General features: G+C 42.2%; 3 protein-coding genes and 1 long non-coding RNA gene across 7 annotated transcripts; 3 read left to right on the top strand and 1 right to left on the bottom strand.

The window, feature by feature from the left end:
* The first annotated feature begins 2854 nt into the window (after positions 1 to 2854).
* On the top strand, positions 2855 to 11077 carry RPLP2 (ribosomal protein lateral stalk subunit P2). Its single transcript, XM_072118180.1, is given in 6 exon segments — positions 2855 to 2986; positions 2989 to 3020; positions 4920 to 5043; positions 6862 to 6910; positions 9698 to 9796; positions 10965 to 11077. Coding segments are annotated over 6 exon segments (498 nt in total). The 5' UTR covers positions 2855 to 2869; the 3' UTR covers positions 11042 to 11077.
* A 10910-nt stretch (positions 11078 to 21987) lies between these two features.
* PNPLA2 (patatin like domain 2, triacylglycerol lipase) lies at positions 21988 to 48807 on the top strand. Its single transcript, XM_072118179.1, has 10 exons — positions 21988 to 22135; positions 22242 to 22460; positions 35494 to 35726; positions 36938 to 37003; positions 38840 to 39049; positions 40925 to 40985; positions 41851 to 42012; positions 42509 to 42641; positions 42729 to 42851; positions 44684 to 48807. Exons 2-10 carry the CDS (start codon positions 22274 to 22276, stop codon positions 44970 to 44972), a joined length of 1464 nt encoding a protein of 487 aa, XP_071974280.1. The 5' UTR covers positions 21988 to 22135; positions 22242 to 22273; the 3' UTR covers positions 44973 to 48807.
* Positions 48808 to 58998: 10191 nt separating this feature from the next.
* On the top strand, positions 58999 to 101508 carry CRACR2B (calcium release activated channel regulator 2B). Of its 3 annotated transcripts, none has more exons than XM_072118178.1 (10): positions 58999 to 59134; positions 78159 to 78393; positions 80333 to 80444; positions 80722 to 80884; positions 82414 to 82560; positions 84551 to 84641; positions 88313 to 88408; positions 95067 to 95254; positions 98004 to 98075; positions 100197 to 101508. In XM_072118178.1, exons 2-10 carry the CDS (start codon positions 78205 to 78207, stop codon positions 100360 to 100362), a joined length of 1224 nt encoding a protein of 407 aa, XP_071974279.1. In that variant the 5' UTR covers positions 58999 to 59134; positions 78159 to 78204; the 3' UTR covers positions 100363 to 101508. The 3 variants fall into 3 exon arrangements, with proteins under 3 accessions (XP_071974279.1, XP_071974278.1, XP_071974277.1); XM_072118177.1 differs by lacking the exon at positions 58999 to 59134 and adding an exon at positions 59156 to 59193; XM_072118176.1 differs by lacking the exon at positions 58999 to 59134 and adding an exon at positions 66540 to 66696.
* LOC140070994 (uncharacterized) lies at positions 66760 to 75639 on the bottom strand. 2 transcript variants are annotated; one of them, XR_011849025.1, is made up of 4 exons: positions 75289 to 75639; positions 74099 to 74146; positions 69851 to 69991; positions 66760 to 68104 (listed from the first exon to the last, which is right to left on the bottom strand). It is a non-coding gene; the product is annotated as an uncharacterized lncRNA (long non-coding RNA). The 2 variants fall into 2 exon arrangements; XR_011849024.1 differs by having other exon boundaries at positions 74086 to 74146; positions 75289 to 75637.
* Positions 101509 to 104689: the final 3181 nt, after the last annotated feature.

Here is a 104689-nt window from a genome sequence, read left to right as displayed (position 1 = left end):
CCTGGGATCTCTGTAATTTACCTGTTACCAGGATCACATCCTATAGGGATTTCATCAGCCAATTCACTTTTAATTTAATAACACCAAAGCTACATCAAAATAATACAAACTCTGGGGGAGTAGAGCATTGCTCTTCTAAACTAACCCTCTGGAAGTCTCTACCATTGTCCACAGTCTCTTAGAAGGCCCCCAGTCAAACCCACAACACTTACCTCTCTGTTTTTGTAAATACCTGTTTTCTTAAAGGGGTTGTGCGGAGTTTGAAAAACATGGCTGCTTTCTTCTTAAAACAGCGCCACACCTGACAATGGATTGTGCCAGTATTGCAACTCCGCTCCATTCATCTCGATGCAGCTGATTTGCAATAATGGCACATACCATGGTCAGGCGCAGTTTTTGGAGAAAAGCTGCCATGTTTTTCAACCTTCAGACATTCACTTTAAATACAATTTTTTTAAGCATTTCTACTGTGTTGTACTGTTCCTTATCCTAAAAATGAATGGATACAGTACCATCAATAAATGCCTGCTAAAACGTCTAAGTTCATATACAAGGCGCACCGGATTATAAGGCGCACCTGATTATAAGGATGAATGACCAGCAGGTGGCAGACCTGTGCACAGTTCAAGGCAGCTGTTGTCTGTAAGTAGGTTCATATATAAGGCGCACTGGACTATAAGGCGCACCTTTGATGTCAGAGAAAATCAAAGGATTTTTTGTGCGCCTTATAGTCCTAAAAATATACGTTATGAGGTGAGGCGTGTTGTTACACAGTTTGAGTAGGGAGACATTTGTAAATGGCGCTGTATACTTCTCCAGTAAGATCTTGGTAGAAGGTGGAGTTTTGGTAAAATTACAATTAGTATAGCGTGTCTACTAAATTATCAATACAGTACATATAATATTTTAGAACAGTCTGATTAGTACGTTTCAAATGTAAAATATTTCTGGTCGATTTGAAATCATTATGCTGATTCTGACAATGGAAGGTGTTATGGTGCAATTGTATCTTTCCATCTGTCTAGTCACTCTGATGCCTATACCTGAGCAGAAACACAGACCTCATTACTGATGGATGGTGATATTCCATTACTGCTGGAAATAGGTATACACCCCTGTGCTACGTAAGCAGAGATAATCATGGATACGTTGGGGAACTGCCCCTGTATTTAGCTTAGGAGTTACATTCAGGCATAAGAAAAACATTGTGATTCTAAGATTTTGATATAGGTTTGTAAAGCGCTGCAAAATATCAGAGCGTTTTATAAATAAAGATTTATTATTGTAATACCAATACGTATGGCTTGTGGTTATAGATGAACTGTTTTCTGGCGTACATACCCTGAAATAAATGCAATTACTAGCGGACCGCCAGTAATAGCGAGTATTTCGCCCTTTACGCCACCTCCACACTTAGTGTGGTGTGGAGGGTCATGAAGGGGGGCATGGACAGTGGCAGAGTGGGCTCGGGCAGGGTGTCCCTGCTCAACACCTGCACACTCACTACAGCCGGCAAACACTGTAGGATTGTACACTATGCAGGCTGCTGCGCAAATTCTCAACAAAATTTTATGCCAGCATGCACTACTCAGATGTATGTGCCAGCTTGTTCCAGGGAAACGCATGCGATTGATAAGCCGATCGCATGCGTTTCTCTGGAAATGCATGTGTGTTTGGGCGGAGGACCGCCCCCTGTGCGAGAGCGACGCGTTATGAACGTGTGACCGCGGCCAACCAGAAATGTTTGCGCAGGGCCGTTTTGTGCAAGATAGCACTTTCTCAAAACCTTTGACCTAGCCTATGTACTAGTTATATGATCTATAGCAGTGATGGCGAACCTTTTAGAGCCTGAGTGCCCAAACTTCAACCAAAAGCCACTTATTTATTGCAAAGTGCCAGCACAGCAATTTAAGCAGTAATTTATTTCTCCTTGTTCTTTGACAACTTTCAATTGTTCAGCCTCCTAAAGACACCAACGCAGTTGAAAGGAGGAGGGCAAATTCGCCTATCATTGTAGGAAGATTCTGCAGGAAGATTCTTTGAGTCCTGTCTGGTGAACTTCATGCTGGGTTGATGGCCTGGGTGCCCACAGAAAGGGCTCAGAGTGCCGCCTCTGGCACTAGTGCCATAGGTTCGCCACCACTGATCTATAGGAACAAAGGATATAGGATTTATGTACTAGGGCACAGTGTTTGGTTAGGGAATACTGGAGCGCTGTGCTCTGTAATTTCTAACACTCCCATACTATTAAAAGGAGCGCCAGGATGCTCCACCTATTAGCGACCCCCCCCCCCCCCCCCCGGATTGCTGGGGGTCCCATTCATATGATCGGTGAGATTCCCAGCAGTTGGCAATCACCAGTCAGCAGGATACGGGATAATACACAAAGTTGATACAAACCCTTTAGTTTGGGCACTCTCTGGAAAGTTATCCTGGGTATTTGTGGCACTGATTATTTTAGAAACCTTATCCAAGACAAACCAATCAGTCACATCAATGAGGTGCCAGAGGAATTGGTACACCCATGTGAGACATGTCAGGGCTTGTTTGCACTGTGGGATTTTCTGAGGCTCTGGGCAACAGAGAAGTACCAAAGTAATTTTTGGTATCTGAACAAGTATTTCCTGCTATGAACAACCCATATTATACAGATATTATTACTCCTGGAAACCCGACCTTTATGGTTGACCACTAGAAAGATATAAAAATGTGAAATTAACAAATTATTTGACTTAGCGTTGATTATTTCGCTCCATTTTACATAGACTAGTAAAAAATACCAGTATACGTAGATAACAAAACTTTAAGAAGCACAGAGAGAAAATCAGCGAAGCATACCGCGCCTGCGCAGTCATTTGAGTATAGCAAGATGGCGCCGAGTCCCATGATGCTTTTCTCCCCAGGATCTTCCTGTGTTTAACCCCTCCCTGTGTGCGGCCTTTTTGCCCCAGCCTCCGCTCAGGAAGCACGCGTGGAGCCCTCTCTCCCTCCGGCCTAAGTGCTAACAAGTCGCCTGTGAAGTAAGTGCGCGGCTAGAGGGGGATTTGTCATCCCGGGCTGTGCGGACACCTTGTCTGGTGGATGTGCTGAGCAATGGCTGGCTTCAAGCCAGAGAGTTTACTTCTATGGGTGATAGTAAGAGGAAGACAGGCTTTGGCCTCAGCGAGGCAGAAGGGTGTCGAGCTGTCATAGCACAACCCGGCCACTATATAGTGGATGGAGCTGTGTGCTTCAGGCTGTGTTCACACGTGGCTTTTACATTCCGTTTTGAAATGCCATACAACAGCAGAGAGATCTGCCTACCTGCGTTATTAGATTTTACAAAAGACAAATGGTAATGTGGTGTTAACGTACTGTCAGCATTTAGTTTTGTAAACAAATGTTTACGTCACTTGTCAAATCTCCTCGACTGTTGTATTGTGTTTCTAAACTCAATGTGATCGCTGACTCAAGTGCTAAAATCTTCTGAGCAGGGAAGTGGATTGGTGAGATTGCCACTGGGATAATAGGGGTACCATTAGACCTTAGGGTTGGGGCACACATGGCGTTATGAACCCGTTTTTTGGGGGCTTTAATCAGTCCATTAAAAAACTGCATGAGTTTTATAATGGACTGCTTAAAAATGGCCCAAAAACTGGTTCAAAATGCCACGTGTGCCCCCACCCTTAGAGTGTGGTCAAACTTACCTCTGGCACTGCGGTTACAAGCGCAGTGCTAGGATATGGGGAGTGTGCCTAGGCCCGATCGCATATGCGTTACTATGGACATGCAAGCGATCTGTTATCAGAACCCAATGGGGGACATTTACTATGGCATTTCCGCCAGTTTTGTGGCGCTCTCACCGCATCTTCTGCTCTCCGACCTATTTATTAGCTGGCGGCGCCAGATAAAATGACTTTTTCCGCCTGCTCTCTTCTCTGAAAAGGGGCGTGGCTTTGGCAGTGTGGAAACTCAGACACAATTAATATGTGTCGCAGCCCTTTTTGGGCGCTGTAAACTGGTGGGAAGTAGACCAAAAGAAATTTGGTCTAGCGGGGAGACAAAACCGTGCTATTGCACTGTTGCCTGTTCTCTGACTGTTGGACACATTTCTGGTGCTCGGGACAGATTTTGGTCCCAGGGACAGAAAATGGTCTCTGCTCCAGAAATGTCTCTGCACAGCTCCACAATATTAAATGTGTATCTTCTTTCCCAGAGCAGGTCGGTAACAAAGCCAATGCAGACACCGACACTTTATGTAAATGCCCCCCCAGTGTCTTGCATTAAAATGGTGCAATACACTGGGTTCTTGTTAACAATCTCATAGAAATACATATTCAATCGGGCCGAGGCCCACCCTCTGTACGCTAGCGCTGTTTGTTAGCCCCTCATGTGATTGATTACTGTTGCACAATGTAATTGGGGCTTGTGAATGTGGCCTGAATGATAATGAGATTGTAGAGTGGCGCTGCTGTGTGTGCTCTGCGTCATATCCACTGCATGTCCATTCATTGTTGTGGATTCTGGTGAAAAAGGCAATGTTAAGCCCAACAGTCCTACCTAAGCAAAAACATGGCATGAACCCCCATCAGAGACCAAACAATGTAGGCTCCCCATATTAGGCTTTGTTATACCAGTAAGAACCCCATACTTCTTATTTCTACGGGCTCTTACATAGGGCCGAGGTTACCACCACCTGAGTCACAAAACTCCAATGCAGGTCCTATTCCTGTCTCGTGTAGTTTCTGCCCTATCTTACAAGCTGAATAACATATTCTAATCAGTTTATTTATAGATGTATGAGAATGCACCAGATCTGTTTCATGCTGTGTTAGACTAAACTAGATGGGTAGCTATAAGCTCTGGCTCCTGACATGGTGCGGTGGAATAAGGGACGCGATTTGGTCTCTTCTAATTGTTCTCCATCTCCCTGTGTACAGAATGCGTTACGTGGCTGCGTACCTCTTGGCCGTGCTCGGCGGCACTGATAACCCCTCAGCTGGAGATCTGAAGAAGATCCTGGACAGTGTTGGGATTGAATTGGACAAGGAGCTTGCAGACAAGGTAACAACTTATCCTGACTGCCTACCTGTGGTTAGTTCCCAGGGGTGTGAGAATTTAAAAACGCCACTAGTCGGTTGTTAAAATAGTTTCTCATAGAGGAGCATGAACAGGTGTAAAAGAAATTTAAAAATGGTGTACTCTTGGGATGCGTTCACACATGGCGTTTTGGTTGCGTCAAAAGGCATGCTTTAGTAATTTTCTTCATTGCTATAAGTGTAAGCCGATGTGAAGATGTTTATACAGCGGCTTACACTTACAGCAATGAAGAAAACCGCTCAGAGTAGCCAAGCACGTTTTTGGGCCGTTTTTAAGCAGTCCATCAAAACCGCATGCGTTTTTGACAGGTTTGTCCAATTATCTTAAATAAGAGGTCAAAAACGGATGTGTTTTTTGATGGACTGCTTAAAAACGGCCCAAAAACGCCACGTGTGCCATCACCCTAACTGCTTCTGATAAAAAGTTACAAGTCCTTCCTATATCACCTAAAATTAGCTGCCAGTGGGGCCTTGTACCTAAATTATCTTATATGCTGCCATACTGTAGTATGGCAGTATATAGTATGATCAATCGGACAACCTAGGGTTAAAGTACCATAGGGGGTCTGAAAAAGTTTTAAAAAAATTAATAAAAAACTATTTCAAAACCTCCTCCTTTCCTTAGAACCACTATAACAATAAAAAGCAAAAATCATAAATGGTATCTCCGCATCCCAAAATGTCCCATCTATTAAATTATAATTTCGGTTATTACCGCCTTTTAACCCCGTAGTGGAAAACAGTGCCCAAAGTTGAAAATACCACTTTGCAACATGTACAAAGTGATCAGAAGGCCGTAAAATGTTAGCATTGAAAACGTTCTCATCTCACAAAAAAATTACACCCCACACAGCTCCATACACTGAAGTATGAAAAAATAAGAGGTGCCAGGAGATTGCAAAATTAAGCCCTTTTTGTACAGGAGGTTTTAATTTTTGTAACTGTATATAAACATAAAAACTATACAAATTTGGTACCCCTGTGGTCATACCAAACGAAAGAATAAAGTAGACATGTCATTTGGGCCATAAAATGAAAGCTGTGAAAACAAAGCCCACAAGAAAAAGGGGCAAATGCGTTTTTTTTTTGTTTTTTTTTTACCAGTCTCGCAGCATTTTTAATTTCCTGCTTCCCAGCACACAGTATGGAATATTAAATACCTTCACTATGAAGTGCAATTTGTGCAGAAAACAGACCTTGTCTTGGGAACAAGGCTTATCAATAAAGTGCCTTACAGCTGGTCAATGCAGCCTGGGACTAAAGTAAAGCATCCAGAGAGTTTTACTACAGGTCACAGTGGGTAGAGGGGTTATCTGTAAGTCAGGACTGCCTGTATTTGGAGAATATGCTATGGATCTATAGCAGTGTGCCTCCGGCACATGGTTTTAGATCCTAATGATTGGCCGGTCCTGAAGTCTCAGACTCCAGGCTGCCAAATTGTTGCTCGCTGATGCCATCCAAGATGGAGGTGCCAATGTGCCGGAAGCAGGATCATTGTATTATGCAGCCAACACCCACCATGTATGAATTGAGCTTGGCCCTCCTGAGCCACCTTCATACATGGTTAACCACATTATGACATAAAAGTACATCATAATGTGTGAAGGGGTTAAACAACAAATATGGCAAGAAGTGGCACAGTAAATGGCTCTGTACAATATGCTGGATTATGGAGTCTGGTAAGGCTACAGACTGGACCGTAGGTTTGTTCTGTTAAAGTTCATGTATAATGTCTCCAGTTTAACGAAATTCAGAATTGATAATGGTTTCCTTCTCTTTATAGGTCATCAGTGAACTTAAGGGCAAGAAAATCGATGATGTGATCGCCCAGGGTAAGACGCGATTTCTGAAGTCATGTGCTTTAAAAGGTTGCCATACGTATGCAGATGACACATCTCAGTTTTCCTCTTGTGTGGATGTTCTGTATTTATGCCCATCACACACCAGGGGGTCTGTTTTCACTCTGTGTATGTGCCGGTTTTACCAAACCTAGAATCGCTGTACTGAATGGACCATGTTTTGTCTGGTAAATCCAGCATGGACACGGAGCAAGATTTGGAACAAACCCGCTTGTGGGCAAAGTGCATAAGTTGTAAGTGTGTGTAAGAGCTCTCCATACATAAGTGATACTAGAATGCAGGGACATCACAGTATTATAGCTGACAATTAACATGCACTAAATTTAAGTTCTCACATTAGATACTGTTCTGCTTATAAATACCAGGGGTCCATCCTAATACCTGGAGGTTGGTTATGTACCTGCTGGGTTTCGCTTGTGGACCAGATTAATCGGAGAAGCTTTTTCATGAGATGAGGTTTGTCTGATCTCATTTTACAAGCTCCTCTGGACAAGTTCTTGTGTATGTTATAATGTATTGTTAATGTATAGAGGCCCTGAACACAGACCTTTGAGGTTGCCCAACTATTTTGTTTATGGTTATTTTCTCTAGATATCCTATATATGGGCTTACAAGCTGATTTGGTGACTATCCTACTTTTTGGACCTCCATTCAATAGTGTGGAGACATTGAAAAATGCCGGGCACAGAGCTCAGTTATCTCCAGCAATCTCATTTATTGTCCAAGGATGTGTAGAAGGTTCCAGAGCGCTGTACACGCCATACTATTGAATAGAGCGGCAGGACTAATAACCGTAGTTATTTTCAGCCCCTACAGGTGGGATGTATAAGGCTACATCCATGTCATGCTTTATGGATATCTTCCGTGTATACGCCAGGAAAGCTCCCGGCATATGCATTCACGTGGGAGGGGTGGTACAGCAAGACGTATTCCACTGTATTGTGAGGAGATGTTGGGAATGCACTTAAAGTGTTCCTTACAAACCGAGTGCTACGCCCTGATGTGAATGGAGCCCAACATTGTTGCCACCTACATCGGATGCCTTTTCCATGTTGTCTCCGTTTCCAAGAACAGGATTGGTGTCGTTTTTCTTCTTTCACCGCTGCTCCACTGATCTGTGTTGTGGTGGTGGAGATACTTTGACTTTAGAATAAGACGTCTTGTTTTGCTCTCCGTAGAAATAGTGGGACTGTAACCAGAGCCCCTGGGGTATTCAGAATAGAAAGCAAATGTCGTCAGCTTTCTGTGGAAATGTGGTACGTGCGTGTTTAACTTTATAAGACAATGCCTCCCCATGTTAAGAATACTTGCCCTCATGTCCTTAATTGAACCTTGTACGGATCAGTTTACATGAACTTGGGAAAAGGGGACACTTTCAGCATGTACACTGTATTAAATAACTTGCAATGTTAGTACAATCTATCTTTTATTCACAAGATAAGGTGTAACGAGCTGATCGTAAGGGTCTGACTGCTGGAGAACAGAATATGGGGTCACATCCTCATCGGGTAGAGCAGCAGGTCAGTCTGGCCCTCTATTCAATTGTATGGAAGTGTCCAAACTTGCTGAGCACAGCGCTTGGCTTTCTCCAGAACTCTCCTTGACACTCCCATGCTATTCTCCAGATCAGTGGGTCCCAGCAGTCAGACCCTCGCCTATCAGCTTGTTATTCCCTATCTTGTGAGTGGGTACAACCCCTTTAAATAGTCTGTAGCTAGGTTACCCATAAACTCTGATACAACATGTAGCTCAAATAATCAATGAGAGATATTTGTGTTTTCACATTAATAGCAAATGTGCATCTCCTATGGATTTTGCTGATTTGTGACCTGGTCCATTGTGGGAAATTTCTGCTTTGGGGTTCAGTTTTCAGCTGTTTTGCTGCTAATCCCAAGAAATTCTGTAGATAATGATTTGTGTGACCATGGCCTAAAATTGCGCAGCACTACGGATCACCTGATTCACAACGTAATATGTGCGTTCAAGTGACTTTCCAAGAATAGAATCAGTAAGGCAAATCTTAATTTTGATTTATATTTTATTTATATTTTTGTAACTCCTTGCTCTCTGTATTTTGGGTAAAGTTTATCCTGTTTACCTCACTTGCATAATTTCTTGCTGTGGATGCACTTTGAATATCCCAGTTCTATATTTAACCTTTCACACAATTTCCAGATCAAGAAAACAAAGCTATTCAGCTCCGCCTTCAAAATGTTCAGAAGAAATGGAGGTTTCTGAGAAGGATCTCTGGGGTTACTGTCCTCAGGGCATTGGATGATGTTATTATGGAATCCTTATATTCTTAAAGGGGACCTGTCACACTGAAAAAGTGTACTAGGAGCTGCTTGCTAGAGCTAAAACAAACGCAAAGCGGTCCGGCGTATTCATTAGGGGGTAATCCAAGGTGCTGCTTTCTCCCCGGATAGGGTAGTGGTGACTGCCGCGTGTCATGTGCCAGTAACCACCCCCAAACCCGCCCCCTCATGAATATGCTGGACCGCTTTGAGAGCGCTACGGCGTTTGTACTGTGCAGCGCAGCAGTGTTAGTGTTATCGGAGGTTTCCGATAACGCTAGCAGTGTAATACTGCTGCGTTTGTTTTGGCACTAGGAACTTCTTACTTTATTAAGCAGCTCCTAGTGCTCTTTTTCAGGGTTGATAGGTCCTCTTGATAGTTGTATTCCTGTGTCTCAGAATGGGAATTGACTTGCACAATGTGATTAAGTGTCACAAGTAAAACGTGTGTTCTGTTTTCTTTTAGGTAACACTAAGTTGGCAAGCATGCCCGCTGGAGGAGCTGTTGCTGTGTCTGCCTCTGCTGGATCAGCTGCCCCTGCTGCTGGAGGATCTGCTGCACCAGGTAACATTCACCTCCCAGTCTAGGGGTGTAACCCTGTACGATTGCCCCTTAATTCCTTCTGGAAGTCTATGCAGAAATATGTGCCTGAAAATGGTAAATTGCAGCAGTTTCTCCCAAACACCTCATACTCTGACATGCTTACTCTGAGCTGATGGCTGAGCATGTACAAGTGTAGAAAGTCTCCTCCATGAATGAAATACTCTTGTTAAGCTAGGATACGCTCAGTGGACTATATGCGCTTGGTCTATATCCCTAGTCACAGTGTATCCATAGACATACTGGTAGTTGGAGGCTTTCTGTTTCCCTCCATCTGCACAATATATGTTACATCCAGTAGGAAGCACAGTATGGAAAGTGTATTCCATTGTAGCCTATGGGATGGATGCAGCTGTATTGCATCTGTCCCTGTCTTCCATTGAGCATATGCCCATGGAGGTCCCTTGTGTTATCCTTGTCCATATAAGGACAGTGACATCACTTTCGGAAATACCCTAAACATCATCATCAGCCAACCTCTGCCTATCGCCAATATTCACTGCTTCTCCCATATTCAGACTGAAGGGCATAACAGGACGACATATCTCACTGTATGAGCAAATGGTTGGACCCGTTCTAGCCCTTGTTGTAAGGACACATTGTAAATGCACTTGACATTAAAGCTACATTCACACTACAATGTAAGTTTAGGACTTGGGCCATTATTAGCTGCTCAGCTTGGTTTCGGCAAAATTTGCGTGTTGAACTTTGAACATGGCAGCAATGTGTAGAGGAGCGGCCTGTTTGTAAAGGCAGTCGCCACAAGTTGTGGAAGGTGTCGCAGTTAAGTCCTAATACCAGACACTACCCTTATACAGGTCTAACAGCAGCCACAGTTTTTAATCCTGGACATGTCCTTTTAAAATAATTACAAAATTGTAGAATCCCTTTGGTTTTGTCACTTCTGTTTCTCTCTGAGTCCTATGTGCTCTTCCAGGTCGGTACATGACCTGCCCTCTGTGTGGTTTAGCAGTATTTCTTAGAGTGCCGCACTGGCTCCCATGATCTTCTTTTCGTGGAAAGCGTTACAGTTGCTGTACAGCTGTCAAATCCTTAGCAAACCTGATGAAAGGTGACATGTTGTTTGTCTGATTACCCAATGTCTTAATGTGATCTCTTGTTTGTTTTTCAGCTGAAGAGAAGAAGGAAGAAAAGAAAGAAGAGTCCGAGGAATCTGATGAGGACATGGGATTCGGTCTCTTTGATTAAAACTTGTGGTGGATCAAATTAAAAAAAAAATCTTTATTTAGGTTCTTCTGGTTTTCTTTCATGTGATTTTGATATGGCTAAAGAAAATTATGCATCTTTAGTACTTGAACTCTAAGAAGCTGGCATGTTACCATAAAGCCCCCAATTCTATCCTGTGTGTCGTAGGCACCATGCACATGCTGCAGAATCTACTCCTAATCAGGTATTTCCGGCTCCACAATACCCAAATAAAAGGACTGACCTTCCTCCGGTGGAATTGAGGAAGTTTTCTTCTACATCAAGTTATTGCACGTTGATGGTTTGGTCCAACAAATTCGCCCCAGAATTTACTGGTCTAAACCTAAATTGCTGAATGGACATGCTGAGTTCAGTGATGAGAAGTTCAGTCCGATTTCCTGCCCAGAATACGTTATTGTGTAAATATGCTGGGAATTTTTAAAGCACATTATAGCAAATAACTTCATTACACAAACAATATTACATTTTACTTTCTGTATCAATTCCTCCAATTTCTAGATCTCTGCTTGCTGGATTTCTATAGGAAGCTTCTGTTTACTTCATGTAGATAAACAATGGTCCGTGGTCTTGTGATGTCACACAGGTATATGGCTTGGTAGCATCACACAGCTTTGATTGTTAAAACAAGCTGTGCACCTGTGTGACATCACATGACCGTGGATCAGTGTATCTACATGAAGTAAGCTATGAAGCTTCCTGCAGTATGATGGCAAATGGACAGCAAGCAAAGATCTTGGAAACCATGAAGTGATACACATTTTTCCAATACATTTTCTGTAACCTTTTACAAACCATAACAATTTGCAGGGATGTGCTTAAAGTGGACAATCCCTTTAAATCAGGGAAGCTCCAAATACATCTCAATGGGCTGTTTTATTAAAGTATTAGCAAGTGCCATTGCACACAATAGTTTGACCAACAAGCTGGTTATGAAGTCTGCATGTGGCTTAAAGGAATCGCAGCACTTAATTCATCTGCACTGGTGATTCTGCTGACCAAACTCGATTTGCATAACATGGCAAAAATTGATGCAAATTGGGGTATGCTTTTTTATATTTTACATACTGAAAGTATTAAGCTGCTTTCATCTGAAATTCGTCTACTACTGGGTGCTGTTATAAGGCCAGTTTCAGATGACTGGTTGCTCCATGAATCCTGGACCATGTAGTGTACTGTTTCACTGTAGAGGATGGGGTCTGCTAGCAGCATATTGTTATGATGCAAGGAGTCCCATCTGTGGTTAACCGTCTGGTCATTTGAAAATGCTTACTGAGCTGCATAAATGCCTGAAAATGTAAGGATTGACGCTTATCACCTACAGTCTATTGATATTAATGTTTTAAGATTTGTAATTTTTCAGTGTTGCAGTATACAAAGACATTGAGCAATCAAAAACTTCTGCATCCATCAAAATGGCTTGTGCTGATAACATAGGTGCATCCTTTTTTTTGTGCAACTTTGTCATACCTACAACAACTTCTGCTTAGTCTCCTCTCACACAATCAGTAAAATATATACATCTCAAGGGGGGGGGGGGGGGTGGCCGGGGGGCGGTCACCTAGCACCCACATTGATCTTCATTCAATACACAGAATGAAACTGGAAGGAGGCTCTTTTCTGTGTAAATCAATTACGGTAACTGGCATGTGCCCTTATACAGAAAGGAGCTGTCTGGTTATATCTCTGGGTGTTGACTGCCTATAGTAGGTGCATAAAGTAAGACCCCAACAATCTGATATTCATGTTCTATTGTAGAAATGTATACACTGCTCTAAATAAAAAAAAAAATAAAATACAGGGAACACTCAAATGACACATCTTAGATCTGAATGATGACTGACCTATTCTCATTGAATACTTTGTTATGTACAAAGTTGAATGTGCTGACAAAATCACCAAAACAAAATGGATATCACATTTATTAACTAGTGGAGGGCTGGATTTGGAGTTGCCAACAAAATTATAGTGGAAAAACACACTACAGGATCAGTGGGTCAGTAATTGTGTAGGGTGGCATTTCTTTGGATGGCCACACAGCCCTCCTTGTGCTGACCAGAGACAGCCTGACTGCCATTAGGTACCGATGAGATCCTCAGACCCCTTGTGAGACCATATGCTGGTGCAGTTGGCCCTGGGTTCCTCCTTATGCGGGATAATGCTATATCTCATGTGGCTGATGTGTGTCAGTAGTACCTGCAAGATGAAGGCATTCCCAAACCTCAATCGGACCGAGAACATCCGGGACATCATGTTTCGCTCCATCCACTAGACCAGTGATGGCGAACCTTTTAGAGACTGAGTGCCCAAACTACAATTGAAAGCCACAAATTTTTCACAAAGTGCCAAATGCCAATTTAAAGTAACTAATTGCTCCCTGCTGTTTCACAGATTCATATGTATTGGCATCCTGAAAACACCAATACAGTAGAAAGATGGAGAAATTTGGATTATTATTGTAGCTTCCCTCTAAGGTCCCTTTAACAGGATCAATCGCAGACCCTGAGAAGGGGCTTCAATGATAATCCAGCTCTGCCCACTCCTCCTTGCTCCTCCTGCACTCTTCAAGTCACTTGTACTCCTGAATGGTGACCTATGTGCAGGGTGATGGCCTGGGTGCCCACAGAAAGGGCTCCGAGTGCCACCTCTGGCACCCGTGTCATAGGTTCGCCACCTCTGCACTAGACTGTCCAGGAGTTTGCGGATGCTTCAGTCCAGGTCTGGGAGGAGATCCCTCAGGAGACCATCCGCAACGCTCAGCAGGAGCGTGCTGAGCGTTGTAGGGAGGTCATACAGGCACGTGGAGGCCACACAATACTGAGCCTCATTTTGTCTTGTTTAACCTCTTAACGCTCAGCGTCCGATATATCGGACGCTGAGCTGATGCCAGTTCAGCTCAAGATCTGAGCCGAACCGGCATCGGGAAAGACGGGGTGCCGGCTGTGACTGATAGCCGGCACCCCAGTGTAACACCCGCGATCGGAGTTGTCTCCGATCGCGGGTGCTTAACCCGTTAAATGCCGCGGTCAGCGCGACCGCGGCATCTAACATGTATCTGGGGGATCTTTCCCCCACGATCGGCCCCCCCCCCGAACCGTTTTCGGGGTGCGCCGATCGTTGCTATAGTAACTCTGGGGTCCGATCTGGACCCCAGAGTTACCTGCAAGAATTGCCAGTAAGATGGCGTCTGTGACGTCATCTTACTGGCACAGTGCCAGCCTATGCAAGTGTATAGGCTGACACTGATAATACTCTGCAATACATGAGTATTGCAGAATATTATCATGAAGAAGCAATCAGATGATTGCTTCTTCATGTCCCATGGTATAAAAGTGAAAAAGTAAAAAAAAAAGTTATTCAATAAAAAAATAAAGTCATAAATCACTAAAAATGCCCCAAACCCCCAAAACATATAAAGAGACATATAACTCAAAAAAAAGTCTAAATCATAACACAAACCCCACATATATAGTATCACCGCGTCCGTAACAACCCGTAGAATAAAAGTAAATCATTATTGAACCCGCACGATAAACGCCGTAAAAAAAAACTGTTATAAACCCTCCAAAAATTATGATTTTTACCTTTTCAATCCCACAAAAAATGCTATAAAATGTGATCAAAAAACCATATGTACTGCGACATGATACTGGTGCAATGTACAACATGTCCCGCAAAAAACAAGCCATCAACCAGCTCCGTAGCCAAAAAAGTAACAAAGTTATGCCACTTGGAAGACGGCAATACATAAATGATAGATTTTTCCCCACATTAGGGTTTTGTTTGACAAATTTAGTAAAACGTAAGAAAATATATTCATGTTTGGTATCCCCGTAATCGTATCAACCCATAGAATAAAGATAACATGATTATTAGTCTATACGGTGAACACCAAAAAAAAAAGAAGTAAAAAATCCAGTACAGAATTGATGCTTTTCTACTCCTGTCCTCAAAAAACGTTCCTAAATTTTCAACAATAGGTGATACAAACCCCAAAATGGTAACATTGGAAAAAGCATCTCATCCCGCAAAAAAAATGGCATCACATGGCCCCAATAATGAAAAAGCGAAAATTTTATAGCCTTCAAAAGGGGCCAATGAGGAAACTAAAATCCTGGCAGCTGCAGCGCCCTCCTTACCTTCTGCACCTCGCTGTGCCCCCATAACACAAGTCACAGCCACATGTGGGGGGTCTTTGTACTCAGGAGAAATTGCAGAACAAATTGTATGGTGGGTTTTCTCTTTTTATCTTTTGGAAATGTGTAAATTTTAGGGCTAAATGAACGTATAAGGGAACAATATGACCATTCTAAATTTCACCTCCATTTTGATTCAATTACTATGAAGATCTCAAGGGGTTAACAATCTTCGTAAAAGCTGTTTCTGATAGCTTGAGGGGTGCAGATTTGAAAATGGGTTGGTTATATAGGGGGTTTTGATGCTAAATATGTAAAATTTCATTCCAAACTGTATTTATCCCCAAAATAGTCAATTCTGTAAATCCGGAAAAGCGATATTCTATTTGTAAGCCGCGTGACGTCAAAATAAATTATCCAGACATTTCAGAAATTATGAAAATGTAAAGTAGACAAATGGGAAATGTTATTCAGCAACTTATTTAGGTGGTAAATCGATCTGCCTGAAAACGCAATGATTTTGAATTTCGAAAATGGCAAATTTTTCCAAAAATTTATCATATTTTCTATTTTTTTGTAAATAAATGCAAAACTTATCTGCCAAAATTTACCACTAAAATGAAGTACAACATGTGGGGAAGAAACAATCTCAGAATCGCTTTGATAAGTAACAGTGTTCAAAAGTTATAACCGTATAAAGAGACGCAAGTCAGAATCCAAAAAATCGGGCTGAGCCTTAAGCTACAAAATGGCTGCGTCCTTAAGGGGTTAAAGACATTACATCAAAGTTGGTTCAGCCTGCAGTGTGTATTTCATTAAAATTTTGTGGGTGACTCCAAATCCAGGCTTCCACTGGTTAATAAATGTGATTTCCATTAATGATTTGTTTGTGATTTTGTTGTCAGCACATTCAACTTTGTACAGAACAAAGTATTCAATGAGAATATTTCATTCAGATCTAGGATGTGCCACTTAAGTTGTGCCTTCATTTTTTAAAAATGTTTATATATTTTTGGTGCTGTAAACCCAATTTGAGGCCCATTTCTATGTGGCACAGCCCTGCACTCAATACTATTCAAGCTCATGGGTGCTGGCATAAGATCCAATCACTCCACAGTATCGTGATAATATCTAGGTACCATATATAAAATGTGGTTATAAGGTAACCTTTGCATTGCTGGCTGCCAGTTCCTCATCCTCTTACCTGGTGATAGACTGTGATCACCTTTGCTAGGATACAAGACTGCACTTTGCCATTTGAGCAAACAAGAAATATGGCCGTCCTATCAGCAATTATATGTGCTAGCAAACATAGACAGATGGCATATACCAGGCGATAGGGGCTGGTATTGTCACACCTGCCCAAATATTGCAGGGTCATCTCCATCCCGTGAATAACTATTATAATAGCAATGTCTCTTATTAATTCTGTGTAATACCCTGCACACATGACAGGTCACTTGTTTGGCACGGACACAATGTCAGTGAGCAGCACATACCCACCACCAAGTCAATAATAAACAGCCTGGCACTTGCCAATGTAACGCTTCTGTTTACTGGAATAGAACATGAAAGCCCCATTCATCAGACATTGTGTGTCCATGTAATTCAAGGAAACGGCTAATGCTGCTTGGTAAGATTGTGTGCGTAGCTTGAGGACACCCAAAAAAAAAAATTATGCAATATGTGAAGAAATCCGTGATATCTGATATTAAATGCTGGCATAAAAACTGTAGTAGGAGAATTAAAGGGCTATTCCAGGCAAAGGCAATTGTTGTCTATCCACTAGTCCATCACTACCTTTGTCACATGTTACTATAGTATTTAATTTAATACTACAGGCTGGGCTGGCACATTGGGGTAGAGTATGGGACGGTAAATGTTTGTAAGAGTCATATAAATCCATACAAAAAAAATGCTATTAAATGGTGATGTGTTCTGCATTGTGATCTCTGTAGCTATAGGATTCTACATAAAAACGAATAAATAAGTTGAAAACATGACCAGTAATATGTAAGCCACTGTGATCGGCAGATTCTCGCGAAATCTTCTGCTGGACCTTTTGGCCTCAGTTGTGGTACATTTTTGTCTTTCAGTTTCAACTATGTAACAGTGTGATTCATTTCCACCCTGCAGACTTGTTAAAGGGATTGACCTGGCTTAGAATAACATGGGATCTTTAATCCGGAAACTGTGCCAATCCTATCTGGTAGATCAGCTCTATTGAAGTTGAAGGGGTTAGCTGAGAAAATTAAAATCTCAGATTGTATTCCAGGTCATGAAGACAGACTCTGTTATCTATAAGATGTTACAGGGAGAAAACCATTTTGGGACTGTGGATTGCAAGAGGTTAGTCTTAGCTCCTGTCTAAAATATATTTGGAGCAAGACAATAGGTATTAAAGAAAATTTACTCTTACTTATACTCATAGATCCAGGAACCGTGACTGTGGTAATCTTCTTATATTTAGTATCCATGGCTTCCTTCTAAAATCAACTTTTGCAATTATGTTAATGAATCAGAAAGTATATGGGTGTTTTATCAGAAATTCTGTGCTGCCGATTCACACCATGATACAGTGAGAGCACTTCCCCCCTCCCACACTGTGCTCACTGCTGCTGAAATTACTGGAAGTGCACGGAGGAGAGTGAGACTGGGACATGCTGCTGCATAGTGTAACAACAGCCTGTGAAGCTCATTTGCATCATTTTAAAAGTTGAACCTAGAAAGAAAGAGGCCACAGATAACAAATATATTATCATAGTCACATTGCCTGAATCTATGAGTACGTGTCCTTTAAACTATATGGACATTGTTGAGGTCGGACATCCATCTATTGTGCTTGTGAACTTGGTTTGTTGATTATTGGCATTCATAGAATCCGGGCCATAGCCATTACTAACTAATATGCACCTGTTAATTTGGTATTTTTGATTAGACAATCCCTTTTAAGGCTGGTCATACACTGTGTAGCATGAATTAATTGCTGGTCTACAGCTATATTTATGCTTTCAAATAGCAAGAACAAGGATAACCCATAGTCTTCACTATGATATTCACATGGTGAATCACAGATGTGTAGCATATCCACATAACTTCCCATTCCAAGTTTTTCCTTACAAACCCTGTCAGTAAAAATAGCATTGTCGCATTCCTAATAAGGAACAGCAGTGGAGCTCTAGGAAATCAAAAGGTCGTCCCTCTATCCATATATTGTACAGTGGCACTCTGCTGGACTCAGTGGCTTATCTACTCAATGGGGCACATTTACTAAGGGTCCGTGAACTGCATTTCCGTTGGGTTTCCCAGCTGTTTCCGATTTGCGCCGCATTTAACAGCATTTTTTGGCGCACGCGATTGGATTTTGGCGCCGACTTTCATTCAACACAAATCGGCCGTCGGACACCCCGACTGATTCGGACTAAGCGCGGGATTTAAAATTCAAATTGTGTCACAAGACATGCACTCATATACACCAGGAAGAAGATGGTGAACTCCGGCGGAACTCAGCGGGGAAGCGACACATGCAGGATATTGGGTGCACGATCTTGGTGAATCGTGCGGGATCGTTACAGGACTGGGCAAGTAAATGTGCCCCATTGTCTCATCAATTTTAATAAGGATGAATTAGATGATCTTTAGTCTGATATGTGATTGATAAGGAGAGAGTTTTCCCCTTCATTTACTTGAATCATATTGGTGTTTTCCCCAGAAGGTGAGCCACTCAACCATCTTGATATCACAGAAATGTTCACTCTCCCATCGTGTTTGTCCATGGGATATGGCCTAACTTGCTGAGCAGTGGAGGCATCAGTGCTGAGCCCCCCACTCCGTCAGACTAATGCAGCAAGTGGCTACGCATGACCGTTCTGCTCCATTAATCTCTATGGAGCTGACGGAAATTGCTGAGCACTGCGCTCGGTGATCTCCGTCAGCTCCATAGAGATTAATGGAGCAGGACGGTCATGCGCGGCCGTCTTCTCCATTAGTCTGATGGAGCGACAAGGGGTCCGATGGACCCATCGTTTTTGCAATCTATGGGGGTCTCAGCACTGAGACCTCCACTGATCAGCAAGTTAGGCTCTATCCCATGGATAGGGCCTAACTTTAGTTTGTGGTAAAACCACTTTAACTAGATTTTTGATGTAACTTTATGTCTGTTCATATATTTAGTGACATGGCCTTCCTTGTGTGTCCTGTTTTTTTTACAATATGCCTGCATGACCTCTAGGCCAGACCCCACAATCATACCTGTATCCTCTAAGAAGTTGTACCAAGTTTGATTGTTATCTTCTATCTTCAGGATGGTGTATAATTTCTTACAATTGAAACCTCTGAAATGCTAATTGTTGCTGTAATTTACTCTCAGCTAGACTACTGTAACTCCCTACTAATCAATCTTCCACTCACTAAACTTTCTCACTAAACTAATCTATTCTTAATGTATTAGCTCCTTCCGTACACAGTTTTAAAAAATAACCCCAATGCACAAAGCTCTGCATAATTCTGCACCTCTCTATTTCTCTTCTCTCATTTCAGTCTATCGCCCAACCTGTGCTCTCCAATCTGCCAGTGATATTAGTTTAATCTCTACCTTAATTAGAACCTCTAATGCACGTCTCCAGGACTTCTCCTGAGCTGCACGAATTCTCTGAAATGACCTTCCCTGGACTAATACTCAATCTCCAAAGTTTCAAACATGCTCTTAAAACCCGTCTCTTTAGGCAAGCCTATCACACTTGTTAACTGTATGAAATGTCAACTTTTTCTTTACTTATCCATCCTATGTCTTCCTCACGCCGGTTATCTAGCCAACACCAGTTATACACCAAGCTCCAGGCTTCTCTGCACTCACTTTCACCTTGGACTTTGTATATAAGATGGAGGCTGATGGCTGGTTCAGCAGCAGAATTTTTTTTTTTTTTTTTATTTTAATTGTATATTCTAGGAACATTGGAAATTGACAAGCAAAGTGCCTGGTATCTCTGGCACTCTCGTAGACATTGAATGGGAATGCTGGAGGGACCGTGGGGCTATGCTCCACTATTTCAGACACACCCAAAGTATTGAATGTAGATGCAGGAGACATGTTCTGCCTGTTGTTCCATCAGTAAGTTAGAATGGGACCACATATTGGTGATAGGTGAGGGTGCCAGCCAGGGCCGGGAAGAGGGGTAGGCAATTCACTAGGGCACCACCCTCGCCTGAAACTCTAGGGGCACCATTTGCACACATAGTGCGGATCACTGGCAGCAGTGTTACCGATGTCTGCGCCCTTTGTGAAATGCAGGTGCCACGGTTGTGGCTTAGGTAATAGGGTCTGGGTCGTGGAGAGGAGAGGAGTGCCACTACATGTCATGTGCCAGGCTACGTATATATACAGGGGGCATGTTCTGGACTACATATATACTGGGGGACATGTGCTGTGATTATCTATAAACTGGGGGCATGAGCTGTGACTATCAATATAGTGGGGGCATGTACTGTGACTATATACTGGGGGCATGTGTTGTGACTATCTATATACTGGGGCATGTGCTTTGACTATCTATATACTAAGGGCAAGTGTGGGGACTACCAATATACTGCAGGCACATGCTGGGCTATCTATATACTGGGGGCATGTGTGGGGACTACCTATCTACTGGAGGCATGTGCTATCTAAATACTGGGGGCATTTGTGGGGACTATCTATATACTGGGGGCATGTGCTGGGCTACCTATTTACTGGGGAACAAGCACTCAACTGGCTATCATGTATTACCAAACCAGCAATACAATAAGGATCTTGTGTAAGGAAAAAAAAAGAATGCCAATCGGTTGCTATGCCAGATGGGAGCCTAACTGAGTTCTCCGTGACTGCCATGTAATGATCTGGATCTGTATTAGACTTAATTCCCAATAAACTGCAATACTACTGTATTAGTGATGAGATGCCCTAAGGTTCAGGCAGCCTAGGGTTGGTTGAATAAAAATAGTAATATATATATATATATATATATATATATATATATATATATATATATATTGACAAAAACTGAAATTGAATTAACTAAAATGTAAAATTATAGAACTGAATTTATCTTTTTGTGTATAAAATTTACATGTTTAATACACATAGTAAAGCATAACACAACTATATAAATCTGGGGTCTACGTCATTGTGCTGACCCAAAGAATAAAGATTTGTAAAGCGCTGCAGAATTTAATGGCGCCATATAAAGTTTATTATTGTTATTAAAGGGGAGTCGTCATTTGGAACGTGCAATGTAAGAAAATGTAAAAGACAATGTAAGAAAATGGTGCATATGTGTTACTTGGTCAGAATCATCGCATTTGGAATTTTTTTCCAGCACATTGCATGGAATATTAAATGGCGCCAACCAGTCTGTTATGCAGAAAATAAGCCCTTATACTACTCTGCAAATGGAAAAATATGAAAAGTTCTGGCTTTTGGACGGAAATAAAAAAACAAAAAAAGGGTTAAAAAGTTATGTGATGAAAATAATAAAGAGCCACTGCACAGATGAACTGACTCCATACATTTTATCCGTTTTTGTATGAATTATTAGAGAAATGGTAAGAATTCTGGATGGGGTTTTTGCATATAACGGAGCCATGTATAGGGTAGGTAAAGTTACACTAGTGACAGCAGAGGTGCAGTCCTCCCCCCTCCTGGAGACACATTAGGGAGCTCCGCCCATACATGAGGGTGTAGCCGCTTCTCGGCCGCCCATTGGTCTGGCAGCTGCTTATCGCCTATGACGTCCGCACCCGGGAGAGCAGTGTGATTGGCCGCGCTGCTGAGTGACGCCCCCCGATGCCTCCCATAATAAAATACTAGGAATTGGAAGGAAAATAAGGTGCAGGGGCCGGGGACAGGGCGAGAGGCTACATAAAGGGCAGTGAGAGAAGCCGCCAGCACTAACACAGGATTTATCAGGTAAATGCCGCAGTGCTGTGAACACGGCGCGGGGGATGCGGTAACGCATAGCAGGGAGGAGGGTGTGTGTATACGCCTGATACTATGGGCTTCTCTCTCTGCGCAGGATAGCGGCGGAGGGCACAGGATAAGCCGGACATGTTCCCCCTGGACTCCCCATGGAACATCTCGTTCGCGGGCTGCGGCTTCCTGGGCATCTATCACATCGGGGTGGCGAGCTGTCTGCGGGAGCACGCACCCTTCCTGGTGGAAAATGCCAGAAACATCTATGGAGCGTCTGCAGGAGCCCTGACCGCCACTGCCCTGGTGAGCGGAGCCTGTCTGGGTGAGTACACTGCTCTGCATCCTGTACACACGGCTGCGGCTGGAAAACGCACCCACTGCTGCGTTATTCTCAGCATTGGAGCCTACGTGTTATACTCTTGACTCCAAATTAACACGGGGGACAGCACAATGCACCTGCAATACACTAACATGGCCCTAAAGAATGTGGGGAAACACCCAGAACTGCAATGATACTAATTATTACACTTCTACTAGAAGCCATACAGTAATTACTAACCCCAGTGCTGTAAAGGTATCATGGGGGGTCATCCATCCAATAATCTATAGGTGTGTATATAAATATCCCATAATAAGGTGTGATAATATCGGACTACTGTTGCTGTGGTGACACAGGATTGTACAGGCAGACCCTGGGTTACATGTAAGGTTCTGTAGGTTTGTTCTTAAGTTGAAGTTGTATGCAAGTCGGAACTGTATATTTTATAATTGTAGCTCCAGACACGTTTTTTTGGTCTCTGGGACAATTGGATTTAAAAAATGTTGGGTTGTCATAAGAATCAGTATTTACAATGCTTAATTACAGACACCATGGATAACTGTTATAGGTGTTTATTGCAGCCTAAAGCTAAAGTACAGTAAATTACCAATTACCAGAGGTCCGTTTGTAATTAGGGGTCGCCTGTATATAAAAGTGACTACATCTGTGGTCACAGTGATCATGAAGGGTCCTGCAGGTGGGAGCACTAGTGTACTTGCATTTCATACTTATCCTTTTAGGGTCCTGTTTACACTTTGCGTTGGTGAACGAGTAGCATCATGTGTTTTGCAAGTAAACAATGTGAAATATGTGGTGATCTATTGCAAACATTTACTTCTAAACCTACTTCTCTCTGGAGGTATCCAGTTATTTATCTCCTGGCACAAACATGGGTTACATTGGCAGATAATTGATTTCAATAGAACAGTGCATGAGTTATTATGTGCCATGTACCCCATAGATTACAGCACCCAGACCTTATTATCACATGTATAGATACATCTATAAGTGTTCAAAGTGGCTTACAATGGGACATGCATTAGTTGGACATTTATGGCATATCCTGGGGAGAATGCCCCTTTAAGGTGGCAAATGTCACTTCTATAATGGTATAAGCCGTCATGTAGACATCCAGCAGGATTGTTCTTATGCCCAGTGATGGATCATGGTGTCTGCACCCTCTAGGCTATAGTATGCCTTGCATTGTGAACTTGCGTTGTAAGACCGCGGCTCACTTTGTGTTTAGTCCATGGTTATATTTGAAGACGAGTGCATACTCAGCTCAAGTGCAGTGACCAGATAAGAATGGGCTGTGTATGGAAGTACTTGATACTGGTATTATACTACAGTGACTCCTCTAGGTAGGTGAGCTTATGCCCCTGGCTCTGACTACCGGTATAGCGTGCAGTCTGTATCGCCATCATTGTGTGAGCGCAGCCTGCTGCCTAAGCAGATCTATCTATATACCAGCCACAAGCTTCTCTATAGTTCAGTCTACTCAGCTCCCCGCCGCCTGTGACTCTCACATGAGTATTGTATCTGCCCCTCCATACTGACGGCTGAGTCATTTCTTTATGACCTAGTTCTCTATGGGGAAGTTTACAGTCTTCTATTATTATTCAACTTGTAAACCGTTTATTTTACCTATTTATGTTATGAATTTCTGCTGTCAATCGTATAAAGTGAAGAGTTAAAGCTATAACATCTGTAATGACCCATCTGTACAGATGAAATGGCACATCGGTAGGATATGCCATTACTTTATCATTGGTTAGGGTCTGGCCTCTAGAGACCCCACTCATTGAGAATGAAGGGACTTCCTCATAGTAAGTACAAGTTACTTCTCTGTTGTAAATAACCTTGATAGTTGACCACTTGATGACCAATAAAATATGATGTATAGGGCCGTATTCACACGTTGTGCGTAATTTGCGTTTAGGAACACAGTGGGGAGTATCTTCTCCCAATCTTCGATGCGTATATACTCAAAGACTTGTGATCAGGAATGAGCAGTGAGCAAAATGTGTTACTCATTCCGGATTGGAAGTGTTTAGGTGTTTATCTGTGATCTGTAGAAGCTTCTCCCTGCTGTCCGCGAATTTCATTAAAGTGCCTCAAAACTGCGTTAAAGTAGCCTCAAAATCAATTTAATTATCGCAGTGTATTACTAGGTCCTTGTACCGTTAGGAAGTTAACCTTTGGCACACAAACTACAAGGTAATTACACTTTTAATTATGACTAATGATTTAAGAGATTAACAGAAATGGTGATGGGACAGTATGGAAGAGCGAAGCATAATCTCAAAACTCAGATTATCCACAATGTTCAGGTCTTTATATATGAGTATTATTAATAATGTTACAGTATTGGGTTAAATTCTAAATATTGGGAGTCTGACTGATGATCACTAGATCAGGAGTGCAAGTGTCATTGAGGGATCCACTCGCTTGAATGAGCAACGCTTCATTTACTTCTATGGGACATTCAAGATAGAAGGGTAAATGGTATATAAATAAGGGTTAAGAGTGATTTTATTCTTTAGGCAGATGCTGTATTTACAGTAATATTGTATCTCTTCTTATCGCTGTATTCTGCCTGATAATCTCCCGGGCCACTGTATATTACTCTATGACATGGTTATTGAGGACATAGAATCGCAGACTTTGTCCCCGATTCCAGTACATTCTCAGGTTCTAAAGTACAGGAATAATTAACCTTTAATCCAGTGACATTTGGTATATGCCAGATTATTATTAGTAGTAGTATTTTTATTATTGGTAGTATTTATTAATAGAACACCCTTAATTCCATGGTGATGTACAATCAGTGAGGGGTTCACATACATTACTTTAAAGCAAACCTGTCATCAGGAGCCCTTTTTCTTTGTCCCCTTAGGGAAGAGTGTGCACATTGCCAAAGTGTTTTTATAAAACACTAAAAAGAAAAGTTACATGAAAGTTTCACCTTTCTCTCTGCAGAGGAGTGGCCAGTGAGAAGTGAGCCCCCCACCCCCTGGGTACCGCTCATTCAAGTGTGAGGGATATGGGCATTTTTCACTTTATTTCCAAGGGTGGGCTTGTTGTTGTTGTGTTTTTTTTTTTTTGTTGTTTTTGTTTTTACACTTTGGCAATGTGCACTCTTTTCTAGTATGGGGACTCGGGGGAGCCAGAAAAGGGGATCCTATTGACTGGTTCCCTGTAACATGGGAACAAATGCAAAAGTGCAATGATCAGGAGACAGGTTCACTGGTAGGGTCCTCCATCCACTTCTCTAGTATTTTAAAAAAATGCCCACATGGCACCAGATGGGTTAAAGCAGCATCCATTACTTTCTGATTGTATAGATTTTGAGGTTTGCGTTGTAGCTGCGACTTGTATCAGAAGAACAGGTGGGACATGGACACAGTCTCTAATCTCAGCTGTCACCTGCCGGTAACCCTACACCTGCCTGTTCCTAGAAGCCAGGTGATGAGTCCTTCTAGAAGCTTCCTTAGACAATACAGCAGCAGATGTTTACATAAGACACTCCCAAAACGTTGCCAGAAAGTAGAGGGTTAATTGTCATGTGCATCTATAACCACACACTACAGAAGCAACCTGTTTACACTTTGTTTAGATGTTGCAATATGGTTTTGTTTTGTTTGGTTTTTTTGCCATAATGGAAATTGAAACAAATTTGTAGCAGTTTTCTTAAAATCTCAACCAAAAATGACTTTGTCTATATATCCTATTCCTATTTTGAAGCTATTTTGCCGTTTACTACATATGTAATTGTTTATGTAGATGTTGTTTAAATAGAAGTTTGTTCTTTGTCCTTTCCAAAAAGAGGAAGGAAGATGTCTGTGATCTTCATGTTCTTTTTACCACTTCCCTGCCACAGTGAACTTTCACATACTTCAGTAAATGAAATCGTATTAACATGGATTTACTAAGGAAGAAACTAGGGAGCCTCAGGGCCGTGTTCACATGTGGTGGACTCTATACTAAATCCACATCTGCAGGATACGTTTGGAGATTTAGCTTCAGATGTTTTCCATTGCAATATATCGTAAAATAAAATTTTCAATTTCCATGGAAAACCCTTCCGGCAGTCGGAGAGGATCCTACCTAGGTATACACATTTGTGCTGCATTGTTGGGGCTCCAACCAATCCAGTGTGTGGCCTGCAGACAGGGAGTCCTCCATATTTCTGTATGATGCAAGGACTCCCATAATATGCACTGTGCTTGAACTATGGGATCAGACCAGCACACTGGTCCATTTCTATGGGCTGAACAAATACATGTGCAGGGAGCCTAAAGGCGCAACATGACACATATTTTTCACCCTTTGCAAAGCGTATAAATCTGCAGGTGTTTTTTTTTTTTTTTTTTTTTTGGCTGTTGGTTTGCTTTGCTCCATTCTCATTTTATTAGCATATTCTTTGGGAACAATCTCTACTAGTTTTAAACCAACCCTGTACCCAAACCCGAGCTTCTTTCAGAAGTACAAGTTTGCTCCACCACCAAAATGGCCCATGATTGGTGCTGGCCACATGCGGGCCAACGTGGCATGTGCACGCAAGTGCGTGCCACCATTTTGGAGGGGATCGTTGGAGTTGTTGAGGATTGGGGAGGATTAAACACTTGTCCTCCCCCCCTGCTCCCACAATACTTGTCTAGTGAGCAGGAAGGAAACAGGGGAGAGGATGAGATTGTGTAACATCCTGTAAAGCCATATCACAGAGGGGCTAGGGTAGCCCCTTATGCTCATTAACATTATTTTTAAAGTTGATTTTAGAAGGAAGGAGTCTATGGATAATAAATATAAGTTTACTATATCTATAAGTATTCTATAAGTAAGTGTCCCTGACTTATACTTGCTGTACATTTCCTTTGAGAGAACCCCCTATTTGCATGTTAATGGTATGTTAGTAAATGTAGCCTGTTTTTCAGGCTTTGTGGGGCCACTCTAGGATGTCTTATCTACTAAAAAGGTAACTGCTGGTCAATACACTCACATAACCTCTCTTCATTGACCCCCTCCTCTTACAGTTTACAGGATACAACATAGGTGCTATGTAACTAGACTGAGTGAAATCCTATCCTGCTCCAGTGCATTACATATGCTACAAAGATTAGTCCTGCTTCTTTTACTACTGAATGACATGGTGCTATAGTCCACGTTTTTAAAGAATTGTTACATGTTTATGAGAGGTTTGGAAGTTTGATATTTTTGTTGCAACTTTGCAGCATAGACCATACAACAGTAGGAAAAAAAAGAATAAAAAGCAAAAGTATTTAGATAAGTTCTGACAAGAGGCTGTAGATATAAGTTACAGATATAAATTACACGTGGAGTAAAGGCCATTTGATAACCATGATGTCATAAAGCGTTGGTCTCAATTTAGGAAGTTATCCACAGCCTATAAGATGAGGGATAACTTGCTAAGTTGGGACAACCCCTTTAATGGCCATTGGTAATTACTGTATATATTAGTGTGTGTGTGTGTGTGTGTGTGTGTGTGTGTGTATATTGTGTATATATATCTCTAACATCCTTGTACCATAATCCATCAAAACCTGAGCTTCATGTATTTCATTTAATTCTAGTCTGAGTCCTTTTATGTCATGATGAACAAGGGTGTAACTTGAAGCTGCTGGGACCCAATGCAAAATGTATAATGGGCCCCTACTATACTGGCAAAGGGACTTCTTGGGGGGAGGTGGGGGCACAGTTCTTGGCCCAAGTTGGACTTCGCCATGTCATCTGCTTACATTCGCTCCTCGTGAGGCTTTATATCTTATCATGTAGACATAATATTAGCTTGTCATCCTAAAACTAAGGGAAACCTTCTGTATGTGGCATATGTCTATTATGTGGGGTGTGACCATACAGTACGTAATTCGGTGAAAGTCAGTTGCTGGTCACAACTAAAGTAGTACGCTATACAAGAATCGCACGTCATGGCCGCAATACACACCGCTCTCAAGTGGCTGCCACATACTAGTCTTGAGTTTGCCCTCATGTTCAAGGGCTCTTTATTCATTCCTCGGCTCTGACTCATACAGTCCGCTGCCCAAACAAGTGCACTTTTGCCAACTTAGTCTTACGTCAACTGAGATGCCTCCACCTCGATTGTGGCCTAATGTAACTTTTTTGCCTCTCATGAGAAGCATAATCTGCTACGATGAACTTCTAGTGGAATGGTATCTCATCCAAGGACACCAGTCTTAGGTGCCAAGTAGTCAACATGCAAATGTTCTTTGCAGGGTACAGTTCTTGGGACACAAAGTACAAATGTTCCCAGAAGAACAGTAAGGGCATATTTGTCCTCAAAATTAGGTTCTTATTTTTAGATTTCTACAGATTTGGGACCACTGTATTAATACATGTACATCCTCAGTTTTCCTTCATTTAAGTTCTCGATGGGTGCCACAGGGCAGCGGGATGAGTGAATAGAGATGTTGTCTTGGTTATATCACTATTTGGAACTATTCATATCATCAGTCACCAGCTTTTCCCCCTTTGAAAGATGAAAACTGGCGTATAAGCTGTGATTTAGTTGCAATTCCCAGAGCCTAATGATGGATCCCGACAGTGTGTGTTAGATCTGCCCCATAATGTCCTTTCCAGAATTTCCTCTTTTATGCAAAATGTTGCCCATGTACATAGAAAAAAAAAAATCTACTCAAGTCTTTTGAAAATGACCAGAGAAGAGCAAAATTTGCCTGAGGCGGGTCAAGTTTAAAGGCTGACACGTTAAAGGAGTGTCACTACGGAAGCCCCTGTTTTTGGTTGTATCTCATCTTTCCAAATCAAACTTGTTGTTCTTCAAGCTACAAAACTGGACATACAGGTGGGAATTGAAATTTTTATCTGCAGCTCAACTATGGCTTTAACTTCCTGAATTTCTGCTTCTATAGATGACAAAACCACAAGCCCCATGTGGTCTAAAAGATTAGACTTTTATCCTTAATATGGCACCAAAAGTTTTCCAATGTTTCTAGGCCCTATAGAACTGAAGATATGAAGTGCTGCTTCTGCTGTAGCCTCTATACTTGACTCATTCTTTGGCAACTCATGTCTCTTCTCTGCTTATAAGACATTGGAGTAAATTTTTATAAATCTGTAAGTGAATGAGATTTCACAGAAGAGGGAATTCTAAAAAGGGCATTTACAGTAATACCCTACCTGAGGGGGCTGCTAATTTACTGGGTAAAAGATGGTGACTGGTTCCCTTTAAGTAAAACACATTGGGGCACATTTACTTGCCTCTCCCGTTGCCGCTAGCTGCGATTCACTAAGATCATGAGTTCAATTTCCTGCATGTGTCGCTTCCCCGCTGAGGTCCGCCGGAGTTCACCATCTTCTTCCCAGTACATGTAAGTGCTGATCTTGCGACACAATTTGGTTTTTAAATTCCGCAGTTTGTCCGAATCAGTCGGGTTGTCTGACGCCCATGCCCCCCGATTTGTGTCGCATGCAAGCCAATGCGCCACAATCCGATCGCGTGCTGCAAAAACCTGGGGCAATTCAGGGCAAATCGGGAAAAAAAAAACCAAAACCTGACGGAAATGTGTCCGATGGACCCTTGGTAGATGTGCCCCATTGATTTATTGAAATGTCTGTACACGCTAATTGTCTTGGATGTTGATTCAGAATCAAAGTGGGAATAGCAACCTTTTCCTTTAACAAAAAAAATAAATAAATTAATTAAAACTTAAATTATGCAAGAAAATACCATGAGTTATAAAGTTAAATACACAATCTGGGAATGTTGTCACATGCCAGATAACCTGCTGTGGGTTTATTGGCAGAGGGTAGCACATGTGTCAGGGACACGTGAATTCTCCTGTCTTCTCTCTAGAACACCTTGTTAAGGACATGTATTGTTTATACGGGAAGGCAAATGAGTAGCTGCGTAACCCCTGGGGTCTTCTTTTGATTTTAGGATGTAGCTAGAATGCTTCACTTATGGGTAGCATGGGAGCAGCAAACAATTAAATGAACAGAATTAGTTTGGTCGCAGCTATACTTGACTTTTGTTTTGAATGTTGTTCGTTGTCCCTTTTGGGTGTGGAACAGAAAGCTGGGGTGGGGTTTTATGGTACCTTCACAGGCTGTATATTACATGCAGATTTCTGTAGTATATGAGGTTTATGGTGATGCCATAGATATATTGCAGAACAAAACTGCAGCAAATAAGTGACATGTCATTGCTGTGAATCATGGTGGTGAAATTAAATGTTGCAAAATCCCGGCACTACATGCATTGTAGGATGCATATAATGGCTGGTACTTGGTGCTTGTGTTATGGGTGCAGGATTATCCCTCAGGTTAATCCAATATATGTGTAGATTTCATGTGTGTGGATTGGACTCACATTAGAAGGGTCTGAACTTTCTATAGAATTCTCTGTATTTCTTCTTATTATAATATTTTTCTAAAAGATTAAGATTTGGTACATCTGTCATGATCACATGGGTTGTATTTACATCTCTCTCCTAAATTCCTGAGGTAGGTGGTGGGGAGAAGGTTAATAAATAACAAGCATACCTCCAAAATGAGGCATTCACCCGTCAAATGGTCATATTTCTGCTATCTCCTCTAAGGCATGTTGTATATTGTGGTGCCAAATATTCACGAAATGGACGCGCTGTACTATGTTTTATGTATACGCCTCTAGCAGAGCTTGGCATATCCCTATTTCTGGCCTTACTAGAATCCTAGTGGTGCACTACATGTACCACGAGTCTTCACGGAGCACTACAGGTATCAAATCAGTGATCACTAAATATTTGGCCACACAAGCTTTTTGGGGCAACGTCATAACCTCATAACCTAGATGTAACCTCTGGCATAAGGTCTTTATGGCAGTTATGTAATATGCAGTATATGCGGATACCTTTTAAGCCGGGACAGAAATAGTAAAATTTCTCCATCTTTTCCTCATGGGTTTGCAGATCTGGATTATAGGCTTAATGCACAGTAGTCAGCTGAAACCGCCACAATGGATCCATTATGAATGAGATCTCCGAGGCTTAACCCGAGCATTGGCTGTTTTCTAGTTTTTCTTTTATTTAGCTGCTTACTAAGTTCTGACCTATTATTATGTAGGGCACACTTTGAGGATGGAGCCACGCGGATCAGATATGCTTCTGAATTCCTGCCAGGCCTTTTCCATGCATATTTCCATGAGCTTCCATGATTAAAAACGAACATAAAATAGCTTTGGCCGAAATAGAAGATATGCAAAGCTTTATCTGTATAGATATTGGTGCTGGGGAGCTACTGATTCCAGGTATTGGTCCTCCATATGAAACATTTCTGAAAGTTTACATGGGTTAACCAGCTATAGTGACCTGCCATGTATCCTTGACTTGTGCAGTATTGGACTGGCCCAACATAGAACCATAGGCTCCTCTGGTGGGCCCAGGTTTTAACCCATGACCTCAGTGAACCTCAGTGGTACAGCAGAAGACAACCCAATTTACAAGCTAGTAGGGTCTGAAGATGGATGACAGAGGGTGAACCCCGGAATAACTTTCTGTTGAGCCCAAATCCTATTCTCACTCTGGGTAAATGTTATTTTTTAGGCTCTGGTAAACTGTTGTGTATAATTTGGAATTGTATGAGCAATTCTTATTTTTTTTCTTTACCTACCCTATATAGAAATCCTTTTGTAAGGCCTCTTTAATGGGTCGTATGTTGATTTATGGAGTAGCTTCCTTCAAATGTAGGGACTAAAGAGGCAAACCTTCTGGGTAAGATGTATAACCCCCCCCCCCCCCCCCCAAGCCTTTTTATGCTCTTTTAAAGGCAGAATTGTTAATCCCAGACTTGTACCCATTTCCTTGCTCCACTATAACCTGAAGGGAGCATCATGCAGCTGTATAGCGATTATACTAGCGCTTCTACAACCTTCGCCTGGCCTCGGATTCTCTACATTATGACTGCAGAGGGACGTGGGACCCGTATGTGTTTACATATAGCCTCCCTCTGGCACCCGGCCAGTACCGCTCAGACTTTTCTTAGAAATGTGTTTCCAAGTAATGTTTATGGGACAGAGGATATCGCATAGTAAGAGGACCTTTCCCTCACATGCAGCACTTTGCTGCATTATCTGTGTTTGCCTTGTACCTTATTCTGTGCTATTTCTGCACACAAGCTTTCTTTTTATATTGGTAGATCATTAACTGGTTATGAAATACTATTGTTGTGTGTGTGTTTTGTTTTGTTTTGTTGTTCTCCATTTTGTGTAGGAACCCCACATGTTAAGTTCTGATCTCATTTTGGACTGTCAGATCAACTTGTTCATGGCTTGCATAGGGTTTCTGAAGTTTCAAATTTTTTATGGGTTGATTTTAACTTTGTTGCAGAAACTAATGTATTTGATTTATTGATGTGCATCAGTTCTAAGTGAGATCATATTATACAATAAATGCTGCAGCTCTATATTTGGGTATCCGCACATGTTGCAGAATGGCTGTGGAACTTACCCTAGCGATAATCTCATAACCTGTTTATGGCAGGTGATTTGCAAAGGTTGAAGGACCACGACTTTAAAATGATCTGTCCTTATTTGCAGTGAATCAAAAATCAACTGCAGGCTTTTTCCTGCAAAGTGTATATGTGATTGCCATTATGGGCAGCATGGTGGCTTAATGGTAGCATTACAGCCTTGCAGTGCTGGGGACCTGGGTTCAAGTCCCAGGGTCAACATCTGCAGAGTTAATGTTCTCTCCGTGTTTGCCTGGGTTGCCTCCGGGTCCTCCGATTTCCTCCCACACTCCAAAACATACTGGTAGGTTGATTAGATTGTGAGCCCCATTGGGGACGGGGACCGATATGGCAAACTCTGTGCAGCACTGCGTAATCTGTGTGCGCTATATGAATAAAGGAATTATAATAATATTCATACACTACATTGATACTGCATTAGGCTGTGTAATGCGCAGGTACTCTTAGGTAACCCTTATTTTTCACTTGAAAGTTGATTGCCAATGGTTAGTATATTTCAGATTTCATCCTTGTTTTGTGAATGGGGTGGGTCTTGCCTTAAATACACAAATAGATCTGCACAATCCATGGGTAGCGGAAGTGATGGAAATGGGAGCAGCTGACAATATGGACAAGTCTTCCCAATTTTGCAGCCTTGTTGTCTGGTCCTAGACATCTATTTGTTTAAAGGTCAGTGACCTAAATGTAAGCATTTCCACACTGAAGGGTGCACATTAGGGGAGGGGTGATAATCCTAATTGCACACTAAGCACAAGTGTTACATTAATTTTTATAACTCTCCATAAACCTTTTTTGGGTAGTAAGTTGTACTGTACAGCAGCAATGCTGGAAATTGGTGTCCTGATCATATTGCTGTTGTCCTGTACAAGGGTACACGGTGTTATTTACTCTCTGTAAAATCATCTCTAAATATTCCAGAGTCTATTCTACAGATCCCCATCCCACCATGACCAGCATGATAAGCTGTCACAGGGGCTCATGCTGGAAAGCTGCCTGCCCTTTGCTCAGACATGGAGGGCGGCCAATTCCCTAGCACAACACATTGCTGGCTAGCTGTAAATGTTGCAGGATTAAAACCGGTTTTGGCAAATTTAATGTGCACTGATTTGTGCCCCCCCCCCCTTCTCCTTTCTGTTGCTAGATTTCAAGCAACATACACTTATACGAAGTCCCTGATGCTTGTATAGACCTCCCACGTGAGTCCTTATAAGCCATATTATACAAGGTCACCAATGACCATGTTTATGGACCTCACGTGCATTATGCAGGGACAAAAAAATGTGGTGATCTGCAATTATTTGGAAAGGTGGTAGACAACATGTTCTCATAGAACATTATCACGTAGATCGTGATGGAGGCTTCACCATTTGCACATGACTGGAACATCAGACACATGACAATTGTTGAAGGGTGCACATTGCAGAGAGAGCAGTGTCACATTTACAGCAGTCGCTCCGAGGACGGGGGCATTGCTGGCCTCCAGCCTAGTCTTCTATGAACAAGTCCAGGCCTGTTGTGTAGCGTGACGAGGTTTCACCCAGTACATTATCTGTTTCTGTCTTTAATGGCGATTTGCTGAATTCACAAAGAAGCAAAACCAACCTCAATTGAGATCCGGGATGCAGAACTTTTCTAGCCGAAATCCATAAGGCTGCGATTTAACCTTAAACCTTCATATACCAAGAATGACCCTTCTTGTCTAGATGCAGGACAGGACTCCAGGATGGATGAGACTGCATCCCTGTAGTGTGTCAGAAACCAAAAATACAATACTGTTTCCTATTAGTCTTTGTTCCCATCATCCACCACTTTCAGACGTGGGAACTGTATATGATCAGGTTGTTGCACCCACTGTTCTAGATCGTCTTGGTATCAACCATAGGGGATGTTAAATTTGTGTAGCCACTTGATCTATTGGATGTAATAGAAAGAACCCCACACGTGTGCAACCGTCGTCCCTGAGCACCACATTTATGTGCACCTCATATCTTACGTGTTATGCTTTATATACTCTTCCACGTCGTTGGGTAGGATAGTGTCTGTGTTCCCAAAATAAAGGATTGAAATGGATTGTATAACAGACCCGTTAATATGGTAAGCTTGCTGGGAATAGGGCGGATTACAGAACATTCTTTCCCAGGAGAAAATGTATGAAAATTGGGCAAAAGTTCCCAACAACAACACGAGAGGTTGTGCTATCACATGGATCGAATATTTATTCCAACCCTCTGTGAACTATGCTGAGGCCAAAAATGTATCTGGTTTTAGTATTTCGCCATTGATGTGTGTAGAATGATCGGAAACCGCCTCCAGTAAATATCTTGCGTTGGGCTAATGTTTGGCATCTGACATGTGAGAGCCGTCATTGCGGCTACATGTATTGACGATCTGGTTTGAAAGGGGGGAGGGTGTTTGATTTTGATGAACCCATTGCATGAAATTACACAAGATTATTACATTATAGAAGTTCTCAATTATCTAGTTTTCTGCTTTTTCTTGTGTATTGATTTGTGAATTAATTTTTGTCTTCCAGGAGAGGCGGGCGCAAACATTATTGAGGTCTCCAAGGAGGCGAGAAAGCGATTCTTGGGTCCCCTGCATCCGTCATTTAATCTAGTGAAGATTATTAGGAACTGTCTGTACAAGACTTTGCCAGACGATGCACATGAGCACGCTACTGGAAGGCTGGGGATATCCCTGACCCGAGTGTCTGATGGGGAGAATGTGCTGCTTACACAGTTCAACACCAAGGAAGAGCTTATACAGGTAATGCAGTTATACATTGGCATCAATCGTTGTCTCTAGTAGAACCTCTAGTGTGGTCACAATGTAGCTGCGCAGGGAAAAACTTTGACATGTTAAACCAGATTTGCATCCCCTTTAGTCACTGTGTAGACCATTGTTTTGTAAGGTATAAATACCAGATAACTACGTAAATTAACAGTCGTAGAGCGGATTAAGAAATTCGGCCTTTAGATCTTTTGCAGGGTTGTCTGGATTAAAGGACATCTACCATCAGTAAATCTTATAGTAGATGTCCCAAACTTACCGTATTTTTCGGACATCGCATCATCAATAAATGCCTGCTAAAACGTCTAGATTCATATATAAGGCGCACCTGATTATAAGTATGAATGACCAGCAGGTGGCAGACCTGTGCACAGTTCAAGGCAGCTGTTGTTTGTAAGTATGGTTTATATATAAGGCGCACCTTTTGATTTCTGAGAAAAACAAGGATCAGGATTTTTTTTCGTGCGCCTTATAGTCCGAAAAATATAGTACTTGCTCGTTCTAAAAACCTTAAAGATATTCACATGTGCCAGAGGTGCTCAGGGCTACATCACCCGAGTGCCTCGGATTCCGAGTGACGTTTGGACGCCTCCATGTGTTCATGGTGCCTGGCCCCTGGTGCCATGAACACACAGGGAGTGCGCATATATAAGCGGGGCCGAGAGGTGCTCAAGTGACATAGCCCTGAGTGTCTTTGGTTCATTTGAATATGTATATATTGGTTTTTATTTTTTTTTATTTTTTTTGGGGGGGGGGGGGGGGGAACAACTACCATCCAGTAAATCTGATGGTAGATGTCTTTAAATGCAAAGCTTTAATGTACATTACCTGACCCAATATCCTGATATTGCACAGTCTGTTGTCAGGTGATGTGCCTCTTATGCTGGTCACTACCGCAGCCTGTTAGTCAGTAAACAACACATCGCCAGGCATTAACCAAACAGGGTCCGCAGGAGCCTGGGCAACTTGTGAATTTTTTTTTCGAAAAATTTTAACTCTGTTGCATTGGACAACATTCTCTCTAGCGCATCCTAATGAAGAATATGCTCCTACAGACTTATGATTGCAGGTTTTCTTCAGAGACTACGCCTGATATAATTGTTGGGGATAAATAACTGTTATTTCCTTGAATAAAATACTATCCCCTTATGGATATTCTAACTCATCCGATTCTTCCTGTCTTTCAGGCTTGTGTATGCAGTACATTCATACCTGTATACTGCGGACTTATCCCTCCATGTCTACAAGGAGTGGTGAGTATGAGCTTTTATATTATATTGTATGATGACTTAGGCCCGTTCCACACTTGCAAGTGTGATGCGAGTTCAACGTATGCTGCACGGACCGCACGGCCCGACCTCTGCAAACCGGAACGGAACTCAGCATGTCAGTTCCGTTCCGGTTTGCAGCGCTCGGGCCTTGCAATCCGGGCAGCATGTGTTGCGAGTGTGATGCGAGTGCAACTTATAATGGGACAGGAAGCGAAACTTTGTGGTTCAGGGATATTGCAGAATATCATTGAGGACGCCAAGTCCTATGAGCTGCTGTTTATTACCTGGGCTGATTTAATTACATTTGTAAATGACTAATTTTCCACAGGGATTTTTACGCATAGAATTGATTATATATTGCACTTCAATATTTTCTATAAGAATCCCCACAGCCCTATCAAAAGGTAAACCGTGCAATGATCTGTAGGAAATCCTATATTGAAACAAAGTTTTTATTTTTTATTAATAACACATTCCCCCCCAGGTCCGCATATTTAATAAAAGGTAAACACAATCCTTGGGGCACATGTACTTACCCGTCCCGAAAGTGCATTGTCCAATGTCCGACCAGAATGCACATCTGCCGCGGTTCACGTAGATCGTACGCCCAATATCCTGGATGTGTCGCTTCCCCACTCAGGTCCACCGGAGTTCACCTTCTTCTTCTTCCCGGTGCTTGCGACACAAATTGAATGTGTTGCATGAAAGCCACAATCCGATCACATGCGACACAATCCCCTGTTAAATACCTCTCACAGCCTTGCAAAACCTGAAAATGACAGGAAGTCTGACGGAAATGCGATCCGCGGACCCTTAGTAAATAAATTAAAAATGGCAAGTTTATGTCATTACTGTATCAGGACCCAGGTAAACCTGCTCTTTACAACTAGTTGTATGAGAGGCAATGATATGGTTAAAGTGCACAGTGTCAGTAGCCATAATGCTGAGTGGTTGTCATTTATGTGAACATGAATGTGCCAGCTCCGTGTCTTTTATGGTTCTGTGCACGGCTGATGAGAACGCGGTATGACAAGTTATTTCTTAGTCATTGCGCTTCAACCATTATTACTGTCATTTCTAATTATTTCCACATGAAACGGAGATGAAGCTTTTTACTCATCAACAGCTGCTCCCCATGACATGAGAACCTCTCTTTTCAGGCTGGATACCTACATTATAGATAGTTGGGATCTCACTCATGTTTTATTGTTGGTGGACAATGCATGTTCTAGGACAGTGATGGCGAACCTTTCAGAGACCGAGTGCCCAAACTACAACCAAGACCCACTTATTTATCGCAAAGTGCCCGCACAGAAATTTCATTTGTGATTTATACTCCCTTCTCTGTCATTGATATCAGCACCCTGAGGACACCAATAAAGCAGAAAATAGAAGAAATTTGGATGATGATTGTAGCTTCCTTCCAGGGTCCCATAAACAGGAAGAATTGTCCGGGCCGGAGAAGTAGCTACAATGATAATCCAGATCTGTCCACACCTTCCCATTCCTCCAGTAGTCCAGGTAGTCCTGTCACTTTAAAATAGCTCTGTACACAGCAAGTCCTGGGCTGTCTGGGACTGCAGGAAGATACCTGGAGTCATCTCTGGTGAGGGCCTGGGTGCCCACAGAAAGGGCTCTGAGTGCCACCTCTGGCACCAGTGCCATAGGTTAGCCATCGCTGTTTTAGGATTTCTCCATCATTGCACTACTTGTCTCCCTAGTAGAAGAGTCCTAAATTAGGGGGCCATTAAGGCATTTATACTGATCTACATATTTTTTTTTTTTTTTCCTAACCATCTCAATGCCTTCTTGTTTCAGAGATATGTCGACGGTGGAATTTCCGATAACCTCCCTCAGTACGAACTGAAGAATACAATCACTGTCTCGCCCTTTTCAGGCGAAAGTGATATTTGTCCACGTGATGCCTGCACCAACATCCACGAGCTCAGAGTCACAAACACAAGCATCCAGTTTAACCTCAGTAATTTGTACCGACTCTCCAAAGCTTTGTTCCCTCCAGAACCTCAGGTACTAGGGGTGAAATGTGTGGTATGATTTGTGCATGTGATATGTTTAGGATGGAAGGGACCAATGCACCCAGTAGGGTAATTGCCTTTAACTCCAACTCTTTGGCCACATTTATACTCTTTTTAGAAACACAAATCAAACGCTGCATGGGTGAACTTCTCCTCATCACAATTGCGTTTAGACCTAAACCATTGCGATCTGGAAACTGCAACATATGTTTTGTATTGTTTTACTCATGAAACACGTCTTTCCAATTTGCAAGCCAAGTTTAAACGCATCTGCAAGTTCTTCCCCGGCTGTGCTCTAAACACATTTCAAACACCGCATTCAATGTGGCCTTTGTATTCTTTAGTGGGTGCCACCTCCTCTGAATCTGACTTAGTTGATATCTTCTCTCTGGTGCCCCTAATACCATTCCTACAATGTCATTCATTTCGGCCTTCTGTGGTCTAATGGGTGTATACGGGAGGTCTGCTCCAGCTAATGATTACCTGTCTGATGTTGGCGTGCCCAATTTGGATATTGGGTAGTGAAGCTATTTTAATCAGTGTCTACTGTCAAATGGGTGGTCTGGACTGAGAACATAACTCAAAGCTCCACCCATCTGTCAGATAGGAGTGTATTCACAGTAATTAGTCAGGAAGGGTGGAGACCATATGAGAAAAAACAGTGTGTCATAATCTGTAGGGTGGCACCTATTAATGGGTGCAAGGAATCGGGGATTGTGGAGAAGTTGACCGGTTCTATTTAAACTGTGCTTTACTGCCACCTAGAGGTAGAAAATGGACATGCATTCTATATAGCTGAAGGAACGTATTCTAGCACCATATACGCATATGTCTTGGTTGCAACTTTTTTACTAAAAAATACATATGTTGTTTGAAAATTTAATACAAAATTCATTCTGTAGCCATTATTTATAAAAATAGATGGCATAGCTCATAAGGTAAAAATGCTAAGCACTGTATCCCAAATAGTAAGTGTAAGTATAAAGTGATGTATAATGGGTATAAATTGCATGTACAGATAAAACACTAGATAAAATATCAAAACTTTACTTTATAAATCATTTAAAACAAATATAATGCCACCAATAGCTCATTCATTACACTGGGGAAATGCAGTGCTGTGATGACATGGTAATGTACTGCCTATCCATGTTGGTAAATCTTGTCCAATATTTGTAGAATAAAAATAGTGAAGGAGCACCTTCTGCTGGATTATAAAACAGGGGTTACCTCATCTGTAACATTGTCCTGAGTAATGTAAACCGCTGCCGTGGATCAGTAAAGAAGTGGTATTTGCAAATTTGGAGCAAAAGGAGGGAAAATAATGGAATGGCTAGACTAAATAAATGGTGAATTATCGGATACTAAGCTGATAAGTGAGGGTCTGCAGGGACTAACGCTGATCACAAGAACAGACCTCCAGCAATCAGAACAGGGGTCCCATTGTCACTAATTGTTGGAGCGACAGGTAGGGTGTGCATCAATAGTATGGGAGCAATGGAAATTGCCAGACACCATGCTCAGCTATAGACTCTCATAGGTAGTGAATGGGAGTGCCGGAGATACCTGAGCGCTGTGCCATCTGACACTTCTATACTCCCAGGACACATGCTCAACCTGCTGCTCCATCACTGTGACCTGTGGATGGGAGACGACGTCCAAATTTGGGGAAAAATCCCTTTTAAGTATGGATTGCATATGTTGCTTGGTAAATATTTAGCCGACTGTTATACATCACTTGGCACCAATTCTTTCTCACAGGCGTTGCAATGTAGGCATTATCAAAATCTCGGATGTTTTATAATTGGTACGAGTTTGTGCACAAGGCAGGGGTGATCCCGTAATAACCTGTTATTTACCTCTGTAGGTTTTGAAGGACATGTGCAAGCAGGGCTACAGGGATGCTCTACATTTCCTAAAGAAGAATGGTATGTACATATAAGTTTACAGTCATGTTTTATGAATTATTCATCAATCTGAGCTACACAATATTAAAGAGGTTTTCCACCTCTGAGTAATTGATCGATGAAACACACATTTTGCTTCTCCTGTGTAAAAGACAATTAGTTTCATGGCTTGTCCACCAGGATTTGGTTTTGCGGCCACCTTGTGGATCTTATTTATTAGGGCCATAACTCATCTTGTGTGTGTTTTTTGTATGGTTTGTGTTTTTTCTTTTTTTTTTCTTCTTACCAATCCAATGGGGCGTATTTACTAAAGATCCCACGGCTGCATTTTCGTCAGGTTTCCCGACTTTTCGTGGATTGCGCCAGGGATAGTGTCGCATGCGATCGTTATGTGTCGCAATCGCACCGGCTTTCGCATGACACAAATCGGGGGGCGGGCCGTCGGACAACGCACAGGATTTAACATTTAAAATTGTGTCGCAAGCCAAGCACTTGCATACACCAGGAAGAAGGTCAACTCCGTCGGACCGACACATGCAGGATATTGGGCGCACGCTTGTATTGTATCGAGGCAGACTTCATCCTCATTGGACATTCCGGAACGGGGATCGCGACATGGACAGGTAAGTAAATCTGCCCCATAATGTCCATTAATTATCATTATAATTACATTGTTGGTGTAAAAGGCTCTTAACTGATCTGCCAGTAAAGCATACTAACTATTCATAACTTATTGTCACTCTCATTATTTGAGTGACAATTTGATCACTACATTTATTCTTGATGAAAAGTGCTTGTGCTGGGGAAGACTGGGGAGGTTTTGGCATTGATAATGGGAATCGTGGGGTATATTACTTTATAATTCACCTACGCCTTCTCTCCATAGGGCTATTGAACCGTCCGCAGCCTATGAGACACCTGGCCTTGCCCCTACCAGACAATCGCAATGAAGAGAGAAGTGACGGAGAGGAGCAGCCGGCAATGATCGCTGTAGCTGAAGAGGCCGAGCAACATGTATTTGAACATCTTCCTCAAAGACTAAACCAAGGTGAGAATTCTGACTGTAAGAACAAGTACTTGTCTAGTCACTGCTGTTCTCAATGTACTCTGATCACTAATGTTTTCTGTAGAGCCTGAATGGCGCGTGCTATACATCTCTGTTGCATATGCAGTATATGGAGTTGTTTAAGGAGCTGAGCCTGCTCAATACTCCATGGATTGTAGCAGTTACACAGCTGATCCCTGCTTGCAATGCCTGACATAAAGTTAATCTCTTAGATGCCACATTCAATTTTAACCACCGCAAATACGGAGGGGGAAGACTACCTCTGTCAGTTGATTTTCCTCTGCTGTGACCTAACTGTGTGAAGCTGGGGTGGTCTGGCATACAGTTACAGACCTAGTGCTGTGCCAAACTATTAGTTTCACTTGGTTAAACTGTTGTCTGCCCATGTATTATAAAGTAGGTTTAAAGCTGTTAAGCTGCAACGACCTTATTTATTTTTGGATCAGGGACCACTGACCGTCTCTTCTTCCTTTTCCAGCTCTTTTGGAGGCCTGTAGTGAAAAACGGAGTGTATACCTATCCATATCCAACCTGCTGCCTGTACGTCTGGCATCAGCCTTAATGCTGCCATATACTTTGCCACTGGAATCTGCAGTGTCCTTCACTGTCAGGTATGAAACGGATTATGGGTTACAGATGGCATTCGGTTTTACATGTTCTAAAGCTTTACAAATATTCTGTACTCCTTTACATCGCAGGCTTCTGGAATGGCTCCCTGATGTCCCAGAGGATATCCGATGGATAAGGGATCAGACGCAGAAAGTCTGTCGCTATGTCCTCAGGAGAGCAAAGAAGAAGCTGGGGAGCCATATATCAGCCAGGTATACATTATTGTATTCTCTATTATATAGTACAATGGAGTGGGGAACGCATAAAAGAAAGTTGCTTAGTGTTACTTTGGTTGGATGTATAAATACAGTGAATAATTAATGGGGGTTACTCCCCAGAGAAACTATTACAGGCCAGGCTGCCAGGGAAATCTGTTCATCTCTTTGGGTCACTCTAGTGGTACTTTTGGGAATGACGAACTAATATAAGAAAGGTCACTGTGCAACAGAATGAGACCATTATATGAACGCGCTGTCAAAAGGGGGGTTCCTGGTATGATTCCACTATGATTTTAATGGCTGAAGTTACAACTTGCATGTAGGCAATCGTTCTGTACCGAATTCCCCTAACAACCATTCAGACAGGGGACACTCCAATCCTGCCCCCAACCACCCTTCTATCACCTGTCCTGCAGGTGACCATCCTTTTTTTTTTTTTTTTTTTTTTTTTTTCCTGGACCAGCCTTCTGACTATCTTTTAAAAGATAAAGCCAGGGGGGAAATGTGTTACATCAGAAGTGACTTTGGACATCTGGTAGCAGTCCATTGTCTAATTTCTTCTCCCCATGGACAAAAATAAAATTAGAGATGAGCGAGCACTAAAATGCTCGAGTGCTCGTGTTACTCGGGTCGAACTTTTCCCGTTGCTCGAGTGCTCGTATCGAATAACGAACCCCATTGAAGTCAATGGGAGACTCAAGCATTTTTCACTGAAATAACACATTGAAAGAACACTAAAAAAGAACACGTTGCAGATGTTTGCAGATGTTTTCACTGAAAGAACACATTGAAAGAAAACTAATACTCTAATACTCGAACGAGCATCAAGCTCGGACGAGTATACTCGCTCATCTCTAAATAAAATGCATTTTTATCTGAACTGAGCATGCATGTGTACAGGGGAGTCAGGAGTAATAGCCGCGGCCTGAATGAGTGTGCAGCAGACAGCAGTTGAAGGTTTGTATAATACAGATCTAAAGTGTAGTGACCAAAAGTAGGTAGATAAAATAGAATGATATTGCTACAAAACTCAGCCCCTTGTTCTTAAATGTAATTTCCTGTAATGGGGAGAGGCGTGTATTAAGCGAGCACAGTGATGTAAGCTTGTTAGCTTTAGCCATGTAATTAGCTGAAAACATGGGTTTACATTGTAAGGAAGGGATCAAATAAAGGGACAATTGAATGTAATTGCAGCAGTTACATACAATCTGCAGACTGTGTGCAGCAGGGAAAAGATTAGCAATTCTGCTTTAAGGTGAATTTGCTTGGTCTAAAGTTTGGTTTGATGGCCACATTTTATATATTCAGAACCCAATTCAAGCACAGTAGGGAGGAGATCGTACTGAACTCAAATGCATTTAGATAGAAACTCTTGCGTTTGGAAATGAGCAGCAGTACAAAACACGAAATGCTCATTAAAGAAGGCAAATGCTGTGGTCTAAACACCCCTGCGTTCAGGAGCAGCTCCGACACAATTCAATGTGAATGCAACCTAAAAGTATCTTTAGAATTTTAGAATACATATAGACCATGTATTACAATTGTGTGTGTGTGTGTGTATATCTAGTATAGCTTGTATTTTGACACCAGGATTGCAACCACCCTTTTCCATGACACTTATGTTGTGCTGCTACATACTCTGCAGTTAGTTCCATATCTTTCTGGAACTGAATACCAGAATCTTGGATGCTCATGTTCTGTTCTTATAGTGTGTAGTTATTAGTACATTGCATTGAATGTTTAAAACTGGTTTTAATTGGAGTTTTGCAAGGGTTGTGGACCTTCTTAATAAACTCTATTATTGTATGATTTGCCTTCTGTTTCAGGTTATACTACCACTTGGAGCTGAGAAGATCACAAAGCCTTCCTGTCCCATTGGTTTTTGGCACCGCTGAGTCTTTACCCAGGTGGATTAGGAGCAGTGCCTCCTTAATGGACATGGTGCAAAAATGGGAGGACTATCAAAGACAATTGATGCCAGGACTCTTCTGTATTAACGTGGACATGCAGGCTACACTCTACCACCAACAAGCACAACAGCCCCAGCTCTCCATGGACCCCAACAGCCTCCTGATGGTGGAGGTGACCAAAGCTGATGTCTCCGACACCTCATGAAAACCACATTTGGCTTGAAGCTGTGTGTGTTTGCATTAGGACTGTATCTCTTATGGGGTCTCCTTATAGAGTGATTGGACCATTGTCATTTGTGGATGTTTGACCAACATTTAATGGACTCTTATTTAATTTCATGAGCATCTGTAACCTTGGGAGTGTTGGGAAAAGTTCTGAATGCTCCATGGTAACGATGAACACATCAGGCCAGGATACAGGATAGTATTGAACAGTATTATTAGAAAGTAGAGGTGTATAATGTAGGGAAAACTTTGGGTCTACCAACACATGAGGAGCTCTAGAGTCCCCCACATTTACATTTATCTCAGACCGCATTAATTCAGTACATTATAAATCCACTGTTACCATACGGACAGTGTATGGTATAGGTGGCCATTATACTGCCTCGTCTGGAAGCTCATTTCCTGGACAGCTGCCCATAGATCCCAGTGCAGAGGCCTTGCCGAATTACAGTTTATAAGGATAACATGTGGAATCTTTATCCTGCAATATTTAAACTTAAACAATTCAATTTCCACCAGGAACCCAGTTGTGAGTGGGAAATTTCTTTTACTTTTAGTTTCTCAGAGTATAAGGTGTCCTGCACATGAATGTGTGCAAAGCTTGGACACGAACAAGGGAGTCTGTGTCATGGGCCGTTGTCAGTAGAAAATAGCAGGGATAGGACCGACTCTAGAATTTGCAATTCAGTCAGCTCGTACACGGGGCCTTGGAAACCACATCCATGTGTATGAGGCCATAGAAGTGCATGGGGCCGCGTGCTAGCCACATTTAAATCCTGCTTTACAAATCACTTTACATAATGTTGCCCATTGTGGATTATAGTATTTCTATATGATCTATATCTAGTATTTCCCATATTTTGACACTAGTAGTTGATGAATAGACTCTAGCGAGTCACTACAATGGAATTCATTGGAAATAATGAGAATAAGGTAGCGTGGGGGTAGGACAACACTCCTGTATTTGGGTAACTATATGTTCAAGAAAAGGATTTGCAAGTGATCATTTTGGTAGTTAGAAGGATAAGGTAAAGTTTTCATAGTTGGGACTTGTGTTATCAGGTTTAACCTGGAGTTCAGTATCTGAAGATGATGGCCAAGGCAGATGGTCTTCTGCATGCTCTAGATGATATACAGCACTGGCCTCTTACTTGTGACTAGTAAAAATGTTAGGAAGCTTCTTGTAAGTGCCGAATGTGTCAGGGAAATAAGTAATGGAGAAGTAACTGAATCGAAAGTAGAGTCTAGAATCCTTGCCTCCTGATCTGGTTCTACACTGCAGGTGTATTATGCTATTGTATGGATTTTCATCGCACCAGGACAGCCACTTTATAAACCTGGTGCGGTGCCCAGCTGACTGGCATTGGCATCTCCAATCCTAGATGAAGCTGCATTTAAAATACTCGTCTATTTAGTACATGGAAAGCAGATGTGCCATTGTAATGCAGGGTGGATGATAGAAGTAGCCCACTCTTATAGGACCTATAGACATGGTTGTCCCCATTAGACATCCTCTATATCACGTTATTATAAGTTCTATTTAAAACACCGCACTGTATTTTTATAAAGTTTGTGCCATAAATGTTCAAATCACATTGACCTCCCTTGATCTAGGGAACTGTGGCTTGTACTTCTTACGGTAAGGTTATATAACTGGAATAATGATCCGTATTAGGAGCACACGTGTTATTTTTTTCCTCTATTAATTTATTATTTCTATTGTGTATAGCATTGTATCTCGTGTATATTATGTTATGTATGTTTGTGCTTCACTTTCTGACCTGCGATGCCTTCTTTATAGCAACATTTAAATATATTTTACATCTTTTGGGTGATGCTTAGAGAATAACCCAAAAGATTTCACCTCAGGGAAGCGGATTCCCAAAAATTCTTGTTCTACCTCATATTTCACTTTTGCCAAAATTGGGTTTAAATTGCCCGACATTAGATCAGTTAATGCACCATATGAACATGACCTTCTGTCTTGCACTGGCCATACACCATAATTTAATGTTGTTCAAGCCTGATCTGTGGGGTGGATGAAGTTTTGTTCTGCTCTGTTGGATTACAATATACCAAGCCCACTTGGCGGCTACCATCAGTATGACTCTCTCCCCGATAAGAATGTTAGCACGAAGCCGGCTGCAAGGATAGGTGCAGTGCGGCCATGACAGGCAGGGATGAGAGGAGAGAAAATGATGGGTGGAGTGGTCTTGGGGGGCGGAGATGCTAGTTCAAGTTGATAGGTGGGTTTGAAATGGGGGGAGGAGATAGTGAGGGGTTTATATAGGAGGATTAGGAAGGGTAGCCATCTTTTGGCTTTAGAAAATTGTCCCACCCACCCTCCCTTAGTTTTGTTTGTATCAGGGTCACTTATTGTGTTTTTGGGAGACGGGATACAAGTAGTTATTTATTCTTTTGTATAACTGGGTAGGGTTAGGCGAGTTTAGGATGTGTGGCGGGGGCGGGGTTCTTGGCAACAGCTAATTCAATTGGCAAAGTGGATAACAGGTTGAGAAAAAGATGGTGTGGTTATTTTAAGTCCGGAGGTTAAGAGGATTTTTGCCAGGATCCTGCATGGGGGTGGCCTCCCCTTTTAGGACCTGGTTGGTTTTATTAAGTTTGATGGTTAGTCACCTCTGCTCGCGCCACTGGCTAGGAGGTTGGCGGCTAGTGGTTTTGGTAGTTGTGACATCGCACGCCGAGCGTGCTTTCTGAGCATATATTTATAATGGTATAAAAGGCACCGGACGAATATATCTATGGAAGTATTGGTAATTCGTGGAAGCTGTTGTCAAGGGCTCTGCTCACCCACCATTTTTAATTTGTAAAAGAATTGTTATATAATTGTTATATTTTGTGTTTTAATAAAATTTTGTTTTTTACAGATTGTAAACATTTTTCAATAAAGGCTGTGACCAATCACCTTCCAATTCAAAAGTTGTATGTATGTTTATTTAGTTAGAAGGGGTTGGTCAGGCAGATTATTTTACTTCTTTTCATCTCTAATCTTACCGAATCAGCAATTGCCTGGGTCATGTGTACATGCTCAGCCAGTGTGTGCATATGCAATAAATGTGAGTTGTATGTTCAGCTATTTTATGCTTATGGCAAGTCGTGAATCCTTACTACAGGCCTAGTATTACCAGCACTGAGACCTGTTTCTGCTATTTTGCTTCTTACAAACTTCTTGCTGAACCAGAAAAGTCAGTAGGTGCAGATTTTCCTGGACATAATTGTATGAGCTGAACTTTGAGATCTGTTGAAGTTCATTGTCAAATTGTATTAAAAGGGATGGAAATGGTAAAATATCCTAAATAATAACACCACGGTGCAAGTCAGTCGTCTGCCATAAGATTGTGTAGCCGTTGACCATGTGCAAGCCTCTGATTGGAGAGGATGCTTCTCTGTTATTTAGAAATGGCTTCAACAAATAGATCACACGTTTTAGGGTTAAGACACCAGCTGACAACAATATTCAAGAACAGTTCTGAGCTTTAATACGTTTTTTTTTTAGTGTTTTTAAGTGGTACTTTTAGATGTTGGACACAGACTACATTATTTATATTGACAGTTCTTATTGCCACCCACACCATCAGCCCCATTACTTAAAGGAGCGCCCTGTAGTCTTGCCATAGGAGAAATAGATTCCAACGTGTGGAAGTCTGATTACCACTTATTGTATTATATTTGTATATAGACTTTGCATTTACCGCACTTTCTCTTTCCTGGCTGGCAACTAACAGCTGTAATGTAAGTAGAACTGTTCTGTATGTATCTATGTATATAAATAAAGGATTTATGATTACATAACAGCGACGTCTCAGCTGTCATTTGTAAGGTCTTCTCTTCATGGCACATGGACACGAGGCGTGTTGATCTTGAGGAAACCAAAGATGTGTTTTCTAATATTGGACAACACTTTGGGGAAATTACTGGAATATGTTATTGAGGATTTCTTTAAAGAGAACCCGTCATGCAAAATAACCCCCTAATCTAAATATATTTTCATATTCTGCCATTAGAGAGCATTGCCTCTATCCCTTCATTGTCCCTCTACATGCCTGTAAACCTAAGCAATGAGGTCCTAAAGTTGTATGCAAATGACCTGTGAAATTTCCAATGAAGCATTAGCATATTCAAGCTGTCCACTCTATTCATGAGTGGGAGGCACAGCCACACCCCCAGTGCATGACTGACAGCCTGTATAATGGTGTGAGGCTGTATAATGATGTGCTTCCTGGTGCTGGTGGCTACACCCCCTGCAGCCTGTGTGTGCATGTGTGTGTTTAGGAGATACACAGCAGCTCCAGGCAGCCATGTTACAGCAGAACATGTCTCTGTATATTAGGAGGATGCAGCATGTCAGCAGATGCAGCACACACTAGCCATGCTTTACTATACATTACACACAGACATGAGCAGGGGGAGGAGAGGGGAGTGACATCACTGCCTCTGACCATGTGACCAGCCTCATTTACATAATAAAGAATAGATGATTTTACAATGAATAATGTATGAAATAACTAGATAAAGGCTGGGATGGATCCTTGTGAGCTGCTCCAACAGGTAGAGGTGACACAGACCTGATGACAGGTGTCCTTTAAAGTTACTGTAATTTAATTTCCCAGTAAAAAAAAAAAAATGCTTCTTTGTGAATTTTTGTTTGCATATTTTACACTTTAAAGGGAACCTACCACCACGATTCTACCTATAAAGGTAGATCGGGTGGTAGGTGGATGTAAGGGACGTGAGGAGAGCTCTTTTTAGAGCTAATCCTCACATCCCCGCTAACTTTTAATAAACTTTATTCCCCTAATATGTAAATTTCGTTATGCGACTACTGGGGCGTGGAGTAGCCGGGCACGAGGCTACACAACGCGGATACTCCACGCCCAAGTAGCCACGTTACTCCTCCTACCCTGTGTGTGCGGCGCGCAGCTCCTTGTAGCTGTACGCCCTCGTCCAACGAGCCAGAGTTCTGTGCATGCGCAGTAGCTCCGGCCTCTGAGCTGTGGCTGCTCAGCCGCAGACCTGCGTTCTGCCAGCATGTCGGGCGAGGGCGCGCAGCTACGAGGAGCTAACGTGGCTACTGGGGCGTGGAGTAGCCGCGCTGTGTAGTCTTGTGCCCGGCTACTCCACGCCCCAGTAGCCGCATAACTAAATTTAACTAAATATAACTAATAAAGTTTATTAAAAGTTAGCGGGGACGTGAGGATTCGCTCTAAAAAGGGCTATCCTCACGTCCCTTACATCCACCTACCACCCGATCTACCTTTATAGATAGAATCGTGGTGGTAGGTGCCCGTTAAAGTGAATATGTATTACTTGAAAAAGTAATAGTTTATGGCCAAGTAAAAATCTGCAATGGAAACCCATAAAATTTCACAAACTTTGTATTGATGCAGATGTTTTTTTCTTCAGAAAGGATGTAAAATCAAAAGGGGTAGAAAAATTCACGCAAAACGTATGGATACAAATTTGTGTTTTGGATAGATTTAGGGGGCTTTTCAGACTAACGTGTCTGTCCATGTTGTGTGTGGGTTAGTTTTGTGTATTGTGGTGTCGAACCCCCCCCCCCCCCCCCCCTCCAAGCCTGTAAAAACATTTGCAGGTTGGCAAAGAACATCCATATACAAAAATGTCCTGCAAATGGATGACCTGTGAAAAGCCACAAAGAATACAATGCGTAAGTATCAGTAATTCTTACAGGTGGCATATAGACATAAAAACGCTAGTCTGTAAAAACCCTTCAATAATTTTTTCCTTTTTTCTGACCATGGCCATCCACAACATATGCAAATACCCTTGGGCCCCTTTCACACTTGCGTTGCAGATCACATCAGTCTGATCAGGGTGTGATCAGTGTTTTAGTCAGTGAAAAACTGAAATTTTTCAGTCAGTTTGTTTTCTATGCATTTTCAATGTGTTTTTCATGCGCAGATAGTGTGTGCAAAAAGGAGTCAGGACTGTGGTCTATATTTTCTATGGCAATTGATCAGTGAAAAAATGCATTGTACTTGTATGTGTATCAGAGTGTAATGCATTTTTGATGCGTCTCCTTAGAATTGTATGGTGCGTATGGTGAGATTTAAATGTGTGTTAAAACGTGTGTGCATGAAAAATAAAGTAAGTCTGAAAAAACCTATTGATTACAATTGGTCAGAATGCAATGCAAGTTCTGCACGCGCAGAACACGCACATGAAAATTGCAAGTGTGAAAGGGGCCTCAAACATCCATGTCTTAGTGCTGGGTGTCATTTGTAAAAAAAGCTGCAGGAAATTTGGAGGTAAAAAACCCCATAGTGATTCTCACCATAGCGAGGCTGTGCCTTTCTTGCCCACCAGGGCCCAGTCTCTATCCTAATTGAATCTCAGAAGTACACCAGAAGACAACCCAGGGGTGGACCTAGGGGACCCTAGTCTATCACTGGACTAATAATGTATCATTTAGTAGGGAACACCTCTGTCTCTGTCCAAGTAATATTGACAGTCAGTGTGACCGGCGTATGTAGCTCTGCTCCTATCAGATTAACATCCACCCTTTAAGCACATAGTCCTAGACTGAGCAGTCTCTCCATAGTATGTTTCACAGCTCTTGCCCAAATTTGCAATAGTCTCCCAGAATAGACATATTATATGTATGTATGTACATTTATAAAAGAAATGACCTCACGACTAAGGATTAGCTGTGCAGGGCCTGTGGTGTGTCCAAGTACCAGCAAAGCTCTCCTCTCCATGTACAGTCTTATCTTGGCCACAAGTCCACATTACTTTAAATCACCTGTGACGGAAGAATCCAAGCCCGGCTCATACACTCACGCACACACATGCCAAATTACAATCCAGGAGGTATTACTGTTTCCTGAGAATAGGGAGGGGGCAGAATTAACCACCAATGATGGGATTAGTTCAACTCTAGACCGCAAACAACCCAACCCACCTGCATTTAACTCCCTGTCGTATGTAATACCCTGATGTAAGCACCCTATCCATAATGCCAGCAACCACGTCCACCACACCACCATCACGAGCCTCCCTGACTTCATTAAGCCCACAGCCCGCTCGCATATGAGTTTCGTGGCACCCAGTGTCTTGTATTGTTTAAAGGAGTTTTCCCAGGAAACAAGTTAGGCCCTATCCTGTAGTGATGAGACCCTCACAGATCACGAGAATGGGCACATCATCCGATGTACCTCCATCAGCGCCCCTCATTGTTCCCAGAGATGAGCAGACTGCTGCGGATGTCTATTCTGTGTATTGTCGTGGTGTCTGTGGTAATCATATATTACTATTTCCTTCTAATATCAAGTTTTAAAATTATGCAAATTAGCCTGAAAGGTGTACCTTTCAGACTGTTACACTGTTACACTGTTTCACTCCCTCCCTCCGCCTGCTGCAAACTCATACAAGGGGTGGGAGGGGTGATCCTGCACAGTGGAACAGTCCATGCAGCTGCAGTACAGAGGGTTTCTGGTTCATAGCACCATTTTGTACATCAATTTTAGTAGAAATATAAATACAAGGAGTACAAATATAAGAAGATTACCACAGTCATGGTGCACCGATCTATGAGTAGGTGGCCCTGGTTTATCATGTTTGATTGGTTTGATATTAGATTTCCTTTAAGTGTGCTTGTGGAAAATAATGGAATCATTTTAGTGCAATTTAATTCTGACATATGTTATTGTGCAACTTAAATTAGAATTAGTATTTTGGCATTCATTTCCTTAGCTCTTGGTTCAATTACCCAGTAAATTAATAATAACTCCTTTATTTATATAGCACACACATTACGCAGCGCTGCACAGACTTTGCCAAATCGGTCCCTGTCCCCATTGGGGCTCACAATTTAATCAACTTAACAGTATGTTTTTTGGAGTGTGGGAATTAAACCCATGCAAACACGGAGAGAACAGATGTTGACCCGTGTGAGTGTGGGAGGAAACTGGAGACCCGGAGGAAACCCACGCAAACACGGAGAGAACATACTGTCATGGCCAAAAGTTTTGAGAATGATACAAATGTACATTTTTACAAAGTCTACTGCATCAGGTTTTATAATGGCAATTTGCCTATACTCCAGAATGTTATAAAGAGTGATCAGCTTAACAGCAATTCATTGCAAAGTCAATATTTTCCTAGAAAATGAACTTTTTCCCCCAAAACACATTTCAACTTCATTGCAGGCCTGCCTTAAAAGGAGCAGCTAACATGGTTTTAGTGATTGCTCCTGTAACACAGGTGTGGGTGTTGATGAGGACAGGGCTGGAGATCAATCTGTCATGATTAAGTAAAAATCACGCCACTGAACTCTTTAAAAGGAGGCTGGTGCTTGGCATCATTGTTTCTCTTCTGTTAACCATGGTTATCTCTAAATAAACACGTGCAGTCATCATTGCACTGCACAAAACTGGCCGAACAGGGAAGAGTATCGCAGCTAGAAAGATTGCACCTCAGTCAACAATTTATCGCATCATCAAGGAATTCAAGGAGAGAGGTTCCATTGTTGCCAAAAAGGCTCCATGGCGCCCAAGAAGGCCCAGCAAGCGCTAGGACCATCTCTGAGGGCGCTGTCCCACGTTGCGTTTGCAAAAGCAGACAAAGCCGTGCCCACCGGGACGGGCCGCTGCCCGATCGCATCGGCATATCTATGGAAACGCCTGCAATTGGGAACGTGCCGCCAGTGTTTTGCGTTAATTTAATGCAAAACACCGTCGTCTCCTTCCCGATCGCAGGTGTTTCCATAGTTGCAAACGCAACGTGGGAAGCACCCTTAAAAGTGTTTCAGCTTTGTGATCGGGCTACTAGCAGGGCAGAGCTTGCTCAGGAATGGCAGCAGGAAGGTGTGAGTGCATCTGCACGCACTGTGAGACTGCGGAGACTCTTGGAGGAAGGCCTGGTGTCAAGGAGGGCAGCAAAGAAGCCACTTCTCTCCAGAAAAAACATAAGGGACAGTCAATATTTGCAGTGTTGACCCTTCTTCTTCAGAACCTCTGCAATTCTCCCTGGCAGCTCTCAGTCACCTTCGGGACCAAATCCTGACTGATCGCCGTCCATTCTTGCACGATCAGTGCTTGCATTTTGTCACAATTTGTTGGTTTTTGTTTGTCCACTCATCTCTTGATGATTGACCACAAGTTCTCAAAGGGATTAAGATCTGGAGAGTTTCCAGGCCATGGACCCCAAATCTCTATGTTTTGTTCCCTGAGCCATTTAGTTATCACCTTTGCTTTATGGCAAGGTGCTCCATCATGCTGGAAAAGGTATTGTTGATCACCAAACTGCTCTTGGACGGTTGGGAGAAGTTGCTCTTGGAGGACATTCTGGTACCATTCTTTATTCATGAATGTGTTTTTAGGCAAGACTGTGAGAGTGCCGATTCCCCTGGCTGAGAAGCCGCCCCACACATGAATGTTTGCAGGATGCTTTGCAGTTGGCATGAGACAAGACTGGTGGCATCGCTCACCTTGTCTTCTCCGAACAAGCTCTAGTAGAAGGAGGCTCTAGTACTGCATTGGCCTGTAAAAATTCCTCAGGCAACAAACAGATATTTTAGGAAGAAGGGGGATGGTCATCCTCCTGGTAAATACACCAGGCTCAAAACTATGAGCCTACTATATTTTCTCAGTGGGGGAGACATTTATTAAAATAGTTTTGTGCTTCCAAAATGGTTGTAGGGCAAAATATATTAGACAGATCACTTGGCCACGCCGCATACATTGAGGTAGATCCCAGTAGTTAGTGTGCCATAAGGAGCCTCCACATTAACATTATTCGTACCAAGTCTTGTTTCTGGATTGTCATAACTAGAAGTATTATATCACTATACTGTGTGTTGTGTCATATAATATGTGTTTGCTTTGCTGCCCATAAACCTTTGTATAGACTAAAGTCTATAACAATCCACAAGTCTATGCAATACATGCATTATATGAAGCAGATAACATTAAAAGCAATCTGCCACCAGATTATTACTAATATAACCATTGTCAGGTGCCCATGGCACTATACTTACTCTTTCCCTAACTGTTTTTAGCTAAAAAAAATGCATACTACCTATCCCCAGAAAATTAACTTTGTAAGCCTACCTAGCACCCTACCAGAAGGAACAGGGAGTCCCAACAGTGTGTGGTGTTCATGCGAGGCAGTGTCTCTCGCAGTTCATGACTCCCGTATCTCCCTCATCCCCCTTCCCTTTGGCTGACGTCATCCTCTGCTCTGCGAAGGTGCTCACTGCACATGTGTTAACGAAGCAAGGGGGAGGGTAAGAGTGTAACAGCCTGTAATATCACATCACAGAGGGGCTAGGGGAGCCTCTCGGGCTCATTCATTTTAAAAGTTGGTTTTAGAATGAAGGAGGCTATGGATAGCAAATATAAGAAGATTACCACAGTCACAGGGATTACTTTCTGTGTATGCTCCTGAAACAACAGGACACAATGGAAGGGGCTACTCACTGACTGCGGCTTGTGAGCGTTAAAAGCAATGACTAAGCAACATCTCCAAGTATATTCGGGGGGACAGGAGCAATGGTAATGGAGCGTCAGAGAGTAAATTCACATCATTACAGGCCCCCTGTAGTTCTCCTTTATGTATCATTTAATTTTACCGTACGATCCTTTTAACCATTGTATACGAACCCAGTAGAAAACACAAACATACTATAGTGCACTAGAAAAAAGTACCCTATATATTAAGGAGAGGTACATAAAACCCTACAAAGCAAGGGGAAAGTACATGTATTCTCAACCTGCTCTGGCCTGAGTCTCTGTGTTTAGCTTTAATGGAATATCATGACCGTTTTGGCTAATCACTAGCCTCAATGGTCAGAGGAATATGTACAGTGGTCACGGTGGTCGCTCCACTGGTCCTTAAATTATTGTGTGAAATTGCCTATTTGGGGTCAGGTACTGGCTTCCAGTGACCTGTACAAATCTCCCTCCCCCTCCCCTGGATATTGACCTTATCTTGTCTGTAGCTTGTAGAGCAAGTCTCTGCACACTGCTGCTTTCCTGCAGGAAGTGTCTGTGTCTAAGCTGGTCTTATAATGCAGGGGAGGCTGGAGACAGAGAAGCTATCCATCAGAAGAATTCAACCATAGTCGGAAGATTTCGGTCGTATCCAAGGATAACCAAATTTGTAAACACCAGGACTGATGGAGACAGGTTGGAATTAAATCTGTGAAATGCTGTATTTTTGTTAATAACAGTGAATTAGAGAATGTGTTATTTTGTAATCCTGAGTATATTTAAGAATCTTTTTGGGAATACCCCTCTAATAAAATATTACCATCCTTTTAATTGCAATATTTTAATAACTAGTGAAAGTGATTCTGTTAGAGGAAATAAGCAGGTGCTGTGGGTGGGGGCAGTACTGTATAGTATTATTAAGGACATAAATAACTAATTTGTTATGAGTGCAAACCTGAAACTCCCCAAAGCCCAACATACCCAGCTTGACTTTATACACATGTTGACTATAAATAGGGGGAACATAATCCTCGTAACTGCATGGCTGCAATGCATGCTGGGAAGGTAATGCCAAATAATGAGTAGAAGGAAGATAACTATGGGTTTACATATAAAAAAGTATAATTTTTTATTATTGCTATTACATTACAGTTTCCTTCTCAAATCTTGCCAAAAGAGCTTTGAAAAAGACCCCACCGTACACTCATTAAAGGGAATCTAGCACATGGATGCGGTTCATGTAACCCAAGCACACTTAAATACTGACATGTGCCTCCTGAAACAGGATCTGTTCTTCTTTTTGCTTCTTATAACTTAGTTTTAGAGAAAAATGCCTTTTAGAATTATGCAAATGAGCCTCAGGGGCTCCTGACTATGTCACAGAAACCCCACCTAGCTTAGTCGTCTGCTGAGTATTCATAACTCCATTTGGCATTTCTGACGCCTCCTTCCTCCCCAGACAGAGGGCCAAATGGAGGAGTGAATAATAAACAGCCAGAAAGGGCTCTTGTGATGTGGCCAGGAGCCCCTGAGTCTCATTTGCAGAAGTTTAAAAGATGTTTTTCTCTAAAACTAAGCTATTAGAAGCAAAAGAAGAAAGAATCTTATTTGTTTCTGCACCCACACCCAAGTAGGTAAGTGTGATTGGTCTAGAAGCCTATATGGTAGATTTACTTTGGACATTAAAAACTGCATATGTAAAACTGAATGTGTGAACGCAACCTCAGGGTTTGCATTGCATTTTGTAATGCAAGTCAAGGGCTGTGGGAAGGTCTGTGGCATTTACTCTGAAACACTTGCAATTGGGAATGAACATGTTTTTTTGGTCTCTATAAGGTCTCATTCACACATGGCGTTTACATTGAGTTCTGAAACACAATACAACAGCTGAGGAGATTTACATAATTACCTTAACCCCTTAACGCTCTGCGCCGTAGCTCTACGGTGCAGAGGTATAAGGGATGTATGAAGAGGGCTCATGGGCTGAGTCCTTTTCATACAAAGGTGGGGGTTTTTGCATTTTGCAGAAAACCCCCACCGCTAATAACGGCTATTAACCATGTGATTGCCGGTGGTGCGCGGGCGCCGCCATCTTTAATGCGATCGCCGCGCCCCCGAACGTCATCGGGGGGCGGCGATCGGTTGCCATGGTAGCCTCGGGTCTTCGTTTGACCCGAGACTATCTGGCATCTGCAGATTCGTTACAATGAGCCAGTGGCTCATTGTAATGAATGTGCTGCAAAAATGCCATATATTGCAATACAGAAGTATTGCAGTATATGGTAGGAGCGATCTGACCATCTAGGGTTAATGTACCCTAGATGGTCTAAAAAATAGTGAAAAAAAAAAAGTTTAAAAAATAAAAAAAATTAATAAAATATTAAAAATTCAAATCACCCCCCTTTCCCTAGAACGGATATAAAACATAATAAACAGTAAAAATCACAAACATATTAGGTATCGTCCCAAAATGCCCGATCTATCAAAATCACGGTGGGCGCGACTTTGTCTGCGTTTGCGCAGACAAAGCTCTACGTGTGGTGCCAGCCTAACGCTGAGGCTGCGTTCACACGTTCAGTTTTTCATATGCAGTTTTCAATATCCAAACCAGGAGTGGAGTGAAAAAAAAAAGCATCTCTCAGGGCGCGTTCACACGTTCTGCTATCGTCGCGTTCATAACGCGACCCTAGCGCACAGTGGGCGGGGCTCGGGCCGATCGCATATGCGTTTCCCGGGAAACGCATGCGATTAATAACCCGATCGCATGCGTTTCTCTGTAAACGCATATGCGATCGCCCCAAACTCCGCCCCCTGTGCGCTAGCGTCGCGTCGCTAGCGGATCCTGTCAACGCGCCCTCACTGATATGTTCTCACATTACAATCCGCAGTTGCTTTTGACTTTGAAAACTACTTCTGGAAAACTGAAAGCGTGAAGGTACCCTTGCGGGCGGATTTCCAAGTGGCGTTTTGGTCACGTTTTTTTACCGCTTCCAGAATGCAAGGGGAGGGTTTTTCGCCAAAACGCAGATACGTTTCCCATGAAACAAAACGCACATACTTTTTTGCCAAACCCCCTCCCACAAAACACCACGTCCCTGAATGAACTCGACGCTAGCGGAACGTGTGAACGCGCCCAAAGTGTGAATGTCTATTACGCACCTATTACGTATTACGCATGGCTAATACACTAACCAAAACTTTATCTAAATCCCATCCACATCATGCTCCATAAAAAAATATCTCCTGTGGAAATGGATTTCCGCTGTGGGTTTCTTATCCGCAGCATGTCACTTTTTCACCACAGCAGAAATGTGGCACAAAAATGACTGTAAATCCCCACAAAAATATTGCAGGGTCAGTCAGTTTTATGAAGAAAACTTTGCAGCTGTCATGCAGCTTATATTTCATACACAGTGATATGTTTTGTACATTATGTCACAGAAATGAGACAACTTCTGACACCCAGGGGACACTTCTTCTTATATGTCTCCATTATGAGACATTTTCCCGCTTATCACTAGTCGGCGCTGCAAGGGTTAAGGCTCCACCGTTCCTTTCCTAGGAGGTGAAGCCTCTGGTGGGAGGGGCTGTGCGGAGGCCACGCCCAGTGTGTGTGTGCACTTGCTGGATCCGGGAGCAAAGCCGTAATAACAGCAGGTGCAGCGCTCAGGTAAGTGGCTCCGGGGCTCTGCTGTGGGTGTGGGGGGTCATGTATGATCGGGGCTGGAGGTATGGAGTCATCCTGGAACTGGGTCTGGAGGGATCATTAAGAACTAATAGTGATAGGACAAACTGCTAAATATTCCCTTCTCCATCTGGATCTTGGCTGTTTAGGAATGTTCAGTCTGTTTCATTGTTACTTTGTTTCCTGAACTCCATATAATTGTCAATAAGACAGAATTTCCCCAAATTCTCCTGCAAAAAGTATGTTACAGGTCAGGATCACCCACTCACAGTCTACATGTAACTCAGTTTTTTCCATGTTTTCCATGGAATGACCTATTACTTCTATAGATCCGTTCAGGGTTACTGTTCTGCAAGATGCAAAACGGAACGTGTCATTTTGTCTATTTTTGGACAGGGCCGTATGAATTACTGGGTTTCTGAAAAACAAATGTTTCTGTTTATTTAGTTTATTTTCCTTAGAAAGGATCATATGCAGATGGAAAATAACGTACACATGGCGAATAAGGGCACATCCAGGCATCTGAGTTTTGCTCACGTTCAGGTTCGACTGTCCCAAACTTGTAGAATTGTAATGATGTATGATGCTGTGACTTACAGACTGACCATCACTCTCCTGCTCCATGTGAATACAGGACGGTTCTGGAACTCACAACTTCATAAATCTCTATGGAATAGCGAACAAAAACTGTACTGTTATTCCAGGGTCAAATCCGTCATTCCAAGTAGGTCCCAAGTATGAAATAATAGTAAAAAGGACTTTAATTAATCTTCAGTTTTCTAATCTACATTTGCAGTAGTAGGTGTAGCAATGTATAATGATAGGTAAAACATGTATGAAATGTGCACACATACTTCATTTGTCTGTGGTTCCCCAATCTCATAACTGATTGGGGAAGGGGGGGTCCCAGCATTCATATATGTATTTTTTGGACGTATGTTAATTGAAAAAATAACCAATTAAAAGTAATCTAGCAGCAACACGAAGAACAGGGAGAGGTGAGACCTGCTCTGCTCCTTGTAATAGCCTGTGAAGCTACAGCACTGAGGGACTCTCCAGGTGCATTAGCATAATTCTAACAGTTGATTTTTGAAGGAAGGAGGCCATGAATAACAAATATAAGAAATTACTACAGTCACAACGAGTAAGTGTCCCTGGTGTATCCTGCTTGGTGATAAATTGAAACTTCCTTTTTAGTGGTTGTCTGGTATCATTTTGATATTTAACTAGTGGTAGACGTTGCTCTAAAGCAAAAAAACTAAAGAAAACATGTTCTCTTCCACTCCAGCGCAGCATCTCCTAGTTACTGTTGTATACAGATGGGTCGGCAGTGACATTGCGTTCGCTTACTACTGGCCTCAGCTGAACACTGCTGAGGCCAGTGAAAGGCTGAACATCGATCTTGTCTGTTTCAGTCATCCTCAGAGACCGGATCATACTTAACCTAAAAGAAGTCTGAAGCATGTTACTCACAACTGCTGAACTGAACCCACAGGCAGGGCAGCCATCAGGAAATTCGGGGCCCCATACAGCAAAAGTGTCTGGGCCCCAACACACCCCAAAACCGAACAAGCCTCCTGCCCCCCGCAGTGACCTTTCACAAACAGGGTTTGAGGCCTGTTGCTACGACAAGGCACACTCTTCTGGTAGATTGCCAATAGGAGTCATACTTTTGGTCAAGTATATTTATTATAGTGCAAATATGGCATCAAAAACTAAAGCATGGTGAACAGTAAACATATAAAAGTGTTTAACAGACAACATATAACAAATATAACATTATAAAGTGCAATTGCTAGGGCCGCCACTATCTTTTAATGTTTTAATAAAGAATTGTGTTAATTACCAGTGGGGGTGCTCCAGTGCACCTAAGGGCTCTTTACGTCACCCTGCCACCAGTCCTGAGGTAATCTGAAGTCCTGGTACCTGTGCCTGCTCAGCAACCTCTGTGAATCACTGCATAAGGGTCAGGACTTCATATTTCCTCAGAACCAATGGGAAGGAAAAGAAGGAGCGTTCATTGCATGCCCCAAGGAAACCTAAAGTCCCAGCACCTGCACACTGATTCACAGAGGCTGCTGAGCAGGCACAGGTATCGGGATTTCGGATCACCGCAGTCCGCAGGACTGGCCGCTGGGTGACATAAGGAGCCCTTAGGTGCACTGGAGCACTCCCACTGCTCCTAAGCTGGTAATTAACATAATTCTTTATAAAAGCATTAAAGGATAACCATAGAGGCCATTTTGATGGAACTTACAGTGCTGAAGTCAGGGTCATCAGGTGCATAGCATGATACCTTCAGGTACTATGCTGTGCACCTGGTGCTCGATTCCCTTTAAACAAGGGATATATATAAAGACAAAATACTCATGTACCACACTATAAAAATAACTTTATTAGATGCATGCATCTATAAGTGTGTAGTCACAAGAATGCCAATAAATAAGCATCAGCATTCAATGGATAAAGTAAATGCAACAATGTTTATAAATATATGTAAACTTCACCATAGGTGTAAACAAAAAATTAAACCAACTCAAATCACTTTGAGCCTCTATTGCAACAAACAGTTGGTCCCAGCAGCTCCAAAAAAGTGTACAGTTGGTGCAACATGGTCCTTGTGCTGACTGCATCACAAGGACTGCACTTCTCACATCATAACCCATATATGATGCAGGGAGCTCTGAGCACTTGGAGCTGCAGTGAACTGTAATGACATCGTTTGTCTTTACAGTGCACTGCCACTCCAAGCACTGTGGAATTCCTTGCATTATAACTGGCTTAGGGTGCAGTCCTTGTGACGCGGTCAGCAAGGACCATGTTCTACAAACTATACTCTGGCCTGAAGCCACATCAGCTAGATCTTGGCAAAGTAACCGCAAATTCAGATTCACGGAGCAATCAGTCTTCTTACTTTCAGATTTGCAAAATCTTTTATCAAATTCCGCTACCTGTTCAGAAAATGCTGAAAACTTTACTAACAATTAACATCCCTACAGACAGCTCCCTGACACTGTGTGACTGACTACAGGATCTGGGAGTCATTAGTGGCATCTAGTACCTTATAGATGACAATCTCTTCCATCAGGAGGACTTTATTCCGGGTTCTCCCATGACGTATCACTGCTGAATTCACAGCTGGATATCTTCAGCTCCGTGCAGCATCTCCACCCGGCGTCCCTAAAAATACCACAGTCACTTACAGTATAAAGTCTCCTGGATAACAACACTGCGCTCCTAAATAACCCTCACAACACAAGTGACCGCACGCTACCCCACATAGAACACATCCCCTCATTATTGATATGCTGCCCCCCCCCACAATGATTTATTTGATATGCTGCCCCCCACAAGGAATGAAATGATATGCTGCCCCCCCACAATGAATAAAATGATATGCCGCCCCCTCCCCCACAAGGAATGAAATGATATGCCGCCCCCCACAATAAATTAAATGATATGCCGCCCCCCACAATGAATTAATTGATATGCCGTCCCCCCCCACAATGGATTAAATGATATGCTGCCCCCCCACAATGGATTAAATGATATGCTGCCCCCCCCACAATGAATTAAATGATATGCTGCCCCCCCCCACAATGGATTAAATGATATGCTGCCCCCCCCCCACAATGAATTAAATGATATGCCGCCCCCCACAATGGATTAAATGATATGCTGCCCCCCCCCACAATGGATTAAATGATATGCTGCCCCCCCCCCCACAATGAATTAAATGATATGCTGCCCCCCCACAATGGAATAAATGATATGCTGCCCCCCCCACAATGGAATAAATGATATGCTGCCCCCCCCCCACAATAGAATAAATGATATGCTGCCCCCCCCCCCAATGGAATAAAATGATGTGCTGCCCCCCCACAAGGAATTAAATGATGTGCTGCCCCTCCACACTGAATTATTTAATATGCTGCCTCCTCCCCCACCATGAATTATATAATGTTCTGCCCCCATATTTTAATAAGCCCCCACCATGTTTTTACTGCTATTTGATTTAAAAAAAAAAAAACTCGTACTCACCTCAGGCTCCCACATCTTCTTTCTTCAGCCCGCGGCCAGGCAGGAAAGGGTGCGCGGCCGCGTGATGACGTCATCGCGCGGCCGCGCATCCTAATTCATGGAGCGATGTGGCCGGAAGACAACCCCGGCGCACATCGCTCCAGTAATAGTGCTCGAGCGGCCGTTTCCGGCCGCATCGAGCACTATACAGTGACGGGCAGGAGCTTCCGGTCCGGACGGACGGAGGTCCCTGCCCGTCTACCGTGGAGAGTGTCGGGGCCTGCCGGGGCCCCAGCAGGAGCATGAATATCGGCGCTATTGGAGCGCCAGGCCGGGGGCCCCCAACCAATAAATCCGGATCCGGGGGCCCGGCGCTAGCGCTCCAATAGCGCCAATGATGATCCGGCTCTGCTCATGGCAGATGCGGCCCTGCGGGCCCCCCCCCTAGTGTCTTAGAGTCCGGGCCCCATAGGGCAGTACCAGTTGTACTGCCCTATCGGCGGCCCTGCCCACAGGCCGGTTTCCCACGTGCCATTTTTGTTGAGTTTTTTAAATGCATCCAAAATGCAAGTGTAGGGGGTGTTTTGCCTGAAACGCATGCGTTTCATTGCAAAGGTATATGTGTTTTGGCCAAACCCCCTCCCACTTGCATTTTGGATGTGTTTGAAAACGGCGCGTGGGAAACCGGCCACAGCATGTCTGTTCAGTTCAGCAGTTGTAAATTTGGTGAATCCCACATAGGGCGGGATTTATAAAGGCTTTTACCGGCATAAAAGGCCTTGATAAAGTAACCTTTCCTGGTGCACGGCCAGGAATTGCCACCATATTGCCTCTTATGCCAATTCCATGCCAACTGGAGTGGGCCGCTGCGGGATCCCTCCGTGACTGCACAGTAGCTAAAACCTGAGCCAGTTCCTGGTGAGGGATATAGTGAAACTCTGCAGAATTGTCTTGTTGGGTGCTGGCCAGAGCCTCTTGGAATTTTCTGCAGGAAGAAAGTGGCTGTTGAAACCTTTAAGCTCTGGTGCACGATCGGATTAATATGGGGAACAGACGTTTCCATTTTATAGTCTTTCCTCAATGTTTGTCACTCGCAGGATCAATAAAGTTGTATTGTGATTGTTCTAAATTACACCACAATACTACAGTATGAGGCTCCATGTACATCACGGTGGCTGAGTGGGTAGCATTTCTGCCTTGCAGCACTGGGGTCCTGGGTTCTAATTCCACCCAGGTCAATATCTGCAAAGAGTTTGTATGTTCTCTCCGTGTTTGCGTGGGTTTCCTCCAGGTCCTCCGGTTTCCTCCCACACTCCAAACCATACTGTTAGGTTGTATAGATTGTGAGCCCCATTGGGGACAGGGACAGGTTTGCCATGCTTTGTGAAACGCTGCGTAATCTATAGGCGCTATATATATAAATAAATAATTATTATTATTACATGAACGTTCATTTTAGAGGGGTACTAACTGTTGATTCAACAGCTCACATCCACATATCTTTCCATGGGGTTACACATATAGCTGTAGTTTCTACCACTCCATGTGTGAACTTAGGACTATCATGTGGCAAAATGACGCAACATTTTTTTTTTCTTTTTAAATTTATTTCTGTCACTTTTTTTTTTTTTTTTTTTTAGATTCCCAATATATTGTACAGAAAATCACATGGTGACATTAGGGAGAACTTTTTGTTGCAAAAAAACAAGCTCTCATACAGGTCTGTAAAAAGTTAGGGTTTACGGTAGGTGAGGAGTAATGAGTTAAAATGGGAAAAGGGCTGCGTCAGTAAGGGGTTAAGGAACAGTAAGTGAATTGTATATACCTGACCTTTATATTGTTAAGGGTTGGTTTACCCTGTAATTTGCCATTTCAGGTAGAATCAATTGGTTGTTGTTTCCATCATTTACACGTACCGTAATTAGTTCCAGTCTCGGAAATGTCAGTCATTTGTTAGTAGCAGGTGAACACAACAAAGCTGCACTTAGAGTGATCCCAAAAGAAAAAAAAGTTGGTGAGGTATAACTAAATAAAAGAAAAACTTGTACTCCTATTTTTTGGTCGTTTAAATTGTTATTTTTTTTTATTTTTGGGAGGGCAGGGGTGATCCCACATGGATTTTGGTCTGAATTCTGCACTGAAAGCCACACAGATCATACATTTATGCAGCATTGCATTGTTTTCAATGGGCATCCGCAACTTGTGAACAATTTAACAATACGAACCATTGAAAAACGGATGTCCGCCATTGTTCTGATCTGTAGGATCATCACTGGGACCCCCCCATACTGATAGCAAGTTTTCCCTATACTGTAGATAGAAGTAAACATTTGGTGACTAGACAACCCCTTTAAGTTTTAATACCACTTTAGTGGCGCACCTCAGGTTACCTCAGCCAAGGGAGAGTAAAGCGATTACAAGGTTTTGTGAGAAGGCTTTAGATGTTCTTGAATGGGCGAGTACATTGACTGCTGACTTATAAGACCTCATGACATGTAAAGCTGATTAATGACTGCGGCTTTGTTGTGTTTCATTACTGTTATGGTTGTCAGGCCGGAGGTATTACGGACATTTGAATGTCTACAGCTACTGTGTGCGGCAGTGGGGAGGACTAGTATGAGGAAAGTTGGGGGGAGTCAAAAATAGAAGGTGATGGGATGGAAGACTGTTTCCATTAACGGGTTTGTCCGAGACATTAAAAAATATGTGGCCAGGAGGGGGCTGCATTTAAAAAAAAAAAACAAAAAAAAAAACCCAAACATTTACTTAGGTAAGTAAATGGTTATTTTTTTATGCAGCCCCCTCCCAGCCACGTTTTTTTTTTTTTTTTAACGTCTCGGACAACCCTCTTTAAGCTTCCAAAAATCAACTGAGAGTAGTGCTACACGTTTCGACTTGGGTCTGAAATGAAACAAAATGAAATGGACCCCATCTGACAAGCATCTAAACATTAGAGAGTGTAAGGCTGGTTGCAGGTATAGCACATTTATTTTCCATGTGAAATATCAGTGCAGTGTAGAGATTTATCCCAAACAAGCATTAGTAAAAAAAAAAAAATCTTCTGCAGAAATCACCGCTATCTAGAAATAAGCTTAAAGGAAATCTACCATTTGATTTCATGCATTATGAACCAAACATACCTTGAAAATGCTGTAGCTACACTGATGCAGAAACCTATCTTGTTTAATCTCTGAGATGAGTGGTTTTGCTGAAAAAACAATTATAAAATTATAATGAAGCTGTCGCAGAGTGCTTATCCTCTTACATTGAGGATACACTGCTTCAGACACTGATGTAATCACTGTGTTGTCCCTGACAGGTTGAAGTAATCAATCGCTGCACCATCCCCTAGTTGCTGTGTATGAGTCATCCAACTCAGGTTTATTAGTCCTGTCTGGACAGTTCAGGAAGATGCATGTAAAGTGTTTATGAACTGCTGGCTGAATGCAATCCAGCTTTCCCAAGGTCCTGAATGTTATGTTAAACAAGATATGTTTCTGCATCAGTGTACCTACAGCATTCTCAAGGTATGTTTGGTTCATAATGCATGAAATCAAATGGTCGATTTCCTTTAAATATTGTAAAACCGTAATTATTTTTAGGGACTACCTGATCTTTGTATAACATGAAAATCAGCTGAATGTAAAGAATACCCTAAACCTGTCATTGTTCCTGTGATGTAGTGGCTCATTTACTATGATAATAAGCCTTTATGAATGCTCGAGGGCACAGTCTGTAAACACATTCAAATTTATGAAAAGAAGCTTAAAGTGAAATCACAACGCTTCCTCCCTTTAGGTAAATTAGGAACTGGACTCTGCAAATCCAATGCAAACAAGTGAACACAATGCAGGGAGGGTAATGTCTGTACAGGATTGCCGCGTACCTACATGTGATCCATATGGCAGCTGATCAGGGAAGTCTTATCAAATAATCGGGTAATGGTGTAGGTATTTATTGCCGGCGTTTTATAACAGACGCCCCAGTGTTTGAAGAGCAGAATAGTGGAATTACGTAAGAGCTGAGCTCACCTCAGCCTTGTGACCGCCTGATCCTAGAAAAGTAAAAGTACAACGCAATCTATTATCTACAATACTTATCTGCCTTGTACCCAAGTAGAAAAGATGACTCCGACAAAAGGGCTCAATTGTGTTTGTTAGATAACAGGGTCAGAGCTTCCGCCCACAAAAAATCCACAAATTTTCTTTTCACACATTTTCATTCCGATGTTGCTCAGACCACACACTGATATCTGTCTTGAAGTGCGATATTTTTGCATGCACCCATAGATGGGTTACATAGGATCGAACATGTTGGACTAATATAAAATATGCAGTGAGCTATGATCGTGAGATCTGTTTTCCCTCCATTTGTTTTTCATGGATGCTCATGAATTGTCTATATTTGATCCATGAAAAGGGGTTTTCCCACAAACAAAATCCATGGTATAGGGCCTAACTTGCTGACCAGTGGGGGGTCTCAGTGTTGAGACCCCCACTGTTCATGAAAACGAGTGGTTCGATGGGGTCCCATGTACCTCCGTCGGACCCCTCAGACTAATGGAGAAGATGGCTGGACACGACCGTTCTGCTCCATTAATCTCTATGGAGCTGACGGAGATCGCCGAGCGTGGGTGATTTTTCACATGTGCAGATTTTGAAGTGGTATTTTGCCTGGCTTTAATCTTTAATCTCTTATCGCTTTTTATGGTAGGTACCAACACTTCTTTTATTAATGTACTCTATGAAGCAGCGTCCAGCCATATTGTTTCTGTGACAGAATTCGTGACACCTGGTCACCCATTGAAATGGGGCTCATCCATGTTTATATAATCATTGTAGGCTCACTCCTGGATGCAAGTTCCGCACCAAAAGATCAGTTATTTCTTCTGAGGTCTTCTTCTTCTGAGGTCTTCTTCTTCTGAGGTCTTCTGACCTAAAAAAAACACCAGACGTCGTTCTTTAATGTGTCACACACAACCCTTCTCCCTGCAGCTATATAGGAGGCACTAGTGGCACATCTATGAAGAACAGATTATATTTGGGTCCATAAGCCAGTCAGCTATGAAGAACATAAAACAGGTACACCAAGTCCAGTGATGCCCTATGACTACGCCCTGCGATGGTCACTGGTTTTGTGTTGGCAGTAAGCAGGGGTGTAAGGTGTCCATCTCTGAACTGGACAGTCAGGTTTTAGAGGGGCTGTCACTAACTTGCACAAAGCTGGAAATGTGTTTGACTATTCATGATATCGGTAATCTGGTAAAAAATGTGACATTAGTGGTTTGACAAATTTTAGAAAGACAACAAAATTTTCAAGGCTGCTTTTGCATTTTCCATCAAATTCTGCCCCTACAAAACGCATTTCCGCAATTTTTTTTCCTGGATATGTCCTTATAACGCTCTTCCAGAAGTGACGCAGTTGTCTCTCTAGTGTCCCTTATTGGTGGTCGTTACTATTTTAAGGGATTCTCTACCTTTAAGATATTGAGACCATCATAAAAATGTAGGATCAGCTAAATAATGTTTGACTTCTTTTTGCATAGCAGGTGAATAGAATTGGTATAGGAGTATGTTACCACTGTATTATTACTGCATATTCCCATCTGTATGTGGCTTTGGGCATTCCATAATGTTCGGAGTAATGGGTGACCCCCACCCCCAGATGATGCAAGGAGTCTTGGGGTATTTGCACATGTAGCGGAATGGCTGTGTAATTTACTGAAGTAAATTGTGTACAAGCCCTGATAAATGTCGCCCCGTAACTTATTTATTGTAAGATTTAGATAAATGCCATACACTACACTGCTACTGCGGATCTTCACTGAAAATCCATGTGTAATACGCAACCTACGAGGACAATGCGGTGTCTCTTTGTTCATCCCTGTGTACTTTCAAACTGTAATAAAATGGGGATATTTCGGGAAAATTTATGCAAGCTTTCACATTTAGAGAATTCCCGAGACACTGGGGGAAATTTATCGTCAAGTTTCTGAGGTAAAACTGTTCTAGTTGCACATGGAAACCAATCAGAGCTCAGCTTTCATTTTCCCACAGCTAATTATAAAATAAAAGCTGAGCTGTCATTGGTTTCCAGGGGCAACTAGAAAAATTTTACCTCAGTAACTTGATGAGAAATCTCCCCCACTCTTTTTATATATGTGTTTCTGGTACCCAGAAGTGGTCACTTTATATCGCTGTTGAGAAGTGGCAAAAAAAACACATTTTGTTGAGCCCCTAAATCACCTTGAACAACCAGTAGTTACCTTTTACCCCAAGATATTAAAGGAGTATTAACCCCTAAATCATAAATATATTTCCCAGGACTGCACTAGTGGCAGTCTTTTTGTTGTCTGTATGCTAGCCTGTAGTATTCTTCTCATACAGTGCGGTCACACATTAGACTTTCCATTGCTCATTTTGTATCCTGGAGCCCTGTGCTATATGTGACACTGTTGATGGGGTCAATAGTTAGTGTGTACATATGACAACTTCTATATTGTTCTTGTCATGTTTGCTGTTCTGAACATATAGCGACGTATCCAGCAACAATGACGTGGCTGCGACTGTTTTTCCTAGAAAATTTGACAACCCATATCAAAAGACGCTGTTACAAGTTTACATATGTGTACAGATCCATTATTGGCCAGGGGAAGATGCCCAACACCTAAGTTAAACTTACCTCAGACTTGCCTGTTTGTAGGACTGTCTCCTGTAGAGGACTAATTCTGGACATTTTGCTTCCCGAGAGGAAAATTGAAATGTCCCCCTGCTATATTCGGCTCACCAAAATTATGGTAAATCCATAAAAAGCATCTACAACCTGATCAGAAAATGTGGACAACATTACTTATAAGTTGAGAACATCCCCAAACATATTCACAAGATCACTGACCAGACACATGTTGTCTCGCATACTTGTAGTCAGTTAATGATATTAGTGGCATCTAGTACGTTACACAGGTGACGATCGTCTGTCAGGAGGAGACTTCATTACAATTTTTATCCTGGCTGGGACTTATCACTGCTGAGTTCCCCACACTGTGCCCTAAAAATATCACAGACATAGGAAATTGCCACCTGGATAACCATGCTCCTAAAAAAAATTCTACCCCCCTAACAACACAACTGACTACACATATAAACCATCCAATATATTGTCCCTTGAATGAAAGCATTTACAACACCTACTATTTATTATAGATACCAGACCCCGCCCCAAATTAATATATAGGCACACTACACCCCCCCACACACACCCATAGATCGTAGTGTTTAATATATATTACAGAACTCCCTACCCCCATAAAAAATGTTTGTGTGGTTATAGGCACCCCATTAAAAAAATTATAAAACTAATACTCACCTTCAGCCACAGCACTCTAGTTTGTGCTGCAACGTTCTGCCTGTCAATTACATTGGTGTCTTAAAGATACTGATTGATTTCTCTGATTGCTCTCTTGCTTCTGTTTGAGCTGCACAATCTGCCGCCTGAGGTGAGATTTTCAACCCGCCTCAAGGTAAATGCAGCCCTGCTCCTAAAACTCTACAGAGTATTTATATTACTCTGCTGCTTGCAGATATAGCACTATAGCTCTTCAACATGCTACCTGCAAATAGGACACTATGCACAATCTGCTCACCTTCTCTTGCTCTATTAAATTATCGTATGCGGCCTTAAAGGATATCTACCACCAGGATCAAGGATTGCAAACCAAGGACACTGACCTACTGGTGTGTGTCCCTTCTGGAAGGTCTGCTATAAGCTTATTATACGCATGATTGTAAGAAATACAGGGTTTAAAAATTATGGAAATGAGCCTATGGAGCCCAGAACCCTCAAGTTAATTTGCATAATTTTAGAAGTTTTGTCTAAACGAAGTAGCTGAAAGAGCAGATCCTACCAGAGGATGCACACACCAGTATGTCAGTGTGCTTGGTTTACAGTCCTTCATCCTGGTGGAAGATAGAAATATAATAAACCACCCATTGCATTTTAAATCCCTTTTTTTAAAGGCACATTATAAGATCACCTAAAATGAAGCTTCCTCTGACTGCATGGCTAGCTTTGTCTTGGAACATCTCAGCCGTTATCACTAAGGGATATTTCACGCTGATCCCACTTGATATGTTTGTGTTTGGATCCTATTACCATTCATTACATAATGCTTCCAGGGAGGCAATGCCTTGTTGTCAAAATCTTAAATTGTTCTCCCTGACATCTAATACTTATAATTGTGAGCCAAAGTACATGCCAGTTGGACGGTGGCACCGCAAATCACTCCTGACATCACCCCACAGACAGCGTACACAACAAATACAACAACGTACTAGTTACACATAACACAAATAATTTATGGGAGCAGGGGGCTGCAGGAACACTACGTGTTAGGAGAGGCACATAGGAATGAAATCCTCTGGTAGGTGTAGTGTATCTGAGTACTGATATATAGATAGATATATACAGAGGTCGCATTAACGCCTCACCACGCGTCATAGACGCGTGATGAGGCGCCATTACCCCCCCAAAATAATTGCCATGCGTAAAGTTACGCTTGGCAATTATTCCCTGTAGCGCGCAGGCTGAGCGGCCCGGCGCGCGCTGCAAAAGAGGTAAATCCCTGTAGCGCGATCACGCGCGCGCCGGGCCGCTCAGCGGGGCACGTGACACAGTGATCTGTGTCAGCAGCGCTCCGGAGCGAGAGCGCAGGCCCCGGGAGACCTGTGGACAGCGGGGCTGCTGCTCCCTGTCCTGCTCCATCTCTACCTGCCCGCAGATCCCGACGGGACTTAAGAGCAAGGCCGGGTGAGTGTGTGCAGTGTAGTGTTCTGTGTGCAGTGTAGTGTTCTGTGTGCAGTGTAGTGTTCTGTGTGCAGTGTAGTGTTCTGTGTGCAGTGTAGTGTTCTGTGCGCAGTGTAGTGTTCTGTGCGCAGTGTGAGTGTAGTGTTCTGTGCGCAGTGTAGTGTTCTGTGCGCAGTGTAGTGTTCTGTGCGCAGTGTAGTGTTCTGTGCGCAGTGTAGTGTTCTGTGCGCAGTGTAGTGTTCTGTGCGCAGTGTAGTGTTCTGTGCGCAGTGTAGTATTCTGTGCGCAGTGTAGTGTAGTGTGTGCGCAGTGTAGTGTGTGCGGTGTATTACCGAAATTTTCATACTCCTCCTCGGGTAAAAATACTCCTCAAAAATGGTGAGAGGAGTATTTTTACCCTTCTGGAAAAATGTTAGTGCGACCTCTGGATATATAGATATAGATGTATAGATATAGATGTATAGATTTATATGTGACTAATATGGCACCAACATATCCTGCATTGTTGTACAAAGATGGGTGCATTAGGTGGTCCAGCATAGCATAGCATGGGGAACTTTACATGCTTTGCAGATATGTTTCCCAGTGATGTCACTTCAGAGAAAATTCAGTTTTTATTTTTATGAAAATTAATTTCTCGGTGCATCAGAGGACAGGGTCATGCCTGCTGGTGAAACTGCAACTTTTTGTGATTCTCAGCACCAAACCTTTTATACAGTGACGTGTAAAAAGAAGGCGTAGAAAGGCGAAAATGGTGCACCAGCAGACATGACCCTTCACTGGTGCACTGGGAAGAAGATTTGCATAAAGATAAAAATGGAATTTTCTCTACAAATGACAGGTGGAAGGTAAAGAATAAAAGTATGTCTGGGCGCTGCTTGTAAAGTGCCCCACCTAATTCAGCTTTTGCATGTGTAAAATTTGAAGGTGGTAGACTCTTGTTAAGTTTAACTTGAGGAACTTGCTTCATGCGCTTGTGGGATTTCCTGGACCAGAACTAGAATCACTGGACTGTACAGTTCTGCTGAGTTAAGTTCTGTGATTCTTGGTCTGGTGTGTGAAATCTTGCAATCGCACATAACAAGTTTTTAGACCAAACTCGCTCGTGGAGAAGGGCATAAAGCGCATGCGCCAGAACTTGTCACTTGAGTAGTTAGCAGGTTACTTTTTCACAAGGGACAAGTTATTGCACATCCACTAGATTTCCAGACATGATAAGCCAGAGGGGTCGTTCATAATTACGGAACAGCAGAGCCATGAGGCGTTCAGGTGACGTGAGCCTGAGTGCCTCAGGTTAATTTACATATTTTTATAAAGTAGTTTTCTGATGAATCCAGGAGCAGAGCAATTAGCTGAAAACTGTGCCATCATTCAATATGCATAATAGGACAATCCAACCATCAGTAATCTGATGGTAGATGTCCTTTTTAAGAAGTTTTCTTTTAAATGTTTCCAACCACTTTTTTGCTTTGGTTTCATTTTGGGCTCAATTTCTCGAGGCATTTATAGAATTGATCAAATCGTACTATGTGGATTTGGCTAATGGACTTCCTCGTGGATGTCTCCCCAAAAGATCTCACTTTTTATATTTGTTTTTCTTGTGTGCTTGGAGGACCACTTTAATATTACGCTGACTTATATCTTGGTATACCACTTTAAATGTTGCTTTTATTACTTTTATTGTTCATTGTAATAAGCGATTTCAGAGAAGGGAGGTGTAACTGGGCTTTCCAGGGATTATGGACCTGAAGGCCAGGACAATGTGCACCCTTTGTTCAGTACATGAAAACCAATTATAGGAACCCATGGCAACACGCACGACTGCAATATAGGAACACATGGGGCGCCACAGTGGAAATGTGCAAAGAAATAATTAAGCGAATGCTCATAGTTGTGGTTGTACTAAAAACTTTATACTGGGGTAAGCAAAAAAAATACAACACTTGAAACAATCAATTCCAGCAATAGTCGAGGTATAGGAAAGGCGTTTTTTTATATGCAGCCATCTGTTCTATTAAATATCTTGCCAGTTTACAAAGGGTGCACTTGTATACACACACCCTTGTTAATCCCACGTAAACGTGTAAAGGACACACATTGTTACACCACCTCACCTATAACACTTACTGCCTCTTGGACTGGTTCCACTCGTGACTGCAGTTCATATGGCGTTTTCTAAAAAAAAAATAAAATTGGAATTACGGGCTGAGCCCTCTCCATGCAGGGCGGGTGTCTGTTGTTTTATACAGCAAACATCCAACTTTAAAGAGAACCTGCCAGTGAAAGTTACCCACCCAAAAGAAATACTTCATTAAAAACTATGATTCAAAGGCATTGCCATTATCACTCTATGGTTTTTTTTCATGGCTGCAACGTAAACTTATCAGCAACTCGCCAATGACACTAATTGAGTCCAATGAGACCCTGCATGTTCAGTTATTACTGCATAGCCTCCCTCTTCCTGATTGACAGTGCTATGATGTGCTGTATGGAGCATTGAGAGAGAGAGCTCTGTTACATCATTGGGCACTTAAAGTCATGTGGCCATGATGATGTCAAGATCCTGTTACATACATGGGGTAGATGTTGCAGATTTATTTGATCACATGAAATCTCAGCATGCTTCCATAGAGGACTGGGGGCTGGGTGTAGAAATCCATGAAGACTGCGGTGATTTCATGTGATCAGATGCATACATGGGGATACCTTAGATGATATCACCCTGGTCACATGACATGAAGTGCTGAATATTTAGAAGTGACATGGTGAGGAATAGATGAAAGGGGTCGGCTGGAGCAGCACACATCCCCTCTGATACATTTCCTGGTATCTTAAAGTTGATTTATGGGGATTTAAGGAAAACCATTTTATCTAAAACTAAAAGGTGTCAGTTAATAGGGCTCTATGAGAACCTGTCACTAGCTGTATTTGTGAAAATGTGTTGACAGGTTCCCTTTAACACATTTCGGCACATTTATGTCGATCAAAGCAAATAATGAACAAATACAATCATAAAGTGTGATATATATATATATATATATATATATATATTAGTATCCTCACATCCCAAAATGCCCAATAAATTCAGACTACCGTAACTGAAAGCACTGCAGTTGTGGCATTTCCCCACACATAAGAATTTGGATAAAAAGTGATCAAAAGGTTGTATAATCCCCAAAATGCTACCCTATACAGCTCCATAACTAAAGTATAAAGAAGCAGTTCCTCAGAAAATGTCAATTATTTAATTTTAATTATTATTTAAATTACCGTAATTATTAAAACATGTCAAACATATAAATTTGGTATCTTCTGACCTTTTGGTTTTTTTTTTTTTGGCAATTTCTCTGTATTTGGAATCCGTTTTCTTGCTCCCCAGTATATCATATGGAATTCTCATTGCCACATACAGGAAGTGCAAATTTGTTTGCCGAAAAAAAGCCCGACAAAAAAAAATTATAGCCTTTTGAAAGGTCGAGCGTAAAAAAACACCTCAAAAATAGAAAAGAGCTGAGTCCTTAATAGCTTAAATGGTCGCAATGTTTATGGTCACACCAAGGCTGGGTACCTCGGGGTCCCATAACGCTCTTTTATCCCCCAAACCCCTGAAGATGATGGCAGTCTCTTTTGTTTTGGATCTTTTGATCTGAGATTTAAGTTTACTTCATAGTACAAAGTCTGCATTTTTTGTGACACTGACAATAATATAGTTTCCAAAAATCTGTTTGCTTATCTCTTCCATAAATACACATAGGGAGAGCACATGGTTTCAAGGGCACTACAGACACGAGATATGGGCATGTTCAAAGACATTAACCCATTTACTGCCTCACTTCAAGATTCATTGCTACGAATAATCCTGAGGCCACTATAGCCATGGTCCCCGTTACAATCCCAGCATCTCTTACGATACCTGAGAAATTCCTGGATAAATTGCTGAAATACTTGATGGAATCTACAGTACAGGCGGTCCCCTACTTAAGAACACTCGACTTGCATACGACCCCTAGTTACAAACGGACCTCTGGATATTGGTAATTTATTGTACTTAAGTCCTGGGCTACAATGATCAGCTGTAACAGTTATCACAGGTTTCTGTAATGAAGCTTTAGTGTTAATCCTGGTTCTTATGATAATCCAACATTTTTAAAATCCAATTGTCATAGAGACCAAAAAAGTTCGGTCTGGGGTTACAATGATAAAATATACAGTTCCGACTTACATACAAATTCGACTTAAGAACAAACCTACAGACCCTATCTTGTATGTAACCCGGGGACTGCCTGTACATCCTATAGATTTATACACTGCTTACAAAAATAAAGGCAGCACTCAATTGACACTTCCTAGATCTGAATGAATGAAATATTCTGACTGAATACTTTGTTCTATACAAAGGTGAATGTGCTGACAACAGAATACCAAAAAAATAATCAATGGAAAGCAAATGTATTAACCAGCGAAGGCCTGGATTGGAGTCGCCCACAAAATTAAAGTGGATAAACACACTACAGGCTGATCAAACTTTGATGTAATGCCTGTAAAACCAGACAAAATGAGGCTCCTATTGTGTGTAGCCTCCACGTGCCTGTATGACCTCCCTACAACACCTCGGCAACCCACACGAGTGGTTCAGGAAGTGCAGCTCATCCAAGATGGCACATAAGTTTGAGCTGTGGCAATCAGGTTTGCTGTGTCTGTCAGCATAGTGTCCCTTCTTAAAAGTAGGAGCAGAGTATATGCTTGGCTGTCATTGCCTTAAAGGAAATCAACCATTTAAAAAATCAAAAAACCATCTAAGGATACTCGCCTGTGCTCCTCTTCATTCCGATCTGTCCTCCACTAAGCTTGACACACCGGGAACACTTAGAACAGTAAGTTATAAAAAGCAGCTTGGAGTGCAGGGACGAGATGTCCGACACTCCGGGCTGCTAATTATGCACGCCCCCGCACCTCCCTCTCACACCTTTGTTTATGGACCCGTAGCCTTATATTGCTTTTCGTGATCTGCATCAGATAAAAACAGGTTTTCAACAGATCCATGGAAAAAAAATACAATGTGAAAACGCCCATTGACAACAATGGCTCAGAAAGGCATCATTGAAAAATACCGAATCATGGATGTGAAAAAAATTGCCAGGCAAACCTTGCCTAAGGCAGCGCCCATAAAATCAAGCAAGGCTCTCGGAAGAGTCCCCCAAATGAAACTCCTAAATCATACTCCATACTAGACGCCTTCCAGACCTGAGACTGGATTAGTAAATTCCAGAGACCTTAGACTATGACCATATATTCATCAGACCTCCTAGTTCTCAGATACTACATCTACAAACCAGGTGTCAACTATGATGCATTGCATATTTCTTTTTACAGAAAGTTCTGCATCACATATTATGAGATTGTGTGCTATGAAAGATTTGAGTGTCTCCATAGTAACAGACGACAAACCCAAATCTGTAGTCACACTCTCCCACCTTTTTTCTTGTATACATTTGGTTGCTTACCAGGTTAAGAGATGGATAAAAGGGAGTTTCTCTGTAGCACCAGACTACGTAGGGCTTGTTTGTAGTCTGTTTCCGTGGAGATATAACGGCAATAATAAGCCATAGACTTCAGCCAAATGTATTTTGCTGCAAAATTCACGAGTGTTTGTATGAGTTCTAATGGCATTAGACAAGTGATTGTTACATGGCCACGTATGCTGGTCTCCACACCACTTGTTTGGATGTTTACCACGGGAGTCCTGATGAATGCTTTCTTTTTCTTTCCCTTCAGAAAGTGACAGTGAATGTTATTTCAGTACTCTGCTTTTCCATGCTTAACCAAACAAGTATACTATAGCTTTGTGTGTGTTACAGTCCACCTCATAGTCAGGTACGGTAAATATGTTCTGCTTAACTACAGATTACACGCAAATCTGAAAGATGTGACCATGGTCATGCTTCACTTTATTTGTTTTTCTTTTATATTACCTTTTTTATATAAGAAGGGATAAATCTATATTTTTGCTGCTTATTGAATATAGATATGCTCTACTAAGTGCCAATGAGTGGATGATCATGTCTTGCAAAAAGTAGAGTCCAGTGGAATTTCTTTGATATTTTAAGTGTTTTTTCTTTATATGGTCTCCTACCACCAGTGCAGCACTTTTAATATTTTATTGTGGTTTTTTTTTTTTTTTTTACAGCTACACATTCACAATACCTGGTGGCCAAACCCTGCCACCCCCAGACATGGAACAAAGGGCTACTTCTCCTAGGTGCTCTCCATGTCGAAGGGGAAGGAAAGGGTTAAAAGCTCCCAGTCTGTCACCATCCTCCCTTCTGTCAGGAGGTTCAGAGGAAATGATGGGAAAAGCTGAGGAACTATTCCAACTTTGTGATAAGGAGGAAAAAGGGTTAATAACCAAACGAGATCTTCAGGTATGTCTGTTCTAAATTCTGTTTTAGCATTTCAATGGGAATGAAGTCAGTGGAAATGCACCCCCTCCCATAAAAAAGCCATTGCTTGGGAAAAAATCCCTACCAACAATATAAAGATGTTGTAATGTGGTTAGAAATTTCTATGTGCAAGAGATTTTTTAATATCAGGAACTCCTTATCTGTCTTCTTTCCACCCTCTTGTTAACACCTGTTAGTTATAACTAATTTGTCTTGGGTGTATAAATTGCAGACTTAAGGTCTTTCAGACCTTGGTCGGCAGTGCATCCTTTTAGGGTGCGGTCACACGTAATGCTAGCGATGCGCGTCTTGCATTAAAACAATGCAAGGTACAGGGTTCTGGTTACCGTTCGGTTGTGTTATAGGATCGCGCCAAGGCCCACCATCGTACGCTAGTGGCATGTGTGACTGCCACCTTAAGTGCATCTGTAAGTGCACAACAGAATTGTACCACAATGTAACCAGAAGTGAACAAAAGGACTCGTAAGTACTTGTCAAACTCAAATTACTTTATCACTCATCTTACACTTGCAAAACGTAAAAGTAAAGTCACACCATTCAACTCTGTCCTCCAACGACTAACCTATTCTAAATCTGGTGGACTTGCAGTTGCAAGAATGTACTGTCAAGAATAGCGGCTCTGTAGGTGGCTGCCTGTAAATTGGCTCCAGCTCACCTCACCCCACTCCCTGCGGCACCAGCTTGGCACTCAGCCTGTCACCCCCCCCCCCCCTTTTCAGTTCTCAGCCAATCAGGGGCTTCATGTTGCTTGACTTGGTGCAACAGAGCGCCATAACTGGAACCTGGCAGCCAGAAGCACCAGTTCTTGTGTCATTGGAGCACCTGAAATGTAAGCGATCACGACCAGAGCCTTGCTGCAAGTCAAGAGGAACGCTGTACCAGGGCTTCAGTGGTAGCAGCACCAGGCAGCTTAAGCGCTGGTACTTGACCAAAGTGGTGGTACAGGTAGTTTCTTTTCTGCCAAACCAATAGCAGCACACCACTTTTTCACCCCAATCCCCATTAACGCCACACCAGCACCCCTACTGTAGTACCACAATGCATGTCTGTCTAGCTTGTGTCTATTTGTTATTGTCACTACTGTGTTTCGTACTGTAATTGTTTCACCTTATGTAATGTTATGTGGTCTTGTTCACCTGTACCGTCCCGTAACTGTTTGTCTGCAACTAAGGAACTAGCAGCATGTAAGAACGCGCCTCTCGTAGTGTATGTACGTAACTGTAACGTTAAGCCCGTCTCTGTGTGTTACAACTGCCGGAACACTATGTGCAAAACTTTTTTGTACACTTTTTCCTAGTCACTCAAACATGAGTTCAAACCACTATAATTAAAATTAGGAATAACATAGTATAGCCCCCCCCCCCTCCAATAGCATAATATTATCTCCCTCTGCTGATCTCATTCATGGAGGAGGGGAGCACAATCCCTATGAAACCTTTTTAGGATTATGGTTGTAGTGATCACACGGCTGACCACTTGCACCAGGGGTTCGTAGCAACATTGGAAAATAGGTGTTTGGTCTACTGTGGAGAACGCAGTCGGCAGCAAAATAAAGCTCCGGTGGGTCTTGAGTTACTTCCTTCAGTTATTCTGAGCAACAATCGTGACCACGCAAAGATTGTAATGACTTGCACCTGTTTTTGTATGTTCAATCGCTCCTGGTTTTGGCTCACGATAACTGAAGACCTAACTGATGGATTGGCCCTTAGCTATGTAACTATAACTAAATTGTGCAGGTAGCCCATCAAATGTGCATGTATATGGAGTTTTCACCAATCACCTTAATGCTTAATAGTAGGACTGTGATATGGTGCCTGCTATAGGGTGGGGATAGTGTAAGGGCAAAACATTGTGGATCCAGAACTTGCTATTGTAACTTTTTTTTTTTCTTCTTTTCTAGCGGTTACAGAATGAGCTTCCTCTTACCCCAGAACAATTGGAAGCTGTCTTTGACAGCCTGGATCAGAGCAACAATGGCTACCTCACTCCAGTGGAGTTCAGCATGGGCCTTGGTAACTTTTTTGTGTAGATTTATAATCCTCTTGTGTAGTCTCCTGTGAATAGAGCCTAAAATGATATTTCTTTGTAATGGAAATGGATGATTATATACTGTACACATAGATGGTGTAGACTTGCTGTCTGGGGCATATGCAGTATTTGATGTAGCGGCACCACTGTATAAGGAAATAATGCTGCCATATGAGTGTGTAAATAACATCCATATGAGTAGTTCATAGGAGATTCAAAAGCCATTTTCCAGTTAAACAAGCAGATGTGTCTTATTTTTAGGCAAGTTACTAGGCGTAAATATGGCAAATGGTGAGCAAGACGGTGAACAATCAATAATGGAGGAGACCTTTGAATCCGGGTGGTCAGATGAAGATGAAGATACGGAGGAGATGCTGTTCTGTGCCACTATGGATCAGTTAGGAGCCGCACATGTCTTCCAAGAGTAAGTGACCATTAATTTAAGAGTCCGTTCTCAACCACTTGTGTGGTAGCTTTTTTAAAAGGTTTTTTTATTTTTTTTATTCCTTAAATCAAATCCGTGAAGCGCAGGTTTCTGACATTGTGTTCGTTGAACACTTGTAGCGTTAGTGATAAAAAGTGCAGCTTTGTAATATATTTATGAAACGGTTTTGAAGAAAAACTTCCCATAAATCTGCCTCTTTATATCCTGACTTCAAAATCTGCTTGCTGTCAAAGAATGGAAACCGTCATCATTTGCATGAAGAAGCTGCACTGACCACATCTACATGGCTCGTAACAAGACATGCCATACATTTGATACGCTGCATTTTTATCCCCTTGAAGGTTTTTAACCTCTGGATGTAAACAATGAATATTTCCATTGGCAGACAGCAAGCGCAAACTTTCTCAATTAAGTATTCCAATGCTGTGCCTGAATCAAGAAATCATTTGTAATGGCTGCTTTTACGTACAGTAATGGTTACTGTATGGGGTGCTACTAATCGCAAGAAACACCAGGAAATACACTCCATGCACTTGCATGGAACTTTAAATAACAGAACTGAACAACAACATATCCATTCAGTGATTCGAGCTTTGGTCCGGGAAATCCAGCAAACGTCACACATTCTATGCAAGGCCACACAGTGGTAGTTACAATAACACATAATCAATGCGATCATCTGATAAGTAATTGAGTTATTATTTGCAACTTAAAGGGAATGTTTAGGACGATTTGGGACACTAAACTAACTTCAGGTTCTTTAGTGTCTCAAATCACCCATTTAATATTCTCTCCGTGGCCAATATGGAAAATAAAAACCTTTATACTTGCCTAGAGAAGTGTCTGATACCACACATCTGTCATTTCTGGTGCTCCTCACACCTTCGCAGTGATCCAGTGATGCCAGAGAAGCAAACCCAACTTCATTGCGCTTGCGCTGGACCTCCTGCATATGCTCAGTGAAGTCTGTGTGAATGACGGCACTGAATCACTGCACAGGTTTTGAGAGCTATGGACAGAGGTAAGTATACAAGTTTGTATGGGCAATGAGACGCTAAACCACCAGTCTGACTGGGTGGTATAGTGTTCCAAATCCCTTAAGGGCTTATATACACAAATGTATTTTATTAGTGACATAGGGATCATGCGCTGGATATATTTTCTGGAAAATACACAGTGCAGGGCGCAGGACTTGTAAGATTATAGATATCTGTGGGAATATAGAAAAGTATTTCTATAGATAACGGTGGTTGTCCCTTCTGGGAAGTATCTGGCACACAGGGGTCCATATGTCACGGGCCATATATGTTTGCAATCATAAAGCAGCAGGACGGCTCCAGTGAACTGAAGCTGAATATTCATTACGGCCTGTACACATGCCAAGTGTTTTTGGCAAGATCCAGTCACCCTCCCAATTCACCTTAGGCTGGTAGCACCCATTTTAAGTATATGATGTTTATGTGCTTCCTCTCTTATCTAGTTATTAAATCGTACATTGTATTTTTAAGGCACAGGGAGATTCGGGATTTGTGGAACCGTCTTCGCAAGGAGCGTCCTGAATTACTTGCAAACTTTGAGGAGTTTCTCTTCCGTGTTTCCTCTTACATCCGGGACGTACATCATGAAAAAGAGACTCTGGAACAAGCATTAAAAAGGTGTGCATTCCCCAAATCTACTCCCCCTTAACTCTTTAATTACGTGATCCAACTTTGGAGATTATTTGCAGAGTTAGTTTTGGGTTATTTTAGATGAGTGTTAAATCCTGATCATGATAGTTTTGTTACACCGGTTACCAGATAAGTTATTGTTGGCACATAAATTATTTTGGATGCAATTTATTTAGGAACACTTTTTTCTGAGAGAAGTAATTATCTTTGGTTTACGACAGTTCCTTTAAATCCCTTAAATTTAGAGGATTGCTATTTATTTGATGACAGACAAAACATTTTCCAGTTCCTGAAACAAGACTTTTTTGTGCAAGCTTTGCAGGAGGTGCAGATAATTTTATCTTAAAAAACCTACTTCTAGAACACTCAGGTAGGGTATGAAATGTCCTTTCTAGAATTCCCTCTTTAATGAATTTAACTACCTGTACATCTTGTACTGTAGAACCACAAGCCCGTTGTGATTTGAAAGATGAGCTCTTTAATATGACACCAGATGCATGTTTCTAGGTACTATAGAACCAAAAATAGGGACATCTTAAGTGATGTTCCCCTTGCAGCCTCTAAACTTGACTCCTCTTGGGTAAAATATGACTCTTCTCTGCATATTTTCACAATCAGATCCCTATTATCAGGAAGTCAAAATAATTGTGTTTATTATCAGCAAGTCTGGATAATTGTATTACTTTAGTACACTGAAATCTGTTGAAATCATTGTTGTTCAGTGATTTTATTGTTCTACAATATGGCTACTACCTGTAGAGCATATACTGTAGTTCATACAGTCCCTGACAGTTACAGACGGACCTCTATGACCACTGTGACCTCTGGTGAAGCTCTCTGGATGTTACTATAGTCCCAGACTGTAATAATCAGCTGTAAAGTGTCTGTAATGAAGCTTTATTTATAATCCTTGTTCCTGTGACGGCAAAAAAATTCAAGAAATCCAATTTTACATAACCTGGTGACTGCCTGTAGTCGGTGCCTACACTTATCATGGTGATCTGTGTATGACTCGGCAGGGAGGCCTGCCAGTGACATCGCTCTTAGTTGACTGAACAATATATTATATCTTTTGATTGTATAAGTGTCGTCTTTGTGAATTGTCCAACCACAGAGCTCGTTGGTGTATTTATTACAGGTAAAGGTTATAGATATGCGAGATAACAATCATGGCCGGGCAGCTGATAAGCCACCTACACTATACTGTGTAGATTCTCTCTTGTATTGCAACTTTATATTAGTAAACCCCTGACCATGAGAAATGGGGATATAGGGATTTCCATTCCTGCAACGTGTTACTCTGGGCCCAGTCAAAGGTTTCAACAAAGTACCAAATTACCAATGGTCCCAGGAGGGAGAACGGTGATATGAAACAGTGGCATCATTGCACTCCCTACTGTTAGGCCACAACGATCATGTGACTGTCGAGGGACGAGGGATCCGAACTTTATAAACGGAGACCAGTGAAAGCATGACACCATGGGGCACATTTACTTACCCGGTCCTGTCTTGATCCCCGATCTGGGTGGTCCGACAAAGATGAAGTCCGGCGCGATTCACTAAGATCGTGCGCCCGAGATCCTGCATCTATCGCTTCCCTGCTCAGGTCCGCCGGAGTCCACCTTCTTCTTCCTGGTGTATGTAAGTGGATTGTCTTTCGACACAATGTAAATGTTAAATCCCGCGCTCAGTCCGAATCCTTCGGATCATCCGACGGCCCACCCCCTTTTTGTGGCGCGTGAAAGCAGGCGCCGATGCGCCAAAATCCGATCGCATGCGTCACAATTCCCTTTTAAATGCGGTGCAAAATGATAATCTTCGGAATATCCAACGTTTGTGCAGTTCGCACACCTTTAGTAAATGAGCCCTTTTGTCTTTATTTCCATAAAATTTTCCTGGGGACCCATAATGATCAAGCAATGAAAGACAAACCATAATTTGTTGAATTCAGGTCATGATGTAATTCTTTACACTGCAGGAAGGAGACGGATCACGGGCGTGAGGTGAGGTGTCTGTACGAAGAGATGGAGCAACAAATTAAAATCGAGCGAGAACGGCTTCTCAGAAAGGTAGGAACCGGACACAACGCCAGTACATGACAATAAGATTTGGCATTAATGACAGTCATCCGGAACCCAGCACAACAGTTACTCGATGTATCCTGTCACCTTTATTGAAAGTAAACATGGAGCACTTAAGTGTTTCCTCCATAGTATTACATGATGTGACATTGGTAGTAGGTGTGTTAATTCTGGCTTCGTGTACAGTAATTCAAGAACCTCAAAGTCATCTGTGTGATCTGAATCCCAGAATTGTGTGTTGTGTCACAACATTACATCAGCTTTTCCTGTGTCACAAAATATTCAGTGCCCCAAAGGTACATGAGGTTACTCGAGGTCACTGAATAGTAATCTTTAATATCAAAATAATTACAGCAGCGTGTGACAAGATAGTAATAATTCTATGTGTGCCACAGAAGTATACAAAATAAATTTTGATTTCGGCCACCCATCATGTGTATAGGTTACTTCCACGATACTTTAGTTCTCGGGGAGATAAGTCCCTCTCCTATTGTAGTTAGTGGGAGAGTACACGGAAAGTCTTGCAGGAAAACAGGTGTGACATACCTTTCCCTTGGGGTATCAGATGCTGTTAGGTCTGTTAAAATCTGCATTGGAAAGGTGCCTCTTGATACCATATTAGAAATATTTTACAGTGGAATATCCGTGTTAAGTACTGCATTGTGAACTAACCCCATGGTGAAAATCTTGGAAGCCTCATCATCTCTCTGATCTCCCAATAACTGTTCGGCTTCTACAGTGGGTACGTAAAGTATTCAGAACGCTTTAAATTTCTCACTCTTTGTTTCATTGCAGCCAAGGTCAAAAAAGTTATTTGCTCATTAATGTACACAATGCAGCCCATCTTGACAGAGAACAGAAATGTAGATATAATTACAAATTTATTCAACAAGAAAAACTGAAATCTCACATGGTCATAAGTATTCATACTCCGTATTCAGACTCGGTATTGAGTAGAAGCAGCTTTTGAGCTAGTACAGACATGAGTCGTCTTGGGAAAAAGTTTTTCCCCCCTGGATTTGTGGATCCTCTGCCTCTTCCTTGCAGATCCTCTCCAGTTCCCTCAGGTTGGATGGTGAATGCTGGAAGCTAATTTCATGTCTCTCCAGAGAAGCTCAGTTGGGTTTATGTCCGGGCTCTGGCTGGGCCATTCAGGAATGGTCACAGAGATGTTCTGAAGCCTCTGCTTTCTTATTCTAGCTGTGTGCTTGGGGTCATTGTCTTGTTGGAAGGTGAAACTTTTGCCCAGTCTGAGGTCCAGAGCACTCTGGAAGAGGTTTTCATCCAGGAAGTCTCTGTACTTTGCCGCATTTGTCTTTCCTTCAATTACAACCAGTTGTCTTATCCCCCATAGCATGATGCTGCCACCACCATGTGTCACTGTTGGGATTGCATTTGGCAGGTGTTGAGCAGCGCCTGGTTTTCTCCACCCATACCGCTTCAATCTGTGTCTCAGACCAGAGAATCTTATTTCACGTGAGACTTCCATCGGTACATGCTGCCATAAAGCCCAGCTGCAGTGATAGTTGACTTTGTGGAACTCTCCCATCTCCCTCCTGCATCTCTGAAGCTCAACCACAGTGATCTTTGGGTTCTTTTTTACCTCTCTTGCCAAGGCTCTTCTCACAATTGCTTAGTTTGGCTGGACGTCCAGGTTGAGGGAGAGTTGTGGTTGTTCCAAACTTCTTTCATTAAAGAATTATGGAGGCCATGGTGCTTTTAGGAACCTTGAGTGCTGCCTTGCCTTAATTCCGTCTCTGAGATCCTTGGGCATTTCCTTAGATCTCATGATTCCCATGTGCTCTGACATATACTGTGAGCTATGGGTTCTTGTATAGACATGTATGTGCCTTTCCTAATCAAGTCACAGCTGGGATCCAATTAAACCTAACATGAGGAATCTACCATCAGAAGTACATCTGATGGTAGATTCTTGCTGCCTGCATTTTCCCTAATCTATAATTTAATAATGCTGGAAACGCACTTAAAGGGTTTGTCCACTTTCAACAAATAATTGATATGGTTTGTGTAAGGAAAAGTGATACAATTTTCCAATATACTTTCTGTATCAATTCCTCACTTTTTTTTTCGAGATCTCTGCTTGCTGTCCTTCTATAGAAAGCTTCTATGAGAAATCTGCCCATGGTCACACGGGTGCACATTTCGTTTATATCCCCAGCTCTGATTACTCTCTGTTTTATAATGAGCCATGCATCTGTGTGACCAGGGACAGATTTCTCATAGAAGCTTTCTATAGCAGGAAAGCGAGCAGAGATCTCGAAAAAGTGAGGAATTGATACAGAAAGTATATTGGAAAATTGTATAACTTTTCCTTACACAAACGTTATCAATTGTTTGATAAAAGTGGACAACCCCTTTTAACTTGTAAAAACGTTTATTTTAGTAACATGTAAATTAAGTGCAGAGGCTACAGGGGAGTGTACTAGCCTGGTCTCGCACTGCAAACGAAGGCTTCTCCATGCCCCAATAGCCTCTGCAGTTAATTTACATGTTAAAAACTCTTATTTTAATAGTAACTTAGGTTCCAGGATTATTAAATTACAGATTGGGGCAGAGGCAGGCAGGAGTAATCTACCATCAGATCTACTTCTAATAGTAGATTCCTTATGGTAGGTTGCCTTTCAATATGAAAGTAGCAGCAAAGGGGCTGAATACTTATGACTAAGTAATATTCCAGTTTTTCTTGTTTATAGCAAAAATCTATGTTTTGTTTTTTGTCATGATGGGGGGCAGAGTGTACATTGATGAGTAAAAAAAAAAAAGAGATTTTTGTTTGTTGCCAAATGGCTGAAGCGAAACTAAGAGTGAAAAATGTAAAGGGGTCTGAATACTTTCCATACCCCCTGCACATCCGCTTTAAGGAGGCGTCAAGAATTTTCTATGCCCTGTGAAGAATGGTGGACGTGTCTAATTACTTGCCATTTGAAAGGGGATTCATATACATTGCATATAAACTAGACAAAACTGTTACAAGTGTAAGGAGGACCCTGCCCATGGTGCCCATCATCTTCTTGAGGACCTGGTTGCTGCCGCAGATACAAAGTCCCCACTGCCATCACATGATAGAGAATGGAAGACAATACATAATGAAACAGACACACAAAAGGAGGCTGAGGCACTCATGTGACGACTAAGGCGAGGAGTCCTATGAAACATTGTATGCTTCACCCCGATTGAGCAAAAAGATTGGGTTTCTGTAGGCGTGTTAAAAGGATCAAATATCTTCACTTTGATGTATGGGATAAGTTGACATTTTCTTTACCTCCTATGACACCGTGTTGAATGGTGACCTACAGTACGGAGATTGTGCCCCATACAGAGTATTTGGGTTCATACCATCCTGTCCTAGAGATCCCATAAAAGTGAATGGACCAAGCTCCTTTCTATGGGGGAATCTACAAAGCTTATCAGATACATGGTAGTCCCTGTTCATATGAGTTAGGTCAAGGGCACTTCTTGTGATCTTCAGGGTCTGGAAACCCCTTTAAATTCCCTTGGCTCAGATTTGACTACAGTATGTGTATTGAACATATTCTTAGCTTGGTGATATGAACCCACACAATGTGTGACCATGTAAAGTTTTCTTCCCCCTTCTCTTCATGAGTTAATGGCTGACTTGTCTTGTCCCATTTGTGCAGGACTCCGTGAAGCATCAGGACAGACAGACCAGTCTTCAGAGAGAGCTGATGAGAAAAGAGCAGGAGCTCGAGGGCATCGCTCTCCGCCAGAGACAGGTACGTTTTCACATGACACAATCTATTATTCCGTGTAACAACACAACACATTCATGTCTGGTGATAACATAAGTATATTTAGTGTGGGATGGTGTCATGTGTCATATACCAGGTATGACTGATGGTACTAAACCATATTAAGTAAATATGAACTAATTTTCTTTAAAAATATATATATTTTAATAACAAAAATTGCAAACGTTCAGCAGCACCCTAGTACCAATGTATTGCTTTAAAAGGAAATTTACAATCAAAATGAAGCATGATAAACCGTAGACCCCTCCCTTCTAATATCAACTTTTAAAATTATACTAATGAGCCCAAAAGGCTATGGGTTGTGTTAACAGGCACTCTTACACCGCAATGAGCACTTCCCCCTTCCAATGTGTGATGATACTTCCCATGAGATTACATTATGCAGAGAAATTTCTTTTTAGAATTCAGAAGGCCACGGATAACAAGTATAAGTCACAATACCAGGTCTCTATCTCCAGTACTCCCGTAGACAGTGAATGAGAGTGCCAGAGATACCGGAGTGCTGTGCTTGGCATTTTCCAACACTCCCATACAATTGAATGCAGATTTAGGATACACCTCTTCACCCATTAGTGAGAAAGAAATATCTGTTCTCTGGATTGCTGATGGTTCTCGTGACTGCGTGGGTCTTTGGTGAGAGCTTAAAGGACACCTGTCATCAGGTCTCTGCCACTTGTCCTGTCACTACTACCTGTTGGAGCAGCTCACAAGGATCCCATCCCAGCCTTTATCTAGTTATTTCATACATTATTCATTGTAAAATCATCTATTTTTTATCATGTAAATGAGGCTGGTCACATGGTCAGAGGCAGTGATGTCACCCCTGTTACCCCTCCCCCTGCTCATGTCTGTGTGTAATGTATAGTAAAGCATGGCTAGTGTGTGTATGTCATCTGCTGACATGCTGCATCCTCCTAATATACAGGTGAGAGACACAGACATCAGCTACACATGAATCTGACATGTTCTGCTGTAACATAGCTCCCTGGAGCTGCTGTATCTCTCACACACATGCACACACAGGCTGCAGGGGGCGTGGCCACCAGCACCAGGAAGCACATCATTATACAGCCTCACATCATTATACAGGCTGTCAGTCATGCACTGGGGGTGTGGCTGTACCTCCCACTCATGAATAGAGTGGACAGCATGAATATGCTAATGCTTCATTGGACATTTCACAGGTCATTTGCATACAGCTTTAGGACCTCATTGCTTAGGTTTACAGGCATGTAGAGGGACAATGAAGGGATAGAGGCAATGCTCTCTAATGGCAGTTTATGAAAATATATTTAGTTTAGGGGGGTTATTTTGCATGACGGGTTCTCTTTAAATGGCTTGTAGAACATCTTTAACCCCTTCATGACTGCCATACGGCTATATACGTCCTATTTGCTTATACCCCATGCAGAAATAACGTTTATAAACGTCATGACAGTGGCCAAATTCAAATGGCTATATCTCCTGAACCCTGGTACCTAGAAACATAATCTGGGTGTCATATTAAAAAGGATAACTTCTCTTTTAACATGTATATATGATGTATGGATGTTTCATAGAACCAGAGAGATCCACTCTTAAAGAAGTAGTAAAAAATTGATTTTTTTATATACAGCTTTCTATATCCGAGATGCCCGATTGTAACTTTAAGAGTGGATATTGCTGGTTCTGTGAAGCATTCATACACAATTCTATTTCATATTATAGGGTAAATTCACATGTTTAATGTGACAGAATTGTTTCTAGGTTCCAGGGTTCCGGAGATGTAGGGGGTTGAAATGTGCCCCCATCCGTATTTTACATCTTCACTACACCACACCACCAGGGACATTGTATTAGCCCTTCCCACCAGGGCAACAGGTATAAATCTCCTTCTATACCCTTTTGACAATTACACTGCTTGGGATATCAACTGTAGATGGAAGTCTGGGGCATCTAATCAAAAAGGTTTTTGCTTTTTTGAAATTCCACTCTGTTTCAATGAATAGGAGACATGGAAAACAGTTTTTAACAAGGAGCAAAGTTTTGTCCTGTCTTTTAATCTGTGACGGTCCCTACAGTCACTTCCTCTGATCCTTCTGATATGTGTAATTGACTTGCCATAAAACTAGTAATAAATATCTTTTAACTCAACTTTACAATCTGGATACTAACTATGTTTCTTTTCCCATTTATTAAATTAAAAGGGCATATTACTTATGTCGGATTTTCTGTTGCCCTTATTTCTCATTTATTTTGTGACCAAGCAGTAAAATGCACGTAAACGTTTCTTCAATTTCCTGTTTGATAATGTAGTATCTCAGTAGGACTTTACTAATATTCGTAAAGAAGAATGAAGTTGTTTGAATGCGATTGACTTGCTGCACGTTTACCCTTCTTCAGCACATAACTTAGTACGTGCTGACTGCTTCCAGCTGGACACATATTACACCTTCTTTCAGCTTGTTTGTGTATACCATAAGTGATTTTCGTGTGTGCGTGTATTCCAATGGAAAACTCATTTGTGGCTTTCACACAATAGGCTTCTCACTGTGGTAACTCTACAAACATACAGCACAAGACTCGAATAGGCAAGCTGACTATATATACTAAGGCTGTCATACTGCGAGTCTGTTTCGTGAATCGCTTGGTTACAGAATAAAAAAAAGTTGATGGATGATCATGGTTGGAACGTCTAAGCTGCAGTCCTGTTATCGCTGACAAACCTTGAGACACAATCCTTGGTATTCACCCTTTTTAAATTTTAGACAGAGGGCTGAGCTTTGCTGTAGGGATGGATGCCAGAATAATCTCACATTGGGGAGAAATGTGGTGGTCAGTTTATTGTATTCGCATAAGGTAGTTCGGGGCTAGACAGGGTGTACTGATGGTAGTCTGCAAGATGGCTTTAGATGTGGGGTTGAGGTAGGATCAGGATCAAGGCTTTGGTTGGTTACTAGACAACAAAAGAAGAACCTTGCAGAGGAGGAAAAAACTTTTTAACGGCAGTGGTCCATGCATGCCGCTGTGTCACCTGTTCCAGTGGGCCTGGACACAGCTGTGCTGCTGCTCCATCTTCCTCTTTGCTTCCCCTGGTTAGGATTGAGCTTCATCTGGTCCTTGCAAAGGTGTGCTGATTTGCTTTGTTTTGGATTCTCTGTATTTGATTCTGGCTGTGTCCTATGACTACTATTCTGATGCTTCAATACAACTTTGTCTATGCCGACCTCTGGTGTTTCCTGGAAATTTTATGCCTGCCCCGAACTACAGCTTGTTTCTGGATTTCTGACTGCCAAGGACTTCTTCTGACTACATTTTGCCTGAACCCTGGTACTCTATAGCGGCATCTCCTGACCCTGGATTAGCTTCTATCCACACTGCTACCACCATAATAGCCTAGCGATCTCTATGCAGAGAAGACCAGATCTCTGTATTGGGGTGAAAATCTGAGTGAACCAAGGATAATGCTCTTAGTTGGTTCATTGTGTTCATCAACTGGTTTGACTTGGGGCCACAACCGTTTGGAGAATCAAAAAAATTGTAGAGGTAGAACAAGATATTTGAGAAAAAATACCTATCTCCAAGCAGTAAATATGACATTTGCCTAGTATACTAAGCAAACCAGAGTGGCTAATCCAGAAGGGCTATGGGCAGACTTTTTGGAATTTGTTGTGAACAATACAGAATGTGTAAACTATTCTGTAAAATGGTTTCTATGGACAGTTAAAATAGTTTTAGGATGACGACTTGCAGAAGGGTAAATACAGGCATAGTGGGAAAAGGAACTGGCGATTGGCATTTGTCCAGACAAACAATAGGAGACGATTACCTCGACTAAAGCCGTGTCCTTTGTTGCCTCATTTACACCAACCTTCGTTAATGTCATCCATAATGTAATGTTTGTATTAGTCCTTTAAGAGAAAAGACTCCCAGAGGATACAAAGATCACCTTTCAGATGGTGAATAGGCGCGCTTATTCATTGCCTTCTTGAACATAGTGTATGTACAACTTGAAGGAAATCTACCACATGGATACAGTATTGTAAAGCAAATGCACTTACTCGCTGATGTGTGTCTCCTGAAACAGGATCCGTTCTTCCTTTTTAGCCTAGTTTCGTAGAAAATCATCTGTTAAAGTTATGCAAATGAGCCTAAGGGGCTCCAGTCTACATCACAGAAGCCCCTGCTGGCTCCATTGTCTGCTAATCATGGTGTCAATGGCTCTCTGGGTGGGGGAGGCGTCCTGTAACAGAGGCGTGCATAAATGCCAGGCGACGGAGCCAGAGGGCGCTTTTGAGACATAGACCGGAGCCCCTGTGGCTCATTCGCATAACTTTAAAAGACAATTTTCTCCTAAACAAGATCAGAAGAGAAACGAAGAACAGATCCTGTTTCCGGGGACACACACCAAGCGTCTTGGCGTACTTGGTTTAAAATACTGCATCCATCTGAGAGTTTAACACTTTCCCTGGCTTAGAACTCCCCCTTTACTATAATTGATGATCGTGTATTTAGGAACATCATTGATCAGATCTCCTGAAGTCCGGAACATGATGTCAATTACATGGGAGGTGGTGTTCAGAGGCAGTGTTGATCTGCCTGCCTTTACATCTAAATTACATCACACTTGAATCACACTTGGCAGGGCCATGAAAGAAACATTATCTAGAAGCTGTTCAACTGCTTGACAACATACTGGCAGTGGTTTGGGAGTCTAATTTCTGAGTACAGGTTCCCGTCTCTGGATAGTCGAATTTCTTCAAAGAACTGACTCCTTCAAGAAAATATACTCTTTTTATATGGAAAGAGTTCATCTTTAGCCTCCTTATCTGTCTGAAGTGGATGGACCTCAGAAGCCTTTCAGATACACTGCTCACTACAGGAGAAAGAAGTGGCAAAAAAGACCAGGAGCAGCTGCTTTATGTAATAAAGTACATTACAAAGTTTATTATTATCACCTTCTCTAGTCATTTCTGAAATAAACCTTGTGCATAGCAGCATGGTCAAGCTTGCAACTAATAGAGGAAATGCAAATACACTAGCGTTAATGAAACTAGCGTTTGACCAAAACAAACATTTTACTGGGTGTAATTTAACCATTATCATTTTGTAGGACATCATCATCTGATAAGAAGATGGTCATGTTTAAATTTTCCACCCTGTAGTCAAAAAGAACAATATTCATTCATAGAAAAATCATTGGTTCTATATCAGGTGTCATCGAAAATGTAAGGTCACGGCGTGACTGTAAAGGCCAATATGGGCTCATGTGTAAGACTCGCCTACTCGGCCCATTTGTGGTGGCTGCATTCTACAGGCAGGGCATTGCCCCATGCACTATACTCAGGGTCGGCTCCAGGTTTCAGGAGGCCCCTTTGCAGTGAACTCACATGACGGCTTTAAAAATTAAGAAACTAAAACCATCTCCTGTTCTCTAAAAGCATTCCCTAGTGTACCATGCCAAACAGCCCCCACATGGTTATTCTATATAAGGCCTCTTTACCCCATGGATTCCTTATGTACAGCCTTATGCAGCCCCTCCCAGCAGCTCTGGGCCCTGGCACTTCCCCAGGTATGCCCAGTGCTGGCACCAGCCCTGCTAATATTTATAGATGACGTAAATGGTCCCTGAATGAACATGAGACATCCGTTCCATACTGTAATGACATACTGTAAGGACATCTATCACCCAGATCAAGGATTGTAAACCAAACATACAGACATACTGGTGTATGCCCCCTCTGGCAGGATCTGCTCTTCTTTTAGCTTCTTATGCCCTAGTTTTTAAGAAAAAAAAGGGCTTTAAAAATTATGCAAATGAGTCTGAGGGGCTCCAGACTCCATTAACTCCTATGGAGCCTGGAGCCCCTCAGACTCATTTGCATAATTTGTAAAGCCCCTTTTTCTTAAAAAAAACAAGGGCATACGAAGCTAAAAGAAAAGCAGCTCCTGCCAGAGAGGGCGCACACCAGTATGTCTGTATGTTTGGTTTACAATCCTTGATCTGGTAATATATGTCCTTTTTAAGTATGTTGTGTGTGTCCTTTTTATAATTCTAATTCTTTTTTTCTAAAATAAAAATTAAGAAATGCTGTACTTCAGTGTCCCCTCTTCAGATACAGCTTCCAAGAAAGATAAATGACTTCACAGTTGCAGATACAGTGAAACGAGTGATGTTATTTGGATTTTTTTTTATAATGTGGACACATATAACACTGAGTCTTAGGTGAACAGCTGGGAAATATGCAGCTGATAAGAAGACACCATTGACCTACCTGAATCCCTAAGTGAACTTATCACTTTTCCTATGTGTGTTTACTACAGCCTCAGTAACTGTGCGGACACCACCCCAACAAGGAAATTGGCTAAGCTTATGACGGATAGAGTGCAAATTTCACTCCAAAATTCCTAGATAAGAGAAGGTCCACAACATCCTAAACAATGAAAATAAAAGTCTGGTATCGGAGATATAGAGAATTCCTATATATATTCAGAATCTTGGGCATATACACTTTTTGTACAGCCATTCTAATTTCTGTCATACTCGATTGTCAAACACTGCATGTGTTTTCCTGGAGGCCTTTTTGTTCACGCTGTGTACTTTCTCCCCGTACCTGACATTGTCCCATTCTCTTTACACCAGCTCGAGCAGCAGCTGCATTCCCAAAATAGCGAGCAACTTGAGACCCGCGTCCAAAACGATCGCCTGAAACAGCTAAATGAGGATCTCCTTGAACAACTCGAAAAGACCAAGACCGATTTAGAAAAAGCTCGGACCCATCTACTGAGACTACGAAAGCAAGAGCAGGAGGAGATGGAGCGGAAGAAGAGGCGAGTGTTTTTGGAATTCACTAATGAAATCCATGCTTTCTCATATCCAGCTCACCGTGCTAATATTGTATGTGCTTGAAAGCAATTGGACACCAGATTTTCACTAATAAGCCTAATAACAAATTCCCATAGTACTATACGAACTTGTGCCCCCACACGTTTTTGGCAAAAAATTGCATAGTTCCTATCTCCAGAAAATGAAGTTTGTAAGCTTATTTGCTATCCTGCCTGAAGGAGCAGGGTGTCCCAAAGGTGTGTGCTATTCATGCAATGTGTCTCTCACCATGTGTCTCTGCAGGGAAGTCATGAGGTGAGACACACTGCCTTGCATGATGGCACACACCTAAGGGACACCCTGCTCCTTAAGGTAGGGTTACAAACTTTATTTTCTGGTAATAGGAACTATGCATTATTTAGCTACAACCAGTGTGGGCACAAATTAGTGCTACAGGAACTTGTTATTAGGCTTACTAGTGAATCTGGGGACAAGTTTCCTTTATTAAATTGGAAAAGCAAGAATCTAGATACATGTATTACAATTATAAGGTGTTGCAATAAGTAAAGTGCAGTGTTAATATGCAAACAGCAAAAACCTCCGAACTGTTAGTTTAACCCCTTAAGGACACTGCCCTTTTTTTGTTTTTGCGTTTCCTTTTTTTCACTCCCCACTTCAAAATTCCATAACTTTTTTTTTTTTTTTTTTTTTTTTTTAATGTTTACGCATACAGAGCTATTATATAACGGCCTGTTTATGCTTAACAAATTACAAGTGCGGTGAAATTGACAAAATCTAAACAAATTTTCTTTTGGGCTCTGTTTTTATGGATTTTACTGAGCACTCTAAATGATACCTTCCCTTTATCCTTTGGGTCAGTACGATCACAGAAATACCAAATTTTCTTTTATGTTTTAGTAGATTAAAAAATGCTAATCTTTTGTAGAAAACAAAACTTACATTTTGCAATATTCTAAGTCCAATAACTTTTTCACATTTTTGTGTACAGAGCTATGTCATTTTTTGCGTAATGAGATGACTTTTTCATTGCTACAACTGGAGACTGTACAACCTTTTGAACACTTTTTAATAGTGTCAGAAATAACCATTTTTATATTTTAATAGATCGTCATTTTGGGACGCAACAATACCGAAGCGGGCCAGCAAGCCCTTATTTTTTTTTAAATCAGATAGTTTTTATTAAAGGGGTTATCTGGGTTTAAAAAATTTCTTATGGCCGGGCTGGGGAGGGCTATTTAAACACAATAAACATGTACTTACCTAATCCGGGGCTGCCGATGTCCCGCGCCGCGGCCGGTCTTCTCCGTGCGCCGGTTTCAGTACAAGGGCGCACAGGGAGCTTCCGGCCGGCCGGATGCTCCCATGCGCACCATCTCCCAGCGCTTACAACGCTGAGAGATAGGGACGGATGGGAGGAGCCGTCCACAACGCGGACCGTAAGCGCCCTGTGCGCGGCTTCCGTGCCCCTGCAAACAAACAGGGGCACGGATCGAAGGGACTGCGGCGAGGGACATCGGCAGCGCCGGACGAGGTAAGTATATGTTTATTATGTTTAACTAGCCCTCCCCAGCGGGCCATAAAAAATTTTTTCAACCCGGATAACCCCTTTAACTACTTAACCAATTTTCCATTTTCATTACACAGATCCAATACAAATAGTACATTGCACAGACATCAGTGATAATTTAGGAAAATTACAACAGTTTTACACATACAAACACTTAACAGTAACTCACCTGCCCTCCCCCCCCCCCCCCCCCCCAAACAACCCATCCACCCCATCCCAGACCCTGATTATTTGTACACAAAGGTGCTGTATCATACATCTTTTCCGGGTAGAGTGACAAAGCATCTAGTCGCAAATCTTATCCAGTATTGGTATGTTCCATATAGTAGCATCCTATTAATTAGATAACTTTATGCATGCATTAATGCATCCCTTAGTAAGGCACCAGATGGTGATCCCGGAGTGGCCATCCATTTTCCCCATATAGCGTCAAATTTCTTTAACGCTCCCCTTTTTTCAGCAAGCCCTTATAATACACGTTCCACCAGACCATAATGTTTGGGAATGGCATGGTGTGGCAAGGGGTTAAACTTTCACAATAAGATACAATTTGGTTATGTATTGTACTGTCAACTAGTGTTAAGTTGGGGTATTACATTCAGCAGAAATTTTTTTACCTTGATGAGCAGAATACACAGGCTTTTTTTTTTATTTTTTTAATTTTTTTTAACTCTGACATTGCATGGTTGTCTGAATTTTTTTATTAACAGTGTTGTATTGCAACATAAGGGGGTTTACCCACTTTTCAAGTTATCCTCTATCCACAGAATAACAAGAGATTCCAACTGCTGGGACCCCCACTGATTACGAGAATAAGACCCACCAGCAATTTGGAGAATGGGCTTCACTGTCAACAAGAGTGAAATTGCTGAGCACAGCGCTCAGCTATCTCTGGCAAACACTCCCATGCTGTTGAATGGAGCGGTAGGACACTTGCTCGTCCTGTTCTTGTGATCAGTAGTCAGACCCTCACTTATATGCTTGTGGATAGGGGATAGCTCTAAAAGTTGGTACAACCAGCTACACATCTGTATTTATGTGACCTCTGCCATGATTTCTGCTGCCTTTACTGTCTTTAAAGTACATATAATACATTATAAATGACCCAGTGATATGTGACCCCCTAACTGTGATCTGACCCCCTGATCTTCTTGGTCTCCACACAGGGATGTGTTCAAAGTGTCCAGAAATATGCAGAAAGAGAAGCAGAGTCTTCTCCGGCAACTGGAGCTGCTCAGGTTTGTATACATATAGGGCAGTGATGGCGAACCTTTTAGAGCCTGAGTGCCCAAATTTCAAACAAAAGCCGCTTATTTATTGCAAAGTGCCAGCGCAGCAATTTATCTCTCCATGTTCTTTGACAACTTTCAATCGTTCAGCCTCCTAAGGACACCAACGCAGTTGAAAGGAGGAGGGCAAATTCGTCTATTGGTGTAGGAAGATTCTGCAGGAAGATTCTTTGAGTTCTGTCTGGTGAAGTTCATTCTGGGGTGATGGCCTGGGTGCCCACAGAGAGGGCTCCGAGTGCCGACTCTGGCACCAGTGCCATAGGTTCGCCACCACTGATATAGGGTATAGGCAATTGTTCCACTTACAGACCATTATCTCACCTGTGCCAGGAAACAACTGTCCTGTATTATATATTTATATTTTATTTTATTTTTTGTAATATTTAAAATACTTAGCAAAATAGAACCTATCTTATAAAAAAAAAAGTCAGAATGCTGCAAAATCTCTATCTGAAAGACCCCTACGTTGTCTCTTAGTACTCGGCACTTTTACACGGTGCAGCTTCATGCAGTATTGCAGTAAAACCTAAGTCTCTTAGTTACAAACCAGAATTTTTATACATTCACAAAACCTTAAAGGAAACCTACCACTACGGATCTAGTAGGGGCCTCTATTATATGTGAGGATAGCCCTTAACATCCTCTGTATCTTTTTATAATTTTTATTCCCCTAATATGCTAATTTTCTAAAGAGGCTACTGGGGCATGTAGTAGCCACAGCTCCTGAGGCTACACGGCGCTGCTACTTCATGCTCCAGTAGCCTCTTTCATCCTCCTACCAGATATCTTGTCTGCGAAACCAGCGTTCTGCCCATTCGCAGAACGCAAGTCCGGTGCTGCACGGTCACTGCTCCGAAGCCAGAGCTACTGCGCACATGCAGAACTCCGGCCTTGCGGACAAGGGCGTGCAGCTCCTCGTAGCTTCGCACCAAAGACATCTGGTAGGAGGAACAACGAGGCTAATGGGGCGTGGAGTAGCCTCGCCGTGTAGCCTCCGCTCTGGCTACTCCACGCCCCAGTAGCCTCTTTAGAAAATTAGCATGTTAGGGGAATAAAAGTTATAAAAGGAGTATTAGTCCTTGAAAGGGCTATCCTCACGTACAATAGAGGCACCTACCACCCAATCTACCTTAATAGGTAGATCCATGGTGGTAGGTTTCCTCTAAGAAGAACCTGCGATGCGTAACACAGAAGCGAAATTAGATTTGATGCATAGAATTCATGCTCTTAAAGGTGGTTTTACCACTAAAGAGAATTATCCCCTATCGTATGGGCAGAGAATAAGTCTCTGATCAGTGTCAGTCCAATGGATTGAACCCCCCCCCCCCCCCAGTGATTATAAGGGCGATGGATGATTTAAAAGGGGTGTTCACTTATAGACCAACCATTGGTATGGTAGTGGTTACCATAGAGGGGATGTGCAAATACATTCATTTCTGCACAGCCCCCTCCATCCTCTAGAAGCCAGCAGGAGACAGGACATCACAGTGAGTCCAAAGCCCTGCTGACGGTTGTCACGTGACCCACGACTCCCGCTGGTGAACAGGAAACTTGATATGGGGGAGTATAATCTGGGTGATCCTTTGGGGTCAAGTTTTCTAGAAGTGGCCAACCCCATCAAGTGCCTCAGAATTATGAAGTGATGTTGTGCTTTATGCAGTTCTTTAGGGTAGTGGGTCGTATACTATCTATAATGTTTTCTGTATAGTACTAAGAAATGAAAATCTGTGCAAATCTGTCAGTTTTGTGTATTGCATATCATCCCAATATGAATTCTAAAAAAAAAGTCTAAACCTACATTGCTGCATTTGACTTATAGCCCAACACTACCCGTAAAGTGTCTAATAACAATGTAGTCTGCAATAGGAATACCACACACCTTCAGTGTAAACATGGCAGTAATGTAAATTATAGCTTGCGTATTTCCCACAATCCCCTAGTGGAGCATCAATGGCTAGAAGTCTCCACATGCTTACAAGGTGGCTTTAATAGGCAAAGTCTGCGTAAGCAGCGCCCTTACTTCCTGACCCTAGCTTGATGGTCACGTAACTATGAATTTTTATTTTCTAGGGAAATGAACAAAAAACTTAAAGACGAGAAGGATGTGTTTGAAGCACGAAAGTTAGATATCCTAAGGAAGGACCTGACTGCTCCTGTCCTGGTCCCTGGGAGTTGCTGCTGCTGCTGCTGCCATTCCAGCTGCTCGGGCAGTGTCCACTGTGACCCCGGAGTATGACGACATGGATGGGTTGTCTATGTGACTGTATTATATGTGGTGTATATTTTAGTTATATATTGATGTTAATATGTAAATACTTTTCTAGAAGTTTTATTATCGGTGTATCTGCATCCATACCCCTCCCTTACATGTGAAAATACTTCTGTATATAATTAGGTCAAACCTCTAGTTGTAGGGACATGAACAATCTAACCAAAAGAGTTTACAATCTGTAAAGACGCTGAATAACACAGTCCCTGGAACTATTTTACCTCCGAATCTCACAGAAAGTGCTTCCATTACAACAAAGGATTTTGAGATTTTTGTGTATATATAGTTGTTTTTAACCTTTATTTTTAATATATTTTGCTTGCTTTTTATTTTATATCTTTACAAGGGACATAAAGGGCACCAACCACTAGGATGAAGGATGTATGCAAATGAGCCTGAGGGGCTTGAGGCTCCATAGGTGTTAAAGGAGTCTGGAGCCCCTTAGGCTTATTTGCATACAGTCCTTCATCCTGGTGGTAGATATGCTTTAACCATTTTTCCAGGTGGGCATTGGTGCTCATCTAACAAATACCTCTTTGTAACCTGCGCAGTGCAGAGGATAGGACATCACATATGCTATATGATGCAAGGATTCCCTACTTTCAGCGGAACTACAGAACCAAACATGAACCAGATTACAGTTCAGCACTGCGGTATTACAGTATGATACAAGGAGCCCCATACCCGGTGCTAAAATCCGGAAACCGTATGGACCAAATGTTTTTTTTTTTTTTTTTTTTTTTTTAAACCAGGAAAGGAACCTAGAAAGGAAGGCTCCTATTTCCTTGCCTTTGTATATCAGGGTTTACGGCACTTATAAACTTTTATAATTTTTGGGATCTCTTCTTAGAACGTTATTTATGAATAAACTGACAAGTGGGTGGTACCATTTTCTTTGACCAATCAGTGCTCACACCCATTGTTACAATGTCAGATTGTGTAGTGACAACCCCTCTCCCAATAGGTAATTTAATCTCTTAATTTATGCTCAGGAATTGCTATTTTGTGAGAAAAATTGTATTTTATTTTTAGTAGTTAATATTTCTAAATGATGTACAATATTTGGAAAATGCTTCAATAAAACAAACTGGACAGAACATGTGTATATGTGTCAGCAGGTTACACATCAATAAAATATGGTAAATGTGTATAACACACCCGGCAAAAATAGTGTGATTGCCAAAATCTTGTTTACTTCCACTAAGTACTCCATTTACAAGTAAACATGAAAGGGCTTTTCCAAGATGTGCAAAAATGTGTTCAGGGACTGTCCTCTCCATTGCTTTCTGCTGGTCTTTGTTTACTTGCTTGTCAATCACTGGCCTCACTGGTCTTATAATCCACATTGTTGAGACCAGTGAATAGCTGCAGCAGTCGTGTGACTAAACAACATGTTGCTCCTGATGCTTTTCAGGCTATGAAGGGTCTTTTCTCTCTTTAGTAGTTCTGGGGTGGTTTGGCCACTGACAAAGGTAATAATGGACCAGTGCTGCCTGCTCCCACTCACACTGAATCGGCTCCTCCTGCTAACAGAGACTGTGTGTATTTTTGTTCCTGCAGGACCAAAAGTAAGACCCTGTTGTTAAACCCTGGACCAGAAGCCTCTGCACGTCACTTGCTTGTTACTTTCAGTCTTAGGCTACATGCACAGGAACGTATGCCAGCCCGGCTGTAGTCAGGCGGGTATACTGGACGCTGTGCACCCCTCCCCTCTCCATTGGGATGCACGGCACATGGCTGTGCACACAGGGAAAATTAGAACATATTCTATCGTTTCCTTGTGTGATGCACCATACCACCATCGGGAACCTATTGCCAACTATGAGGACGTATATGCGGCAGTATACACTCACCGGCCACTTTATTAGGTACACCATGCTAGTAACGAGTTTGACCCCCTTTTGCCTTCAGAACTGCCTCAATTCTTCGTGGCATAGATTCAACAAGGTGCTGGAAGCATTCCTCAGATTTTGGTCCATATTGACATGATGGCATCACACAGTTGCCGCAGATTTGTCGGCTGCACATCCATGATGCGAATCTCCCGTTCCACCACATCCCAAAGATGCTCTATTGGATTGAGATCTGGTGACTGTGGAGGCCATTTGTGTCCAGTGACCTCATTGTCATGTTCAAGAAACCAGTCTGAGATGATTCCAGCTTTATGACATGGCGCATTATCCTGCTGAAAGTAGCCATCAGATGTTGGGTACATTGTGCTCATAAAGGGATGGACATGGTCAGCAACAATACTCAGGTAGGCTGTGGCGTTGCAACGATGCTCAATTGGTACCAAGGGGCCCAAAGAGTGCCAAGAAAATATTCCCCACACCATGACACCACCACCACCAGCCTGAACCGTTGATACAAGGCAGGATGGATCCATGCTTTCATGTTGTTAACGCCAAATTCTGACCCTACCATCCGAATGTCGCAGCAGAAATCTTGACTCATCAGACCAGGCAGCGTTTTTCCAATCTTCTACTGTCCAATTTCGATGAGCTTGTGCAAATTGTAGCCTCAGTTTCCTGTTCTTAGCTGAAAGGAGTGGCACCCGGTGTGGTCTTCTGCTGCTGTAGCCCATCTGCCTCAAAGTTCGACGTACTGTGCATTCAGAGATGCTCTTCTGCCTACCTCGGTTGTAACTGGTGGCGATTTGAGTCACTGTTGCCTTTCTATCAGCTCGAACCAGTCTGCCCATTCTCCTCTGACCTCTGGCATCAACAAGGCATTTCTGCCCACAGAACTGCCGCTCACTGGATGTTTTTTCTTTTTCGGACCATTCTCTGGAAACCCTAGAGATGGTTGTGCGTGAAAATCCCAGTAGATCAGCAGTTTCTGAAATACTCAGACCAGCCCTTCTGGCACCAACAACCATGCCACGTTCAAAGGCACTCAAATCACCTTTCTTCCCCATACTGATGCTCGGTTTGAACTGCAGGAGATTGTCTTGACCATGTCTACATGCCTAAATGCACTGAGTTGCCGCCATGTGATTGGCTGATTAGAAATTAAGTGTTAATGAGCAGTTGGACAGGTGTACCTAATAAAGTGGCCGGTGAGTGTATATGTCTCCATGACGGTCGTGTGAATGTAGCCTAAGGGTGAAGACACACGTGGCGTTTTTAGGCTGTTTTTTTAAAAAACGCATGCGTTTTTGTCCGTTTTTCAATTGCGCAAATTCGAAAAACCGGACAAAAACGCATGCGTTTTTTAAAAAAACAGCCTAAAAACGCCACGTGTGTCTTCACCCCAAGGCTGGTTTCACATTATTCCTTGGTCAGTCCATGATCACGGATGTGACGAGTGCTGTGCCACTGGCTGATCACTATGCTAGGCACTAACCTCCATGCCTCATATTGATATATGATGCACAGAGTTCTTATTTCCACCGCTATGTAGCTGAAATTCGGCTCTGCTACATATGGGAGAAATATGAACTCTGTGTATCCTATACCAATATTGTGCATAGAGGTTAGCCCCCAACCAAAGTGATCAGTTCATAACATGGCATTCGGCACGTCTGTATTCAATGAATAATTTGAAAACGGCTTTAGGCTTCAAAGGGGATAGAAATTTCAGATTTCTTGGCTTACAATTTGGCCAGACATATTTTGTATATAATAGACTGATGCAGAGAAAATCGCTGCTTAGAGCCTCTTCTAGACGTCCCATTGGCAGACTTGGCTAGGATCTGCCTGAAAGTTTTACCTTGACAGGGATTTTCTCCTATCTCATCCACCATGTATTCAATTGTGGGAAACCCACAGCTAACACCAGGATTGGACCAGGGTGAGTTTATGGACAAGTAATTGTCTGGGGCAGTAGAATTAAATTCCTTGCGAATACTACAGGTACTTGAGTTCAGACACTACTCGTCCGCACTCCCACACCCATCTGAATACACCCAAACTGGGACCCCCTTTAGATAGCTTTACATGGGGTATGGTGAGTCTCGTCTACAGTTGTTACAAGAGGCAATTATGTGATATGTGACCATCGAATTATGTTCTTGTAATACAACCTGGAAGTTAATTCCACCTGACCGGGGAGTATATAAACCCTGCTAGGCGGAAGCACCTGGTCTTTTGCTAGAGTCTGTAGACAGAACCAGTCCTCATGGTCTGTCTGCCCCAGCCACTGTCCTAATTCCTGCCTCTCCCTCCATATTTCTTGCACACACCACCTGCTGGAGACCTGCCCGGCTGTTGGACAGCCCTCCGGTCCCCAAACCAAGCACCGTGACCATAGCGTGCCCAAGGCCGCACTAGCCAGCCACTCAGGTACTGCGGGC

Source organism: Engystomops pustulosus, chromosome 7 (assembly GCF_040894005.1).
Source record: "Engystomops pustulosus chromosome 7, aEngPut4.maternal, whole genome shotgun sequence".
Lineage (NCBI taxonomy): Eukaryota > Metazoa > Chordata > Amphibia > Anura > Leptodactylidae > Engystomops > Engystomops pustulosus.
The sequence above is the reverse complement of the archived record's forward strand: the minus strand, read 5'-3'. Positions and strand labels throughout refer to the sequence as shown.

Excerpts from the sequence above, each read along its gene's own strand:
- PNPLA2 (XM_072118179.1), top strand. The coding sequence starts at position 22,274 with ATGTTCCCCCTGGACTCCCCATGGAACATCTCGTTCGCGGGCTGCGGC. Across the intron at positions 22,461-35,493 it reads GGTGAGCGGAGCCTGTCTGG|GAGAGGCGGGCGCAAACATT; the intron begins GTGAGTACACTG and ends TTTGTCTTCCAG. Across the intron at positions 37,004-38,839 it reads CTCCATGTCTACAAGGAGTG|AGATATGTCGACGGTGGAAT; the intron begins GTGAGTATGAGC and ends TTCTTGTTTCAG.
- CRACR2B (XM_072118176.1), top strand. The coding sequence starts at position 66,614 with ATGCAATCCAGCTTTCCCAAGGTCCTGAATGTTATGTTAAACAAGATA. Across the intron at positions 78,394-80,332 it reads TAACCAAACGAGATCTTCAG|CGGTTACAGAATGAGCTTCC; the intron begins GTATGTCTGTTC and ends CTTCTTTTCTAG. Across the intron at positions 95,255-98,003 it reads GAGATGGAGCGGAAGAAGAG|GGATGTGTTCAAAGTGTCCA; the intron begins GCGAGTGTTTTT and ends GTCTCCACACAG.